The sequence below is a fragment of the Podarcis liolepis genome (genome assembly GCF_965112155.1).
Source record: "Podarcis liolepis genome assembly, chromosome: 7".
Taxonomy (NCBI): Eukaryota; Metazoa; Chordata; class Lepidosauria; order Squamata; family Lacertidae; genus Podarcis; species Podarcis liolepis.
This window is the reverse complement of record NC_139561.1, coordinates 31239794-31347666: the sequence shown is the minus strand read 5'-3', so window position 1 is coordinate 31347666 and position 107873 is coordinate 31239794. Positions and strand designations below refer to the sequence as shown.

At 48.3% G+C, this 107873-nt stretch overlaps 3 protein-coding genes across 14 annotated transcripts; 2 read left to right on the top strand and 1 right to left on the bottom strand.

Moving 5' to 3' along the window:
* The first annotated feature begins 7255 nt into the window (after nt 1-7255).
* On the top strand, nt 7256-81271 carry STARD8 (StAR related lipid transfer domain containing 8). Of its 5 annotated transcripts, XM_083512432.1 has the most exons (15): nt 7256-7810; nt 11550-11583; nt 59545-59616; nt 62270-62351; nt 64154-64217; nt 65204-66477; nt 68141-68314; nt 70037-70196; nt 71975-72173; nt 73587-73797; nt 74572-74686; nt 75968-76192; nt 76362-76579; nt 77301-77477; nt 79233-81271. In XM_083512432.1, exons 1-15 carry the CDS (start codon nt 7766-7768, stop codon nt 79348-79350), a joined length of 3168 nt encoding a protein of 1055 aa, XP_083368558.1. In that variant the 5' UTR covers nt 7256-7765; the 3' UTR covers nt 79351-81271. The 5 variants fall into 5 exon arrangements, with proteins under 5 accessions (XP_083368558.1, XP_083368557.1, XP_083368561.1 ...); XM_083512431.1 differs by lacking the exons at nt 7256-7810; nt 11550-11583 and adding an exon at nt 19549-20602; XM_083512435.1 differs by lacking the exons at nt 7256-7810; nt 11550-11583 and adding an exon at nt 19558-20602 and having other exon boundaries at nt 62270-63167; nt 63311-64217.
* A 1048-nt stretch (nt 81272-82319) lies between these two features.
* On the bottom strand, nt 82320-87891 carry LOC310711759 (basic phospholipase A2 PLA-B-like). 4 transcript variants are annotated; one of them, XM_083514009.1, is made up of 5 exons: nt 87710-87728; nt 85645-85686; nt 84610-84754; nt 83196-83302; nt 82326-82792 (listed from the first exon to the last, which is right to left on the bottom strand). In XM_083514009.1, the coding sequence occupies exons 2-5, from the start codon at nt 85682-85684 to the stop codon at nt 82623-82625; spliced, it is 462 nt and encodes a 153-aa protein (XP_083370135.1). In that variant the 5' UTR covers nt 85685-85686; nt 87710-87728; the 3' UTR covers nt 82326-82622. The 4 variants fall into 4 exon arrangements, with proteins under 4 accessions (XP_083370133.1, XP_083370136.1, XP_083370135.1 ...); XM_083514008.1 differs by lacking the exon at nt 87710-87728 and adding an exon at nt 87752-87891 and having other exon boundaries at nt 82327-82792; XM_083514007.1 differs by lacking the exon at nt 84610-84754 and having other exon boundaries at nt 82320-82792; nt 87710-87882.
* An 11651-nt stretch (nt 87892-99542) lies between these two features.
* On the top strand, nt 99543-105561 carry LOC310711413 (basic phospholipase A2-like). 5 transcript variants are annotated; one of them, XM_083513328.1, is made up of 6 exons: nt 99543-99669; nt 100795-100896; nt 102242-102298; nt 102982-103126; nt 104144-104244; nt 105368-105561. In XM_083513328.1, the coding sequence occupies exons 3-6, from the start codon at nt 102259-102261 to the stop codon at nt 105508-105510; spliced, it is 429 nt and encodes a 142-aa protein (XP_083369454.1). In that variant the 5' UTR covers nt 99543-99669; nt 100795-100896; nt 102242-102258; the 3' UTR covers nt 105511-105561. The 5 variants fall into 5 exon arrangements, with proteins under 5 accessions (XP_083369454.1, XP_083369452.1, XP_083369455.1 ...); XM_083513326.1 differs by lacking the exon at nt 99543-99669 and adding an exon at nt 99974-100138; XM_083513329.1 differs by lacking the exon at nt 99543-99669 and adding an exon at nt 100095-100130.
* The last annotated feature ends 2312 nt before the right edge of the window (nt 105562-107873 follow it).

The window sequence follows — 107873 nt, the reverse complement described above, 5'->3', positions numbered from 1 at the left end:
TCATGCACTTGCAGCAGTGCAGCGCAGGACGCCTTTGCTAGCTCTCTTCATGACCTGGGTTGGTCCTTGCTCTTGCAGAAAGCCTGTGTGTATCAGGCAATTCTTCCCTGATTGGAATGCAGAGCAGGATAACAGTTTCAATGCTAAATGAGTGTTTGCCTCTATTGTGGAACGCAAAACAAAAGCTCAGAGGCTTCACCTTGGGAATGACAGAAGGCCTTTGGGAGGAGAAGGCGTTCTTGGGTTCACTGTGAGGGTCTGTGCTCACCAGCCCTTCACTTCTAATGGAAATCCGTTTGCTTTAGGACCACCATTTCCTGACAGAAAACATACACAGCTGGCTATGAAAGGAGGACAGTCTTTATACAGTCAGAGACTCTAGGATCATCCACACGTCCCTTTGCCCCACAATTTCTTCTGTTTGGTTTCTAGGCAGGGGTCTGAGAGGTTTTTCTTTCGTCCCACTGCTTTCCTTGGGAAAACCCATGATTTACCGCTGAATCAGAACAAAGTCAAGCAGCAGAAAACCCAGTGGATGCTCATTCCCATTCAGCAATAAACCACAGGTTTTCCTGGGGAAAGCTATGGGACAAAGGAAAAACCTCTCAGACCCCCTGCGTACAAATCACAGTGTAGTTGAGCCCTGTGTGCCATCAGGAGTACATGTCTGCTTTCTATCTATGGCGTGTTCTATCTATTTGTTTATTTACTTCATAAAATTTATGCACCACTTGATTGTAAAAAACCTCAAAGCAGTTTACTATGAAAATAAAACATTAAAATTATCAGTAAGAACTACCCTTTCAAAAATTCAATAAATAAATAAATCGGCAATAAACTAAAAACATGCATCAACATTCTACATGCCTCGACAGGCTTACCTAAGCAAAAAAATTCCAGCAAGTGCCGAAAAGCGTACTGTGAAAGCTCCTGCCTCGTGTCAATAGGCAAGGAGTTCCAGAGTATGGAGCTCTGCATGTGCTCAGGTACGTGTCAGAGGCTTTGGCAGTCCTGTTGCTCTCCCAAAGATACTGTTCCTATAGCCTACTGTTGCCAAGCCTCAGAACGTTGCATACAACTATATGGTCAAATATTAAGAAATGGGTCCCCAAATACATGTTTAGCTCCAGAGTGGGTTCTGGGTCTGAAAAGGTTGAAGATACCTGGTCTTTTCTTATTACAAACAAAATAGATCTGAAGAGGACTGAAGAGTCCCTCTAGGGTTATATTTAAACAACAAATGCCAGTCCCCCTGCTGACAGTGATTCACTTCAAATGCTTACAGTTTTTCATTAGCTTTCAGTTTAGATTGGGCCCAGGCTAATGATCAGTTTTCCTCTTGTTCCCTGGAAAGACCAACCATCAAGGATTTTTATTCTTGCTCTAGAGCAGCCAAGGGCATCGACAGCTACGGCAAAGCTTTGCTCTCTTTGCTTTATCTCAGCAGATTCAAGTGGGATAAGAATTTATATGTAGAATGTTAAAAGGCCATGTTAAGTTTTCATGTGGCCATGGATAATCCTGGCATCTGTTTTTGCAAACTTTTCAGATTGTTTGTTCCTGTAAGTTAATGAAAGAGATGAATTGTTACAATGTAGGCCTTAGTTAGCTGAGCAGGCAACAGACTCCTTAAGTTTTCAAACAAATAAAAGCGAAAGACAATGGGAACCTGTGGCCCTTCTGACCTTGTTCAATGCCCAGGGTTATTTTCCTAGAAAAAGAGGTGCCGGAAATCACCATGAACACCTCTCTTGTTCTCTTAGAATGTCTATGGAGAGGTACCAGAACCCACCTGAAAGGTGCCAGAACTGAGTTTCTGTGAGTTCCCCCTGAAAAAAAAGCACTGCCAGCTCCCATTATCTCTGACGGTTGGGAGTCCAAGAGCCTCTGGAGGGCCACATGGTTCCTATCCTGGAGTTGGAAGGCTGCAACAGTGCATTCTAGCACATGCAGAATGTAAACATGTCAAAGGACTTGGGTTCAGGCCTAACCTTCCTGGTTTCTGCAGGTAAATGGCAGGAAACAGCTGTGAATTTTGCTCTTGCTCAGCCTTGGCTTTCTCCTCTGCTTCTTCCTTGTGACCAAACAGAGTTTGCACATAAAAGTGGGACCTCCCCTTGACCCACCCACCCACCAAGGGCGCCTGCTGGCCAGCTGAAAAACCGCTGGCATGTCCTGTATGTGGCTTAATGTCTTAAGCTCTCTTCTGATTCCACCCAGCTATTTCTGTCCCACACATCAACATTCCTTCTCTCCCTCCCTCACTTCCAGTGGAAACTGCAAGCAGATGCCACCAACTTAGATGGCTTTAAAAGAGGACTAGGCACATTCATGGCGGAACAAGGCTAACAGGGACTGCTAGCCAGGATGGCTATGCTGTGCCTGCAGAGTTGGAGGCAGCAATGCTTCTGAATACCAGTTGCCGGAAATCTCAGGAGGGAGAAAGAGCCCCTGTGCTCGAATCCTGCTGGCCTCTGTGACGCTGAATAAGATGGGCCATTGGGCTCTTCTGATGGTCTGATGGAACACACACCCTTCTTGAAGGAAGCACAGTACCTTAAACACACAGCCAGACTTTGACTTGAAAAAGAAAGATACACACCCATTCCTCCAGATAGGACAAAGGAAGGAAGAAAAAAGGTCTTGCCTGGTAGGAGCGGGGAGAGCATAATTTTGAAAGATGGCAATCCAGGGATGCGAAAAGCTTTCGCCTGCATGCAGTTCTGCCTTTTGTGCAGCTGGTTATAGGAATGGGCTCTTTAAAAGTAACTGCTTTGGTGCATCCTCGGTCCCCTCCCCTCTCGGCTGCCACACTAAGTGGGAGGGTGGTGGCAACACTTATCAGAGATTGTCAACACCGTAGGGCTGTTGTGTTGCAGCTGGGCAGCGAAGGGAGTGGGAGAGGCTTCTCTTAGGCTTCTGCTCTTTGTCACACACCCCAGGTCTTGTTTCCCTTGCCTTCTGCCCCCCTCCCCTCTGTGTTGCTCCGTAAAAGCAGAGCATTTCCTTCTCTTCTGCAAAGGCTGGGCTTTGGAAAAAGCACTCATATAGCAATGCTGCCTCCCTAGAAAAGGGGAAAATAGAAGCCTTTGATCCACAAAAAACACCACTCTAGGCCCTGATGGGTGAAAGACTATAAACCTAAATCTCTCCCCTGAGGGCCACCCCACCCCTCAGCCTTCAAGGCCTGAGCCCAGATCCTGCAAAAAGGTGCGAAGAGTCAAGTCCTGCTGAGATCTGGCAGTGCCATCTTCCATGTGTTGTGCAGTGACTAGTGATGTACATGGCCTTCTTCCGTCGTGGCTGTTTCTGCATTACAGCAAAGTCCTGATGGCAGGAAGACGCCCGCTTGCCTCTGAGCTACAAGGGGAGCCTCTGCACAAAAATGTGAGGCCATCAAGAGCTATTTCTTCACCCCCGCCACCCCAAAAAAGGCATCTCCACTAGCATTTATTCATTTGAATATATTAATTCTCTCCAGCAACTATGTTTCTTCTTAACCCTCAACTGTTCCACTGTTCCTCCCGTATACGTGGTGTCTCTTGTACATATTGAGCCACCCGCGCAGAGTCTCTGCCACTCCTGCTGTCTGCCCCAGAGATCAGTGCCAGGCGAGTTTGAGGCAGCTGTAGCCCCGAGGATGGAATCTCAGGGCTCGATGCCATTTCCAGCTTCCGGTTCAGTAAGGAGCCTCGCTCTCTATCTCAGGAGCTGGCATGTGGTGCAGAAATAAATTTTTCGTTTATTTTTAACTAGCTCGGTAAGTGTGTATGCGTGTGTCTGTGTCCTTCTGTTTTGCAGCGTTTGGTTTCCACTTGCAGAAGCTGTGAGGGCCATGGGGGCAAGCGGTCAGCCTCACCAGGGGCTCCTCCTCTTCCTCCCAGGAGACTTGGCCGTCCACAGGGCATCCGCCCCGTGCCTCAGCCAACGTCTGACTTGGATTGCAGGTTGTGGGTGGCAGTTATGTAACCCTCCTCAGACAACATCAGGTAGTTTTGCATCAGGGAAGCCAAGCAGATTATGGAAGGAAGAACGATGTGAAACCAAAAGCAAGCCAGGCAAACTCTAGAGCTAGTGATAAAGCTATACTCTCCATGCCTTCTGCCACATGACTCAGGGTGCAGAGTAATGTACAGGTATCAGTCTTGGGGGTGGCAGAAGGAGCGTGGCCAGAGAATTCATGGGTGAGCAAATATTTGAATCTGACTCCAATACCAGTACAGTGGTACCTCGGGTTACATATGCTTCAGGTTACATACGCTTCAGGTTACAGACTCCGCTAACCCAGAAATAGTACCTCGGGTTAAGAACTTTGCTTCAGGATGATAACAGAAATCGTGCTCCGGCAGCGTGGCAGCAGCAGGAGGCCCCATTAGCTAAAGTGGTGCTTCAGGTTAAAAACAGTTTCAGGTTAAGAACGGACCTCTGGAACGAATTAAGTACTTAACCCAAGGTACCACTGTATCTCTTATGGCACCCACAAAAGGACTCAGAAAATCTCCCCTCCATAACCTGCAATGCAATGCAAGACAATTTCTCTTCCTGTTCAGCCCCTGCTTCCTCAGCTCCATTCCTGCCTCCAACCTCCTTGAACACAACCACATTTCACTGAGCACCAAGATGGGGCTCTGCCCTCGTTCCCCTCTTGGGCAGAGGAGAGGTGCAAAGAGCTTCTCCTTGTGAGCGGGGTGTCCACACACGGCCATAAGGTGTGTTCGCTGCCTTCTGCACATTGTTTTTTTGCCACACACTGTTGTCTTCAAATTGTTGGTAAGTCATTCTTTGGGTGTTCTCAAAGCGTCTTTCAGTTGCACATTTATAGGCCATTGTTCTACATTTCACAATGCGTTCCAGAACTACTTCTTAGTTTAATTATGGTGGTTTTTAATGTGGTGGCAGAGAAGGAAGTTTGGCAGCATGGACCCCTTCCAAAATGAGGCTGGACAGTTTAGGTGCTAAGCATTTGCACAACTGGACTGCTTAAGTGTCTGCTGTTTATTTGCAAGCGAAGAGGGTGGGCACCTCAGAAGGAACCACCTCCTAGGCCATGCCCATGTAACCTCCTAGGCTCTGCTCAGGTACCCCGCCAGGTCCACCAGCCCCCACTGGATGCTGGGAATTGGAGTCCAGAGAGGTCTGGAGGGTGCCGAATTGGCTCCCCCTGGCTTAGAATAAATGTAGCGATGGAGATGTTTGCCAGCAAATTCTGGTGCCGCGTGGCCCTCCCTCACTTGAGCCCTGGCACTGCTCCCACCTTGGCCAGAAGCAAAAACGGACCAAGGGCTTTCTTCTGCCGGAAGGTCCAGCAGGGAAGGGGTCAAGGCCCTTCTGCCTCTGAACTACTGTTCCCCTTCCTCAATGCTGCTGCTGCCACCCTGTGCCTGGCATTTCAAGTGGGCAGGGCGGGGAGGGAGGGGGGGAGACAGACAGCCTTTGCTTGTTCTCTTCTCCCTCCAGTCCTCTCCCAGCTTTTCTTCTTCCTGGGCCTCCTTCAGCGGGCGGGAAATAAAAGGTTTTCTGTTCCCTCTATGCTAATAAGCCTGGATGTCTTTGCCACAAGTTGCCTTTCTCTCTCTCCCTCTCTCTTTCTGCCTGACCTCTGGGAAACGTCCATGCCAAGGAAGGAGAAAGTGGAAATTTGCTGCACACCAAGTGGCTGCTTACAGGGTGCATTGGGGAGCCTCATTCTATAGTATTTGCCCCCCTCCCTTCTTTTTTGGCTAGCAGACACGGAGCAATGCAGAGGGAGAAGCTGGGTTAGGCTGGTGCTGCAAAGAGCCACCCGGTGTGGCTGTCAAGCCTTGCAGAATTCACTGTGGCATAAAACCCCCCTTGGGCTGGAGCTCAGGTTGGCACATGCATAGAATCACAGAATGCTAGAGTTGGAAAGGGTCCCCAAGTGGTCATCCAGTCCAGCCCTTGCAATGCTTAGATGTATTTCCCGGCATTTCTCCACCTTGACAGTGCATCAGTCAGGGTCTCCTTCCAGGCACTGTTTGGGGGGGGGGTACCCAACCACAGTTCACTGCAGGCCAGGAAGGAGGTAGGAATAACTTGCTGGCGGAAGCCCCCTCACCTATTTCTCCCCACCCTGATTCCAGGGAACAGCAGAGCTGTAGGGCAGAGGAGGGAGGGCCCCCACCTGCCTCCTGAGGGACTTAATTGCTCAGTCCCATCAGCCGTGCAAAAGGACCCTTGGCACTAGCCAGATTGCTGGCATAGAGCCCTGTAGGGCAGGCCGGTGCTTCTGTGTAGGACGTATTGCACCCTTTAATATGTTTCTACCCCACCTTCTCCCCAAGCTGAGATTCAAGGTGGCTTACAGCATTTAAAAACATCAGTTATAGAATACAGGGTAACTAGTTAAAACAATACAGTGGTACCTCGGGTTATGTACTTAATTCGTTCTGGAGGTCCGTTCTTAACCTGAAACTGTTCTTAACCTGCAGCACCACTTTAGCTAATGGGGCCTCCCACTGCTGCCGCGCCGCCGGAGCACAATTCTGTTCTCATCCTGAAGCAAAGTTCTTAACCCGAGGTACTATTTCTGGGTTAGCGGAGTCTGTAACCTGAAGCATATGTAACCTGAGGTACCACTGTAATTGAAATGCTTCCGTTGAAATACCATTTGCCCCAACGGCAGCCCGGTGACCAGAGCCTGCTTCTGATGGTGTGGAAAAGGAACCCCCCCTTTTTTTTTTTACAATTGAACTAAGGCCACTGTTTCATTGAACTGCTCTAGCAGGAATGATCTGCATGACCCAAATGTCTTTGCAAATTCTATTTTTGCATTTCCAGAGTGTGGAAGATGTCCCTTAAATACAGAACTAATCCTGGAGTGTGAGCCAGTCAGGAGAATGGAGCCAGTCAGGAGGACGATGGGGGCATTTTCACAGATGGAAGAGGAGTGGATGGTAAAGTATTTTGATCGCTGCTCCATTCAGGAGACGCAACTTCTCTTGGTTCATAAGATTTGCCCCCTCCCGTTTTTAGCCTCACAGCAACCCTGCGAAGTAGGCTATGCTGAGAGGCATCATGGTGTCTGAAGTGGAGCATGCCCAGTCACAAGCAGAAAAAGAAAATGCTTTACTGGATGAGTGAGCAGCTTCCTGGATACCAGAGGCTCTTCGACTGCGATTCCTGCTTTGCGGGGGGGGGGGGGCTGGATTAGATGACCCTCAGGGTTCCCTTCCAACTCTACAAGTCTGCAGTTTTATGAAACGCCACCTCATTCCCTCGCCCCCTTCCTCCAGCTACATGAAACACAGCAACAACTGCGTCCTCGCACGAGCCAGTGGCCTGGGAGCTGTCTGCACGTGTTCAGAGGTCCACAACTCTGGGTTTGGATGCGTCGCTCGCTCTGGTATGCAGGCTTGCATTTCAGATGCTTGGCATGCACGCAGCTGCCTCTTGACTCCTCTATTCTTCTTCCTTCCCTGCTTCATAGCAGCCGGACTGGTGCATTTAAAGAGAGAGGAAGGAAAGCCTTTTTTAAAAAAAACCCTCCTGTAATGTTTGGGGAATTTCAATTGGCATCCCAGGCCTTTTTCCAGCCAACGGAATAACGGTGCAGCTGGGTTTGAATTGCAGGGAACGCCTCCCTGCCTGTTTCCCAGCTCCTGCCGCAGCTGCTCCACTGCCGCAGACAGACAGAAGGGCTGGCTGGCATTCCTGGATCTGATGGGGACAGCTCTCCCCTGGGGCCAGAGAGAGACCCCTGGCTCCTAGCTGCTGACCCCCCGCCCGGTCCCGGAGCGCCCCCATCATGCCGTGGCTGGATTTCTTCTGGGCTTGCTTCAAGAGGCCGAAGGTAAGGGAGCTCCCCCTCCAAAACCTCTCTGAGACTTTCGCCACGGGTGACAGCTGCCGGGACACTTTCGATTGCCAAGGTCTCCTCTTTGGTTCAATTTCTTCCGCAGCAGATTGCCCTGCTCTGCCTGGCTCCTGTTGTTGCATGTTAGGCAGGGAACCAGCCTGTGGCAGCTAAGTTACCTTTTAAAAAAGGCATTTGACACAGCAGCAGCAGCAGCAACAACAACACCCGTCAGGTTTTAAGATTCACAAATGCTGCAAACTGAAACATCTCAAAATACAGTTGCCGGAATTAAGGCAGTGATGGCAAACCTTTTATAGATGGAGTGCCCAAACTGCAACCCAAAACCCACTTATTTATCGCAAAGTGCCAACATGGCATTTTAACCTGAATACTGAGGTTTTAGTTTAGAGAAAACAACTCATATATTAGCATATTTTGTCTCAAAAGAAAAGCACAATGACAGAGCTTTCAATGATACCAACAGCTTGTAAAAGTTTGCATTAAGATGATCCAAACTAAGTAAGGAAAGCAATCCCAAGTGCTTTCATTGACTTAAAATTATTTGGCAGAGAATTCCACACTTTAATGATTCCCCACTTTTAAGCTCCAGCCCGAGCAAGCAAGTGTTCTCAGCGTGCCCCTCTGAGTGCGTCCCCCATCACACTGCCATTTCCTGGAAGGGCCCCAGGGGCTGCCCCATGTGCTAGCCCCACTCCCTTGCCCAGCCCCGACTGGCCCCTACGCAGGGTGTCCGAGACGGCTGAAGGCAGTGTAAAGCCTCCACCTCGCAGCAGCAGCAGCAGGAGGAAGGTGGCTGGTGGCGGCAGCACGCCTCTGAGTGTGTGCAGAGCGCTGCGCCCTCCCCACCCACAGCTGAGGGTCCCCAAGGGAAAACTTTAGCTCGGATGCATTGGGCAATGTCTGCTGTCTGAGGGCTAAGCCTGCTGGCAACAGCAGCATATGAAACTGAATGCCTAGTATCCAGCAGAGAAACCTTCGATCATCAATGCACAGGTTGCAAATGATCTGTGTTATTGTTTGGGGGAAGGAAGAAGCCTGCACCCCAAATCTCTCCAACAGATAAAACAGGGACAAAATAAAGACAATAGATGTTATTTTTTGGAGGAGGCGGAGAAAATAGGTGTAGCTTGACTGCATGAGACTGTGGGTTACAGTTGCAGGGGGCAGGATAGGCTATCTGCAGTGGGTGCCCCCAGGGTTTTGGCTTGAACAGAGTGCCGCATGCTGTGCTCATACACTGAGCTTTAGTTTTGCATGGACTGAGTTCCTATGAACGTGGGCTGATAAGACACACACACACACACACACACACACACACACACACACCTGCTTCCTTGCAAAGGGGGGGATTCAGAGGTCAGCCAGAGCTGCAGCATGCAACTGGTTAGGGATCAAGAGGCTGTACGGGGGCTTTGCCACAAAGAGCCTCCAAAGCCAACAGTTATTTGCTTGCACAAGGCCATTCCAGCGGCTTCTTTAAAAAGAAAACCCAGAAAACCCACAAATTGCACAGTTGTTACTCAGTTGCTGTGGTGGATCCCCACAACGAGACTGAGCTGCTCGTTCCAAGGTAGGCAAGTTGTCCTATTTCCTGGGATAGCTCAGTTGGTACCTCAGCACAAGACTCTTAATCTCAGGATTATGGGTTTGAGCCCCACATTGGCCAAAATATTCCTGCAATGCAGGAGGTTGGACTAGATGACCCTCGTAGCTCTTCTCCAATTCTCCAAATTCTATTATCCTGTGCAGTGCTGGTACCGAGCTATTTTTCCCCTTTGGCAAGGCTATTTTGGGTGGTAGGCAAGGCTAACTACTTTCACACACCCCTAAAAATATATATTTCTTACTTCGATTTTCAAAAACAGGAGTCTTGTAGAAATGATAAAATTGTTCAAAATATAAATAAAAACAAATCAGAAATTCACAAGATATAACAAAAAATAATCTGTATAAAACTGTGCCCCTCAAAGTGGTCCGCACCCTAGGCAGCTGCTTAGCTGGCTTAAGGATAGCAGAGGCCCTGCTTCTGTGCGTGAAATGCAAGTGCCCTGTCCCCAATGTAAAGATTCACCTGCTGGACGCGATCAGCTCAGGCTGCAATCCCAGGCACACCCGCTTGCTGCAAGTCCTTCTAGTATTTTTATCTGAAGAAGTGTGCATGCACACAAAAGCTTATACCCAGAACAAACTTAGTTGGTCTCTAAGGTGCTACTGGACAATTTTTTTTTAGTATTTTTATTGCCATTACTAATTACCTGCCCTTCACCCTAAGGTCCCGTGATGGGTTGCAACACTGAAATACAAAATTTAAATCTATAAATCAGTTTGTGCACAGGTTCGTCCAGAGGCCCATGTTCCAATATATTTTAAGCACCTGGGCATGTCCCTGGCCAATGTACTGTAATCTCTTTGTCAAGAGTTAAATATTGTGCCAGGGTCCCTGTCCTCCTCACATACTAAGGGAGAAGAGAGAGAAACAGAAGAAACAGAAGAGGGAGAGCCCAGGGGCCGTCATGTTGGAGGAGGCAGCTGTGGAGTGTTGCACAAGATGTCAGAGGGCAGGAATGTCTGCAGGAAATTTATCCCATTTGCTGGAGGGAGAAATCCACCCAGTCCCTAAGAGCAAGGCTCATTGGGCTGGGGAGAGGCTGCCCCTAACTAAGGTCACTTGCATTTAATATTCCTCATACACCCTCTCTAGGAGGCCTCCCTAGAGTCTCAAGGGACCTTGGAGAAGAAGTTTAGGAATGTCCCATTCTCATGAATTTCACTTTCCCACAGGCCGTTGGGGACCCTCTTTCCTGTCTCAAGCTCAGGGGCTTAAGGAAGAGGCACTGGGACACTGGCCTCTAGCTGTTGTGAATCAGTAGGGTTTTTTTTTTTTTCTTTTAAGGGGGATAGAAGACTCAAGGGCAGGTCTGGAAAAACTCAGATATCAGCCCAGCTTTGAGAGTTCCAACCGGGTGGAACGCACAGCATGTTGGTGACGGGACTCGCTCCAGTCTCCAGCAGGCTCTTTCAACTTCTACAGAAGTCTTTGCCACCCTGATATACACCTCCAGATGCTTTGAACTCCCACCTGCCCTATCCAGCACTGCCATGCCAGCTGGGGCTCATGCAACATCTGCTCCGAAAGCTCTGGAGCCTGTGATCCTGTGTCTGTTGAGCTGAGAACCTACGAGAGTCAACTTGGTGAGCTACCCAGACCAGGACTTTAATTGCACTCGGAGCTGCCTGTGATGAAAGTGTTCAGTAGCCCAGTTTCAAAACGGTTCCTTCCAATTGCTTATTTCCCCTGTTCTTCGATGGCCCTTTTGCAGTCCTAAGTTTTCAGTAGGGCAAGTGAAGGTTGCTATGAACCTGCTCCTGATTAGGGAGACGGCGGAGGCTCTTCCTCATCATATATATTTAACTGACCTTTCTACACAAATAGCCCAACCATTGTTTTGGATCTATTATTACCCAAAGGCACTACCATTAGCCACTGGTGTCATCCCTGCACCCCCCCCCCCGAATACTGCATCACGGTCAGGATCATTTTTAAAAATTGTCTTTGTAAAACTAGCTCTGGAAATTTGGTTGGGATCTTTGTCCATGGCCAAGGTTTCAAAGAATAAGGCTGCCATGTGTTTCAAAGGATTGCATGGGATGTATAGAGAGAGGTGTGTGGGTTGAATAACTTACCTTTATTGTTATGTGTTATATTTTTCAGTGCTTCACATCACTGGACCGGAGGAGGGACGTGGGTGAGTTGCAGTGATCTCTGTCTTCATTCAGTCTTTCATTTGTTGCTGGGACATTTGTTGCATACCACAGACAGAATACACTAAATTCTATGCATCCCAGAGAACCCAGATCAGGGCTGTGCGAGTCCCAGTGCCCTAATCAATCAATCAGTCAATCAATCAATCAATCAATCAATCAATCATTGTGTTTGACTAAAAGTTAATGACAGATCCAGCAATCAGTTAAAACCCACACTTGCCATTCCTCCCCCTTTTCTTTTTCTTCTTCCTAATTGTTTAAACCAATTCATGAACCAAGAACTTACACATTGACCACTAATAATGAAACGTAAGTTTCCACATTTATTATGCTATTTTTGTGATATACGACACGAGAAAACTTGGTATACTTATTTGTATAACATTATTCTTGTTTATCGGCGTTCTGTGTGCTGCACTGGCTCGCCAGATGCAGCTTGTCACGCTGGCCACGTGACCCGGAAGTGTCTACGGACAGCGCTGGCTCCTGGCCTATAGAGTGAGATGAGTGCACAACCCTAGAGTCTGGCAAGACTGGCCCGTACAGGCAGGGGTACCTTTACCTTTACCTTTACCTTTACCTTATTCTTGTTTATAAAACCCAATAAAAAAACCTAAACACTAAAACTAAAAGAAATCCGGAGATGTACATCCATTTCCAATTGGACAAATTAATGAATTGCCTGCACCATGGTAGTCAAGTCTGCCCCTGCCCAGATTCAGGGTCAAGAAAAGCTGAACTGCAGCCTCAAATAACACGTTGTAACATCTGTTTGATTATTCTGTACAATTTACTTAACTTCCAATATCCTTGGAGGAGGTCCCTAAAGTCACGTGGGGGGTGAATAAAAAAGTTGTGGGATGAGGAATCCTGAGGGAATCCAAAGGGTGAGGAAGCTAAAATGCTAAAGGCATTTTGACTTTGACTTTTGACTTTGATGAAAGCTGTCCATGCTATACTCCTAGTGGTTGTCAAGTCCCCACTGACTTCTGAGGTGTTTTTCTTCAATGTCATAAGGAGTAGAAACCTGTTGAATTAAAAATAGATTGGCAGTCCCATGACAGTACTGAATTCTGTGCTTGGTGCCAATTTCCCTGATGGCATGTGGCATGGCACCGTCAGGGAGGGGAGCCCAATTTTCCCCCATCTGCAGGGTGCGTGGTCACTTGTTGCTCTGTATTTTGGTGATGTTGTGTGTGTCTTGTTAACGTAGGTAGAGAAAGAAAGGAATCCAGTTACATCAAAGTATATACAGATTTTTTGGGAAATGCTTCATTTCCACCTGACCCTTGGACTCCTGAACAGCTTGTCTTACGTAGGAACTCGACCTTGCAGTATGGCATGTATATTGAAATGTCAAGTTCTGAAATGTTCTGTTTTGTGAGTGAGAGAAGAGTGCAGCAAATAAAAATACATCCACATACTTAAAAAAGAAGTATTTTATTTTGAAACCAGCATTTCAAAGCATCCCTTCTCCCTCTCCCGTTACAAAGAGTTTGCCGATTTCTTCACACCAAGCTCCCTGCATGCAAGCTTTGCAAGGTTGTTGTAACAGGCAGGCAGGATGTAACAGGCATTGCTTCCCCCGCTCAAAGCTTTCCTCCTCTGCAATCAGCCATTTCGTGGTGAAAGATACAATTGCTGTCCATTAATCAGAACATCGGGAAGCGGGTGGCGATGTGGGTTAAATCACAGAGTCTAGGACTTGCTGATCAGAAGGTCAGCAGTTCGAATCCCCACGATGGGGTGAGCTCCCGTTGCTCGGTCCCTGTTCCTGCCAACCTAGCAGTTTGAAAGCATGTCAAAGTGTAAGTAGATAAATAGGTACCACTCAGGCGGGAAGGTAAACGGCCTTTCTGTGCGCTGCTCTGGTTCGCCAGAAGCGGCTTAGTCATGCTGGCCACATGACCCGGAAGCTGTACGCCGGCTCCCTCGGCCAATAAAGTGAGATGAGCACCGCAACCCCAGAGTCGGCCACAACTGGACCTAATGGTCAGGGGTCCCTTTACCTTTAATCAGACATGAGTATATTCACTTACACGAGGCTCCCAAAATTTGGGGTGTCAGAGAGAAGGGTTGACTGGAGGCCCCTGTTGCCTTTCCATATTTGGGTCTGAGTTCATTTCAGCCAGCTTGCAAATAGCCACTGGCCTGGTTGTCTGTGGCAAGTAGGAATCACAGCTGAAGTCTCAATAGCAGTGACACACAACAGGGTTCATGAAACTGCCTCCATGCCGTTTCTCATTTCCCTCTTTGGACATTTGCAATGACCCGGTGGGTGCTGGCAGGGGGTGTCTGGTGAGCTGCTTTGCAGAGCAGATGACGCTGTGAAAACCTGGCTGCTTTCCCCAGAAGAGGGCGCTATTTCTCCACCCTCCTCGGCCCCTTTCTCACCCGGGGCAGGCTGTGACCTCCTGACCTGCCTAACGCAGTTCCCATTCAGGTCCAAAGGCTGCTCTCTTCTACAGCCTCCTTCCTTTCACTTCTCTCTGGTGACGCTAACCAAACTTCCCATCTATTGTTTCTGGGGTAAACAAGAAGCGAAGGATCTTGAAGCGAACACAGCTGGCTGGTGCTATGCCCTGGAAGGAGCTTGCTCTAGCAAACAATGGCTTTGGCGCCTTCAGGGAGCAAATTTACTCCCATAGCTGCCCCGTTAGGTATTGGAAAGGGGATGAAAACTGGCACGGTCGTGGGGTGTTCAGCAGTTGTGGCACTTCCTGCGCAAGGCACCTTTGCAAAATGAGAGGAGCCAGATTGCTCCCAGAGCTCTGTGAAGTAATATTTGTGACCAGCAGGGGTGTGCCCAGCGCTGCTGCTTCTCAGTTAAAACTACTCATTACATTATCATCGAACTTCACTCCCGATTTGTAATTGGATTTGGTGCTTTAATGACGGATGCGCACCACCTTGAATTCTTGGGAGAGAATCGTCGTTGGAAGGGACCCCAATGGTCATTTAGTCCAACCCTCCCACAGTGCCTTATAAAGGGGATGGCAGTGATGAATAAATAAATAAATAAATAAATAAATAAATAAATAAATGGGTTCATAATTATAAGTTATGTATCATCATCCATGAATCAGGTCAGGCCTCTTTAGGGAAGGAGTTTCAAAGAAGCGAGCGCTACAGCCGAGAAGGCTAAAGCATCCATAAGGTAAAGGGACCCCTGACCATCAGGTCCAGTCGCAGATGACTCTGGGGTTGTGGCGCTCATCTTGCTTTATTGGCTGAGGGAGCCAGCGTATAGCTTCCAGGTCATGTGTCCTGCATGACTAAGCCGCTTCTGGCGAACCAGAGCAGTGCATGGAAACGCCGCTTACCTTCCCACTGGAGTGGTACCTATTTATCTACTTGCACTTTGATGTGCCTTTGAACTGCTAGGTGGGTAGGAGCAGGGACCGAGCAACGGGAGCTCACCCCGTCGCGGGGATTCAAACTGCTGACCTTCTGATCAGCAAGTCCTAGGCTCTGTGGTTTAATCCACAGCGCCACCTGTGTCCCTCAGAAAGCTTCCATATCCCAGAGAACTGTATTCCTCCCTTTCTGAAGAGAGAGAATGAAGAGGGGGGCAGGAGCATAGATAGCTGCTCTAGCACCCGGAGCAGAGGAGGCAGGGCAATCCATGCACGGGGGCGGCACAACGAGCTGCCCACAGAGACCGCCTGGCGGATGCAAGCCCCACGTTGCTGTTTTGGGCAGCACGGGGCCCCGAGCCACTGTGTCACTCTCCACGGTAAGTGCTGCCCCCTGGGGTGTGCCATTTTGTCACCCCCTTCAAGGATGACACTCGGGGCGAACCACACCCCCGCACCCCCTTCCTACACCCCTGAGTGGGGGGAGGCAATGTATCCGCTTGGACCTTTGAAACAGCCTTTGGCTAGGGGTGACAACAAGGTGCTTTCCATGTGTTTTTTGGACTCCCAACAGGCCCCAGCTGGAAATGGTCAATGGCCAGGGATGAGGGGGAATTGTTGTTCAATGATACCTCCAGGTCACCAGGTTGGTCACACAGAAGCACACACACATATCCACACATCTGAAAAAATGTTTAGGGGTACTTTCATTTTGACTCCAGGAAATCACCATTTTATAGTTCAAATCGGGAAAAATAGATACAGTAAATGGACACAAGTACAAAGATTCATAAAATGTTTTGGGGTATGCGTACCCCTGCATCCCCCCAGGAAAAAAAGCACTACACACATCTTTGACATTTTACCAATGCAACTCTGTGGACACAGATGACATCAGAATGCTGTTAATAGTTTTGTTGGGGGGGGGGGACAGACCAGTTCCAAAGTCTGGCTTTCAGATACACACACAAAAATATAAATCCATTATGTGTGATAATTCTGTATGTGGGAGCGTTCATTGTGGCCTGTTAAATTGCTCCATGAAAGTGAGACCTAGAGGTCTTATTTATTTGTTATTATTACAATCACAGACAACAAAGTGCAATCTGACAGAGGGTTTGGAAGAGAGACTTGGCCCCCTTAAATGGCAGTCTGATTGATAGGTGAGGCTCAGAAGGTGGGGGTTGGACTAGATGACACTTGGGATCCCCTCCAACTTACTGTTCCGTGATTCGATGATAAGGAAGTGGTTCTTCCTTGCTGTGTACTGAAAAGCTCAGCAATTTACTGGAACTGAAAATAAAAACTAAAACTGATTTGGTTTGCAAATACTCTCACACACAAACAGAGTGATCAGAGGGAATCTCCCGTCTTGATTCATTTCTGCAGTCAAACTTGTGATCTCTGCCTCTGAGTCATTCTGGGGTGCTTCACGCCCGGCATCCTTGCTGAAAATAAACCTTCCAGCACCAGCCTCGTCTGACCTCAAGAAAAGCAAAAAAAAACCACCAGCACCCCATTCTTGGCTAGACAGCTTTTCCCCACTGTGTCTGGACAAGGTTTACAGGATCTATCCCAAGCTTGACTATTTAGATCTGGACTTTCTGTCCTACTGACTCTGGGCTATAGCTGGGGGTGCAGTGGGGCTCCATCCTGCCTATATTTGACAACTTGGAGAGTTTTGCATTTAGGAGCCAAGAGACTCTACAGAGTTTCTTTGAGTTCTGATGGCGAAGGGGAAATCAGTGGCTGGTTTTTCCTCATCTTCCAGGGTATCGCTTTCAAATCTTGGCTGCTTCTCTGATCTCCCCAAAGCTCTTTAACTAGTCAACTAGTGCTTTTCAGAGTTACTGTAGTTGTTGGAAGTGGCCTTACTATGTGGCATAGGGGCACGGGTGGTGCTGTGGTCTAAACCACTGAGCCTCTTGGGCTTGTCGATCGGAAGTGAGCTCCTGTTGCTCTGTCCCAGCTCCTGCCAACCTAGCAGTTCGAAAGCACACCAGTGCAAGTAGATAAATAGGTAACACTGCGGCAGGAAGGTAAACAGTGTTTCCATGCACTGTGATGGATCACGGTGTTCTGTTGCGCCTGAAGTGGTTTAGTCATGCTGGCCACATGACCTGGAAAGCTGTCTGTGGACAAATGCCGGCTCCCTCGGCCTGAAAGCGAGATGAGTGCTGCAACCCAAGAGTTGCCTTTGACTGGACTTAACCACCCAGGGGCCCTTTACCTTTACCTTACTATGAGGCATGTTGAAGTGGTGAATCTGTGAGTGCGCATACATGGGCATTTGGGCTGCGGCCCACAGGAAACTGTCTGGAATATGTCCAACTTAAAGGGTCAAAGTTCATTCTGCTCCATGGTGGATTGTGTCCTGCCTCGATCAGCGTCTGGCAGAGATAAAGGAGCACATGGATTTCCCACCTAAGTTTCGGAAAGGTCTTTAGCCACCTTGATACAAACAAATTCACAAGGCAGGGATACGTCACGGCACTCCGCATGAGCGTAAAAATAAAATGCAAGCTTTTAAAACTTCAAACTTTCCAGCGCGCGGTTACAGGAAAACTTTTGCGTCGAAATAAGAAGTGCAGTCAGACAGTTACACAACATCTCCTTTCTTCTCCTCTTGGGAGAGTCTGAATTTTCATGCCTTCCCCAGCTGTGAAAGTTTCCACTCGCCTCTGAAGCCCTCCCTGCCCCCCCCCCCAGCAATGATTTCCGGCCCCAGAATAGTCATCCAGCTCTAGGAAGGCCTCCTGCTTACTTGAGCGTCCCGGCAGAAGCTTTGAGCACAGCGACCCTTGATGGTTTGCGGAGGGGCATGCATTCAAAATCTGGACCGCAGGCAGATGTCAAAAGCGCCTCACATTCTCTATCCATACCAACTCTGCCCACATTTTGCAACGGGTATGAATTATACGCATTGAACATTTGTGCCTGGGTTGATTTATAGAGCTTCTGCAAGCAGGGAGGGGAAGGCAAGAAAACTTAGCATTCCTCGCTCAGAGGCAGTGAATACCATAGAATTATAAAGTGTTAGGGTTGGAAGAGACACCAGGGCTCATCTAGTCTAACACGCTGCAACCCAGGGGTACTACAGGAGGGGAGAGTGTTGCTCTTGTACTCAGGCCTTGCTTGCAGGTTTCGCTTGGGGAAATCTGGTTGGCCGCTGTAAGAAGAGGACGCTGGAGAAAATCTGATTTAATCTTCCTGGTACTGGACAGCTTTGCGCCCCTGCCACAAAATCATGAAAACAGAGAACGCAACACTGTGCTTGCTCTGAACTGTGTCCGGGAGTGTGAAATACACACAACTGGATCACAAAGTGCTCATCTGTGTACCGTGTGGACGCAGGGATTGCCTTTGCAGCACATTCACAATCCCTGGAGGAGGAGGAGCTTTAAGAAGGTGGCAGTTTGTTGGGGGGGGGCTGAGGTCTCCTGGCTCAGGTGCTGCAATTGTCCCATGAGTTAACCCTCTCCCCTGAAGGAAGAAAAGCTCTCTCTCCCCCCCCAGGCAGCACAAACCAGCTCCAATCTTCTTGTTGTTCAGCACTTTGGAAAATAGCTTCCAGAGTCCTAAGTAAGGCAGGAAATCCATTGCAGGCTCCAAACATCCTCCTGAGGGTTAAGAGGAAGTTTTGGTGTGCAAGGCAGGAGAGAGGGGCAGGCAGGACTTAACCCTTTCCCAGCCCATCCCTTCTCCCCTATAAATACTCTCCCTCTACCATCACCATTTTTTAACCCATGCTCTGAAACTAAAAGTGGATCTTGTTGAGGTGGGAATGGCATTGGGGAAAATTGAAGTGTGTGAGGGATGGGTGGGTGAAGCATCCCTCTTTCATGCCAACCCTTCCCCATTAGTGCCTCTCCCCCCCCCCCCGCACATCGCCATTATCCTGGCAGATGTGTATTGGTGAACATGTACCACTCCCCCAAAGAACACAGACTGAACATAGACCAGCGTGCCTGAAGCTTTGCCTCTTCTCCCATTTGACCCCCACAACAGCCCTGTAAGGGAGGTTGGCTGAGGAAGAGTAACTGGCCCAAAGGAACACAAATAGGGATTTGAAGCTGGGTCCCCTCTGTCCTAGCCTGATGCTCTAACCACTGTACCTTGCCTTCACCCTGCTGGTCTAGTAACAGCAACTCAGAGCAGCTTCCAACCAAGAACAGATGAGAATGCGTGAAATGACAGCCTACATACTAAGAGCCAACAGATTAAAGCCAACAATTGTAAAAGCAGCAATGGAAATAATTTTTTTAAAAAATAGCAGCACAGCTAAATATTAAAAGCCTGTGGAAAGAAAAGTCAAGAGAAAGGAAACTGGGCCAAAGTGGCAGGTCCAGGGCCTCGGTGGTGGCGGCCCCACCATCATGAAAACCCCACCCTTCTTTTCATTGCCTGAACTGGTTGTGCCATTGGCCCTCCTGAGCAGAGGATGGATGGATGGATGAAGTTTACTTACAGTATATGCTGCTTTCCCACAAAGCAGCTGACAGCAAAATTCAAAACATTGGAACTACAGAGTATTAGTAAGTTCAAAAATCAGGCAAACACTATTACAAAAACAAAACTATATAGGTTTAAGTACATAAATACAATGCAAAACAAGTGTTAATCGCTAATAAAGTTTCTGGCACTGGTCTGGCTGCACACTAGGAGCCTGGCTTAAATGCAGTTCAGAGATGGGTCTTCCTTCCATGCTAGAGGACATTCAGCTGACTCCTGCAGATGTACTCCACAGGAGGCTGACGGCAGCAAGAGGCAAATGCCAGGGAAGGCAAAGGATGGCAAGGCTCTCCGCCAGCCTCCTGGAAGTACCAAATGCTGGCGCAGGTCTTACTGGGATGGTTTGGGAGCAAATGCACCCGGGGCCATTCAGAGCTTTAAAGGCGGAGAGAACCATTTCACTGAGCCTGGGGAGAAGCAGGAAGGTGAAGAAGCTGCAACCAGATGCCAGCGGTTTGGTGCCACGCAAAATGTCTCAGTGCTGCTGTTTGACCAACTGAAATTTCCAGAGCAGTTTTCAAAGGAGGCCTCTGCATGGACAGCATCGCAAGGAAGCCAGGACATCATGGGGGTTCTGCGACGCATTTCGTACCTGCAAAGCAGCATCAGTCTGGAAGCGGCCTAAGCGCCCCCCTCCCTGCCTGGCCTCACCTGTTGGACGGCAGCCCTGCCATCCTCGGAGCAGCTCGGCAGATGCTCGGAAAGGGGCCAGGGCTGCCCCCTAGTGGCGTTTCCGAGAAGGCTCTTCGAAGCAGGATTCCCCGACGTGGCGCCTTGCTGGTGTCTTTGGCTCCCGGTCGTGGGAGGAAGAGCCTTGAAAGCTGAGTTGCCCCGTCCCTGCCGGTGCCTTTCCTCTCCCTTCGGAGCCCGGGGGAGTCCCAGCGGGTTCTCCTTTCCCGGCGAGGGCGTGGTCGTCGAGGAGGAGCCTGCCCGGCCCTGGATCTCCCTCGCCCAGGCGGCGCAGAGGCGCATAGGCTCAGACGGAGGATGGAGCGGCCGGGCGCAGCGAGAGGCTCCCGACGGCGCGCCCTGTCCGGAGGCGGAGGCAGGACCTGCGGGCGTTCCTTCTCGCGGCTCCTGCGGGCGCGGAAAGCAGGCGTCGCGGGTGGTGGAGGGTCCCGGGGGAAGCCAGGTAAGCACCCGCCCGCTCGCGGTCCAGGATTCGGCCCCTTTCAGCCTCTGGTTTTCCCGCTGCTCTGTCTTTGGTCCCGCTTTACGCGGTTGGACTGATTTACTTGCTCCATTGCTTTTACAGGTACTTATTTTAATCTGTTTATTTGTTTTCTTGCATTTCCTAATGATTTCTTGCATGTCTCTCCCACCTTCTGTTCTCCAAGTATGGGAACCAACTCCTAGGGTCCGAGGTCCCTTCGGTCCCCCCACCCATTTTTTTAAAGCGTCCAGCTCCCTCCCCCCAAGTTGACGGGCATTGCCATTCAAATGGTGAGCCTGCCCCGAGTCATGTGATTGATTATGCGGGGGCGGGGCTCACCTGCCACCCCCATATATTTTATTCAAGTTGGCACCCCTACCTGCAAGGATCTTCAGGCGGCCTACGTGGTTTCCCCCCACCTCATTTAATCCTCACAACAACCCTGTGAGGTAGGTTAGACTAAGAAACTGACTTGTCCAAGCAGTGGCGGACTTTGGGCTTTCAAATTTCAGCAGTGCCCTGTGCGATACCAACATTCAGCCACATCCTGCCTCTTGCCTTCCCTTCTAAGTCATTGTTTCGGTGCCCACTGAGGCTCTGCAATCCTAACCAGTCACACTCCCCTAAATCTGCCTCTGGCCTAAGGTCACCCAGTGAGCTTCATGGATAAGTGTGCGGATTTGAACCTTGGTCTCCTGGCTCCTGGTCCAAGGCTCTAACCAGTACACTGCACTGACTTTATATGGTTGAGGGGACCAGGGTGCCTCTTTATAGAGAGCTGGCCGGTAGCTGGGACACAGTCCTCCAGGCAGCAGAGGCTGTTGAATAAGGACTTCAGACAGAAGCTACCTTGGGGAATGCTTGGCTTCTGAAACAGCTCCCCGCAAGGTGAAAGTCAGCAGCTCAGGGAGAGAGGCTGGAAGCCAACTCCCAGTTACTTGCAGGGAGCTGGAAGGTTTTATCTATGAACACAGAGAGTATTAAAAAAACACAACCATCTGAATTCTGAAGCAGTACCTTCCATTCCATTCTGTTCCATCTCCCAGGAAGAGGTTCCTGGAAAGCTGGATGGACCAAAGGTCAGATCCAGTATAAGGCAGGCTTCTGAATCTGCATGCAGAGGAGAGGTTTGAGGTGGAGCAGGTCCCCTAATGGTGTCATAGCACTGGGAACTGACATAGAGTCATAGGATTGTAGAGCTTGAAGAGACATCTAGACCAACCCCCTGCAATCAGGTTCAATAAGTTGGGTGTTGGGAGAGTGGCAGTTCTAGAAGGGAGGACCTCAGGGTCACAGGCAGTTTTGCAGTTTAGGACAAACCTAAGTTGGCCGCCACCCTAGATGTGAAGAAGCTGCACCCCTGGTATGAATTACATTTCCTTCAGCTCCTCTGAAACCTCTGTGTGAATGGGAAAGTGGGATTAATCTTCCTTGGGCCAGAAACTCCTGCTGCAGATGTCCCTGTAGGAAAAGCCCCACGCGTAAGATCAACATCACATGCCAGCTTCTAACCGGGATTTGTGCCAGTTCTTACGCCTATGATGCCTGAGTCATCTCTTCAAGGGGGAAGCCCTGATAAACTCCCTGGCAGAACTTCCCCAAATGAAGGAGTTTGCCAGCCTGCTGCCCCAAACTGCTTATGGCCATGGAAACCACACCCCTCAATCAATGGTCAGTAAAGACCGGATACATATAATCTGTCTCCCACTTTCTGCCAACTTTCTGCAAGCAAACTAGGGTGTGTGCTAAATAAATGCATCATATACAGGAAGCCCGGGTCCCTGATAGCTCACTTGGTAGAGCATGAGATTCAGGGTTGTGGGTTCGAGACCCATGTTGGGCAAAAGATTCCTCCGTTGGGCAAAAGATTCCTCCATTGCAGGGGATTGGACTAGATGACCCTCGTGGTCCCTTCCGACGCTACAATTCTATGACTCTGTTCCTCTGTTTTAGAACCGCCTACACAGTCCTTTTCCTCAACAAAATCTGGGCGCTGTAATTTACAAATCTCTCGCTAATTCCCAGCAACCTTTAACAGACAACAAATTTAAGCTTGTTTAAATGTTAACCTTCTGCCACACATAGAAGACCCCAGGAAGAAGACTTGGCTGGCCCCCCCGCCCCCATTGCTTGAATTGTAGCCTTTTTCAGAGACCATTGTTTCAGTAAAAAGGCCTGCTTCCTGTGCTACAATGCGGCATAGTTTTTGTTTGCTTGTTTTTAAATGTATCTTACCAAAAGGCACAGGGTTAAAACTGCAGGTGCTGGCATTTTTCTGCACAGAAGAAAAGCGGAAAGGTCTGGGAGGGCCCTGCTTTTATTCTATGTCTCACCCTGCTTTCCTTTCCCAGTGACTCCTGCCTATAAAGAGAGGGGGCTCCTTTAAACTCCTGAAGGTATGGATTAGCCCGGAATAAAGGGATTCTTCAGCTGCGCTCCTTGGATTGCAGGGGGTTGGACTAGATGACCCTTGGGTCCCCTCCATGAGAAGATGAGTTGATGACAGTCAGGGGGGTGGCTCAGACTGAAGCGGTGGTTGCACACAGGAAGCTGTGATGCAAGCTAGCTAGTGTGGAGGCAAGTTCATTGTACAGTGGTACCTCGGGTTAAGAACTTAATTCATTCTGGAGTTCTGTTCTTAACCTGAAACTGTTCTTAATCTGAGGCACCACTTTAGCTAATGGGGCCTCCCGCTGCCATCGCACGATTTCTGTTCTCATCCTGAAGCAAAGTTCTTAACCCGAGGTACTATTTCTGGGTTAGCAGAGTCTGTAACCTGAAGCGTCTGTAACCTGAGGTACCACTGTACAAGAAGCAGTTGATTCTTGTCGCCTAGTTTTGAACCCCCACTTCCGTCTCTGTGAAAAAGGGCCCCAGTCCTGCATCGGCTGACCTCCCTCTCCCTGTGTTGTGTCACACACTCGCCTGGGCGGTGATGTCGGCTGCCGTTCCCCAGCGCTGTGTTACGAGCTATTAATACCCCCCTGTGCGTGGGCCCGGCTCAATGCTGCCCATTCATCAGGCTGGCTGAGGCAAGCTGTTGGCATGTGGGCCTCCTCCCAGCCCCTCCTGCCAGGAGCACCCCAGCGGTTGGTCTCCTTCGGGGCAGAGATAGAAGCGTGAGTGTTTCGCCCTCGGTCATGCTGGCCGGCTGCCTCTCCAGCGCCTCATTCAGTTTTGCACGTTTAGGGCCTGGGAAATATTTCCTGCTTCCAACCCCCAAGTTCTTTGGTTCCTTGTTTGGATGAGGAAAGGAAAGGAAAAGTCTTGAAAGCCTCACTGACGCCCAACGTTTCCCCTCTGGAATACAGAAGAATGAAGTCAAGGGTCAGCGTCAGCCCTCCCTGACCCGCCACACGCCAGATGTTTTGTCTGGGGGCTGATGGGAGTTGTAGTCCAAAGAGAAGCAGCAGGCGGGCGAAGCCTGCCTTAGGCCTTGTGGCGCCCGTAAAATGCTGTCAGCCGTTAAAGTGTCACACCTGGAAGAGATGTAGGATCTAATCCCCACCTAGCCACAAAGCTGTCTGGGTGTGACTTTGGGGGCCAGTTGCTGTCTCTCAGCCTAACCAACTTTGAAGGTTTGTTGTGGGAATTAAATGAGGAGATAGAAAAACACATTCACCACCTTGAGTTCCTTGGCGAATAGGGCGGTGTATAAATGCAGTACAGTGGTAGCTCAGGTTACAGACGCTTCAGGTTACAGACTCCACTAACCCAGAAATAGTACTTTGGGTTAAGAACTTTGTTTCAGGATGAGAACAGAAATCGCATGGCGGTGGTGCTGCAGCAGTGGGAGGCCCCATTAGCTAAAGTGGTACCTCAGGTTAAGAACAGTTTCAGGTTAAGAACGGACCTACAGAACAAATTAAGTTCTTAACCCAAGGTACCACTGTAGTAGTAGTAGTAGTAGTAGTAGTAGTAGTAGTAGTAGTAATAAGTCCAGTGGCTACAAGGTGCTTGTCCACAGGTAGCTCAGTCAGTAAAGCATGAGACTCTTAATCTCAGAGTTGTGGGTTCAAGACCCATAGTGGGTGAAAGATCTTGCATTGCAGGGGGTTGGACTAGATGACGCTCGTGGTCCCTTCTGATTCTATGTGTTTAATGTTAAAACGACTTGTGTCAATGACATTAATGCAATGTGCTCTGCGTGGGGTTGCCCTTGGGCCTGGTCCAGAAGCTCCAGCTGGGGCAGAATGAAGCAGCCAGGCTGCTGATGGGGCATCTGGCCAAGAACATGGGACTCTTCTTAAAACGGCAGCACCGGCTGCCCGTCTACTACTGAGCCTGGCTCAAGGTCCTTGTGTTAGTTTATAAAGCCCTGGACAAGAATACTGTAGGGAGTGCCTGAACCCTTCTGTCCCTGCACAGTTGCCAAGATCATCAGCAGGAGCATCGCTGGTTGTTCCCCAAGGCTCAAGTGACAGCAATGAGAAGCCGAGCCTTTAGTGTCACCAGCCCAGGCCTGCGGAACTCTCTGCCAATAGAGAGGTGCATTCTGTGCCAACTTTTAAACACCTGCTGAAAAGTTTTCTATTCTGTCAGGTGTATGCTTGGCAGTTAAGAGTACATCCTTCTGCAATGGTACCTTGATGTCTGTTTTAAACAAAAGGTCTTCCACACACACACACACACACACACACACACACACGTTACCTCCTAACTATGCTGCTGAAGAAAGGTACTCTATTTTATGGAAGAACATGCCCAGAGACCCATTATTGAATCTACAGCATTCACCATCCCCAACAGAAAAGTGGCCACCCCTATTCCAGATGGAAGGCATTGTGTTTAGGTTCAAAGAAGCTTCATCATTGCCACTTTCCTGATGTAAATAGGCTGTCCCCCCCCAACAGTTCATAGGGAAACACCATATGTGCACCATCCATGTATGCTTTGGGGAGGGGGCGAGATTCAAGTTGTCATGGAAGCATGGGTGTAGCCAGAATTTTTGTTGAGGGGGCAGGACATTTGTGTGTGTGAGGGGGGGTCAGAACCGACATGATTGGCCAGTTATTTAAGTAGTCCTATTGTTTTAGTTGATCTAGGGGGCCCTGGTTGGAAACCGTGAAATAGTGCCCAGTCCTGATCCAGTTTGGGCTCCCCCACAAGAACATTTTTTTGGGGTGGGAGCTGTAGCTGGGGGGTTAATGGTGGGTAGGTCGAATCGCAGTTGTCCCAAAGTCACTCCACGTTTTGCTTTTTCTCTCCCTGGCGAAAGCAGGCCTTGCAGATGGTCAGGCTGTGAGGCTTAATGCCCATTTGGGTTGTGTTGCAACAAAGCCAGCTATTTTAAAATGTATTTGCACAGACAATTCCAGCACCTTCGCCGCAACCCTTTGGCCCACAAGCCTCCCACTTCCTCCCAAGGGGAGACATAACTGGGGCTCTCACTGCCCGCTAAGGAAGCCCCCTTCCCCCGCATTCCCTGGAAACGCCCGTCTCTGCTCACCTTCAGCATAAGGATCCGGTTGGAGGAACTGAAGCTTCATTTGGGAGATCAGTTCCTAAGGAGCCCCCGCTTTCTGTGGTGTTTGGAAATACAGGTTCAAGGAGGATGCCGGGGGCTGGATGTGGCTCCCCCCCCCCCCAGTGGCAGAGGCGGAGATGGTGGCAAGGCAGGAAGAGGCTGTGGCTGCATTGTTAAGCAGTTGAGCTCAATGCAGGGTTATGGTTAGGAAACCACTGACACAGAGAGGTTGTTCCTGAGCATACCAACCATGTGGCAGAGTTTCCGATACCTCTCGCTTCTTATGGAGACTTCAGTAGCGGGGAGCCTCCTTTCAATTCACCTCCCGGCTTTCATTGACTTGGCTGGGTTTCACCACATCCAGCTGCATTACATGTGACAGAGAATCCTTGAAATGTAGAGCTGGGAGGGACCCCAAGGGTCATTTAGTCTGACCCCCCTACAGCAAAGGAATGAAACACTATGTATATATTTACATGGTGAAATTTGTGGGCTGTCTCAGTGCCATCCTGTGCACATCTAATGCAGTGAGCTCAAAGGGACTTGCTGTCTTGTAAATAATGTTGCATGCTTCCTCAGGGTTCGGTTTCCTTGGAGGGGAAGAACAAAGGAGACTGCGGTGTCTTAGGATGTATGGTTTTCGTTACCCATACATCCAACCTGAGCATAGGATGGAGAGGCTCACAGAGTTAACACCCCAATAGATTTTGCCTCCTCGTTCAGTTCCTAGGGAAGCTCCAAGTCCAGCACAGAACAAGAAAAGCCTCTGTGTCTGCAGCTTGCAGCACAATCCATCTCCCCCCCCCCCACTTCTCTCTCATACCAACTCTTACACAGCTCCCCTTTCCCTCTAGACTGCTGGCATCCTGCCAGGTGAGGTGGGAAAAGACCCAGCCAATTTTCTCTATGGCAACAGAGGTAACTCTCTGGGCATGTAAATGGCAAGGACCTAACTAGTCACCTTTAGCAAAGACACTAGACTAGCTGGTTCAACAGCTTCTTCCACCAGATTCTCAACCTCACTGAGTTTATTAATATTTTGAGAAAAATTGAGAAATCTTATGCCGCCTTTTGGTTTTATCAGCATTTCCCCATGAAAATTGTGCATCGTGTTTTGCGAGGCGCTTGAAGATTTTTGTTGAATAAGCAGTTTATAGCTCTTGTCGACGGGATAAATAAGAAGAGCGCTGCTGGATGAAACCTACTCTGTCCAACTTTCTGAGGTCTTCTGTTTAATCTGTACCATATTTTTTGACTTGCCTTTTTTGTGGGTACCCTACTTTAGTGTGGAAAAGTTGGCTTAGAGTTGTTTCAACGACTGTGTGGCTTTGAAGAGGGAAGCATCGAAATGGGCTTGTGTGAAGACCCTGCGCTTCCTTCCAACCTTGTACTGGGTGGGGTGTCTTAGAGAAACCAAGGAGCTTTGAAATACTTTGTAACTTTTGCTGACGGCTTCGTCTTGGTCAGTGCTGGTGCGACAGGTCATCTGGGAGAGGGAACCGCCCCGTGTAATGGTTGGAAAGGGTGATCCTCTTGGGAGGTTTCTCGGATTGCTCTTTGCCATTTGGCAGGTGAGAAAACAAGAAAACACAGCTGCGGAGCTGGCAAGGGAGACATCAGGGATCAAAGTCTTTCTGGGGTGTGCGCGATTAAACCGAGAGGGTCCCACATGAAGCAGTTGCGATTTATGGACCTTCGAATCCAGGCTTGTGCACATGTTTCGGATTAAGGGTGGGTTGCGTTGAAGGGATGGTTGTGTTCTCAGTCCTAAAGGGAATAATGGGTTTCATATTGTTGGGGTGTGAGTAATGGGGGAACAGGGGCAAAACTAACTAACACTTTTCATTAGGTAGCATTTGAGCTGGCAAATCTGGGTGAGAGAGTAGACTCTCTCTCTCTCTCTCTCTTACACACACAGATGTTTTCAGGTCAGAAAATAATAAAGTTGTTTATTGTAGGAAATGCATAACTTGGGTGGATAAGGTTTCTAGGTACAGTATAGCCTAACTTTCTGACGTTGGAAGAACTTGTATAGTCCACATGGTCCTGCCCTTTGACAAAATGGAGAGCGCTGCCAGACTTGAGGAAGTCCGGAGGTTTGCAGAGGTGTGGAAAATCTGTCGGCCCCAAGCAGAGGGGTGCCAGAGGGAACACAGCCCACACCTTTGAAGGCAGGAGGGGTGTGCAAAACCCAGCCACCTTTTTATTAATAGAGCCGGAAATGCTTGGATGTGGTCCACCTGGATCTCTGTGAAGCTTCTAGTCAAAGATGATGCTTGATGGAAAGTAACCGCCCTCAGCTTCCGCAGCTCTCTTCCCTAGCCGCTGCCTCCTCCACAGTACCTGTGGCAGGTACTGAAGTCTTTTGGGAATGGGGCAGGGTGGGGATCTGGAGCCGAGGGAAGGGGTGTCTTGTTTCGGGTCAGACTTGCTGAGTTGCCCCCAACATTGGGGGGGGGGCATGACATCACACACGGGCGCCCCCAACCTGGCCAGGCACACTCGGCTCACCATTCCCCCCACTACTAACCACCTTCCTGAAAGGCGCCCTGGTGTGTCCTTTTGAGGATTGTCACAAAGTTGAAAATATGGGGGGACTGCCCCCCGGCCCCCTAGATGACACCCCTGTTTGGGGCCAAAATGGCAGTGCTCTGGTGGCTGACAAGCAAAGCTGCTTTTCGGTATGAGAGATAGAAACAGAATTGTAGGGTTGGAAGGGACCCCCAAGGGTCATCCATTCCAACCCCCTGCAATGCAGGAATTGCAGCTTAAGATTCCCTGACAGATGCACGCATTCAACCTTTCCAAGGAAGGAGAATCCATTCATTTCATTTATTTATTTACGGCTATTAGCCCATAAAATATGTACAAACATAAAAAAGCACAAAGGCTTAAAAACCGAAATATCTGACAACAGAAGGTGAGCACTGCGATGCAAGGGTGGGTCATTGGGCAGAGCCAAGTAACAGGATGTGGCCCGGAGAGCTCCAAGGGACGGTTCACAGAAAAGGAAAACTGAAGACGAGATCCGACATGCACTCTCATCATAACTGTCCGATTAGATTTTGATGTTGTTGTTGTTTTTTGGTGGTTTTTGCGTGTGAGATAACCGCATTCAGGAATCTCGCCACCTGCAGAGTAACAGAAGGATCTGTATCCTGCAAAAGCAGTGCGGCGTGTGACTCAACAGGCCTGCTAACCAAGCGCAGTAAAGCAGGGCCCAGGAATTTAGTCCTGGCTATGGTATGCAGGGGACAGTTGAACATTATATGTGGAAGAGATTCAACAGTTTTCCCATCACACACGCATAGCGGAGACACCAAACCCTTGGAAAATCTGTGGCTCAGCAGGTTCGATGGAAGGACATTGAACCTTGCACGAATAAATGCAAGTCGGTGTGGTACTGATGAAAGAGATGACATGTATGATGGAAGGTCAAGTGGTGGGGTTATTCCGTGATACCTGGGGGAGCAGACACCCCCACCTCTGGCAAGGTTGTGTTGATTTTCAATGTCTGCTAATCTTTGCTCAATGAGGCTTTTAGCTGAGCGTAAGTTCATCTTTAGGGAGTCCGCTGGGGAAATTCCGATGCTCAGAAGTTTGGCATGGATTTTTCCTACCCACGGATTAACAAATTCGTCCCGCCAGAGGCACTGAAAAAGGTAATGGTCGGGAAGCCTATGCCAGCTGGATAGCCAATAGCCAAAGACTCGCTTCCAGATGACAGTCTCCAATGTTGCAATCCTTAACTCCAGACGTATGGCTGCGTTGCTCACACACATGGGGAGTTTCAGGAGGCGACGGAGAAACTGATTCTGCAATGTCTCCAGCGATGTTAAATTGGACCCAGGGGCCCAGAGCGGGGCAGCATAGCAGAGGGTGGAAACCACTTTTGCGTGGTATACCTTCAATGCAGAGGGGATGTGGGAGGCTCCGTCAGCCGCAAAAAATTGGAGTAGAGCATAAAGTATTGTTTTCCCTTTGTTTAGTAAATACTGTATCTGTGGCTTCCAGCTTAGGTTGTAGTGAAAAAAGACTCCCAGGTATTTAAATTTGAAAACCTGTTCTAATTGGACTCCATCTAATTTCCAGCTGTAAGTTTTCCGAGACCTGGTAAAGACCAGGACTTTAGATTTCCCATGATTAATTGTCAGATGGTTGAGTTTGCATTAAGCCGCAAAAATCTTTAGAGCTCTGCATAAACCGACTCTAGAGTAGGAAAGGATCGCTGCATCATCGGCGTATAGGAGCAAAGGGCAGCGAAAATCGGCTAGGCGGGGGGCATGAATGTTGGCTTGAGACTCATTCAGAAAGAGCTTCATATCACTAATAAACAGGTTGAAGAGGAGTGGAGCCAAAATGCAGCCTTGGCGCACACCTCTATTTATTGGGACCTCGTTGGATAGGTTTCCCGCAGGTGTGAGTCTCACTCTAGCCGACGACCCGTGGTGTAATTGGGTTATAAGCCATAACAGTCTTCTATCTATGCCCCATCTCTCTAGTTTCTTCCATAGACAGTTTCTTGGGATACTGTCGAAGGCGGCCTTTAGGTCTATGAAAGCGACGCATAGGCGCCCCCGCCTCGGGGCAGAATATTTTCTGGCAAGATGATACATAATTACCATATGGTCAGAGGTCGAGTAATTGTTCCTAAAGCCTGCTTGCTCATGGCCAATCAGATTTGAGTCGTTTGCCCAATGAGACAGCTTAGACAGCAAAAATTTTGCATAGATTTTCCCGATGATAGACAAAAGGCTGATGTTCCGATAGTTCTCCGGGTCAGCAGGGGGACCCTTTTTATGGACTGGCACGATCACGGCCTCCTTCCATGACCTAGGGATAAGCCCCGTAGAATTAATTGCGTCAAAGACTTTGGCCAGAATTTCAGCCCACCACCTCGGTTGCGCAACAATAGCCTCAGCAGGGACTAGATCCAGCCCGGGGGCTTTGCCCGTTTTCAGATCTAATATCAAGTCCATTATCAGGTCTGGGTCGGTAGAGGGCCACAAAGGTAGATGGTCGGCTCGGAATTCCGTGGATGAGTTGGATTCCTCTGCCAAGGAGAAATATTTACTCAAGAATTTTTCCCATGTGGGCGCAGGGATAATCGTCAGTGGGTACTTCCTTCCTCTTATGTTTATCAGAGCCCAAAATTCCTGTGGTCTGCGGGATCTAGAGGCCGCTATCAAGGCTCGCCAACGCTTTTGATGCCACTCGCGTTTGGCTAGCTTTAAAGTCTGTTTGTATGCTCTTTTGGCTTGTAAATAGGAGGATGGTAGAGCTTGGGCATTAGAGTTTTTGTATTCATTATAGATGGAACGAAGAAGGGATCTTGCTTGTTTGCAAGAGGTGTTAAACCAAGGGGCCCCAGCACTGCAATGCGCCACTTTCGCCTTTTGAGGAGGTGATGTAAAAAAAGTGGTAAGGTTTGTTGTAAGAAGGTTAAAAAGTTTCAAAACCGAATTGGAATCTTGTAAATCAGTAGTTATTTGAGGTAGATAGGCAGTGATTTCCCTATGGAAAAAATCCTGGTATTTTTGGGCCACAGCCTCCGACCATTTGATCCCTCTTATTTGGACCGATGATGAGGTTTCCAGAAGGACTGAGTGTTTATAGTCCTTCTGGCGCCGGAACAATGACAAAGTGGTCACTACTGGAAGGTGATCACTGAAATGTTGATTTTCAACTTGGAAGGAAAGTACATTAACGGCCAAATTTGCGGAGATCAAGCAGTAATCGATAACACTGTTAGATGTTGGTCCCAGGTGAGTGAACTCCCCCGGTATATCGGGGGGGAAGGTGCCGTTCAAGAATACTAGATTCAAGCGAATGGCCATTTGGTAAAGGGTCACTCCTGCTTTGTTTACTCTGTTGTCCTTTGAAGTTCTAATTCTGGTATGTTCCAAGTCAAAGTTGTCCAAACATGGGGGAGTCCACCATTTGGACTTGGTTAGTAGGTCCCAATTAGTGGCAATACGAGCATTAAAATCTCCCCCAATTAAGGAATACGAGTTAGGGCATTTGGTATGACATGACAATAGGTGATTTTCAAATGATTCCCATCTCCAATCAAGATCAGATGCTGAGCCTTCGGGGGGGGAGATAAACATTAGTAATTAGTAATGAGGACTTCCCTTCTGTGATCAGTCCAGATAGAGCAAAAGGCGGGGAAGCCCGTACCAGAGTGAATTTGGCGCGAAGTTGGAGTGAGATCCCAATCAAAAGACCCCCTTTGGGGCGACCTCCTTTCAAGGAAGGGGAGGCCGGAAGTGTTAGAAGATCGAAGCCATCTATGATAATCTCTTCCTCATCCCACGTTTCTTGGAATAGAATGATATTAAATGAGTTTATGTACTTCCTGAATTCGGGGTCTGATTTTTTGGTTCTCCAACCAGCGATGTTCCAGCTAAGTATTGATAATGTCGGGTCCTTGTGCTGTCCCGGTAATTGTCACTTTGAGTTGTTTAATGGGTTCTTGGAGGTAGAACGAGGACCTATAAGAAAATCGGTAATTTTAGTTTGTGTGGATAAGGTCTTCTTCTGTGTTGATTGAATCCATGATTTGGTAACATTAACAGGCAGGAAGGGTTTTGCCGGGGAGGAAGAATTAGGCAAAGTTGGTGAGGTTGGATGCTGTTCATTGAGGTGAGTAGTAGCAAGTCTTTGATGGGCTATACTAGTAGATCCGTCGGAGTTGTCAGTCTTAACCAGGGTAGCGCTAAGAGGTGTTCCAGCCATCACTTGTAGTTGCTGCGCAGATGGGGAAGAATTATCATGCAGATGTATAGAAGGACGTGAACGTGGGGATGGTGCATGCGTAGTCATTTCCTGGTGATCTTCAGGCAGGGATGATTCTAGCTCAGGCATTGAGGCAAAGGAATCATCAACCTCCATATTTTGATTGGGCATAAGGTCTGAAACGGGAGTATTGAGTTTATCAACTTCCTCCACGGTAGAATGGTGCTGTTGTTCAACAGGTGACTGCTGATTCAGATCAGTAGGGGGTAACAAAGTAACAGGTTGAGAGATTATCAAGGTATTTGATGGAGACGCCTTGTGGGACGTGGAGCACCTGCTCTCCTCTCTCATCGGCATAGAGGGGTCCCCTTGCGATAGGAGTCTTTGTTTGAGTAGATCCAATCTATCGAGAATAGCCTGCTGTTCTTCCGAAGGGAGTTTTCCATAAGAGGAGATAAGATTTCTCTCTTCAGGGATATTCCAATCTCCGCTTGCAATTGGATCACTCCTCAGCTTAGCTAGATGGTCACTTGCGGTCACAGGTGGAACAGGGGGTACCCGGCTAGGTGTTTTTCCCTTTATTATAGGGACAGAGGAAGGAAACGGGCGTTCATTGCCGGTTAAAATGTTGGGGAAAAGAGGTTTAACACTCGTGTCCTTAAAGACTCTTGTTGTTACAATCTCCCAGGGTGCCAGCCGATCTTTTTGTCTTGCAAGAAGATGTGGGATCCTTGCAGACTGGAAGGAGAGCATAAATTTCCTTGGCCAGGGCGTGGCATTTAGGGGTACTACAGATAGAAGATCTATCCGGGAAAAAGGAATATTTAACAAATCACGTAGGTACCCTTTAGCCATCAACAGGTTATTCCACCTAAGTCTGGGGGCGTCACGGGAAAAAATGGATAGACATATTTTATTAGGTTGAAAAATCAAGGATTGCTTATTCCTTTGGGGCAGTGGTAGCCTGCATCTTGAGCCCTTAAGGAGAGATTTCTGGTCAGAGAATCCATCACCTTGTGAGGTAGTGGAACGTGTGCAGACAGATGCACCACCTTAGGCCACAAAGCCCCACAATCTTCGAGTTCTCAAGAAATTCTCAATTACCCTGAGAATTGAGGAAGAAACTTGTCCTCAGAGGAAGAAAACATTTCAAGAAAACGGAAGGTAGATTTTGGCATGTACTAATGTGACTCTCCAAAGTGGATCATGTTCCTTTGAGTCACATGAATCCTTGTTTATCTGTGGTCTAAACCACAGAGCCTAGGGCTTGCTGATCAGAAGGTTGGTGGTTTGAATCCTGCGACAGGGTAAGCTCCTGTTGCTTGGTCCCACGTCAAAGTTCAAGTAGATAAATAGGTACCACTCCAGCAGGAAGGTAAATGGTGTTTCCGTGCGCTGCTCTGGTTCGCCAGAAGTAGCTTAGTCATGCTGGCCACATAACCCGGAAGCTGTCTGTGGACAAACGCTGGCTCCCTCAGCCAGTAAAGTGAGATGAGTGCCGCAACCCCAGAGTCGTCTGTGATTGGACCTAACGGTCAGGGGTCCCTTTACCTTATGTAACTCTCCAAAGTGGATCATTTTCCTTTGAGTCACACGAATCCTTGTTTTTAAACCCACAGTTAACTCTTCTCGCTGTGGTGGGCAGAGGTGACACGAGCTCCCCCAAAACCTCTCAGCCAGATGTAAGGGATATGCTTAAACCCACATATAGAGTATGCACAGGACTTTTCTTGCCCATGGCAGCCATTTTTTGCTGGAACCTTTGCCACTTTTATCAAAATAGGAGTCTGGGCACCTGAAAAAAAATTTAACCGGAAAAGTACCGCACACAGCATACATACATAGACCATTCACAGTGGGTATATACAACCCACACAAAGACAGCATCCACATAGAACCATAGAATCGTCGAGTTGGAAGGGATCCAAGGGTCATCTAGTCCAACCCGCTGCAAGGCAGCACATGACAGCATCGTCAACCATTTTCCTGGCTCGTATTTCCTCCTCATTCAGTCTGGATGACCCTTTCAGTGGATAATCCGATGAAAGAAAGAATCCCTGTTCCCCACGAAGCTCATTTGCAACCCCTCCTACGGGTTTCTGCGTTAGCAAGGAATCGGTGACTGTTTTGTGACGTTTTGTCAAGGGTTAAGGGGAAAGCCCAGCTGTTTGGCAGGCTTTCCTGTTGCTTCAGCGATTGGCCAGACGCCTCAGGGGGCGGGCGCAAGGAGGCAGCTCCAGCAGTTTGGCCACCTGTGCCTGGAGCAACCCTCATTTTTTTGCAATTGACAACGGCCAAGGAGCAGCAGCTGCTTCGGCTGCTGTTGCTCTGGAGCCGGCAACAAAGTGTGTGTGTTTGTGTGTGTGTGTGTAAGTATAACTCTGGGGGCATGTTGCCTCCGACCTTTGCCCTGCCCCAGCAGAGGAAGCGACTGAATCTCCCAAGGATTTTTGACAGCCAAGGAGTTTTCTCCTGGTACCCCAGGCACAGTTTTTCAACACAGGACATGGAGGAAGGCAACTCGAGGTAAATAGTCACTGCAGCAAAATGCTCTCCGATGCTGTCAGTTCAGTGGTGAAGCTGTCTGTCTGTCTGTCTGTCTGTCTGTCTCTCTCTCCCCCTCGGTCTTTCGCTTTCTGGCTCTGAAGAGTCATAACTTTCCCCAAGGAGCGCCTGACGCTCACATGATGACCTGGCAATCCTGTTTTCACTTCATCGACTTGACCTGCCTGAACAGAAAAATGGTGTCTGTGTGGGTCCGGTAATATGTGCCCCATTCCGAGGCCGTTCTCTCCTAGGTTTGGGTGCATGGCAAGGGAGGACTTCTCTGCTTGTACAAACGTTTCATAACCCATCTAAACTGTTGGCAGGAGCTCCTTCCGTTGCTGCTCTTCCTTGTCTTTTCCTACAGGAGCACTGTGTGTGTGTATTATGTGATTATGGGAGTTCGTGGGTTGCGTCTCGCTTGTTTTGTGATTCAGGAAAGACTGAGAAATGTGCGCGTGGCTCCCTTCCAGCCTCTCAGGGTGGTGGGCGCTGAGCAGGTGGGCCCTTTTGTAAGCGACTGGCAAACTGAGTGGGTGAGATCCCCAGTGGGAGCCGCACTGGTGGTGTCGTCCTGATCCGTGCACATGGCACAAAAGAAGTCAGTGGCAGCATCGAACACACACTCAGTTCAGTCCACGCTGGTTGGCCCCTGCTCTTTGAGGCTGTAGAATCATAGAACTGTAGTGTGGAAGGTATAGCCAAGGGCCATGTAGTCCAGCCCCTTGCAGTGCAGGACTCACAGCCAAAGAATCCTTAACAGATGACCCTCCAGCCTCTGTCAAAAAAACAGAGAGTCCACCACCTTCCAAGGATGTCCATTCCACTGTCAAACAACTCTTGTTGAAGTGGTCAGGGTCCACTGCATTGGCAGGTGCTGCATTTCAGTCTGAAAATTCAGATACTTATTTCTCATATTTTACCGTAATTCACAGCCTGCCCTGTCTCCAGGACTCTGGGTCTGTTGTACCCCAAAATAACACATGGCTTAACTATGAGCTCTCTTGAGTTTCAGGCCATCCATATGGAGAACTCTGAGTCATGGGCAGGGAAAATATGGAAACCCAGAGTGCTATTCAGCACTAGTCCTGCTCAGAGTAGACCTATTGAAGTTAATGGATGTGACTTAGTTAGGATCCCTAATTTTATTGGGTTCTGGCTGACTACAACCCCAGATTTAGTGTCTGAATTGAAGAATTGAAGAATGGATTGTTAGAAGTATTGCCCTCCTCCAAAAAAGGAAATGCAAATATCTGTCTATAGTTATGTCTGTATTTTCTGTAGCTTCTCACTTATTGACAGAGATGGCTGAGCTTGTCCCCACTTGCTGAGGGCCAGAATAACTTGGTTCATTTCCTGAGGCTTGGAAGACAAGCCCCTCTCTCCGAAACACCCTCCTCCCCTTCCCCTTAAGGCCTTACCTGGTCAGGTGGGCGAGGTGACCTGCTCAGTCTGCTCTCCGGGTGCTAACTATTGATGGGCAGGATCAAGGCCCCTGCTCCTTTATCTTGGGTTGGAGAGAAGTTCTAATAAAGGATTTCTTCAAATACAGGACGGTCATCTTGAAAGTCCTTGAAATGTGGAGGGACGGAGAAAGTCCCCTACGAAGAAAAGTTGCCGTGTTTGGGACTTTTTATTTCAGATAAAAAGGCAAGAAAGAGGTGGTTAAGATACAAGTTTGCCCATGACATGGAGAAAGTGAATAGAGAGACAAATAAACTCTCCCTCTCTCAGGACACTTGAACTTGTGGATAGCCAATGGAGCCGAATGTTGGAAGATTCAGGGCAGAGAAAAGAAAGGACTTCTTTATGCAACACGTAGTTAAACTATGGAACTCGCTCCTGCAAGAGGCAGTGATGGCCACCAAGCTAGGCAGTTTTAAAAGAGGGCTGGGCAAATTAATGGAGGAGAGAGCTATCCATAGCTGTGTTCTGCCTCCAAGGTCACAGGCAGCAATGCTTCTGAATACCAGTTGCTGGAAACTGCAGGAGGGGAGAGTGCTGCCACTCTTGTGCTTGGCTCGGGCTTGTCGGTTGCTGCTCTCCATGCATGTTGCTGCTACTCCTGCCATTGATCTGTGCCCTTTAGAGGACAGGGGGGAGAGTGTTAGGAATCAGAAGGGTCTTGAATATTGGAGATTGTTGGTGATGAGAGAAACCGTGAATTCTTCTCCGGCTTGGATTTCAACCTGAGCCGGGGAAGAACCTTCAGACTTTGAAAACTCTCCTCTGATTTAAAATCTGGAGGAGATCATGGTGCAGGGCTGGGTGTGCACCCAGCACTATAATGGACAATGGTTATTTAGTGGTTTAGTGCCAGACTGGGAGTTAGGAGACCAAATCCCTGTCTGACCATGAAGATCCCTGGGTGAGCTTGGACCAGTCACTGCCTCTCAGTCTAATCTACATCACAGGGTTGTTGTGAAATGAGGAGAGGAAGCTGTATATGTCACCTTGAGCTTCTTGGAGGAGAAAAAATTAGATAGGAATGCAATAAATAAACAAAGGAGTAAGAATTGATTCCAAAATAAATAGGATTAGTAAATGTCTTCCCTCTCCCCATTATATTTCTCCTAATCTCTTTAGTGCTACTTTAGGAGCACATTAGGCCAACATAATCCATATTAACCATTTTCTGTTGCAAGTCCTTGTCGCTGACGTTTGGACATATCATTCTGGAGGGTTGAATGAGGGCACAGATTGCCTGTTCTTTGTGGCAGTCAGAGGCATTGGTGGCCAGGGCCCAAATCCACCTCTCCTTTCTTTGGAAAGGGTGCTAGGGGTCACCAGAGTGAGTTCTGGATTGGAGCTCCTTTATTTCTTGAGCAGACTAAGTCCTGGCATGTGTGAATCGGTAAAGATGATAAACAGTGCCCCTGCAGGCGTACAGAGTGCTCTCCTCACCAGCGAGGGACCACAGCATTTCAGTATTTGTAGGAAAGGCAATCGGGTAACGTGAGGCGACTTCTGCCTCGCCCCGTGCCTTCCCTTGAGAAACTGAGCAGACCTGGGCTCTCCCTGTGCCATTTAAAGCAAAGGAATCCCTTCTTTCCCCCTTGAGGCAACAACAGGGGAACTGGGTTAGCAGCAAGGCGGGGATAGTACTGCAGTGCTTGGAAAAAGCCCTCTCAGAGACCCGAGTTTGGAGGGCTACGTTTTGCATGGAGTATGAATCCATTAACCTTTGCGCACAGTTCCGCCACATTCCCTGGCATCCGGAACATGGCCGTTGAGGGAGGCTGCATTCCAGTAAAGTCAGGGGTCTCCCCTCCAGCCCAGTTAATAATTGAGCTGCAATGACCCTCCTTGCACCGTGTCTCCCTGAAAGTCACCTCTGTATACTTACAGTCACGCTTGCTGGCACTGGGGGCTCCCGAAGTTTCAAAGTAAAGGAGACCTTTGTTTCCTTGCTCGCTTTGCCCTGAGAGGGATGTCGCCAGTCTCAAGACCCTATTTGAATGTGACTTGTTTGGCAATGCTCCTAAAGGAGCTGATCTGATGAAATAGCTGGACAACCTGGAACTGGACAGAGTCTGGACAGAAGCGGAATTGGTAGACTTAAACTACAGAAACCCCAATCTCTGAGTGGTGAGAGACTCTGGGATGCCTGTGATTTTCCCAGGGGTTACTTTCCTGGGAATGAAGGTCTGTGGTGTCTTTCGGAACTACGGTTTTATTTATGCACATGAACAACCTGAGCAGAGGATGGAGAAGGGTTCATGGCATTAACCCCCCAGCATTTCTCCCCACAGACTTCCCTTAGGTTCCCAGGGGAGCCCCAGACTCAGTTTTGGGTTCAGCACAGAACAATATAAACCTCTGTGTCTCCGGCTTCCAGCATCAGCCAACCCCCCCCCTCTCTTTCTCTCTTACACACACACACACACACACACACACACACACACACACACACCTGGCCTGTTGCTCCCCATCCTAGGGTGACTGCTGGCACTCAGCCAGCTGGGGTGGGAAAAGGCCCACCCATGTCTGTGTGACCACAGGGCAAGCTCTTTCTATATGTAAATGGAGGTGCTTAAACTGGCCAGCTAAAGGACTGGTTTTGCTGGTTTCCTCTTGCATTTTCTACCCTCACCCACACAGAAGCACAGGTTTCGGAAGGGATCCCTGGGTGTCATCCAGACTGACCCCCCCACACCTATAACAGAACATAGATCTAGGTTAAATGGGGGTGGGGGACTTGATAATGACATAATCTCTGTAGCTCCCTGCAAAGATTATTTCATTGCCAAGTTCTCCACACACCCCACCCCAGTTCTAGGATCCAGATTTGGGATGACTTCAAGATAAGGCTCTCCCATCACCCCCTGTCCAGTGGCTGTGCTGTCGGAGGCTGATGGGAGTTGGTAGCCCCAAACATCGGGGGGGACGACAGATTGGGGAAGCATCTATGGCAGACACAGAGGCAAGGATGAGAGAAAGATGGAACAGACTGAATGTCTTGACAGGCATTGGGGAAAGGCAAGGCCTTGCCAGTCTTTCTTCCCAGAATCCTCTCTGCTTAAAGGATGGGGGTCAATAGACTCATAGAATTGTACAGCTGGAAGGGACCCAAAGGCTCATGTGGTCCAACCCCCTGTGAGGCAGCAATCACAGCTGCGTCCTGAGAAAAAGACCACCATTTGGATGAGTTGAGAATGGCCTTTGGGGCTGCTATGGGCTCCTTTTCCTTTTGGAGTGATGGCGACTGAAGTGTAGCATTGGGGTTGTGAAAGCAGAGTGAGGGTGGCTTTCCCATTCCTTGAACCGCCTCTCTGGCCTCCTCTCCAGCTACTGCCACCAACTGTTGTGTCAGCTGCTGGTTGGTTGGCACATGGGCAGGTTTGGCCCATCTCTTTGCTTCCGTGGGGGGACGGTTCTTTCCTGCTCATTTGCTGATCACAGAAGCTCAGCTATGAGCCCGGAGATAATCCCTCCATTACGAATGAACCAGCTTTGCATGGGAAACTGAAGAAGATTCTGTTCTGCTCAGCGTCCCTCATTTTGGAGTGAACCAGGCCTGGTTTATCTTGGCTGAGCACTTAATAAGTGACATATTACCCTGCCAGCGTGTGCCCGGGAACATTTACGGAGTGTACAGCAACGGCACTGTTTGACTATCCATTTTAACGGTCGCTTATCAGGAAACGGCACTTGTCATATGGTGCCAGAAGCGGTCTCGCACACACTTCCACAGATCTGTTACATCGAAGAGAGTGACTCAGTTACTCCCCCTTCCCTCCCCAAAAAGAGACAGAAAATGAGGAATAAATGAATCCTTCTTCTGGTGTTCTTAAGATAACATTTCCATTGCCATGCCAGGAACAAAACGTAGTATTGGGGTGGATCATTTCCCCACAACATTGGGGAATAATTCAACCACAATTTAAAGAGTTTCTGTTAGAAATGGGTGTCCTCTTTTGAGACATAAGGGTGGGGAAAGGGGCTTCCAGTCTCTGCTCGTCCCCTTCCCTCAACCTGCTCCATTAATCTGCTTTCCGCTTGCTGAGATAAACTGCAGGAAATCCCTAGAGGCCACCTTAACCGAACCTCTGAGCTGTACAGGAAAAACATCCTGGATGGAGCTGCGGAGTCTCTGCTCCCAATTAAGCCAGTTGGGTTCTGCATTTTATCCAGATCCAGATGTTCTTTCCGTTGACGAAACCTCTGGTGCACGTAGGAGGCACCAGCCGAAACATAATACTCATGTGAACTTTGGAAAGAGGCTCTCCCTGCATCGGGAGGGCATGTAGAAGGAAGGCTTGGTAATTTTGCCCCAGGGCAAGCAGCCCACTTCCTACCTTGGACTGGGGGCAGTTGTGGTTGGCCTCCTCTCCTGCCCAATAGGAATCAGCAGACCTGAGCTGGGGCACCTGGTCGCTGTTCAAGTGCAGCCTTTAACATTATCTGTTCTGCGTGCATGTTAATGGAGACATCCGGGTCGCTAGACATTAAAGGCGGTGGAACCTCCTTCATTGGAGGTTTTTAAAGAGGTTGGAAAACCATCTGTCAGGAAGACGCCGTTTGTTTATTCATTTATCCACCCCACCTTCTCCCCAGACTGGGGCTGAAAGTGGCTTACACAAGTTGAAAACACACACAGATAAAATACAGAAAGCTGAAAAAAGATAATTAAAAAGTAATTAAACTATAACTATAAAAAACTATGGGACGCGGGTTGGGCTGTAGGTTAAACCACAGAGCCTAGGACTTGCTGATCAGAAGGTCAGCGGTTTGAATCCCCGCGATGGGGTGAGCTCCCATTGCTCGGTCCCTGCTCCTACCCACCTAGCAGTTTGAAAGCATGTCAAAGTGCAAGTAGATAAATAGGTACCGCTCCGGCGGAAACCTATCCAGGGTTTCCGTGCGCTGCTCTGGTTTACCAGAAGCGGCTTAGTCATGCTGGCCGCATGACCTGGAAGCTGTACACCAGCTCCCTCGACTAATAAAGCGAGATGAGCGCCTCAACCCCAGAGTTGGCCATGACTGGACCTAATGGTCAGGGGTCCCTTTACCTTTACTATAAAAAGCTATTATTTAGCTGTGATTCCAGCATCAAAGGGGGTTGGGCTAGAGGACCCCTGGGGTCCCAGAAAATGTTTTGTTTGTTGTATTTATATCTCACCTGTTTCTGCAAGGAGTTTGAGGTGGCATACACATGGTTCTCCCCTCCTTGTTTAACCCCCACAACAACCCTGTGGGGTAGGTTAGGCTGAGAGAAGACAGTGACTAGCCCCCAAAGCTGCATGCAGTGAGCTTCATGACCAAGTGGGGATTTGAACCCTGGTCTTTGCCCCCACATTTCAGGGCTTCCCCACACTTCTGCTCATCCCGCTGCTTTCCCCCAGGGAAAAGCCTGCTTTCTCCCTCTGAATCGGAACAAACGTCAGTCGGGTTTCCTGCAGGTTGATGCTTGTTCCGATTCAGTGGTCAATGGTGGGTATCGCTGGGGAAAGTGGCAAACGAAAAACCCGCTCGGCCCCATGCCTAGAAAATGCAGGAGAAGTGGGAGTGTGGAGGAGCCCTTAGCCCAGGGGTCAGCAAACTTTTTCAGCAGGGGGCCGGTCCACTGTCCCTCAGACCTGTGGGGGGCCGGACTATATTTTGGAGGGTGGGAAATGAATGAATTCCTATGCCCCACAAATAACCCAGAGATGCATTTTAAATAAAAGGACACATTCTACTCGTGTAAAAACACGCTGATTCCCAGACTGACTGTGGGCTGGATTGAGAAGGCGATTGGGCTGGATCCATCTCCCGGGCCTTAGCCCAGCATTCTAGCCACTGGCTCATAAGCTGACCCTTCCCTCCTTCCATACTCAGGTCTGGTACATCTTTTTTAAAAAAGAAAGGTTGCTGTCTGCTAAAAGGTTGGTTCTGAGAGCTCAGCAGCTTCTCCCCTCTCCCCAGCCTCTGGCCTTTCCTCTGGGTGATGCGGAAGCGAACTTTGTCACGGAGAGACTGCGTGTCTTGCTTCATTCAACTCTGCATCCTCTTTGAAGGGGGAGCAGCGACATTAGCAGCGCTTTAGGGCTCTGTGGCTTCTTCTCCTCGGAGTTTCCCTGACCTTTTGCGCTGCAGATCCTCCTCTTGCTCTTTGGACATCTGAACCTACGGAGGTGCCTGGAAGTCTCTCCTTCTCCCTCCTTTTAACCCAGGCTGCCTGGCGAGAATCCTAGGAGTAGAACAATCAACAAACACAGCAAGTTATTCAGGTTGAACTTAATTAACCCATACAGTGGTGCCTCGCAAGACGAAATTAATTCGTTCCGCAAGTCTCTTCGTCTTGCGGTTTTTTCGTCTTGCGATGCACGGTTTCCCATAGGAATGCATTGAAAATCAATTAATGCGTTCCTAGGGAAACCGCCTTCAGACCAGGTCCGGGGACAGTCTGTCCCCGGACCTCTTCTGAAGGCTGGGGGGGGGACAAGGGCTTTTCTTCCCACCCCCAGCATTTTAAAAAACCCCGGGACAGCGGAGGACTTCTCCGCTGTCCGGGCGATCTTAAAATGCTGGCGGGCGGCATTTTAAAATCGCCCCGGGACAGCGGAGGACTTCTCCGCTGTCCGGGGCGATTTAAAAGCCCCTGGGAAGGCAGGCAGGGGGGACAAAGACTTTTGCCCCCCGCCCGCCTTCAGAAGGTGTTCCCGCCCCCCGCCCCGCTTCGGAACAGCGTTCCGAAGTGGGGCGGCTGGGGCAGGTGTTCTCGCCCCCCCGCCCCGCTTCGGAGCAGCGTTCTGAAGCGGGGCGGCTGGGGCAGGTGTTCCCGCCCCCCGCCCCGCTTCGGAGCACCGGGAGAAGCAATCTCCCCGCAGCCCCTTGCTTCAAAAGAGGTCGGGGGCAGCGTGAAGCGCTTCCCGCTGTCCCCGGACCTCTTTTGAAGCAAGGGGCGGTGGGGAGAAGCTTCTCCCCGCCGCCCCTTGCTTCAAAAGAGAAGACCCGCTGTCCCCGGGGCAAGCTTCGTTTTGCGAAGCAAGCCCATAGGGAAATTCGTCTTGCGAGGCAACTCCAAAACGAAAAAACCTTTCGTTTTGCAAGTTTTTCGTCTCGCGAGGCGTTCGTCTTGCGGGGTACCACTGTATGTGAAATAATTTATTTCATTTATTGCCTCCTACCTTTTCCTGCCTCCACGGAGCTGAAGGTGTCTTGCATTGGCCTCCCCCTCCTCAATTAACACCCCAAAACAACCCTTCGAGGTAGGCTAGGCTGAGAGGCAGTGGCTGGCCCAAGGTGAGCCAAGTGGGAATTTGAACCCTGGTCTCCCAAGTCCTAGCCAGCACTACAGCTCCCTGGCTCTCTTAAATCGTGCGTCCTGGTGCTCACTTTTTTGAGGACCAGGTAAAGAAGATGTCAATCTGCCTGCTGGCATTCTGATTTCAGGGTTTTCTCCGCTGCTGCTTTTAATGCTTTAGCTTAAGTTTATATTCTCTTTGTCTATCTCCACTGCTTTATTATTATTATCTTTGATGCTTTAATGTTTTCCTGTTCTTATCATCTGTAAGCCGTTGGTTTGGTGGCAGCGGGGGGCGGAGAGCTTTCTTGGAAGTGAGACATTTGCAGAGGAAATGTTCTCATTGGATCTTGAAAGAGATCTTCCTTCCTGTCTCCCATAATCTGACATGATGTTACTTTTACCCCCACAGTGAAATTCAGAGAGGGGGCAGGAAAAGTGCTGGGTGTACTCATGTCTCGGCACTCTTTAAAAAAATAGGAATTAACCGTGAAACTGCTTTGAACATTTATTTTTTTTTTTTAGAGAGAGAGATGATAAACTGTGGTATGTTTAACAATGAAATTCACTTCCACAGGAGGCAGTGATGACCAACAAACTAGATGGCTTGAAAATAGGATTAGACAACTCCGGGGAGGAGAATAAGGCTATCAAAGTCTACTAGCCGCAATGGCTATGCTCTCGTTCCATGCTCAGAAGCAGCAAGGCTTCTGAAGGCCAGTTGCTGGAAGCCACAGGAGGGGAGAGTGTTTTTGTGCTCAAATCCTGCTTGCGGGTTTCCCATTGGGGACATCTGGTTGGCCACTGTGAGAACAGGATGCTGGACTTGGTGGGCCACTGGCCTGATCCAGCAAGGCTCCTCTTATTTATTTTTATTTTTTGTTGTTTTGAGTTTCCTTCTGAGGGGAAAGCAACTAATAAATATAATTATAATCATACCCGTTTGCAGAACATTTGTGATGAACGAAAACGTCATGGGAGTGTTTACATGACAATCATAAGTAAATCAATGTTCAGACCACTTCTTTATTGAAATTATCACTTGCCCGGGAGATGGGATGTGTCCGGCTTTTTGGAAACCTCACCCAACAAATCATACCCTAAAGCACATTGTTAACTTCAGGCAACTTTGTTCTGAAGATTGTAATAGCACAGAACTGGAGGGGGAACCCAGAATGAGCCATTCTGGCGAAGGAAATAACCCAGTTGTCCAATTTCGGTGGAACGGTCATGTTAAGAGATGGAAGGTACATTGCAGAGCATCGTCCTTCTATTCGTTTTCGTAAGCGAAAGCGTAACTTTGAGGTTTATCCTGTTTTCCGTTTCCCTTCTCCCGACTGGTTCCATGAGCATTTGCAGGACACAAGGGGTTAAGGCTGCTCCCCAGCAGGATGGAGCAGAGTAGCTTCTTTCATGAGCTGAGATGGTTTATTTCCTTGCCTTCTTCAGGATTCAGGGAGGTGCTGGTTTCTTTAAAGGCATTTCCTGTAGGCAAGTTTATATTTGGCATAGCGCTGGAAGCGGAAGAGGGCTGGGACCAAAGTGGCGGGCTTGGAACAGAGAGAACCAGATTTTTCTTAATGTCACCACAGATTCCCTCAAAGAAATCTGCACTCCTTGACTTGTGTCAATTCCCTCAGGGAAGGAAGAAGGTCATGCAAACTGTCCCTATACGGATACTTTATAAACTGCTCCTGTTTTTTGTTTTCTTTTTTTAATTGGGCTAACAACAACAGAAATACGCATCAGGCTGGTACAATAAAAATAGGCTGAGTATACTTTTAAACATAGTATGGAATAAAACCCATTACTCTTCATTGGTGGGATGCATGTTAAAGGGGAATAATATCATATATTATTGAATCCACCAAATCTATCGGTAAGCAGAGGGAGGTGACAGACCGTGTCACCTACTGCCCTAAAACTACAGCATCCACCATGCCTCAGACACGTTACAAAATGACCAGGTAGGCAAAGAGAACTAAAGGTAAAGGTAAAGGGACCCCTGACCATTAGGTCCAGTCGTGGCCGACTCTGGGGTTGCGGCGCTCATCTCACTTTATTGGCCGAGGGAGTCAGTGTACAGCTTCCAAGTCATGTGGCCAGCATGACTAAGCTGCTTCTGGCGAACCAGAGCAGCGCACAGAAACACTGTTTACCTTCCCGCCGGAGTGGTACCTATTTATCTACTTGCACTTTGACGTGCTTTTGAACTGCTAGGTTGGCAGGAGCAGGGACCGAGCAATGGGAGCTCACCCCGTCCTAGGCTCTGTGGTTTAACCCGCAGCACCACCCGCGTGTCTAAAAACTTGTGATGAGAAAATGGGAAGCGGCAGGCTCCCTTGGAAGGTGGTGGACTCTCCTTCATGGGAGGTTTTTAAGCAGAGGCTGGGTGGTCATCTTTAGCTGTGATTCCTTCACTGAAGGAGATTGGGCTCGATGACTCTTGGGGTCCCATCCAACACTATGATCCCACGATTTCCTTGTATGAGATGTTGAAATGCCCGAACTTATAACCGTGTTGCTTTCTGTTATTGTGACTTTTCACATCGGAAGAAGCGAGTTACGAAACCGGGCTTATCCAAACACATCTTGTTTGAAGATAGTATTTCATCGCACGCAGGCAGTTTTCCTGACCCCATGTCAATGGCTTCCATTGTTTCATTGTTGGCTCTGTTTCTTGTAGGTGAGCAGAGGTGAAATCTGGTCTACACACACACACACACACACACACACACACACACACACACACGGCTTTGGAGATGTGAGAATTCTGGACAAATTTATTTGGGTTTGAGATCTGGCTAGCAGAGGGGAAGTGAGAAGTGCCTTAGTTTTGTGCCCCTCTATTTTGGACAATACCATCGTAAAAGATGTTTTCTGATATTCTCCCAGTGCTGTGCTTTCTGCCTTTGAGAAAATGGAAAGGGGGGGGGGGAATCGAAGATCAAGAGAAAGCAATTATGGGGGCACCTCTCTCCCATTCTGGCCCCTTGGACCAAGGGATCTGCAAGGTCAGCACATCCTGGGATCGTTTTTAGGTACCGGTAAGCCAAAGATGGAGCAACATAGAGCCCAAGGGAAGAGAGATGGACTACGCTATGGTTGGCTAGCTGAAGTGGATGGTGTCAAGACACCAGCAGTTGGCTTACCACGTGAGTTTGATGGGTGATAGAAAATAGATTTAAAGAAAAGAAAGCCAAAAACTCCATGATACCCACATTTTGCAATTTGGCCTCAGGAAAGAATCTTGTGTATCTGAATTTGATACATAGGAAATAAAGTCCTACCAAACATTGCAGAAATGTTCCAGATCTTCTCTGCCTTTAGAAACCACTAATTTGTGGGTTATTTTCTCAGTGATAGACAGAACCCACACATTTTTGTCCTGCAGAGAAAGAGATGCATGTTGTGTAATGTCTTCCATTTTTGAGCTGTACGGGTTTGTGTTGCTGCTAGCATCCAGGTGAGGTACATTGCAGGGGGTTGGTCTAGATGACACTTGGGGTCCCTTCCAACCTTAGAATTATAGGATTCATTAAATAAATAAATAAAATTAAAAAATTGTCCAGTAGCACCTTAGAGACCAACTAAGTTTGTTCTGGGTATAAGCTTCCGTGTGTATGCATACTTCTTCAGAACATCTTATACCCAGAACAAACTTAGTTTGTCTCTAAGGTGCTACTGGACAATTTTTTAAATTTATTTTGACTGCATCAGACCAACATGGCTACCTACCTGAATCTAGGATTCATTCAAAGTTTTGAACAGAAGTTGAGGGACCATCTGTCAGAGATTCTTTAAGCTGTGGTTCTTCCATTGCAGGGGGTTGGACTAGATGACTCTCAGAGTCCCTTCAAACTCTACATTTTTATTTATCTACGATTCGCAGGAGGCTTTTAAACAGAAGTCATCTAGTCCAAGCCCCTGCAATACAGCAACCACAGCTAAAGAATCCTTGACAGATAGAAACCCAACCTCTTTTTCAAAACCTCCAGAGAAAGAGAGCCCACCACCATAGTAATATTGACTAGTCAGATAACGATGGTCTAAATATTGCCAGGTTTCTTGTGGTGCATTCCAGGTAAGAGAAAAATTATAGAACAAGCCAAGTGTGATGGGAGTTTCAGTCCCGATATGTCTTCACCCAATTTCATATTTTTTCTTCAAAAATTCCTCTTTTCATTTGTTCAACTTCAGTTTTGATAAGAAGCCATTTCCTCCCTTATTCATATCCCTGCATTGCAGAAGGTTGGACTAGATGAGCCTTGGGGCTCCAAGATTCTTTTTTGGTGACTTCCTGAAGAAAGAAAGGGGGACCTTCAAAGCAGAATCTTGCTTCTGACAAGGTGGCCAGCAGCTGTCGATCTTCAGATTTGGCACAGCCTTTCCACATGGTTACCTGACCAGAAGCAACCTCTCATTCATGTGAGCCTGAAAATCCCACTTAAGTTGGGGTTATGCGGTGGGTGAGCATCTCACTAAACAACCATAGGAATTTGGTGCTTAACCTCTGGAGCTTAACCTCTGAAAGCAGTGACCCTGTAGCCAACTCCTACGGAAAAGGGATTAAAAACTTTCTCTAGAGTCAACTGAACTTCGTGTCACAATGGGGGAAGGCAAAGGAAGCTGGTATTGCAGTCTCTCCACCGCTCCCTGCTTTTCCCCAACCCCTCTGGGGATTTTTTTTTAGTTTTCCAGCTTATTTAAGGTGCCTATTCCTCCTGTCCCACTGGTACTGTGAGTTTGGGCAAATTACGGTAACTGTGATTTCCTTCTTGTTGATGTTGCCATCGTCATAAAGTTGTTTGTTAGCAGTTGGCAATCTTTTTTCCCAGCTTAGCAAGATGGGCCTCTTGGGCCAAATGTCACAGGTGAGCAAATCTGGCGACCTGTCCATCACCTGACATCACAAGGTTAGCAGATGACTCAGTGTCTGGAAGTCCTGAAGCACCAAATCTGAAGGGATGGGGGGAGGTTGGTTAAATCCTGCTGTGTTGGCTGGATTGACCGGGCAGTGTCAACTAGGTATGGTTTGGGGGAAGCAACCTCACAGGCTAAACTGGAGGGCCAAGACTGGACCACAGGTTAGATGTGGCTCACCCCTCTTCTCGTGTAATTGCTAGAAATTGAAGGCATGTTCATGCATTCACCTAAGCACCAGTCTTTCCGCGTTGTTCAGGGAAGGTCTGTGGAGGGTTTTTACTCTTCATTGGGTGCTAGTAAACAAATGTATGAGACACATGAATCTAAGTATTGGGTACAACAGTGTTTCCCAAAGCTTGGGTCTCCAACTGTTTTTGGACTACAACTCCCATCATCCCTATCTAGCAGGACCAGTGGTCAGGGATGATGGGAATTTTTTGTCCAAGTTACAGCAGGACTGTAAGCTAAAACTGCCACGTTTCGGGGGGGGGGGGATGCAGTATGAAAGAATGGTAAAGTGCCTTAACCTTTCCCTTAAATAGAAGCTTATAAATTTCAGAACAGGAATTGTGCTTTTTACATTCAAAAAGGGAATAATAATAATAATAATAATAATAATAATAATAATAATAATAATTTATTATTTGTACCCCGCCCATCTGGCTGGGTTTCCCCAGCCACTCTGGGCGGCTTCCACAGAAACCAAAAAACACTAGAATATCATACATTAAAAGCTTCCCTGAATAGGGCCGCCTTAAGATGTCTTCTGAATGTCAGGTAGTTGTCCATCACCTTGACATCCAATGGGAGGGCATTCCACAGGGCGGGCGCCACCACCGAAAAGGCCCTCTGCCTGGTTCCCTGTAGCTTCGCTTCTCGTAATGAGGGAACCGCCAAAATAAGGGTGTTCTCTCTTTTCCTCTTCCATCATCACTCCAAGTAGTTTTATGCCTCTCATTGCAGAGGGTTGGGCTAGGTGTCCCTTAGGGTATCCATTCCAACCATACAATTCTATGATCCTTTTTGGCATGTCCAGGGTTTATAAGCTTGGTTTTGTAAATGACACACATCCCTGTCCTCCAATTGGCTGGGTCTGGGTTGGAGAGGACGAGATACTTTCTTTGGGCGCCCCTCGTAGCAAAATGCTGCAACGCACAGACAAGCCCAGAACCTCTTAGGAGATCCATGCATACCAGTAAAATTCCTCCAGCTTTATCAGGTTTGCACAACACCATTTTGTGGCATCTTCAGGATTGCACAACTCTTCTCCTCACTGAAGAAAGGTGGGGAGGAGAGATTGCCTGATGCCTTTGAGGGCAATTTCTGAATGGGAGAGCTAAGCACAATAGTCACCCCTTGGAATTCCATTTCCCTTTTGTGTTCCTCTCACAGGATTGCCACCTTTCGTCCCTCAGCAGGGCTCTTCTGCCTTTTTGCAGCTATGTCCCATGTGCTGTGGATTCCTAGGCAAAACCCAAGCAGTCCAGAAAATGAGCTGAAACTCTGCTGCATTTCCTTCCTTCCTTCTTTCTCATCCTAGCTTTCATGCTTCCTGCTGTCTGACCTGTTCATCGGTTATCTTAGCTAGTTATAAACATTGTACATTGAAAAGATATGTGTCTTATTGTGAATATCAGTGCTTATAAAGCCTGAACAGAGGGAAACTGCACTGTCTTTTTTTAAGGCACAATCTCTCTCTTTTCACCCCTTTTCAAAAACAATGGAAGCAAAACAAGCTTCCTGCTCTGTGAATTTTGCTTTTTACCCTTCTGGAAATTTTAACTAATGGATTAAATTAGCTAAATCTCATCTGGTGAAGTGAGGTCAGGTTGCAGCCCGACGTGATTTCCTTTCTAGCCAGTGGAAATATTTGTAGGACCACCAACAGAGTCCCCACTTTCAGGAAGAGGCCAGGAAGGTTGAGGCAGCCCAGTCAAAGGAGGGGATGGGTTCCTTTCAGGAGGTCAGGCTTCTGCAGACCCTTCGTGGCATTTGGCTGCTTCTTGCTGTGTTCAAAGAACTTTGGACCTGCTCAGAGACACACACTGCCTGTGGGGATAACATTTCTGAAAAATCTGGCAACCTTAGCCACCCATCCAGTGTAGTGGAAAGAGGTCCACCTCAATGGAAGATAAATAAGGATTAAAATCTCTGAGGGAAGAGATTGCAGTTGAGGAATAAGCTATCAGTTAAGGGGCGTTTGGCCTTTCTGCAGAAGCAACAAACTTTTGTTTCTTCCCCTCTTTCGGTAAAAGCTGGTCTGAATCATGCTTTGTGGGGGAAAGTGGGGAATTCTTGGCTGGCAAATTGCCATGCCAGGTTGCGTATCACTCCTCAGTTTCAGGGGTTATCCACACTTGCCTTTCCTCAGGTCTTTCCAGGAACAGGCTGCGCTCCATTTCCAAGCATCCCTTTCCTTTTCCCTCTGGAGCATCCCTCTCCCCGCCATCCTGCTCTTTAAAGCTCAATCAGAACAAACAGCAATCAGAGACCTGCCAAAGCTACTTGGTGACTTGGAGGGCCACAGAGAGACCCTAGGCAGCTCGCTGGCCAGTCTCCTTCCATCCAGACAGCCCCCGACTGTCAGTTCAGCAATGCTGCCTGAGGCCAATTGCTCTCTGCATCCTGTTTTGAAATCTTCCCTGCATTCCTGGCAAGGATATGCCTGTGCACAAAGGAGGGCTCTTTTCTCTGTTTGGGACCCCATGACATGCTTCGGAAACCATTTCTGACAGGCCTGTTTGTCACCGTGCAGGGGGAGAGGAGGTCATGGGTGCTTGTCTCCTGGCATTGCAGCCGCTTAACAGTCTTAAGGACAGAAAGCGTTTGGCACTAGCTGCCTCTCTGTTGTTGTTGTTGTTGTTGTTGTTGTTGTTGTTGTTGTTGTTGTTGTTGTTGTTGTTTTCATTGTCGTTGTCGTCATCCTCCTCCTACAGACCACATTTCCACACTTTCTTCATCTGGTAAGGGCATTTTATGTCATAGAATCACAGAATTGTAGAGTTGGAGGGGTCCCCCAAGAGTCATCAAGAGTCATCACAACTAAAGAATCCCTGACAGATGCCCATCCAGCCTCTGAGGAAATCTGTTCCACTGTCAAACAGCTCTTACCGTCAGAAAGTCCTTCCTAATGTTTAATGGGAATCTCTTTTCTTGAAATTCGAATCCATTGGTTTGGGTCCTCTTCTTTGGAGCAGCAGAAAACAAGCTCCCTCCCACCTTCCACGTGAAAGCCCTTCAGATATTTGAAGGTGGCTCTTACCACCTCTCAGTCTCCTCTGGAGATGCCGGGCAAATTTCCGCCCATGGGGACTGTTAGCTCACAGAGGAGAACTCCCAGGTTGTCCTGGAGTCATAGAATGGCAGCATTGGAAGGTAACCCAGTCCAGTCCAACCCCCGACATTGTCAACCGAGTGCCTAAGACCACCGAGAGTCTCTTGCAGCTGAGGCAAGATGGAAGCTCTCCCTCTCTGCTGTGCTCGCTGTTACCAGCGCTCCCTACCATTCCTTGGATGAAGCAGGGCTTGCACCTGAGTAAACACACACGAGACTGGGCTCTAAATCTGCTCGTTTGGGTCCTTGCAACGCTTTCCATACACATCCCATCCTCCTTTTCTGATTCCCTCTGCTCTTACATATTTGCAGAGGGAGAGTTGTTTCAGGATCCTGAGCTGTCCTCAAATTCTGGGTGACTGGAATTCCTCCAGGGAGACAACCACCCTCTCATTTCACGGGAAACAACATTGCGGCTTCATCTTCTGGCGCCACGGGAGCCCTGAGCAACAGGAAGGTCCACCCAAGAGCGAGTGGGAGGGAGGTTTTTCCTGTGGAGAGCTAGGTTGAACGCCAAAAGTTGGGGAGAGGAGGATGGGACCCCAAGGAGCTGAAACACCCACTCCGTCCCTCTGCAAAGAAAGAGGTGCCTTTCAGGTGCCAAAGTGGGGAATAATCTTGGCTTTGAAAACATTGAGGACCAGGACAACTTCTGCGTTGGCAGGTGAAACCCAGGCTATTCCCAGGGAGCATCTTGGAAGGAAGGAGACCCACCTGTCAGGGATTCTTTCGCCTTGATTCCTGCATTGCAGGGGCTTGCACTAGATCACCTTTGGGATCCCCTCCCAACGCTACATTTCTATGAGAGGAATCCAGTTTGGTCTGGGTTTCTTTGATTTTTGAAAGAAAATTGACTCTGTTTTCACCTCCCAGATGAATACACAGATCGGAAGAGAATTACCCTACAGATATTGCACTTCTCCAAAGTGGGTGGTGACAGGTCTCAGCTCAAAAAACATACCGAAATGTGTAGTGTTCTAAAATGAAGCACATTTAGAAATGTCTGCATGGAGATGAAATACACATGTTAATTTTTCATACTTTTTTTAAAAGATGAAAATTAATGTAGAAACAGGGTAGTGGGGACTTGTCAGTAAACACAGGCAAGTCTGGGAAAAACCACCAGTCCAAACCACAGGACCCACGTGCTGCTTGCGTGATGTTTTCCACACCAGGAGTGGATCTGGATGTTTGGCTGCAATGGATGCTTGTAGGTTGCGGAGCGTCTGCTCGCTTCTCCACCTTGGCCAGTTTAGGATAATTGAATTGTAGAACTGGAAGGGTCCCCAAGGGCTCGTCTAGTCCAACCTCCCGCAATGCAGGAATCGAAGAGTAGTTAACCGGTAAGGAACTTACTGGTTTGACCAGTTAAAGGCTATTTTGTTGGGTCAACAGCGCTGGGCCACCAGGTTGTGCAGAGCCCCAACTAAAGGCCTTTGGTCTCTGCATTCTTTCTTATGTACTGAAGTTTTCACCCTGGGCTATCAGGGGGATACTGTAGGTAGTTTTCACTCAGGTCCACATATGCAAATAAGGAATTGAAAGTGACGTTCAGTGATTGGATAGTTACAGAAAGTTGTTACTGTTGCGTTGTAGTGGAGTTCTATATAAGCAGGCTGGCTGAACCCTTCAGTTCAGTTCAGTTCTGTTCTGGCCTGTGAATAAACAAGAGCTGTTTGAAGAATCGCTGTGTCGTCTGATATGTTCACCCACAACTTAACATTCTTCATCTGGCAAACGCTCCAAATGAAAGGAAAGAAGATTCTGACTAAACATCAGGAGGAGCTTTCTGACAGTAAGAGCTGTTTGACAGTGGAGTGGACTCCCGTGGGAGCTGGTGGACTCGTATTTCCTTGGCGGTTTTCAAGCAGGAGTTGGATGGATGCTTCAGCAGTGCTTCTTGCAGTGCTGCAGGTTGGACAGTTCTATGGTCCTGCGATTCTGTGATGCTATGGGGTGATGGCTGTTCTGCTTCTGGGCACAATGTGAAGTGCTGGTTGATTTACACACCATGGGAGGAAGGCCTAAAAGCTAAACTGCTATAAACATCGTTGTGGTTTCTTCATTTCACGGGGCTTGACTTGAAGACCTTTGGGCGTGCCTTCCCCCTCTCTGATCCTGCTATTCATTGGAGGCTTTTAAACAGAAGTTGGGTGGCCACTTCCCAGGGATTGGTTGTCATTCCTGCATTGCAGGGGGGTTGGGCTGGATGACCCTTGGGGTCCCTTCCAACAGTACAATCCTATGGTTCTGTGACTCCAGCCTGGACCCAGTCATGGGAGCTAATAATTCCAAAACCAACAGTCGGGGTTCATCCAGCTGCTCAAGCAGCACCAGCCTGGTCCCTTGGGGTGGGATCCTGTGATCCGAGTGGAATTGCTGGTGGGCTTGCTTAGAAGCCAGCATCTTTTGTTTGGGACCCAGGCAGCTGCTTTAACTGACGGCCTTCCACCTGCAGACTGACCCCCGAGAGAGGGAGGGAGGGTGTCTTCCTTTTCTATGCTCTCCGTAACATCCACAACGCTGTTGCTGCCTTGCATTGCGATTCCGTGAGATCATATTTGGCGCATGCTGTTTGCTCTTCCTGTGTGGGTGGAAGTTCCAGGCAGAGTCCTTGGTTTGCTGGCGCTGAGGCCCAGGGCAGGACAGCACTGCCGATGGATAAATGCTGCAGTCATGTGTGCAGGATGGGACGGTCAGGACTGTTCCCAAGCCTTGCAGAGAGACGTCCTCCTGAGTGTGGCCTCTTCCATGCTCCTTGAAGCCTTTTATTTGTTGAACATGCCTATCTGCTAAGCACAGATGGCTGTGCTCTGCTACCCACGGTTGGAGGCAACGATGTTTCTGAATCGCAGTCGCTGGAAACCGCAAGAGGGCAGAGCGGCTCTTGAACTCGAACTTCCCACAGGCATCTGATTGGGCTAACTGAGAACAGGATGCTGAGCTAAATGGGCCTGATCCTGCAGGGCTCTTTTGATGTTTCACTAATAGGTCGCAGGTTGTTTGCTGTGGCAAAGCCAGATAGGGAAACTTTGGTTATACGGTCCTAGAATTGTAGAGGGGGGGGGGGACAGATGAGTGGGGGGGGCAAGCACACAGGGGGCCGCCCTGTCACCAGGCCATGGCATGTTGTGTGGTTGAGCAGTAACATCTGAGTTGTGTCTCCATGCCTCCTTGCCTCTGCTCAGCTGAGTGCTTTGTCAAGGCGGGCATTGTTCTTGTGTCTTTATTTGTTTTAAATAGTAAAATAGGCAGTCCTGTTCAATTTGTAAAATAAGGGGGGGGGGAGGGAAAGTTAGAACTGTAGAGTTGCAAGGGACCCCTGAGGGTGATATAGTTCAACCCGCCCCCCAGCAGTGCAGGAATCAAAATTTGAAAACATTACTGCTTACCCAGGTATTGGTTAGGTGCCTGTCAAGCTACAGTGGTACCTCAGGTTAAGAACTTAATTCGTTCTGGAGGTCCGTTCTTAACCTGTAACTGTTCTTAACCTGAAGCACCACTTTAGCTAATGGGGCCTCCTGCTGCCGTCACGCTGCCGCCGTGCAATTTCTATTCTCATCCTATAGCAAAGTTCTTAACCTGAGGTACTATTTCTGGGTTAGCGGAGTCTGTAACCTGAAGAGTCTGTAACCTGAGGTACCACTGTACTCTGTTTTACTTCAGTACAACCTCAGTTCAAAGCATTTGACAATGGAAACCAAGAAGTTTAAAAAATATATACGCAATAAATGCAGAAGTCACAACTGAAGCATCCATGACAGATGGCCATCCAACCTCTGCTTAAAACCCCCCTAATTGATCCTTCCTAGCCTTTTGCCTGGGAAACATAGGTGTGCCTAGTTTTGGGGGTATCCTCTTTTTGCAGTCTTTCCCCCACTGCCTTGTTGTTGGGATCAGTGGTGTGTCAGCGGAGGCTTTTTGGATTACATTGAGGCTAGAAGTTAAGACCCAGTGAGCAAGTTTTACTAGAATTACCAACCTCCCTCTCTGGGAAAATTATTTGCTGCATATCCTACTTTCTCACAATTGTGTAAATGGAATTCTTGAGCTACAATCCCTGCATTGCAAGTTGTTGGACTAGATGACCCTCAGTGTGTGTGTGTGTGTGTGTGTGTGTGTGTGTGTGTGTGTGTGTTGCAAAACAGCGTTCAGGCAAATGCAGTATCAATTCCAGACAGTTTTGCAACAATATCACAATCTTTGCTTAACGATACTGTATAAGCAAACTTTTTATTGAAACAACAACAACCAAAAACACAAGACTTACTAGCAACATATTGAAGTAGCTGCAACAATGTGATCAAACGCAAAACAGCAATACAACAAGCATGGAGACCCGCAACCCAATATGCAGATGGAAACTAAACGCAGAGAATTACCCCCTTGATGACAGCTTGTCTATGTGAGGCTCCCCCTGCAGTTGATTCATGAGCTGCGGTTAGTAGAGGATGCTGCAGCCCAGTGGGTGAAAGGAGGGAGGCCTTGGCATCACAAACCACCTGTGCTCAGGGATCTACACCGGTTTCCGATTTGCTTCTGGGCCAAGTTCAAGGTGTTACTGCTAAAACCCTGAACAACGTAGGATCAGTTTAACTGCAAGATCGCTGTACAACCACTCAACCGCTTTGATCAGCAGAATTGGTGCTGTGACAGCTGCCACATGATCCCAGTTCCACACTTGCAATTCCTCCATCTTTTAGTGTAGTGGCACCTAAACTTCGGAACTCCCTGCCTATTGAGGCAGGCGCCTTCTCTGTACTCTTTTCACCACCTGCTAAAAATATTTTTGTTTAGGCAAGCCTACCCAGATGTTTAGATAGCATGTGCGAGTTTTAATCTGTTTTTTTAAAAGGTAAAGGGACCCCTGACCATTAGGTCCAGTCGTGGCCGACTCTGGGGTTGCAGCGCTCATCTCGCTTTATTGGCCAAGAGAGCCGGCGTACAGCTTCCAGGTCATGTGGCCAGCATGACTAAGCCGCTTCTGGAGAACCAGAGCAGCGCACAGAAACACCGTTTGACGTGCTTTCGAACCGCTAGGTTGGCATGAGCAGGGACAGAGCAACGGGAGCTCACCCCGTCGCGGGCATTCAAACCACCGACCTTCTGATCGGCAAGTCCTAGGCTCTGTGGTTTAACCCACAGCGCCACCCGCGTCTGTTGTTATTTCAAGCATCTGAAATGATTGTTGGCGACTCTTCTAATTGATAATTTGATTGTTTTATCTATTTTTGTAAACTGCTTTGCGTGGTTTTTTGTAGTTGCAGCAAGACTACAGGTAACTCAGAAGGACAATTCAGTGGCATTTTGGAACCTGTTTACATCGGAATTCCCATACATCCATTCAGTTTGTTTTGTTCTAATATTGTACAGGATTAATAACATTTGCTGGAATCTCAGTACTGCCTTGCAGGAGGTTGGGGGGGGGGGCTTTTGTGTGTGTGGGGGGGTCCCTTCCAATGCAACAAATTGTACAATTCCTTGAACAGTTTGCTTTGTGATGGGGGAAAGGGTCCGAATCCTGGATGGTTCCTGTAATTCCTTCGGTGATAACAGATCTCTTGCTGTTTCCTGGCTTGGACCACTTTTTGATGCTGATGTCCAGAGAGGCATTTTTCACTTGCCCCACCCTGCACTAGAATGCTTTGATTTTTTTACTTATTTTTTTATTTGCGTGTGCAGCCATGGTACGAAAACAAACCCTGTTCCGACCGGCCAAAGGAAAGGCAGATTTCTTCCTCCTTTCCTGCCCCCTCCCCCGTCCCTCATCCATTGCTTTGTGGAACAGCGGGAAGGAAGTTCACATTTCCATTGCTGATGTGAAGCAGAGTTCATCAGGATCCCAGGGCACGTCTAAGCAACACACCCTGTTTTCCTTGCTGCTCTGGAATGGCTGCCTGGCTCGCCTTGCCTCTCTCCAGAAGCCAGCAAGAGAGCTCTCGCCTGGGTCAGCCAGCGTCTGCATGGAGCCCAAGAGGCCGTGCAGAGAGTTGGTCAGGCCTGCAAAGCTTCAGCTGTTGTATCCTGGTGATCCGTCCACCTTCAGGGGTGATCATGAACCTCCAGGATGCTCTGAAAGGAATGACAGAAGCTCTTTCGTGGCTCCCTTGCTGACTTCTTCCCAATGCTATTTGTGGATAACAGATCTCTTGCTGTTTCTTGCTTTGGTGAAAATGTGTGCTATGTCTGGAGGGTGGTAGGCTAGTCCTTTGCAAAGGGATGATATCTGTGTGGTGGAATTCACTGGGTCAAGTCCTTGTTTTGCAAGTAAAAAGAGGAACTGATGTCCAAACAGTGGGGGGAAATGAGGATGGCCAACTCTGTTCTCCAGCTAGTACTCCGTTTGTACAGATATCTTCTTGGGGTGTGAGGAGCAGACTCCTGGACTCATAGAATGGTAGAGTTGGAATGGATCCCAGGGATCATCTAAGCCAACTCCCTGCTATACAGGAATCTCAGCTGAAGCATCCATGACAGAGGTCATCCATCTTCTGCTTAAACACCTCCAAGGAAGGAAAGTCCATCACCTTTTCACTATCCTTTTCACTGTCAAACAACTCTTACTGTCAGAAAGTTCTTCCTGATGGAATCTCCTTCCTTGTAACTTGGAGCCATTGGTTCCATCTTCCAGGTGACAGCCCTTCAGATGGCTTGAAGATGGCTATCATATGCCCTCTCTTTATCCTTTTATCCAGGCCAAACGCCCCCAACTCCCTCAACTGTTCCTTATCCAAATCCTTGGTATCCAAACCCTTGATCATCTTGGTTGCCCTTCTTTGCACACCTTCCAGCTTGTCAGTATCCTTCTTAAATTGTGGTGCCCAGAACTGGACACAGGACTCCAGGTGGAGTCTGACCAAGACTGCTATGACTTCCCTCAATCGAGACACTAGACTTCTGTTGATGCAGCCTAGAATTGCCCTCACAGAGCTGTGTTTCCCACAGAGGTTTAACGATTGATTTCTCTTCTGAGGGAACTCTGGGAATCGCAGTTCTGTGAATGGAATGGAGGTCTCCTGATAACTCTCAGCACCTTGAAAAAACTACAATTCCCAGGGTGTTTTAGGGGGAAGCCACGATGGTTTAAAGTGGTATCATAGCGTTTCAAGTGTTTGGTTCTTTGTTTTTGCTGGAGACCTCTGTCTGCAGCTCCTCTTCAGCTCTGTCTGTTTGCTCTCTTACAGAGGCTGAGGCTGCCAAGGCCTGTGACTGGCTGCGAGCGGCTGGCTTTCCTCAGTATGCCCAGCTCTACGAAGGTAAGAGAATCAGGACTGCATGCAATTCCTTTGGGATGAAGTGGGGAAGGGGAGGCCCAGCCTGACACCCAGATCGGTCCACCCATGAATATTCAGCCGCCACCACCACTGTGACTGTGTGGTTGGCTGGTCCACCTCTCTTGCTGTGTTTACTTAAGACCCACCCTCCCTAGAGGTCCAGGTGAGGTCTCTCCTCAGATGGCTGCCAGTCTCTGCCTTCCCCCAGTTAGATACTGTATTATGGAATCGCAGAATGGTAGAGTTGGTGAGGACCAGCCTAACCTGCTTCAGTGCAGGAATCACAGCTAAAGAATCCCGGACGGATGACCATCCATCCTCTGTATGAAAACTTCAAGTGAAGGACAGTCCTCCACTATCCAAGGGGAGTCTGTTCCACCGTTGGGACAGCTCCTCCCGTCGGAAACCTCTTCCAAAGCTGCTGCAGCCACCACTTTGGTCTCCATCTGAGACTGACTGAACCAAGAGAAGCGTCAGACGATGTCTGCATGAGAAACGCTTTTACATGAAGTTTGGGAGAAGAAATGTAGGAAACCTCCCATTCTGGCTGTGTTTGTTTTGCTGCCCGCCAGCCTGTGGAGCATGCAGCCACTTCATTTCAGAGGGGTTCTTTCCCTCTTCTTCTCTGGGAACTACCCTAATGTGTCCGTCCCCCCCCCCCAGATGGGAGTTTTTAGGGGTTTGTCCATGTCTTCCACACCCGCCCAAAGGGCCAGCTGGGCTTCTGTTTTTCTCCTGCAGTGGACGTTTGGCCCCCACTGGCCCACAGAGACAGAACCTAGCAGTCCTCTTCTGAGAGGTTTCTGGTGGCCACATGAGTTGCCCTCTCCCTGACAAGATACCCTTTTGCTCACTTCCTGGCTGGTGTTGAGGAAGGTGCTTCTGTCAAAGATAGGGGATCTTGGCCATCTTTTCACTGCCTCCTCAGGTATAAGGGGAGTTTTCAAGCACTTGGGGATTCTGGGCTCATGTACACTTCCTTTTGTGCTGTGTTTCTAGTGTCCAAGCGGTTTTTGTTGTTGTCCTGGCGCTTTCCCTGGGAAAACCCACATTTTACAGCTGAAACAGAGCAAACGGCAGTCTGTGGAAAACCCAGTTGCCGTTTACTCCAATTCAGCAGTAAAACACATGTTTTCTCGGGGAAAGTGCTGGGACAAAAAATAAAACAAAAATGCTCAGACACAGACCTGGAACCTCCATACCTGTGTCTAGACAGCGTGGATGAAAAGTAAATATGCATGAGCCTTCTGATTGACAGCAAAAATCATAGAAGGGAAGACAGAGAGGTAACATGAGAGCCATCTTGAAATATTTGAAGGGCTGTCCCACAGGAGATGGAGTGAGCTTGTTTTCTGTTGCTCCAGGGAGCAGGAGCAGAACCAATGGTTTACAGTGACAAGGAAGGAGATTCCAACTAAACTTCAGGAATAACTTTCTGACAGGAAGAGCTCTTCCACAGCCACTTGGATTCTTCCTGCATGCCATATACTTTACAATGCAAACCATACACAGCACAGGGTCTCCAGGTTGACTTTTGTTTCCTGTCCACACATGGCATGGGAGAACCAAACAAAAGCCTGAGCTCTGCCTTAGCTGGAGGACAGGAGAGTTACAGGGCCAGGACAATCGGAGGAAGCCCCCAGCAGCAAAGCGCAGCCAGCCATTGTGCCGGTCGAATACCTCCCCTCCCATCACGTCCGCGCGAGACAAGACTGGCTGATAGTTTTCCAGGCTGTCTCTTTGTGAGGGTGGGGTGCATATGGGTCTGTTTTTGTTTGGTTTTTAGAATTGGGGAGGGGGATGTCCTTAGGTGCTTGAAGGCTTCTTTTGCGATGTGTGCATTCTCCTGATGAGATCAAGCTTTGTTTTGAAAACAACAAACAACCCACAATACTAGCCCTTAATGTAGGAATAACAGAAAAATAGAATTTTAGACTTTGAAGGGACACCAAGGGTCCTCTAGTCCAAGCCCCTGCAATGGGGGGAACTTGAAAGCCATGGGGGGAAATCTGAGGGAAGACCTCTTGGCTGAAGACAAACAGGACCAAGTAGGGCTTCATGGGGTCTGAGATGCCCCATGTCACTCCTGAGCCCTCCCCAGTGGCTACTATTCCCTTCGCTCTTGCTCTGCATGCATTTATTACTCGATTAAATAAAAGTTGCACACCTCTTAATGGCAAATAAGCGGTTTGCAAACAAAGGATTCATTTAAATCACTCACACACACAAAAAAATACCAGTTTAAATTTGGGAGTTCATGAAGCCCCTAGTCTTCAGCACAGGTTTCTCTCTTATTCTGACACATGTCCTTTGGCAACATTAAGGACTAGAAACTTGTTTTGCATTACATGAAAGCTGAGATTTGCTGGATGCTGAACGCCAGTTTCTAAGCCGGTGTGGTATGATTCCTAAATTGCAAAGTGCTGCTTACAGAAAGTGAGAGTGGGCTGGTGAATTCAAGTTAGGATGGAGCCTAAAAGTGAGCACAGAGAGGGCATTTGGCAGGGCAGCAGAAATACGGGTGTCCCTTCTTCCACCATGGACGCCACTGTGGACAACCGGCTTCTCCTCCAGCACCTTCAAGCAGCCGTCCATCTTCTCAATCAAACTCTTCTCTCCTCCTTCTCATCCTCAGAATCCCTCTTCCCTCTTGACATTGCCTCTGTGAAGAAGGACCACAGCTTCTTGGACCAGGATTCCCTCAAATCCCTCTGCAGGTTAAAATGAAAAATGAAAATGGTCACTGTTGCCAATGGAAGGATATGGGGAAGCACGTTGTTGTGGTCAGAGGGTGGCGTTGGAGAGGGCAGCTCAGCCAGGCCCAGGGGATGTGAAGGTCTGACCTTTCCTGGTCCTGTCAAGCAGCTGACTGTCAACTGGCTCAGTGAGGTGGGGAGGAGGATCCTGGGACCTGACCTGTCCTCTCTGCCAAGCCCATTTGGGTCTGGGGAAATATTCTGTCCATTTGCTTGATGGGCAGATCGCTGCTTCTGGGGCTGATAAATCCAGAGCATCTTGCTGCTCAGTATACGGCTGGTTGGGTTTTTTGGGGGTGCCAGCTCTGACACGCTGGCATGACTGGGATAAGCCCAGAGGGTGGAGATGCTACAGGATGTGAGCTTGTGTGAGCTCCAGAAGTTGACGTCACAGATGAGGTCACGTACAGGAAACCTGGAGCCGTGGCTAAACTGAAGAGCCGTTCTTAAATGTGGCTCCCAAGTCTTCCTCTGAGTTGCTGGTGGTAAGAGCGGTTTGGCAGAAGAGCAGACTCCCTCGGAAGGTGCTGGACCCTCCTTCGCTGCAGGTTTTAAGCAGAGTTTGGATGGCCATCTCTCAGGGATTCTGTAGCAGTGATTCTCACATTGCAGGGATCACCCTTGGGGTCCAATCCAGCTCTACAATTCTGTGAAGTTATAGCTCTGTAGAAAATTTAGGGGATGGGTCGCAGGGGGAGTTTGCTCCCTCAGGTGCTTTTTCCCTCCTAAGGCCCCCTTGTTTTGGGTCCTCCCCAAGCCTGCTGCTCCTTCCCTCTTGTGCTTCGCTGGGACCATTTGGGCAACATTAGGATCCTTCTGTTAACTTTAATCCACGTAAACCAGGTTCCTTGACGAGATTACTGCCCTGCACATAACGCCACAAATGGCTGTGCACTTTCACATTCCAAAACCCCTTTCAGTAAATTTATTATCAACTTCTCTAGCTTTTAAAAATTGTAATGGCTACTGCTGCTATTGCTACTATTTTAAAATGCCCCCCCCCCAATTGTTGCTGTCTCATGTGATTATTCTATTGTCAACGTTGTTCCGATGCTCTGGGCCTGTTTTAATTTTGACCAGGCAGCTCTTGGGCTTTGCCAAAATAAACAGCCCACCATCTCAAAATACAAATAAATCACATGTGTGCTAACCAGCTTGGGAAGTTGGGGTGGGGCTTTTCAGAGGCCTAAGGCCTGTCCCAAAGCCCTTGACTGATACCTTTTAGCCTGGTAACCCCTTAGAAGGAATACATGATTTCTGCATTGCAGAGGGTTGGTTTGGATGACCCTTGGGAATCCCTTCCAACTCGTATGATTCTGTGATCACCGAGTGTCTGTGTTGGGGGCCAGGCTTTAATCCCCTTGCCAGCTGGCTCCACACTCCAGGAACTTTCTGTTAGGGGGCAGGAGGCCGGGGGGGACATATCTCTGGACTCGGGTCGCAGTTGCTGGCGTGAGATGAAAGTGACGCTCAGCCAGTCGCCGGCATATTTGAGCAGCTGGAAGCGCCTCGCTGGGGCTGCTGAGCCACACATGTTGGTTGCTTAGTGCCCATAGCTCCCCCTCTATTGGCCTGAGCTGGCACCCCCACCCACAGCATCCCTGGAGAGAGCCGTGTGTGGTCACTTGATCCCCAGCTGTTTGCGGGACAAGTGACGGTGCCCCGAAACAAGAGCCGCTTGTTTTTAAATAGCCTGGCCGGCGGCAGCAGCTGGGACGGGACGGCCGAGCCAGACAAAAGCCCCTCTCCTTTACTCCTTGCAGGAGACTCGTGACACTGAACTCGTGCGCCTCGATGAAGCTGGAGGTCCACTTTCAGAGGAAACAGGTAAGCCTGGGCCCTCGGATGGGGAGGCCGGGAAGGGCCCAGAGAAATCAAACCTGGACCCTGGGGAAGGAAGCTCAGACAGACCTAGCACAGCAGAAAGCAGGTCTCAGTCAGGTTTTCTCCCTCCCTGCCACCCAAAAGGTTTTTAAACAACACAGAACAGACCCTGTGGTCCCTGCATTGCAGGGGGTTGGACTAGATGACCCCCTGGCCCCTTCCAGCGTTTCTGAACATGCAACAGTCTAATTAGTACAGTCAGCATGGTGTAGGTATTAGAGTTGAGGGCCTGGGAGAGGCTAGGGCTCAAATTCCTCACTTGGCCACAAAGCTCACAGGTTGTCTTTGGAGGCCAGTCACTGCCTCTGGGCCTGGCCTTTCTCAAAGGGGTGTTGTGGGGCTCAAATGGGGAGGGAGAAGAACAACCAGTTTGTAGCAGTCAGAGTGTCAGACTAGCGACCTGGGAGACCACGCATGGTTGTTGTTGGGATTAAATGAAGAGGAGAACCACATGCTCTACCTTCAGCTCTTTGGAGAAAGCAATGGGTTAGAAAATTAAATTAAATTAAAATAAATCCCAGTAACTGAGGGATTAGGGATGTGGGTGGCGCTGTGGTCTAAACCACTGAGCCAAGGGCTTGCCAATCAGAAGGTTGGCGGTTCAAATCCCTGTGACGGGGTGAGCTCCCATTATTCAGTCCCAGCTCCTGCCCACCTAGCAGTTCAAAAGCATGCCAAAAGTGCAAGTAGATAAATAGGTACCTCTCCGGCGGGAAGGTAAGCAGCGTTTCCGTGCGCTGCTCTGGTTTGCCAGAAGTGGCTTAGTCATGCTGGCCACATGACCCAGAAGCTGTCTGCAGACAAACACCAGCTCCCTCGGCCAATAAAGCGAGATGAGTGCCGCAACCCCAGAGTCGTTTGCAACTGGACCTATTGGTCAGGGGTACCTTTACCTTTAACTGAGGGATTATTTCCTGTGTTTGCTTTAGAATGACGACTCGGGAGACGAGGACTTCTGTGCCATCAGCGATCGGTGGGCTTTCCAGAGAGACAGCCGTAGGTGGTCCCGAATCGGCTCCGACGATTTCCTCTCCCGCAGCCCGGAGGCAGCCTCCACCATGAGGAAGCTGCCCAGCCAGGAGAGCATCCTCACTGACCTGAGTGCTGAGCTGGAGGCCTCCTCTCTCCACAGCGACCCCAGCACAGGCGAGTGTCCTGCTCTCCCGGACCCATCCTCCACCCAGGATTCCCCGACCTTGACCCTCTCCGTCCCCAGCTTGGAGGACCCCTCGCCCACTGACCAGTCCCAGGACATGAGTGGGACCAGCAAGGGGGACGCCAGGAAACGCCGGACTCGGAGCTTCCTCAGGAGAATCGAGTCCCTCAGGAGGAAGGATAAGGAGAAGCTGGACTCTGCCAAAGCGCAAAAAGAGGATGGGACGGATGCCGAGTCCTGGTGGAGCTCCTCAAAAGACCCAAGAAGTGGGGTGTCGCCTTCTTCCTGCGGCAGCAAAACGCTTCCCTCAAGAGGGCGCCGGGCCAATGGGGCCTTGGGGTCAGCTGGGGAGCAGCCCAAACATGGTAGCATTTACCTGGAGGACTACGAGGCAGGCCGGGGCAAGGGCACCCCCTGGGATGCTGGCGGATTGGGCCACCACGACCTGTTCGAAAGGGACTATTTGGTCCACATCCCCAGAGACTACAAGCCGGGCACTTTCCCCAAGTCTCTCTCCATTGAAAGCCTGTGCCCGCTCGAGAGCGGGTGTTTGCCTGACTGGAAATCGAGCGGTCCAGCTTCAGGCCTCTTGCCAGGCGGGGTTGGGATGGGCAGCAGGACAGGCGAGGCCTTGGAGTGCAGGCTGAGGCGGCCCTCGTGCGGCTCCACAGGCAGCTGCACCAGCCTCTATGACAATGTGCCCGAGTCCAGCGGTGTCACGGACGACCTGTTTGGCCTGGACAGGGACGTCATCTACGAGAACCTGGACGAGATCCTGGAGCACGTTTGGGGGCTGCAGAGGAAGGTGGAGCTCTGGTCCGAGGCCATCCAGCTGGACCCGGAGGGCGGAAGCATCGTTGGCGGGGAGGAGACGGACTCTGGAGGGGAGCCCGCCACCCCAAACTTTGAGGAGCGCTCCGTGTCAGACATTGGCACATCGGCCAGCGACTTTGACAGCACGGCCAACTCCCTGAACGAGGCGGAGGACCTGGGAATGAGGGAGCGGAGAGACTCCGGGGTGGGCGCCTCCCTCACCAGGCCTTGCAGGTAGGGGGTCAAGGAATTGTCGAGGTGGGTGGGACCCCCAGGGTCATCCAGACCGACCCCCTGCAACTTGGTTAGACAGGGACCAGAAGATCACACCATGCTTCTATTGGAAAACAGTGCAACAAACTGGATGTTTTGAGGAGAGCCAGGGTAGTAGAATCCTGGAATTGTTGGGTTGGAAGGGATCCCAAGGGTCATCTAGTCCAACCCCCTGCAAAGTGGGAATCGCTCAAGAATCCCTGACAGGTGGCCATCCAACCTTGCAGTCAGGATGTTGGGAGGCATTTCCTTGTATTTCCTGGAATTTGTCCCTCTATTCCTCCCTCTTTCCACCCAGCAATTGTTCTGCAGGGTCTCCTTGAAGGTTGCAATCCTGCTCTGTGCGTAACAAGTGCAGGATACACATGTGGAACTGTCAACCCTTTTTTTCTTTCGATTTGCCATGGGACTGCTCTCGGACTCCTAGGATTTTCCATTTTTATTTTTAAATTGGCATTTGGCAAATGTGGTCAGTGCTGCCCGTAAGGAGAGAAGCAGCTCCTAGAAATGCAGTGGATGATAACCATAGTAATAACAGCGTTTATGTAATATGGGTTGCAGCGGGTTGGGCTGGATGACCCCTGGGGTCCCTTACAACTCCACAATCCTAGGATTCTACGATGCACCAGCCTTTGCCTTAACATGGCAGGGCCCTTATGGACCGGTACCATGGGTGGGTTGTGCATTAGTTTTGAAGATGGTTCCAGGCACCCTGTGGGAAAGCCCGGGAGCAATTACAGAAGCCAGCGAGTTCTCTTTAGTCAACTAAACCCATGGCGGGAAAATGTCCCAGATTAGGTTGGAAGTTTGGTGACCTCTAGCGAGCCGAAATGGAAATAGCACCCCTGTGAATTTTGGTACCATTTAGATGTCTGCATCTTTGTGATGGCACCCCCAAAAATATAACAGTTACAGTTTGCTATTTCTACTTTGCTGCATCTTACCTTCAAAATCTATGGGACGTGGGTGGCACTGTGGGTAAAACCACAGAGCCTAGGGCTTACCAATCAGAAGGTCGGTGGTTTGAATCCCCGCGATGGGATGAGCTCCCGTTGCTAGGTGCCTGCTCCTGCCAACCTAGCAGTTCGAAAGCATGTCAAAGAGCAAGTAGATAAATAAGTACCGCTCCGGCGGGAAGGTAAATGGTGTTTTCATGCGCTGCTCTGGTTCTCCAGAAGTGGCGTAGTCATGCTGGCCACATGACCCGGAAGCTGTACGCCAGTTCCCTCAGCCAATAAAGCGAGATGAGCGCCGCAAGCCCAGAGTCGGCCACGACTGGACCTAACAGTTAGGGGTCCCTTTACCTTTACCTTCAAAATAGCTAGACCCCCCTTTTCTTTTCATGAATTCATTTCTAAATTAGGTTTCTGCTCTTTGTGGATGGAGGATTTTACTTTTTGCCTTCTGCACTCTCCTAAGTTGGACTGAGGATGACCCGTGGGGTCCCTTCTAATTCTTTGATTCTAATCGTGATGCTCTATTCTGCCTTGGTCAGACCCCACCTCTAGTTCTGTGCCCCGTTCTGGGCACCACGGTTGGAGCTGAGCTGAGGGTCCACTTTGAGTGGCTGGTGGCAAAGCTGGTTGAGATAAATCAGTGGCGTCTGTTCTTCCTCCCCACCCAGGAAGCTTCGCTGGCACAGCTTTCAGAACTCCCATCGACCCAGCCTGAACTCAGCTTCCTTGGAGATCAACCGCCAATCCGCCGCCCAGCTCAACCTCCTCCAAAAATGCTCCCTCCTTCGCCTCACAGCCATCATGGAGAAATACTCTGTCCCCCATAAGCAGAGCTGGTCATGGTGAGTCAGCAGAAAGATTCTGCCAAGGAATGTTGTGGTCTGAAATATCCATTAGAAGGTGGGGAAAGGAAAGGGAAAGGCAGGAGTATTTGGCCCCGGGCATGGGGGTTAGAATAGATGGCCCTTGGAGTACCTCCCAGCACTACAATTCTAGGATCCTGTATAGTATGTATATATCTTTAGTTGAATGGTATCCTTGGAGATACCAGTCAACTAAAGATATGTACATACTATGCAGGATCCTAGAATTGTAGTTCTGGAAGGTACCCCAAGGGTCCAAGGATGGGATGCGGGTGGCGCTGTGGGTTAAACCACAGAGCCTAGGACTTGCTGATCAGAAGGTCGGCAGTTTTAATCCCCGCAACGGGGTGAGCTCCCGTTGCTCGGTCCCTGCTCCTGCCAACCTAGCAGTCTGAAAGCACGTCCAAGTGCAAGTAGATAGATAAATAGGTACCGCTCTGGTGGGAAGGTAAACGGCGTTTCCGTGCGCTGCTCTGATTCGCCAGAAGCGGCTTAGTCATGCTGGACACATGACCCAGAAGCTGTCTGTGGACAAACACTGGCTCCCTCGACCTATAGAGCAAGCTGAGCGCCGCAACCCCAGAGTCGGTCACGACTGGACCTAATGGTCAGGGGTCCCTTTACCTTTACCTTTACCTCCAAGGATGCTTCTTCAAGGGCATTGCCCTCACTGGGCTAAATAAATTGACACACCTCTGAAGGCTGTTATCCATTCTCTCTCTGCCATATGTGTGGCAGAGCAGATTATTAATGCAGAATCATAGAATCAGGGAATTGTTGTGTTGCAAGGGACGCCCCCACCCCTGCCCGGGCCATTTAGTCCAACCCCTTGCACTGGCAAGAATGGCAGCTAAAGAATCCCCAACAGATGGCCATCAAACCTCTGCTGAAAAAGAGTGACCCGCAACTTCCTTTACCTACTGTGGGAGAGGGTGTTTGTAAATGCTGATGGGATGTGCATTCTGCTGGGGGGCAGACTGCAGTGGCAGAAAAAGAAGGGAAATAGACAGTTTTGGGGGGCAGGGGGAGGAAGTGTTGAACTTGCCAGCAAATTTATGCCCTTACTAGGGAGAGAAGAGGACAGGCCTTTATTACCTGGAGCACAAGGTACTCTGGGAAATAAGGCAGGAATGTGCTAACAAAAACTGCCACCTGCCAGGGATACTTTAGCTCTGATTCCTGCATTGCAGGAACTTGGACCAGATGAGCCTTGAGTTGGTGCCTTCCAACTCTATGAATAACAAAGCAGAGACCTGGGGACTCCCCCCCCCCTTCTCCATCCTTCTGATGCCAAATTGCTGTATTCTTCCCTGCATTTGTTCAGTTTGACTGTTTCAGCAATAGGGTGGGGGTTTTTTGGGGGGGTGCTGGGGGAGAAGAAGAGCTGGGCCGAATCCTGTTCAGACTGGGCAGGCAGCCCCTGGAGACACACATCCCCCCCCCCTGCTTTCCTTTGACAGAATGGGACAGGCATTCCCAGCAAGGGCCCACAATCCCTTTATTTATTTTTCTATAGTATTTTCATTGAATTGCTCCGTACAGCCCAAATAACAAAACTTAAGGCTTCACAAAACAAAGCATGTAAAAATGAAACTGAACTGGACCAAGGTCAGCAATGGGATGCAAGAGAAAATGATAAAAGCTGGTTATCTGGATATTTGCAATTCCCTATTGACCACCACCCCTTCTTTCCTTCGGCAGGGCGGTCCCGAAGTTCATGAAGAGGAGCAAGACTCCCAACTACAGGGACAAGAGAGTCTTTGGGGTCCCGCTACTCGTCCACGTCCAGAGGACTGGACAACCGCTGCCCCAGAGCATTCAGCAGGCAATGCGCTACATACGCAGCCAGTGTCTGGACCAGGTGAGGTGACCTCGGCAGGCTCAGCCAGGCTTTGCCTCGGCCACAGCCCCTCTTAAGTCTTGGGGTGCCAGCAACCTGCCCCTGTGGGGGTCTGGTCTCTTGCAGCAACCTTCACCAACATATTCTCCTCTGACTCCCTCAGGCGGCAACACCCGCCAGCTCCATCCAGCAGGGCTGTTAGAACTATAGAATTGTAGGGCTGGAAGGGACACCAAGGGTCATCCATTCCTGCCTCCCGGAACTACAATTCCCAGAGTTCCCTCAGAAGAGGGATTGGCTGTTAAACCCCTCTGGGAAATGCAGCTCTGCCAGAATTATTATTTCTCAAAAAATAAAATAAAATAAAATTGGGGGCAGAAGTGAGAACACCATCCAATGATACACAGTTAAGGCCACATCTCTGGCAGGATAATGTAGTTATGGGGAGACAGAGTCTCTTTATAATGCCTTGGACTTGGAGCAAGAAGGTGTAGGGGGTTGTAGACCCATTTGGATTACTTGGACGCGGGTGGCACTGTGGTCTAAACCACAGAGCCTAGGGCTTGCCAATCAGAAGGTCGGCGGTTCGAATCCCTGTGACGGGGTGAGCTCCTGTTGCTTGGTCCCAGCTCCTACCATCCTAGCAGTTCGAAAGCACGCCCCAAAGTGCAACTAGATAAATAGGTACCACTCCAGTGGGAAGATAAATGGCATTTCCATGCGCTGCTCTGGTTCGCCAGAAGCAGCCTAGTCATGCTGGACACATGACCTCGGCCAATAAAGTGAGATGAGCGCCGCAACCCCAGAGCCGTCCGTGACTGGACCCAACGGTCAGGGGTCCCTTTACCTTTACCTAATACTGACATACTTGATCTAGATATGAAAATTTGTTATGTTAGGTACTAGATATCCCATTTATTTCATGGTGTTGGCGATGATACCTGACATGTCATAAAATTCTACGCAATAGTGATCCAATAGTAGATTCCAATATATAGTTAGCAGAGTAAAAACTTATACAGGTGGCAGGATTCCCCCAAAAATAGACCAGAGGCAATTAATATTTCATCTAGCAGAGCTTTACTGCTACTGAAGGGAAATGAGCATAATGGTCACAAATCCAATACTTTCAGGATTGGCACTGTGCATAAGAAATCCAGTTGCAGCAGACTTAACTTTAACTTATAATAACTTATAATAAGACTAAACCTTAACATTAAGCATACTATGTACAGAACACCACACCAGAAGGAAAAGAGATAGAAAGAGAAACTGAAACCCAGAGTCCTTCTGGCCTATTATTATCGTCCACATGACCTTGACAGAAAGAGATAAGAGAACCAGTTTAAGCCAGCTGTACTCAGCTTTTCTGAAGGAATAACCCAAACATCATGAACCTTCTGCTTGCTTCTTTCACACAGAGAAGCTTCCAGAACCCTCTTGAATTAATTAGAATAGGAAAGATCTCTACACATCAGATCAATACTTTCTGTACGAAGAAATGCAAACTGACATGACATTCCATTTTAAAAAGCACAACTTTTAAACAGGAGGCACCACAAATCAAACCTCCGCTGCAGAGTCCTGGTCTGGACGCTCTGTGGAAATGTCTTGAGAATCACAGAACTGTAGGGCTAGAAGAGACCCCATGGGTCATCTAGCCCAACCCTCTGCAAAGTCAGCTTGGCCAACGTTTGGACTCAACACAAGAGAAGCCCTCAGAGCTCTTCGGTTCAAGGGTACTTGCATTTTCCTTCATATGATCTTTCCCTCTCTCTTTCTCTGGGGTCTCTGAGCAGGTCGGCATTTTCCGTAAGTCCGGAGTCAAGTCCCGGATCCAGGCCCTGAGGCACATGAACGAAGCTTCCCCAGACCATGTGAGCTACGAGGGCCAGTCGGCCTACGACGTGGCCGACCTGCTCAAGCAGTACTTCCGTGACCTCCCAGAGCCCGTCTTCACCAGGAAGCTGATGGAGACATTTCTGCAGATTTACCAGTGTGAGTGGAAGAAGGGTTCAGGTTTTGTTTTGTTTTTATGGACTTACCAGCTGGGAAGGGGACAGATGAGAGATTTGTTTATTTGTTTTATCTATACACCACCTTTTCCTCCAAAAAGCACAAGGTGATGTACATGGTTATCTTTTCTATGTTGTCAGCTTTCTGTATTTATCTGTGTTGGTTTAATTTGTGTAAGCCACCTTGAGTCTGGGGAAAAGAAGGGATACAAACAAACAAACAAACAAACAAACAAACAAACAAACAAACAGTGGTGGTAATAGTTGTTGTTGTTGTTGTTGAGTCATTTAGTCGTGTCCGACCCTTCGTGTCCCCATGGACCAGAGCACGCCAGGCCCTCCTGTCTTCCCCTGCCTCCCACAGTTTGGTCAAACTCATGCTGGTAGCTTCGAGAACACTGTCCAACCATCTTGTCCTCTGTTGTCCCCTTCTCATTGTGCCCTCCATCTTTCCCAACACCAGGGTCTTTTCCAGGGAGTCTTCTTTTCTCATGAGGTGGCCAAAGTACTGGAGCCTCAGCTTCACGATCTGTCCTTCCAGTGAGCACTCAGGGCTGATTTCCTTAAGAATGGAGAGGTTTGATCTTCTTGCAGTCCATGGGACTCTCAAGAGTCTCCTCCCACACCACAATTCAGTAGTAGTTAGTAGTAGTAGTAGTAGTAAATAAACAATCCTTTTGGAGAATCCCAGCATGGCAGAAGAAGGCAGGAATTGCTTTGTGTATTTTCCAGGAGGTAAATCATAAGGTTGACATCCAGCTGAGAAGATGTGGGGCTGTCTCTAGCTGGGGTGTCTGAGCAGAATAATCCCAGGTGTCAGGGGCCAGTCTGGGAGGCTGTTTTTCAAAAATATTTTGACAAAAATACAAATCCAATATTTCCCAATAAATATGCATATTTCGACTTCCCCCACCGTTTTTGCCCTTTCTTATATTTTAAAGTTTGTGACACTGCATTTCCTTCCTTATTCCAATTATTAAGTACTCCCTCGTTTTCCTTTAGCATTAATTTTAACTGGTTTAAGTTAATCCCACTAATGAACTTATATGTGTACAATAACATTTCAAATAATCCACAAATTTCCCCCGGTCTTTGATAAAGTTTCCCCCCGCTTGGTTCCTTATTGCTCTTGTAAGATTTGCCATTTCCGCATAGTCCATTAGTTTAGTCTGCCACTCCTCCTTGGTTGGTACAGAATCTTATTTCCATCTCTGAGCATAAATCATCCCGACTGTGGTCCAGTGTGGCAGGTTAGTTGGCCCTCGATGACCAGAAACAGGACCAAGTGGGTCAAGGGAGCAGATCCAAGCACCACTGACGGGCGTAGGTGATCTGGGTTTTGGATTTTGGAATGGGGTTTGGGGACCCAGCCCTGACATCCTCCTCTTCCTCCCAGTTGTGCCGAAGGACCAGCGTCTGCCGACGGTGCAGGCAGCCATTGCTCTGATGCCCGACGAGAACCGGGAGGTGCTGCAGACATTGCTCTACTTCCTGAGTGACGTGGCCTCTGCCCAGGAGAACCAGATGACAGCCGGGAACCTGGCGGTCTGCCTGGCCCCCTCTGTTTTCCACCTCAACGTCTCCAGGAAGGAGAGCACTTCTCCCAGGTGAGGCGGTGGGTACCACAAAGCCAGGCACTGCAGATCTCTCCTCTCTCTTTGCTCTTACCTGTGGGCACCTGGCTGCGGGCATCACCTAAGGCAAGCGCAGCAGGTTGCAGGGTTCTGCAACACCTGAGGCCAGGAGGGACTCCCATAAAGGCTCTCTCTAAGGAACAAGGCCATCCTATGCAGTGGTGAGCCATGGTTCCTACATCGGAGGGGGTTGGGATAGATAACCCTTGGGGATCCCTACAGTTCGGAGATTCTGCAAACTTTGCCCACAGCTCCTCCCCCCCCCCAGCATGTCCCCAGCACCTAGGCTCCCCGTTGATTGTCACACATCTGAGATTCAACAGCCTCCCTCCATGGAAGGCCCCTGCTGCTGGGAATTCTGGGTGGCCCTCTCGTGGCACACAGAAAGGCTTGGGCTGATTCATGGCAATCGTGCAAGAGTTTCATGCGCCGAGCTTTTTTAAAAGAAGGAGGGGAAGGTTTTTCTTCGTCTTGGTCACCAGGTGGTTCAAAAACAGTACCTAAGAGTACCTAAGAGGTTTTATTAAATAGGGTTGCCCTATTTCAAAAAGCAAAAATCCAGACGCAAAGGTTTTTGAGCTTTTTTTGCTCAAAAAGAAGTTTTGGAGGTATTTTTTAGGAAATTTGCCAAAAATACAACACTTCTGACATGGGTTACCTCACGCCCATGTGCTGAATTGCCAAACGTTTCCCTCAAAGCTCTTTCCCCTTATCTCCTGTCTCCTCTCCCCTCCTCACCCTGGTCAGGATGATTCACAAGCGAGCCACGATGGGCAAACCCGACCACAAGGACCTGAATGAAAACCTGGCCGCCACCCAAGGTCTCTCCCACATGATCACGGACTGCAAGAAACTATTTCAGGTACTGGCCCTCGGCTCAGGCTTTGTTGTTGTTGTCATTCCAACTTCTCAATTAGCACTTTTAAGAGGGTAACCGAAATTTGCATGATAAAGACTGAGAGTGCACCCGCTTATAGCGGCTGGAATGACCATCCCTCCGTTTTTTTGGAGAAACTTAGACAGGGTCAATCTTACTATTTGACACACTAAAGTGTGGGATATTGCACTGTCGGGGTGGGGTGAGGGACACAACTAGCCAATAAGCTGAGAGTCCTTTAGGGGTCAGCGGAAAACAAAGGACAGTTTTGTACTTGCTTGGTCTGACTTTATTTCATTTGTAAGCAAGGAGGAACATGGTCATTGATATAATAGCTTTCCCTTGATATAATAGTGCCCATGCTTTGCAACCCTGTCTTGTTTAAGCATTATGCCTACTGCTATAAATAGTTCCTGTCTCTACTTTCCACGCACTCACATGCCTGTGGTTTGTTTATTTTGGCTTTATTTTGTACCTGTTTCTCATTCGGCAGTAATTGTGTATGGACTATGTTTATTGTCATCAGATCCTGTTTGTTAACACTGCATTTTGCAGAATTATGTAGGACCTGTTTTTGGAATATTAATAATAATAGAAGTAGTAGTTGTAGTAGTAATAATGATAATATTATTTAAGAACATCAGAAGAACCATGCTGGATTAGGCCAATGGCCCATCTGGCCCAGCATCCTGTTCTCACAGTGGCCAACCAGATTCCTGGGGGAAACCTGCGTGCAGGATCTGAGCACAAGAGCCCTCTGGAGCAAAATTTACCTGGCTCCCAAAATGTCCCAGAGCTGCTGCATTTTCTCTGATTAGATCAGCCCTCCATTCCCCTCCTTAGCTTCCTTTGACCTATATGGGACAGATTGCGAGAAGCCAAGTTACAGGGAACCAGGCAGAGGACCTTCTCGGTAGTGGCACCCGCCCTGTGGAGCGCCCTCCCATCAGATGTCAAAGAGATAAACAACTACCTGACATTCAGAAGACATCTGAAGGCAGCCCTGTTTAGGGAAGTTTTTAATGTGTGACATTTGAGTGTATTTTTGGTCTTTGTCAGAAGCCGCCCAGAGTAGCTGGGGAAACCCAGCCAGATGGGTGGGGTACAAACAAACAAACAAATTATTATTATTATTATTATTATTATTATTATTATTATTATTGGACAACCATTGCTCACCCAGCATGATTTCCCAGGGGATCCCTGTTTTTGCTGGGCTCCGGTCTCTGCCCGCATCTGCTCACAACCACGGCTTTGCCTTTCCAGATCCCCCAGGACGTGATGCTCCAGCTTTGCAACTCCTACTTGGCAGCGGACACCCAGCCTCTCTCCTTCTCTGAGCTGATGGGCCGGAGCCTGCAAGGGGAAGGCCGGGATTCCCGGATTGACTTGGAAGTCAGTATCCAAAGCCTGCTCAAGGAGTCCTTTGACCGCTTCAAGGGGTGGCTTGGCATGCCTGGACCCCTCAACACGGAGATCTCATGCAAGAAGGTAAGAGATGGGAGGTTGGGCTCTCCTCCGTTGCAAGAGGTGGAACCTGGAGTCCTTGAGCTGAGATTGCTGCCTTGCAGGGGGTTGGGCTGGATGACCCTCAGGGTCCCTTCCAATGCCGCAACTCCGTGATTCTACAGAATGACACCTTGCCTCCCTGTCTGCTCAGGTGGGGGACGTGCACCCCCTGCGCCTGTGGAAGGTGTCCACGGAAGTAGAGGCACCCCCTCAGGCGGTGCTTCAGCGGGTGCTCCGGGAACGGCGCCTGTGGGACGAAGACCTCCTGCAGGAGAAAGTGATGGAGGCCCTGGACCACAACACGGAGGTCTACCACTATGTGACGGACAGCATGGCGCCTCACCCCCGGCGAGACTTCCTCGTCCTCCGGTGAGAGCCAGGAAATATCAGTGCATCTTCCTTACCCCATCCCAGTGGTGTTCGCTAGCCAGCATTGCTACCTCTGAACATTGAGGAAATCCTCTTTTAAAGCCATCTAGGTTAGCGGACATCCGTGCCTCCTGTAGGAGCAAGTTCCATAGCTTAACAATTGCGCTGTGTAAAGAAGTTTTTTCTTTTTCTTTTCTCTAGCCTGAACCTTCCAACATTCAGCTTCATCGAATGTCCATGAGTTCTAGTGTTGTGAGAGAGGGGGGGAGCAAAAGATTCTCTGTCTATTTCTCCATGCCACACCTACTTCTATAAACTCCTATCATGTCGCCTTTCGCTTGTGTTTCTTCTAAACTGAAAAGTCCCAACCTTTCCTCTTAGGGGATTTCCTCCACCCCCTTTTTCGGTTGCTCTTTTCTGAACCTTTTCCAACTCTGCAATATCCTTTTCGCTTTTAAATTCATTTTTATTAAAGATGTTCTTGTAAATCTTGAATAAAAACGAATTTAAAAATGGAAAGGATATTGCAGAGTTGGAAAAGGTTCAGGAAAGAGCAGCCAAAACGATCAAGGGGATGAGACAACCGGAACTGCACCCAGGATTCCAAATGTGGTTGCACCATAGATTTGTATAATGATATTGGCAGTTTTCTTTTCAGTTACTATCCTAATGATCCACAGCCTGACTGTTCCTGCTCACCCGTTTTGTTTTTCCTTTGCAGAAAATGGCGCTCAGACTTGCCTCGAGGAGGCTGCCTCCTCGTGTCCTTATCCCTGGACCATAAGACGTTGCCCCTGGAAGGTGGGGTCCGGGCAGTGGTCCTGACCTCCCAGTACTTGATGGAGCCCTGTGGGATGGGGCGCTCCAGAGTGACCCATATCTGCCGCTCAGATCTCAGGTGAGCTGTCCAGCCAAGCCTACAGAATCATAAAATTGTAGAGTTGAAAGGGACCCCCAAGTGTAGAAGATGCCCCCTGTAGTAGTTTGGACTTGATATCCCGCTTTATCACTACCCGAAGGAGTCTCAAAGCGGCTAACATTCTCCTTTCCCTTCCTCCCCCACAACAAATACTCTGTGGGGTGAGTGGGGCTGAGAGACTTTAGAGAAGTGTGACTGGCCCAAGGTCACCCAGCCGCTGCATGTGGAGGAGTGGAGACGTGAACCCGGTTCACCAGATTACGAGTCTACCACTCTTAACCACTACACCAAAGATTAGCAGGAAGATGTATGCAAAGCACGAACCAGGAGTGCTGCTTTTATTTTTGTTAAGCCAAAGACAGGTGTCTTAGAGTCAGAATATTGGTCTGCCTGACTCTGTATTGCCTAAAGCAGGGTGTCCCAAGCTTGGGTCTCGCAACTGTTTTTGGACTACAGCTCCCATTATCCCTGGCTAGCAAGGCCAGTGGTCAGGGATGATGGGAATTGTAGTCCACAAACAGCGGGAGACCCAAGTTTGGGAAACACTGGCCTAAACAGACTGTCCGTGGGTATCCAGGGTTTCAGAGGCAGAGTCCTTTCATTTTATAGAATTGCAGAGTCCAACCCCCCGCAACGCAGGAATCTCAGCCATGCAGCACATGGTTATAAAAGCAGAGGAAACCAGTGCTGCTATAAAACAAAACTGCTCCAAATCGAACGGAACAGAGTCGATGGTGGAAAAGAGTTGGGCACCATTCAGTGAAGCACCTCAGGTGTCAAAAAGTGCAAAGAGGTGTGCTAACCTGTTGCAGGAATCTCAGTTAAAGCATCCCTGGCAGATGGCCATCTGACCTCAACTTTAAAAAATGTCCCCTGCACTTTCACTACTTGGGCTTAGGAAGAGTTTGGATTTGATATCCCGCTTAATCACTACCCAAAGGAGTCTCAAAGCGGCTAACTTTCTCCTTTCCCTTCCTCCCCCACAACAAACACTCTGTGAGGTGAGTGGGGCTGAGAGACTTCAAAGAAGTGTGACTGGCCCAAGGTCACCCAGCAGCTGCATGTGGAGGAGCGGAGACGCTAACCCGGTTCCCCAGATTACGAGACTACCGCTCTTAACCACTACACCACACTGGCTCTCATGATTATCCTAAAGATGACCCCTTAGCCTTTCTATTGACTGCTGCTCATATGGAGATAGCCAGATGTTGGAAAACCGGTGATGGGCTGAACACTGATTCTTGGTATAACAGAGTATGGTCAATAGCATTGGCTGAGAAACTAACATGCCAAGTGAGAGCACCAAACACAATCCATGTTCCTTTTATAACATATGGCAAATGTTCATTGAATACATACATAGTTCGGACTGTGGCAGGAACCCGCCCAGCCAAATGAAACTTTTAACGCATGGCATGATAAAAGTCTGCCATTTTATCAGGACAAGTTACTTGTTGTTTACTGTTGTAACAATTGTTTTCTCAAAATTTATCGTCTGGATCATGAAAATAAATAAAAACAGTTTTTTTGTTTGTTTTTTAAACCCTCCAACAAAGGAGTCCTCCAACAAGTCTGTTCCACTGTCCAACAGCTAAAGCCCTTGCAGATTGCCTGGGCATCCTCCTACTCCTCCTGAGACTTTGATGGAGTCACAGTATCAGTGAACAGGGAATTCCGCTTGTGCAACGTGGAAGATGCCCCCCCTGCTAACCTGTCGCTCTTTTGTCTTTCCAGGGGACGGTCTCCAGACTGGTACAGCAAAGTTTTCGGCCGCCTCTGCGCCATGGAGCTGGCCAGGATCCGAGACTCTTTCCCGGCGCTCGACCCAAGTGGTCCAGAGACAAAGATCTGAAGGGGGCTTCTGGCGCTCTTGGACGCTCTTGGAATGTGGAGTGGCTTCAGCCTTCACTAAAGGGGAGGAGCTTTTCCAGGTGCCTGAACACCTGCGAACTGAGCAGCCTCTGCCCCTCCTGTCTAGAAATGTCAGCTCTTCAAGGCTGAGCTGCTCCGAGGAGCAGAGAGGTCTCCGTTCGTGACGGTGCCCTTTCCTGGTTGAGCAGCATGCTTCATGTCTAGGAAGCCATCTTGGAGGTTCCTTCTCAAAGCCTCTGAGGGCTGTCTGTCCACTCCCCACACCACCAATGGATCCAGCATCCAGATACCCATTTAGCTGTGATCCCTGCATTGCAGGGGGTTGGATTGGATAACCTTGGGGTCCCTTCCAATTCTACAATTTCAGGGGAAAGGAGAAGAGCTGGGCCACAGGGGTGGAGGTGGGTGAGGAGCATCTCCACCTGCAAATCTTCTAAGGTTGTGGGCTGGCAAGGAGGTCCACCACCAGCCAAAGGAAGACAGTCCTAGGCTAGGTGAACCCAACCGTCTGATCCAGCTAAATAAACTAGTTCTGGGTTGGAACTGATGACCCTTGAGGTCCCTTCTCCAAACTCTACAGTTCTGTGATTCTGTGACGGCAGGATTGATGGAGATGGCGTGCAGAGGGATGCCAGAGGAGGGCAAAGTTGTCTACAGGAGTCAGGGGATGATGCTGCAGGGAACAGGGAAGGTTAGTTGGCAGTCAAGTTTGTGTGTAGGAGGCATTGCAGGATGAACAGCCGTGTTGTAGCACATGGGGGCAAGAGTGTATGTACGTGTGTAGGAGAGGGAGAGAGGGAGCCAGAAAAAAGATTATTTTATTCCTATATGCTTCCACCATTCCTGCATGGCAGGGGGTTGCGCTTAGATGACCCTCAGGGTCCTTTCCAATGCTATGATTCTTATCACATGAGTAGCACAGAACTGGCAACTGAGTCCAGGTGTTTCCACTTTTGCATGGGAGACCTTTCACTGAACATGACAAAGAGCCCATTGGCTCAGAGATATTTGATGCTATTCTTGGCAAAACCAAAGGGCGACGGATGCAGATGAGTGTGACCAAAGCCTGGGGTCTTGTGTCCTGAGGACACATATCTTGCTCTTGAATGCCAACTACATGATTCCAGTGGGGTTTGGAGGGAGGAAAAGAGATGTCACTGCATCCTCCATCAGATGGCTGTGGTCCTCTGATCTTTCTAAATCAGTAGTTTGACATTGGCTAACCTTGGCCTTTTATTTTATTTTTCCGTAACCAGGGGTCCAGCTGACTAGGCAGCATTCCAGCTGGAAGGCATGAAAACTTTTCCAATTTTTGTTAGAGATCTAACGGTGTCTGTTCTGCAGGTGATCAATTCAATGGCTCTTGTCAATCTTGCACTGCAGAGAATCAGACTAGGAGACTTTTGGGGGATCCTTCCAACTCTTACAATCCTATGGTTCTATAAATCATTGGAGGTTTTTAAACCGAGATTGGATGGCCCACAGTCAGGGATTCTTTAGCTGTGATTCCTGCATCGCAGGGGGTCAGACTAGATGAAACGTGGGGGTACCTTCCAACTCTACATTCTTTGGATTCTGTGAACTCAAATAGAAATAACTGATGTAACATTTGTGGGGGTATTTTTTGTCTTACTAATACCTTGGGGGTGGGGCTGTTATTTCTCTAATCAATTTTTCCTCTCGCTCGTATAAATATTGTACAGTTGTAATATTTAATATATAACTTGAGTGGGAGAGTATTTGGACAGAGGTGTGTATGTTTGTATGTGTGTGCGTGTGTGCGAGAGGAAGAAGCGTATTTTGTATTTAAAGGGGTTTTTTTTGTACTAAAGCCGTTGCGGGGTGTCAAAAGGAGAGAGAAAACTACCTGTCTCTGTGTAATAAATAAAGTACTAACCTGGTCACTGGCTGCTGATGAATATGATTATTACAACACCTAAAAGACAGTGTTAAAAACAAAATTACAGGAATAAGTTGGGTCCTACAAATATAAACCTCAAATGTTGAACACCAGGGTAAAGACATGTGTCTTTAGCATTCGCTAGAAGCTGTTCAATGTAGGCACGCCTCTGTAGGGAAGGATTTCAACAGCTTATGGGCCACCACAGAGAAGGCCCTTTCCCACCCCTCACCCTGCCAAGATGTAATCTCAGAGCCTTCGTCTATAATCTTTGAGAATTCTGGGAGGAAAGGTCCCTGAGGACTGGAAGTGGGCCAGTGTTGTCCCCATCTTCAAAACAGGGGTGGGAAGGGAAGACCCAGACAACTACCAGCAGGTCAGCTTGATGCTGATAGAAAGGTAATAGAACAGATAATTAAAAAGTCATTCTGTGAACACTTAGAAAAGAATGCTGTGACTACAAAGAGCCAAGCATAGGTTTTGAGTTGCAAGCTTGGTAGATCAGAGGAATGCTGTGGACGTAATGTATCTTGATTTCAGTACGGCTTTTGACAAAGTCCCCCATGATATTATTGCAGAAAAGATGGTAAAATGTGGGCTGGACAATGCTACTGCTATGGGAATTTGCAGCTGGTTAACTGACCAAACCCAAAGAGCGCTCACTAATGGTTCCTCATCATCCTGGGACAGGTGGGTTGCCACAGGGTTCTGTCCTAGGCCTTGTCTTTGTAAATGACTTGAAGGACTTTGCAGATGACACCATGGGAGAGGTAGCTTAATGGGCCAAGGTTCTGACTTGGAATACAGCCATTTTATAGGTAGACCCCTACAGTCATCTCTTTTACACAGCTAGAACTGCTTGCCAGGTACACTTTTTGAATATTTGAATTTCTAATATAGCTGCTTAGTTAGCCACCACAGGCACTTCCTCGATGGGAAAATCAGGGTTGGGAAGAAAAACAATTTTAACAAAGAGTTCGTGTAAGTAAATAAATAAATAAATAAATAAATAAATAAATAAAGGTTTATTGCTGCCCATGCCCCACATTTCCAGTAATAGACAAATCTTGGATTTAGTCCTTGGGGCGAGGAAAAGCACTGAGACGCCAACACGTCAATTTTTGCAAATTAAGATGCAGCTTGTGGGGACATCAAACGTGAACTTTGAAATGCAGAGATTTCAAAAATTCAACAATAAATGCTGCTGACTTTGGAATCCATGCAGAAAAACACACAAGCAAGAAAACCCCCTGCATTTCCGCTCTGGTCCTCTTTCCCACGGGGGAGATTGCCCTCTCAAAGCAATCCTCTGCATCAAGCCCGCATCCGGTTTGCCTGCTTCTCGGGCTTTCCTACTTCGGCTTCTTGCTGCCTCGACATTTAGGGGTGATTTCTTTGCACAAGACGTAGGGGTAACGGTGGTACTTCTTGTTGTACGTTTTGGCATACTTTCGGAAGCAGAGGGCCGCATGGCGGTCGCATTCGCACGCCAGCACGGCACAGTGGGTATTGTTTCTGTACTCTGCAGAGGCAAAAGCGGCGAGGAGACGTCAGGCTTGCAGGATGCAAAGCTTCCTTTTGACTGGAACCTCATGTGAGAAGTGCCTTTGTACCATAGGCCGGCGTCTAAACACATTCACACACACACACCCTCTTCATTCTCCTCCCAGGCAAGCAACAGGCATTGCCAGAGTTTGAGAACATGTTTTGGCCAAGCTGAACCTCTCCAGGAGGGCAAGAAGCAAGGCCAGTGAGGGGTGCAGCTCAGGGAGAGTTCAGCAGGCCTGATCAAGACCACCAGAAATAAATGGGGGTGGGGCATATCTGGAGACAGTTCTGTGGAATGGTTCTATGAATGACCTCCTTCTTCTAAAGGGAAGGTGGGCAAAGGAAAATAAACCCAAATCCTTCTGCCCGCCACTCACCACAGATAACATCGTCATTGATGATCAGGTATCTGTAGTGATCAATATATGGGTGGCACTGCTTGCTGTGTAGACCCTCATAGCAGCAGTCGTGTTTATAGCAGCACCTGGAAGGGGAGAAAATGGGGGGGGGGATGCAGGGGGAGGAAGGCCTGCTGGCAGGAAGCCCCTGTTGAGATTTTGAGAATTTTGGTGTCCTCCCCCCCCTCCACTGCACTGCTGAGCTTTCATTTAAAAATAAAATAAAATATTGTTATTACTATATTTATTTACGTCCCACAGTTTTAGCAGACAGGGATTCAAGGTGGCTTACACCTAAAATAGAAACGGCTAAAAGCTAGAGGGAAAAGCAATAATTAAAAAACAAGCATTAATAGAAATGTGTGTGTTAAAAGGTAAAGGTAAAGGGACCCCTGACCATTAGGTCCAGTCGTGACAGACTCTGGGGTTGCGGCCCTCATCTCGCTTTATTGGCCAACAGAGCTGGCGTACAGCTTCCGGGTCATGTGGCCAGCAGGACTAAGCCGCTTCTGGCGAACCAGAGCAGTGCACGGAAATGTGTTTACCTTCCCGCCGGAGCAGTACTTATTTATCTACTTGCACTTTGACGTGCTTTCGAATTGCTAGGTTGGCAGGAGCAGGGACCGAGCAACGGGAGCTCACCCCGTCGCGGGGATTCGAACCGCCTACCTTCTGACCGGCAAGTCCTAGGCTCTGTGGTTTAACCCACAGAGATCTGTTAAAACATGCGGATAGCTACACTGAAAACAGCAGAGCACCAGCACTTTCCTTAAAAACAGTCTAAACATTGAATCTTCATACACACTGATATGGAACTCAGCTACAGTGGTACCTCGGGCTACAGACGCTTCAGGTTACAGACGCTTCAGGTTACAGAGTCTGCTAACCCAGAAATAGTACCTCGGGTTAAGAACTTTGCTTCAGGATGAGAACAGAAAACGTGCAGCGGGAGCGGGAGGTCCCATTAGCTAAAGTGGTACCTCAGGCTAAGAATAGTTTCAGGTTAAGAACGGACCTCCAGAATGAATTAGTTCTTAACCCAAGGTACCACTGCACATTACTACACACACAAAAGGCGTTTTAAATGTGTTATAACACTGTGACAGCAGGTGGCGCTGTAGAGTTCAGTCTTGAGGTTTCCCCAGCCCTGTCCTAACAGAGGGAAATGTGTTTGAGCAGGTTAATCAGCCCTCTTCTTCACCCACTTATGCTGGCATGGCAGCATCACAGGGAGGGATGCATTGTTGATGCACAGCGGTTTCTGGCGCACCAGACCCCACCTACCAGGGATATCTGGCATCGCCTGCAAGCAAAGCCGCCCCCCACCCCGTCTGGCTGAGTGAGGCTCGTGGTGTCTTTGTGGAGGCCCAGGGTATCGCGCCGGCCAACTCACATGTCTGTCTGGTCCCTCGGCTTCCCTCTCCCGCCCTTTCCGCAGTAGCACCCGTATCCATTGAAGTGGATGAGGGCGTTTTTGTGGGTAATCCTCTCGATCAGCAACTTGAAGTTGAGCAGGCTGCCGTGGATGACGGACAGAGCTGGGAAGGGGACAAGCAGCGGCAGGAGGAGGAGGAAAACAGGCGGGGGTCCCCTGTCACGGTCCGCATTTTGGAGCGAGAAAGTGCAAAAAGCCCACCTCTGCCAGGATCTGGTCCAGGGACAGGAGGGCAATTCAACGCCATCCGCATGCCATGGCAGGTGCCCCTATTTCCAAAGCAATGCTCAAATCGAAACACGGCTGGCCTTCGAAATTTGCACTTAGCCGGATTTTGCAACTTATCTCACCCGCTCGTGATCCAGCGGATCCCAGGCAGCAGTGGCATAGCGTGGGGGGTGCAGGGGGGCCGGCCGCACCGGGCGCAACATCTGGGGGTTAGGGTTAGGGGGCGCAAATCCACGGGTTAGGGGGTGCAAATTACTTGCCTTGCCCCGGGTGCTGACAACCCACGCTACGCCACTGCCAGGCAGGCTCAGCCCCTCCATTTCCCCACCTCTGGAGCACCCCCTTCTGCCCGTAGGGACCCCCTGGGGGCACCTCTGCCCACCCACCCACATTTGGCAGGTGGGAAGGGGTTGCTGGCTGCACCAGTGGGTGGATGTCTCAGCAGCTGACAGGTCCAAACCCTTTCCAGCACAAGACAGGCTAAGATGGCTCCCTTTCTTTCTTTCTTTCTTTCTTTCTTTCTTTCTTTCTTTCTTTCTTTCTTTCCATAAATGATTTATAGCCCACTGTTCAATAGAAGATGGTATCTGGGTGGGGTCCAATCAGATCAATGGATACTGCCCAGTTTCCTGGAGGGTTGCTACCCGTCAGTGCTGACAATACCGATCCAGAGGGGGACCAAGCGCCTGACTCGGCACAAGGCAGCTTGCTGAGAAAAAGGGGCTTCTGGTAGCAAAAGTAAGCGAGGAACTTTTTAGCACTTACCGCCCACCCCCAAGATAGCAATCAGGAGAAGTCGCCTCATGTCTGAGGAAGACAAGAAGCAGAAAAGGGAAGAGGTAATTCCCACATCAGCTGATCACCTGAGGAACAAAGCGCTAATAAAAACCACAGATTCCTCACATTCAGAATTGTAACATCACTTTACATTTTACGAACTGTCACAAAAATAGTTTTCGTTTTCCTCTCTAGCCCTCACCCTGCTTTGCTACTGCCCTTGTCCATTTTGACCAGGAAAAAGTGGCCGAAATCTGGCTCTCAGGCTGGAAAAGGGCTCCTTGCTTTGAAACAGCCACCCTTGCCCTGGTGCCCTTCAGATGTTTATTATTGTTTGCTACATATCTGCTAGCCCCAAAGTGACTTACATTAAAGCCAGGTAGTCCGTGTTGTTGGACTACAACTCCCATTGTCCCTGGGCTGGTGATCACGAGTTTGGGGAAGGGCTGGTATAAGAGGGCTGGGCCTTTCATAAAACTAGAACTCATATAGGTCACATGTCTCAATGTTTGGGTAGCAATCTTGGGGTCTCTGCACCAAAGTTTCACTCTCTGGAGGTTTCTCTGAGAACTAGAGATCCTCACTTGATATACTTCAGATGCTAGGGGGTTGGGGGGGGATTTCAGGAGGGTCTCTGCGGATGATCTGAATAACCATGCAGGTTTAAGAGAAGAGGCTACCCTTCAGATATCCAAGGGTGCAGAAGTTAAAATGTCTTTAAATGCCTTTAGAAGTGCTTTGAATTGAGCCTGGAAACCAATCAGAAGCTGGTGCGATTGTTTCAACAGCAAAGTGATACACTCCTTTCACAGACCCTCCAAAATTCCCTATTTTCCAGGGACATCCCTGATTTAGAGACACTGTCCTGGTTTCTGATTTGATCCCAGAATGTCCCACTTTTCCTTAGGTTGTCCCTATATTCATTGGAGAAATGTTGAAGGATATGGAGTTATCCGACCCCTGAGCCATCTAAAGGGCTTTAAGGTTTAATGAAAAGTTTAATGTTTTATTATGTTTTTATATATGTTGAAAGCTGCCCAGGGTGGCTGGGGCAACCCAGCAAGATGCATGGGGTATAAATAGTAAAATTATCATTATGGAATGGGACATCCCTATTTTCATCAGAGAAATGTTGGAGGATATGCTGTCACATTTTGGGTCAGTGGAAGATTCTAGGCACTTATCCAGAGCAGCCCCAAAGAGAGCGCTTTGCAGCAGAGGTCCAGGGCCTCCCAAAAGCAGCAGGGTTGGCTGATAACATTTAGAAGTAACGCACATTTCCAGCTAAAGAACGGGGAAGTAATTTTTAACCCAGAGTCTAATATTACCTAACTTCACCATGGCATCGTGATAGCCCAAATATAACATAAGCATATTTGCAGATGCAAAGAACAGACACCAAGGCATGTTCATGCTATACATTTAAAACACTGTGATACCACTTTATGTCATGGCTTCTCCCAAAGAATTCTGGGAGCTGCAGTTTGGGAAGGATGCTGAGAGTTGTTAAGAGACTCCTGTTCCCTTCACAGAGCTACAATTTCCAGAAAGTTTTAAGAGTCAATCCCTCTTCCCAGAGAACAGTACCCACATTGTCCTCTTGATTTCTTTCAGACCCAATTTGTAGCAACTTATTTTCTTTTATAAAACCTCCAGGAAATGTGCCAGGGACATTCCTATATAAAAAATATAGTTATAAATACAGTATATAATTGCAAAGTAGCACTATTTCCCACCGGAGGGGAGCATTAATAAACACCGTATGAGAAACTCAAAGTGCTGGATTTGCATACAATTAAACCCGTGGTCATCACAAATCCCCCTAAACAACAACAACAACAACAACTAGGAGGAAGCTTCTACACTTGATCTTAGCCAAAAGGCCGAGAAGCTTCAAGGAGGAAGCTTCAAGGAGGAAGCTACTAAGATGTACAATGTATGGGACTTTCATCAAACAGGACTTATTTCGGGAATGGGCATAACTGTCAGAGTAAGCATTAAATTTCTTCCGAGAAATGTCAACTTAGTTCTGGTTAGTACGCCATGAACGCACAACAACACAAACTGATGCCCCAGTCCCAGGTATGATGGACACCTATTAATGGTCAGCTCCCAGCTTCTTTCTGTCCTGTAGAGAAGTTCATCTGAGTTGAACTTCTGAGACCAGGAACCATGGCGCATGGAGTCAAGAGAGTGATACATTGCCCACCACTGGCCATTAGATCTCATGCTTTCCCTTCAGAATCTAACACAATTGTGATGCTTAGAGCCATGGAATCCGCAGAGCAGAGGGGGGAAGGAAGGGGAAAGAAGAGAATAAGGAGAAGGTCTTGCCACTCAACATTTCTCAGATGGAGGATGGGACGTCCCCCGCACCTGAGTCCCAATCTCAATCCAAGAACTCAGCTTCAGATGACACACAAGTTATGCTATTCAGACAAAACCACTCTGAATCACTTTCTGAGGACTGATTATGTGGATCCTTAATCACCATCAGGTTCTAGAGATAACTCCCCTATAGCATCTCGTGTTCCACAGCCATGCAGGAACATGAACTGCAGAGTAAATTCCAGGTCTTTTAAGGATTGCAGACCTTCAAGAGCAGAGCCATTGGAACTGAAGGCCCTGCCAGCTGCCTTTGCTGTGACAACATCTTCTCATAGCTCATGAGGTCTTTGCTAGACCTTTGCCAAGACAACATCTTCCATAGCTCAGCCAGCAGGGCCCACCGGTGGCTGTCCAGGGTCCTGATTTGATTTGCCTTGGCAATTGCTATGACTTTCTGAGTGAACTACAGCAGAAGAGGAGAGAAATGGGGATGTACATGCAACATTGCCATTCTCATGCCTAAGCGTAACACCCTTTCCACATTCTTAATCCTTCTGATGACTTTTCCCACACCACGCCCCCCAAAAACTTGAGTAATTGATACTCAAACCAGGGTTACAAGATGACACTCAAACATCCAACTTTGTCTGGTCCCCTGAGAAGACAAATTGACGATACACATTTGGCCTTGCTGAGATTTATCTGTTGCCATTCTGCTTGTGTTTTTAGGTAACTTTCTGTTTCTTGACTTCCTATTTCTTTCAACCACAACCACCCCACCACCCCGTTCTCATTGACCTTCATCTCTACCACGTAGTGCACCAGAGGGTCTTCTGCAGGGATGTTCTGTGCACTTGTTCTGTCATACACAAACTGAATGACTTTCTCACTTCTGGCACACTGTTGATACCCCGGCATCTATTGACATCCTTGTCGCCATTCTCTGAAAACAGAGCTTGTGCATTGCCTGAATTACTTAGCCGGGTATTGGTTCCTAATTTCCTTGTCTCTTTAGCATTGTCTTGAGACTGATGTGATCCTTTGAATCTGTTGAAATCCTAGGTTAACAACAGGAAGAATTAGAGGAACTATTGGAAATGACTATAAAAAGCAGTAGAGATATGAGATGATCAGAACCCTCCAAACTTGAAGCATTAAAAAATTTATAATTTGGCAGAATATTTGGATTATTTGATATGTATATGTATAATTTGGAATATTTAATGTGATTGGATTGGATTGTTAAAATGGAAAATTTAATAAAAATGATATTTTTTTTAAAGAATCTGTTGAAATCCTGCACTTCCTCCTTTGCTTTCGTAGTCTTTTCCTGAGGCATTTGCTTCCTATCACCCTCATCGATCACACCTGTAGTACGAGTTGCAGCAGCAAGCTTCCTGGTGCCCTCCATGGTCACAATGTGCTTGGAAATGAAGCCATCCAGATGCATAGTTAGAGTTATATGCTTGAACGCTGTACTCTTCAGGTCCTTGAAATAAGCCTTCCTGGAAGCATCTGCTAGTTAACTCTAGTTCCAGGAACAATGTTTGGTTTATTTCTTCTACCCTGAGAATGAAAGCATTGCCCCTGTACCAGCAGGAAAACATACTTCATTGCTTTCTTCTTCTGTCTTCGCATCTTCTTTGGGATGAAGCCCTCCAATTCTGTCCAGAATTATTGCTTACTTATCTCCAGTCAGGGCCGGATTTAGGTTCGATGAGGCCCTAAGCTACTGAAGGTAATGGGGCCCTTTATATGGCCACCTGTCCTTTGTCAACAACAAATTGTTGCTGTTTTTTTGTGTTGAATATATGCTATGTGGTAATTTATGGACCTAATAGGTATCTAACTAACCAGTGATATTTTAGGAAGCAGGCTAGCAGGCGGGATCCATTATGTACATTATAGGAGCCTACACAACACAAAACACTGTTGCTGTATGTAGGTTTTATCTTATTTGTTTTTTATCTTCTATTTTGGAAATGTACATCCAGGGTGTTTTTCTTAATTTTATTTGGGGGGGCCAAGAGAGTGGGGCCTAAGCTATAGCTTGTTTAGCTTATACATAAATCCAGCATTGTTTCCAGTGCTCCAGTGTTCCCTTGTTCTCTTATCATAGCAATAATGTGCACCTGAGACGTGCCGGAACTGAGTTCTGGTGAATTCCAGCTGAAAAAAAGGCCTGCTTATCTCACAATTTGTTGGCATGCCTATCTCCTTGCCCTCTCCCTCAGTTTACTCACGTCAACAGTGATGATTTTTCAGCAGTGACTTCACATTTCTTATATCATGTGCTTTCACAACCAGCGCCGTGCTTCTTCAGTAGAAGTGTCAAGTTAGGTGACGCTGCCCTCAAAGACGAGGTCATTTTGCCATCAGGTTCACCAGGTGTGCAATGTCATTCTTGATGTTGCAATCAGGCAAATTTGGCAATCCCTGGTTTTCATTCAAAACCTTATCACACTCGTTTGGGTATTCTGACAGGAATGGAAACTTTGTGAATGTCTGGGTGCATGCTGACATGAGAGCTGGGGACATGTTTACAACAACCATCTTAGGTTGATGTGAGCCGTCATGGTGCTGCATTCCCAGCCAATATTATTTTCTATTTATTTTTTTACTTATTAAATTTATATACCACCCTATACCTGCATGTCTCAGGGCGGTTCATGGGATAAAATGAAAACGCAATGTTTTGTCTTCTCTGTGTCGTGTTATTCAGACAGCACGCTGCACACTGGATAGATTTTTCTGGTGTCTGAATTTCAAACAGCATTATACAGAAGTATCTGCCCAAATTTTTCTCCCTTGCCACCCCTATCAACCCAATAAACACACAAGACGTAACCGGCTGCACTTTTGAACAAACAAGGTACAGTATTCATTGTATCAAATTGTAGATTTCAACAGAATCCTTTCACAGAGTCTAAAACAAGTCTAAAACAAGGATTTCCAGAATATTAGCCTTGTTTTGCCATCCTAGGCTTCCTTAGTAGTACAGGCTCTAAGTAACGCAAATAAATACAATATCGTAATCTCACACATAGGGATGCAGGTGGCGCTGTGGGTTAAACCACAGAGCCTAGGACTTGCCGGTCAGAAGGTCGGCGGTTCAAATCCCCACAACGGGGTGAGCTCCTGTTGCTCAGTCCCTGCTCCTGCCAACCTAACAGTTCGAAAGCATGTCAAAGTGCAAGGAGATAAATAGGTACCACTCTGGTGGGAAGGTAAACGGCATTTCCTTGCGCTGCTCTGGTTCACCAGAAGTGGCTTAGTCATGCTGGCCACATGACCCGGAAGCTGTACGCCGGCTCCCTTGGCCAGTAAAGCAAGATGAGCGCTGCAACCCCAGAGACGGTCACGATTGGACCTAATGGTCAAGGGTCCCTTTACCTTTACCAAATCTCACACATTTTTCCAGGGGGGAAAAATATACAAAAACCATAAACAACTGTACATACCATATGTAATGTTATAGGATAGTGGATCTTATAGCATAGTAGTGGTTGCAGTAAGCAACATCTGCTACAAAGCAGGATTACCATCTTGTAAGATTACATATGGTATGTACAGTTGTTTATGGTTTATTATTTTCACTGGGAAAATGTGTGAGATTACGATATTGTATTTATTTGCATTACTTAGAGCCTATACTACTGAGGAAGCCTAGGATGGCAAAACAAGGCTAATATTCCGGAAATCCTTGTCTTAGACTCTGTGAAAGGATTCTGTGGAACTGTAACAACTCTTCATGTGAATTATTGGACTCTATGAACAGACAGGTGGAATAGACACTTATACATGTATGGACCTTATGCATGAACTGACTATAGAATGAACTGATCCACTGGGTCTTCTACCTTTTTCATTGAACTTTATGAGACTTCTGTTGAAATCTATAATTTGAAAGTCATCTAATCTTCCTTGCTGTATTATACTGTATTGTTTTAATTAGTGTTTTTATAGTTGTTTTGATTTTGTGTGGAGTGCCCTACCTGGGTGGATGGAGCAGCCAAGTAATTTCGTTGTCCCCGAGAGGGGGCAATGACAATAAAGATATTATTATTATTATTATTATTATTATTATTATTATTATTATTGTTATTATTAATTTGATACAATGAATAGTGTACCTTGTTTGTTCAAAAGTGCAGCCAGTTACGTCTTGTGTGTTTATTGAGTATGTTTCACGTAACCAGAGGTTTGTTGTTGTTTTACCCCTATCAACTCTGCTAACCAATCTTCCTGTGGCATCAACGCTCAGACTTGGAATCTTGGTAGTGCCCAAGTACTGCTGATAAACCTTGAGCTGTGCAGAGTTGTGTCACATGATTACACACAGGTAATCATATGACACCTGCTGTATCATACCCTGGTATGGCTATGTGTCCAGTAGCAAGCACTGCATCTTCATGCAGGTAAGTTCCCTTCATAGCTTTGCACTTTGTCACTTGCAGGACATTTGTAGAATACAGTTGACTAGGTTCATAATCACCAAACGTCATCAGACAAGGTTGGGGTTTGGGGTATACTTATGGCCCCCAGTTTGAGTGTCAATTACTCAGTTTGGGAGGGCAACACAAAATGTGGGGTTTGTGGTGCAAAACTAGCACAACACTTTGGCATCGGTTTGGAGGGGATCCAAAATTTCAGGGTCACACGTTAATGAAGTTCAGCAACCTGATCTCACAGTAGCGAACTTGTAGGGAACCTGTAAGCAAGACCCAAGCACACAAAAGTCCTCTCCCTTCCTGTAGTTCCCCGCAACTGGTATTCAGAACTGTGGAGTCAACTCTAGCCATTCTGGCTAGTGGCTATCCATAGCCTTATCCTCCCTTCATGAAATTGCTCAATCCATCTACGTTGTTGGCCATCACTTTTAAAGCTGTGCTCAACTGTGATGATAGCAAAATGTCTGGCCAGCAGAGTACCTTTTTCCTTCTTCTTCTTAAGAAAACTGCATGGGAGGAAATGTGAGTTATTACAGTTTAAAAAGAAGCATGTGGGCAATTACATGGAAATTATGAAAGAGAATCTGAAAACTATTTACAGGGAAGCCCTAACCAGAATAACTTCTGTATAACAATCCCTAACGGGGCGGAGTTAACAGTCCCTAATGGGGCGGAGTGTGTGTGTATATATATATATGTATATTCACCCTTGATCACCAAGCAGAAGTTATCTGCAGCCTCTGAAATTCTCCCTGCCATACGCAGAAAAGGTAAGTAGAGAGAGTGGGGGGGGGGGGAGAGGGAAAGAGAGAGAGAGAGAGAGAGAGAGAGAGAGAGAGAGAGAGAACAGACACAGCTCCAGATTGTGAAGTTGCCCTAGTGAGCAGGAGACGCTGCCACATCGTGGCTTCTTCTATCAAGAAGCCAATTGTTGCTGGTGTTACTTACTCATACCGCGGTACCTCGGGTTACAGATGCTTCAGGTTACAGACGCTTCAGGTTACAGACTCCGCTAACCCAGAAATAGTACCTCAGGTTAAGAACTTTGCTTCAGGATGAGAACAGAAATCACGCAGAAGCGGTGCAGCGGCAGCGGGAGGCCCCATGAGCTAAAGTGGTGCTTCAGGTTAAGAACAGTTTCAGGTTAAGAATGGACCTCCAGAACGAACTAAGTTCTTAACCCAAGGTACCACTGTACTGTACAAGTAACACCTGCTATTTGGGAATGACTTTGCTGCCTTTGTTTTGTTTGTTCATCACTGCTCCTGTAAAAGGAACGTCAGATCGAGAGGTTTAAATTTCTTTTTCAGGGCCACACATGGCAAATACGACTCTGTCTGCAGTGGTGGCATTGCTACTGACATGTGGTGAGTATGTGCGGGGGGGGGGGGGGAATCCACGTACTTAAATTTTAGTCTCTCCCTTACGTCACTCCACTCAGATCAATGGCAAGCACACAGATAGAGAAACTTAAGAAGCTGTCCTTACGCTGTTGAGTTGGACTTGCAAAGTGCTCCCCTCCCCCCGCCCGGGTTTCAGATAATGGTATGCCCCAAACCTACCTGGAGGTTGAAGCTGGGACGTTCTACAGGCAAAGCAGGTGTTCTGCCCCTGAGCTAGGGATGCACTTGAAGCTGTCGATGTTCCATCTAACACCCTGTTGTCCACGCCAATGTTCTTCCGCCTGGTGTCCTCAGGTGTTGCTGGACTACAACTCCCATCATTCCCAGACAGTTTAAGCCAATGATCAGGGATGATGGGCATTGTAGTGTTGGTGGCAAGGATAATAAAGGTATAAAAAATTGGGTGCCAAGATCCAGGTTTGATGAGGGAACCCCAGCAGAGATTTAAAATCACAAAATATGCAGCAAATAAAGCATGGAAATATAGTCTGTTGGATCTTTAAAAGATGCCCTTGTGAGTTCCAAAATGTCCTTCTTCCCACAGCAGAGGAATAGATCGCACACTTGGTAAGTTAAAAACGGTTTTACTTACAAACTCTTCAAAGCTTAGGTTCATGTGTTTTTCCATGTAGCAGTCAGAAAGGTTGCACAGGCAGTAAGACTTGACTTATTTGCAAAGTGGTGAAAGTTCCTAAATTGTTTGGTATAGAAACTCAGGAATGGCTGATGAGAGCCATGCGGTTTGAGCTGGAGCAACCAGCTTAGAACCTCTTAACATGTTGAGCTTCTCAGGTAGTCTGAGGTCCAACTATGAAAGACAACACTTTATGTTGGGAGATATAGATAGATAGATAGATAGATAGATAGATAGATAGATAGATAGACAGACAGATAGACAGATAGACAGATAGACAGATAGACAGATATACATAGGTCCTCCCAACAGATTCCTTCTTCTCCTTCAGCCTCCTTTACCAAACCAGAGAGTCCCATATTTGCTTTGTAAATACCCCAGTGATTTGAGGTTTCCCCCCTCTGACTGTTTTCAAGGTGCAATCGAAGTAGGTGGCAGTCTCATCCAACTTGCTGAGATGATCAAACAAATGACTGGGAAAAATGCCATACCAGATTACATGGCCTATGGGTGTTATTGTGGATGGGGAGGCAGAGGCATACCAAAGGATCAAACTGACTGGTAAGCTAATAAATAGTCCACATGAACCTTTAGGGAACACCAGAATATGCTTCCTACAGAGCCAGACCCTCAGTCCATTGACCCAACCTCTGTGGCTCTCCAGGGTTTCAGGCAGAAGTCTAGGCCAGACCTACCTGGAGATGTCAGGATTTGAACCTGGGACCTTTTACATACAGAACATGTGCTGTTCCACCAAGCTGTGGCCCAGAGTGGCTTAACCACCAACCCCACTTTCAAGGGAACTTTGGGAATTGTCATTGTTTTTTTTAAAGGGATAGCGACTGCCTAACAATTCTCAACCTCCTTAGCAAACTATACCTCCCAGGATGCTTCGGGGGGGGGGGGAACCATGACTCTTTAAAGTGGTATGATACTACGTGGGTAGCGCTGTGGGTTAAACCACAGAGCCTAGGACTTGCCGATCAGAAGGTCGGCAGTTTGAATCCCCGCGACGGGGTGAGCTCCCGTTGCTCGGTCCCTGCTCCTGCCAACCTAGCAGTTCAAAAGCACGTCAAAGTGCAAGGAGATAAATAGGTACCGCTCCAGGTAAACGGCGTTTCCGTGTGCTGCTCTGGTTCGCCAGAAGCAGCTTAGTTATGCTGGCCACATGACCCGGAAGCTGTACGCCGGCTCCCTCGGCCAATAAAGCGAGATGAGCACCGCAACCCCAGAGTCAGTCACAACTGGACCTAATGGTCAGGGGTCCCTTTACCTTTACCTTTTATGGATGGGGTCGCGTGGGGGCATCCCTGCTGCCCTGCCTACCTGCAATTCACTTTTCCTTTCAGGAGTGTGGCCCTCCAAGCCCCTCTTTCTGGCCCTGAGGACTCTCCCCAGGTCCATGCCCTCCTTGAGTTCTTTTGCCTGGCTGGAATATGTCCTTGAACTGATAAATGTCTCCTGCTTTGCCTGGATGGAGGCTGGAGGGATGTGAATGGGAGTGTGGGAACCGTTATCTTTTGCACACCTGAAAGGTAGCCTTTCTGTACAAGGAGAAGAGTCGCATCCTTTGCCCCAGCTGCTTTTCCTTCTGGCCCCGCCCACCACTGGCATGTGGCCCTTGGAAAGTTTCCCATGAGGAAATCTGGCTCTCAAGAAACGAAAAGGGTAACCTGTCCTTATTTTACACTGTTTCACTTTGCTCTTATTCCCCCTGCCCTCAGGTGCTGTCGTAACCATGACTGTTGCTACAAGAGAGTGGATGAGCAGGGATGTGACTCCAAACTTGCCACCTATTCTTACACCTACAAGTCAGGGAACGTCATCTGTGGTGAGCTGACCTTTGCAGAGCAAAACCAATGCTTTCGGGTGGATGTTTTGCCCCACCTGCTCCACCCTGCTGTCCATATCTCTTGCCCAACGGGTCCCAAGAGCCCAACAACCAGCTGGCTACCAGGCGCTTGGGAACTGTAGTGCAAGGGGCATTGCTTTGGGAAGCGCCAAGTACAGGACTGGCAAGGTGCTTCTTTCTCTCCTCCCCAAACAACCCTGCCCCCTCATCATCAGCTGATGAGGGTGGGTGCGAAACCCTCTGGCTTCAGCTGCATGCACCTGTCTCCTATTCTGCACAGCCAAGTCAGAATTCACCCTCCCCCTTATGCCTATCGGGTGGCTGTGGATTGGGGGAAATGGCCTTGATAATCAAACTGGACACACACACCCTCCGGCCACTGTATGGTGGGCCCTGAGATTGAGATATTAAAAATAAAAATAAAAATAAAAATTTATTTACCGGTATATCCCGCCCTCCCCAGCCGAAACTGGGCTCAGAGTGGCTAACAACAGTAAAATAATACAGCACTCTAAAATCAATTCATTATAAAATCATTTCAAATCAAATTGATGGCAACCATTGGGCTAGAGTTCTGTGAAGAAATTAACAAAGGAGGGGGTCAGGCTGTGCCCTGGCCAAAGGCCTGGTGGAACAGCTCTGTCTTGCAGGCCCTGCGGAAAGATGTCAAGTCCCGCAGGGCCCTAGTCTCTTGTGACAGAGCGTTCCACCAGATCGGTGGACAAGTCTTGCCGAAGCAGAGCCAGCATGGCTTCTGAAAGTCCTAGGTGGTCTGCTGATGCTGCCACCTTCACCACCAGATAAGTCCACCAGAGGACCACCAATTGATAATGGGGCCCACCGGGTGACACATTGAGGACCAGCTCCATATCAGCAGTGGCGTTACAAGGTCCGCCCCGGTTGCACCTCGCGGGTGCTCACCCCACCCAACCCTGGGCGCAGCGGCATGAGCAGCCATCGCCCCGCTGCAGCCGCATGTGGAGGATCCTCCGTTTGCGGCTGCAGCTGTGAGCAGAGGATCCTGCTACTGCCCGTATGGTGCTCAAGCGGTGCCAGCGGCAAACCGCAACATACAACGCATGTGCGGTATCACACACATGCGCTATACGTAGCGACACCGGACATGTGCTGTACATAGAGGTTTGCTGGTGGCACCGCTCAAGCACCGGACGGATGGCGGTGGGATTCTGCCGCAACTGCTGCGAGCAGAGGATCCTGCCACTGTCCGTACGGCATTTGAGTGGCGCCAGCAGCAAACCGCTACGTACAATGCATGTGCGGTGTTGCACGCATGCACTGTACGTAGTGCTGCCGCACATGCGCCCTACGTAGGAACGCCACACATGCATCATACGTAGCGACACCGTGCATGCACGGTACGTAGCAGTGCAACACATGCGCAGCCGGCGGTTTGCCCCGCCCCAGGTGTCGGTTAGCCTTTGTTCGCCCCTGCATATCGGGGCAGAGGGGAGAAAGACAACTCACGTTTGTGGAATGCTCTCCCCAGGGAGATTCACTTGGTGCCTTCATTATACACCTTTAGGCGTCAGATGAAAACATTCCTCTTTAACCAGACCTTTGGCTGATTGACATCCGATGCCCTTTTAAAATGTGTTGTGGAAGCAGGGGTTATTGGGTTGTTTTTGTTTTGTATTTTCTGTGGTTTTTTGCTGTGAACCATTCTGAGACCTTCGGGCATAGGGCAGGATACAAATTATGATAATAAGTACTACTACTTCTGGCTGGCTTAAGAGACTGTGAGTTACAGACTCCCTCTCTCTCTCTTGCCCCCAGCCATTGCCTTAGTTACAGAATTTATTCCTTAGCCCAAAATACTATCTTGTTGTGTTGTCAGAAAACGAACCCTGGTATTGGGCAATGATTCCGGGTACTTCAATCCAGTGTGAGCGCCTGACCTGTGAATGCGACCAAAAGTTTGTGCAGTGCCTGAAAAAGAACTTAAAGACGTACCAGAAGAAGTACACCTATTTTCCCAACTTTTTGTGCTTTGGCCACCCTCCTCTGTGTCCTGCTGAGCCAAAAATGAGGTGGAGTAGGGAGGCAGTAGGGGGAGGGAGTTTGCATGGAATACAAAATTCAGTTCCGGTTTTGCATTTCCCTAAGGAAGACCTGGACAGAAATACAGCTGCAACATCGAAAAGCTCCCTTCTTTCACCTTTGCAACGCTTTTCTCCAGCCAAAAAACCCATATACGAGTTCCGCTCGCCACTTTCCTGCATGAAGCGAAAATGTTTCTCTTCAACCAGGCCTTGGGCCGATTAATATTCTACAGCCTATTGAATGTGTCTGTGGCAAGGGCGGGGTTGTTGTTTTCCCATTTTGTTTTACTTATTTAGCTGTTTTTATCCTGTATTTTATTCTGTGAACTGCACTGAGATCTTATGATGAAGGGTGGTATATAAATCTAATAAATTAATACAAATAAGCTTGTGGTCTCCCCCCCCCCCTGAAAATGAAATAAAGTCATGAAAATTCATCTGCACTTTTAGGGCATCTTTCCCTCAATATACACATTTTGAAGGCAATTTTCTCTGATAGAAGGCATGTTCTTTTCACTAATATAAGCTTATTCCGTGGGCTCCATCACCTGGGGGCAGCCATTTCATCTGGCGGGGAATCAGAAGGCTCGTTCCATCAGTTTTGCCAAAAGCCCAGCTCTATAAGGCCCCTCCTGCCCCCTGTTAAACCTCAAAAATATCCTGCTGTACTTGCGTTCCACGTCTTCATTGATGCTTTCTTTCCTGGTATCTTCTCCCTCTCTTCTCTTCCTTATTTTCCTTCTGTATTTCCCCCCCCCCCCGGTTTTCTTATCATTTTCAAATATCAATAATAATTATATGGGCGGGGGGAACCCAAATGCCATACATAAAAATACATAAAATAAATATAAGTAATATTAGCATTGTTTGGCACACTTTCCTCTTATATACAAAAGACGGTCTTCTCCTCTGCTGGCCTGTTAAGGACATCCAAAGCAACACATGAAACGTGGTTAACTTCTGCCACAGCCAGTGAGCTCAGCTTGGCGCCTCCCTCAGCTTGGTGCCCCAGCTGGCTGCTGGCAATGCCAAGGTAGATTTTTTCACCAGTGCCACCAGACAGGGCAGGCCATAGAGGTGGGTCAGCTGGGGCACCAAGCTCAGAGAGGAAGGAAGCGCCAAGATGAGTTCAGTGGCTGGGGGTTGTTTTTTATGTACTGTCAGCAGTGAGCTAGGGAGACAAGAAGAAAGTGCTTGCACAGAGCTGAGGAGTTCAAGATGAATGCTGGGGCATGAAAGGGTCTGAAGAAGAGGACCAGGTGGTGGCTTCATCGTAGATGGAGAGGTGAAAATGGGTGCTTAGTGGTGGCAGGGGGAGGAAGATGCAGGAGGTTATCATGGAGGGGGGTTCTGTAGAAGCAGGGGTTGCACCAAAGGAGGGGAGAGGAGGGGGCATGTGTTATGTACTGAGTTGAATAGGATCCAAAATGCAGCAGTCTGATTGGTCCCAGAACAAAAGGATTCAGAATGCAGCAGTCTGATTGGTCCCAGAACAATAAGATTCAGAATGCAGCAGTCTGATTGGTCCGCAGGAGCCACCCAATCCAACTCCAAGTGGAAGTGAATCCGCAACCTGATTAGCCTACAGGAGAATCCCGGAATTAGCCAATCACATGGGGCCCATTGTGTAAATAATGTATATAAAGCAGACATTTCGGGGGAACTGGCATTCCTCACTACTATGAGCTGAAGAAAGACCATGAAATCCACACTCGACCCCGAGTATATTTCAGCATGGATGTGGGGGTGTAGGGGTAAACAGGGGTACAAAGGGGTAGAAGTGGATGTGGCAATGGGGCTGGGAAGGTGAAAAGCAATCTGAGTATTTCCAAGGGGGTGGAAAGGGTTAGGGAGTTAATGTTAACTTCCAAGCATGGGGTGGGGGTGGGGAAGGGTTTGGTGAGTGGGGCAAACAGGGGGACAGCTCCTAGTCTGTTTGCTTCTAGAGCCCAACCTCATCTGAACCAGATTGGCAAAACCATCTGAGCAGGCTAATTCCGGGAGTCCCACGGCAGGGGAAGCTAGCTCGTTTTTTGTTTCTGCTTTCCATATTCCTCCTATTAAGCTCCAGCACCAACATTTCCTGCACAACTTGGTGAGAAGATCCTTCTAATAATAGTACAAATGTCCACACCCTCCTGGAGAAAGTGACCACTCGGGTTGCGAAAGAAGGATGGCAGCTACTGGTGGTGACCTTTGCTATTTTTCATCATTCTTCTAGAATGAAACCAGGCAGGCCCAGAGGCAAGATCTGTTGTCTTACTAGCTGGGGAAGGAACTGGCTAGAGAGGTTTAGGCATGTTAGTCCAGTCAAGGAGCAACTTCCTTTCTCACCTGGTTACTAGATATGGGGAAATGGGATTTTCCCCTCACTAACAGTTAAAACTCGCCAACGGACTATAAATTCCAGTTGTCACATTTCTAAGGAGAGAAGGACAACCAAATCACAAGGAAGAAAGGGAGCTAGGTGTGATATTGACCCCCAAGAAGTTTTACGAGGAGTCTAAGCAAAGTAAGTACCACTGCCGTTGGTTTTGCTTAACGAATTGTTTCTGCTGCACCACAACACCAAGCCATCAGTTTTAGAAGGAGGTTGGACAAATTCGAGGGAGAAAAGGCTCTCAATGGCTACCGGCCATGATGGCTCTATTCTGGCTCCACTGACTAAGGCAGCAGTGCTTCTGAATTTCAGTTTCTGGAAAACGCACGTGTGGATCCAGCCACATCGTTGCTGGGATTTTTCACCCCTGGAAAGAATGGCACCTTCTCCACAAAAGGAATTGGCGTTCTCTCATGTAAACCCCCAGTTTTTCATTCATTGGATGAAGACAAAAAGATCTGTCAAAGTTCAATTCTTATTCCCCCCGCCCCTTCTTAAATTCACTTCTCTACATTTCTGCTTTGTTTTTTAAAAAGTCTTCCTGAAAACTCATCAGCATTCTTTGTATGCCCTTCTGACTAACGTTTTTTTGCAGGCAATTTCCCCTGATTGTTTGTTTGCTGACGTTTCAAATCAAGTGCTGACAAAACAGATAATGCAATTCAACGGCAACATAAATATTCATTTGAGCTGAAACACAAACATTTCTTCTGCGGGTGGCAACGGGGATCAAAACCAAAGTGGGTTTTGTCGGAGAGGAGTAACACCACAATTGTGACTTCCCTGGCAAGTCTGTCAGGTGCCCCTTCTCCCTCAGAGCTCCTCCAATGGGCACCACCCCTCTACCTTTCCCTCCACTCTTTCTTGGCGCCAAGAGGCAAAGCCCCCCACCCTATGCCTCTTCTTATTCCCCAACACTGCTTGACCCTTCTCCATACCTCTGTCCAACCCCCATCCCCGCTTCTCAATTCTGTCACCACCACCCCAGCCTCTCTGGGCCTCGGCCAGACTTGCCACCCCATCTCTGACCTTCTGCTTCCAGGCCTAATCAGGCCCCTCTTTCTTAGGCCAATCTGCTCTTTTAGACACCTAATGTTGCCGTGCTGTCCTTGTATCATTGTCCGAGACAGAAATCCATGCCACAGGTGATTGTGAGGCCAAGGAGCATGGGGAGGAGTGGACGTGCTGGCATTTTTGCTAAAAGGCCAGACTCACATAGGACCCAAATTTGATCCGGCCAGCTTCCTAGTTGCAGACCTGTCCTTTAAGAAGGAATGGGCCAAATCTCAAGGGTTGACTGCCAGCCTTCCAACCCCACTTCCCCTTCAAACCAATACAACCCTTGGCATTTTACTGTGTTTAGGATGAACTGTTTGTGTTGTTGAGCCGTCTTTGGGGGTGTGGGGTGTGGCTGATATCGAAAGGTGGAATACGGATCCTCTAAACAAATTGAAAAACTGTACCACCTCTCCTTTAGGTCTTTATCAACGGAAGATGAAGATCTTATGGGGATCAATGGTGTTGCTGGTTTGCAGTAAGTGGAATCATAGAATAGGGTTGGAAAGGGATCCCAGGGTCATCTAGTCCAACCCCCTGAAATGCAGGTATCTAAAAGTAACAGGGAGAGGAGAGATTAAATTATGTTGTGCTAACAAAAGGAAGGGGGCATACCTTTTTTAAAAAGTGTACCCCCCTTCAAACTTGACAAAGCCTACTTCTGAGGACACCTTCATAATTTTGGGGAATTCGAATCTGAGCAACCGAGGTCAAAATTGAAGCAAGTTGGTCTTGATAAATTAATCCAGAACACATTTGCTTCTCCAGCCATCATCAGCTGTGGCTTCACCTACCCCCACCCCCTTGTGGCTCCCAGCAGATTACCTCTGAGAGGATACAGCCCCCAATGGCTGATGGAGGGGGGAGGTTGCCCACTTCTAACATGTATCAAATCCTAAAATGTATTAAAAATGCTACACAAGGTATAATTCATTTATGGATACCACCACCACAAGATGTAGTGATAGCCGCTAGCACAGACCAATTTATTAATGAAGAGAGGTGGATCAATATTTGCTAGAGAGCATTTGCCCCATTTTCAGAAGCACTGTACTACTGAATACTGTTTGCTAGAAGGAAGAGGTGGAGAAGCACAACAGCTAGGACAGATCCCTTTCCCTAATAAGCTAAGCAGCTGACGCCTTGTCCGTTTCTTTGCAGGTGTTTTGGCAGTAAATGGGAACCTCTTTCAATTCGGAAGAATGATCCAAAAGCTCACTGGGAAAACGTCTTTCCCCCACTATACCACGTACGGGTGTTACTGCGGGGTGGGTGGCCAAGGCAAACCGCGAGACGACACCGACCGGTAAATCAATGGCTTGTGGGTTGTTGTTTTTTTACATCACCTCGCTATTAAAGAAGTGCTGTGCTGGAAAGGATTTGTTGGTGTGGGATCACTTGTTCTAGCCAGGTGGGGGGGTATTGAGTCGGTTCACCACCCTGGGGGCTTTCATTTCATTGATTTGCTTTTTTATAAGGATATCCCACTGGGTTATCCTCAGAAACATCCCCCCGCCTCGCCCCAGATAGGCAGAAGGTTCTGAAATGGGATGTTTTGAAACAAGAAGTCAAAAGGTAGCCCATGACCACATTCACACCATACATGTAAAGCTCTATGAGACCACTTTAAAAGTCATGGTTTACCGCAAAGAATTCTGGGAACTGTTGTTTGTCGCTGAGAGTTGTTAGGAGACACCCCTATTCCCCTGGCAAAGCTACAGTTCCCAGCTTTCTCTGGGAAGAGGAAATTATTGTTAAACTACTCGGGGAATTGTAGTTCTGGGAGGGGAATAACTCTCGGCACCCTTAGCTCCCACCTACAGCTCCCAGAATTCTTTATTGCCCCTGGTAATGGAGCAATAAAAGAACAAGATGAGGACCCCCTTTAATTCTGATTGTCGCCATTTGATAAATTCATGGGCGTAAAATAGTACCGTTGTTTTAATTATCGGTGCAACTGATGCGTGTACCTTATACAGTGGTACCTCGGGTTACAGATGCTTCAGGTTACATACTCCACTAATCCAGAAATAGTACCTCAGGTTAAGAACTTTGCTTCAGGATGAGAACAGAAATCGCACGGCGGCGCGGCGGCAGCAGGAGGCCCCATTAACTAAAGTGGTGCTTCAGGTTAAGAACAGTTTCAGGTTAAGAACGGACCTCCAGAACGAATTAAGTTCTTAACCCGAGGTACCACTGTACCTATTTTTTTATTAAGATGTGTATAAATAATCAAATATTAATAAAAAGAGGACCTTTAGCTCCCTCGGGCAGGTGGACAGTGTAGATTTGTCTAAAGGAGATTTCTCTTACTTCTCCACAGCTGCTGCCTGGCCCACGACTGCTGCTACGAAAAGTTGAGTGACTGTAACCCCAACACCGACATATACGACTATTCCATCGACGATGGAGTTATTACTTGTGGTAAGTAGCGACAGGAGGAAAATTTGGTTGCATCCCTTCCTTTTTGAAGGAGAGACAATTCATACATACCATGAACTAAATGCTATTGTGCGCCTGCCGGCTTCACTAACGAAGAGGCAGGGGATCCATCGAAATTTGCACTCCTCCGACAGATGGCTATCCTACCTCTGTTTAAAATGAATCAGAGTAACAGTAGAGTTGGAAGGGAACCCAGAGGTCCTCTAGTTCAACCCCTGCAAAGCATGACTCACAGCTAAAGAATCGTAGAATCATAGGCTTGGAAGGGAACCCCAAGTGGCATCCATCCCAACCTCCTGTGATGTAGGAACCACATCTAAAGAAACTCTGAGAGATGGCCATCCAACCTCCAATGAAGGAGAGTCCACCACCTTCCAAGGGAGTCCGTTCTTCACTGTATTACAGTAGGGTTTTGCACCCCAAATTCAACCCCTGGTATCTCCTAGTACAGCTGAAAGAGACTCTTGGTGGACATGCCACTTGGGACCTTCTGCATTCAAAGCAACTGCCCTACCACTGAGCTATGGCCCTTCTCCATGTTCCTTGTTGGTAGCTGCCTAAACCACATCACCACAGAATCACTGACTTAGTCGATCGCATTTTTATCCTCCACTTCCTCCAAACAGCTCCCTGCATCTTCCTACCTATAAGGTCGATTACTCCGAGAGAGTACTTACTTTGCAGGAAGGGGGTATGGCTCAGCTACACAGCCCCTGCCTTGCACGCAGGAGGTCCCAGCTGTCCTCTCAAGGTAGGACTCAGAGAGACTCTTGCCTCCACTTCCGGAGAGCTGCTGCCAGCCAGTGTAGACAATACCCTGCTAAATGGACCAGTGGTCTGACTCAGCATAAGGTAGCTTGCTATGTTCCTACGTATTTAAGGAGGAGGCTTGGCTCTGTGGCAGGGCACAAGGTCCCAGGTTCAATCCCTGACATCTCCAGGTAGGGCTGGAAAAGACTCCCTGTTCAAAGCCCTGGAGAGCTGCTGCCAGTCAGTGTAGACAGTATTAATCTAGGTGGCTTGCTAGGAGCCACAGATGCAGCCTTAGCTGTTTGCAGGAAGGGCAGGATGATGACATGACAGGCTCCATCTGTTCTCTCAACAGGTGAAGGAAGCAGCTGTGAAAAACAGATCTGTGAATGTGACAAAACAGCAGCCCTCTGCCTGAAGGACCACCTGGACACTTACAATGAGGAGTATCGCTTTTACTCCGACAAGAACTGCCAGGAAGAGCCGATGAAGTGCTGAGCTCAGCCCCTGCAGGCCCAAAGCTGCTTTGCAACTCCTCTTCAAAAATAAAAAAAAGTGAAGCTTGTAGTCATTGTGCGACGTTGTCCTTTTCTTGGGAGTTTGGGGAGCGACTCAGCTTGATTTACGGAGCCCAGTTAGCTGAGGGAGGATTCTGTCTCCTTTTGAGGGTCGCGCAGCAACCGCTCTCATCCCCATCGCTCAGCTCATGGCAACCCCGACCCCAATGACAGCTTTCTTCTTTGCATTCGGTCACAAGTGACCCTATCAATAGACTCCATTGTGCAGAAACTAGTTTCGAACAGGTCCGCCAGGAAATGTGAGCTCCTATCATACCGCTTTGTGCCTCTTGACTGATCAGGACATCCGGAAAGCAAGACAATACATCAATCCTGAGCTAAAAGGGCGTGTGAGCCTTTAGTGAAAAGCCGTAACTGAGCGGCGGAGCATCTGCTTTGCATGCAGAAGGTCTCTGGTGCAATCCCCAGAGGCATCTCCGAGTAGGACTGGAAGAGAAAACCTGCACAGTCACTGCCAGTCTGTGTAGACAATAATGAGCTAGAGGGAACAATGGTCTGAGCTGGCAGAAGGCAGTTTCCTGTGGCCCCGTGTAATTGGGATCCTGATGCCCAACAGTTCCGTCCTTATTCCTGTGGGATGTGTTGGGTTGAGGACTAAGCTGGGTGGACCAATGGTCTGACTTTGGAAAAGGTCACAAAATGGCCACTGTGGGATGTGTGGCATACCCTCCAACGTTACTCCAATAAAAAATAGGAATGTCCTATTCCATAATAATAATAATAATAATAATAATAATAATAATAATAATAATTATACCTGCCCATCTGACTGGGTTGCCCCAGCCACTCTGATGGCTTCCAATATATATGAAAACATGATTAAACATTAAAAAACCTTCCCTATACAGGGCTGCCTTCAGGTGTTTTCTAAAGGTTGTATAGTTACTTATCTCCTTGGGCATAACTCCAGAGCCTCCAACATTTCTCCGATGAAAATAGGGACGCCCAAAGGAAAATAGGGACATTCTGGGATCAAATAAAAAACCAGGACCCCTTCTGTAAATCCGGGACTGTCCCTGGAAAATAGGGACACTTGAAGGGTCTGGCAAAGGGCTGCCACATCTAAAAAGGGACAAGACCAAAAAAAGGGCATGCAAAATGGGGAACAGGGCCTACATATCAGCTTCTAACTGATAGAGATAAACACTTTGCCCCTCTTTGTTCACAATGGAGTGTCCCTATCCTAGCATCTGCTGAAACATGGGCATGTTTAATAGGCCATGTTCAAAGCTGCAAATGCTAAGTCAATGCAAAGAGGAACTGAGCAGGAAGAGCAAACAGCCTCTTGCACGCTGTGGAGGTTTGAGGGGCTATTTATGGAGACCTTTTGTGGGAGCCGCAAGAGGTCCTGGCTGGCACACACGCACCTGCAGGTGCCAGGTTGGCAACCCCTGGATCTTCTCAGTAGGCTTCACTGATCACAGCACGAGGGGTGGAACAAGGCAGCAAAAGGAGTGAAAGCTTGTCTCAAAAGAAGCGTCCTCAAGTGCAGGAAGACCGCAGAGAAGAAGGCAATAGCACACCTTGCCCTGCATTCTGCAGATTCCTTTGGCACAGTGTTTTACCAGCCCTTTGCATGTGGGGATCAGTGAAACACCACACCAAAAGAATCTTGATGCAACATTCATAATGCTGTGCAATTGCACCAAGATTCCTTTTTGGCAGTGTTATGCATCAGTTACACACACTCAATATAGGTCTGGCCCTACCATTAGGCAGAAGGCAATGGTGAACTCCAGTGACAGGGAGCGGCAGTGAAGCCTGGTGGCCTGCCTTGCAGGAGCAGAAGAAAACACTATCCCATCACCAGTGTTTAAGTAAGATACCTGTCCAGCCAGGTTCTTTACACATAATTCTTTTTTTTAAATTCAGTTTTACACTATACATTTGAATTCAAACAATAATAGTAAACATCAACATATAGGATTCCCTGAATCCTTAGCCCTCCCTCCACCCTTCATCGTTTCCATAATCAAACTTTATCTGCTGTATCATATAATTTCTCCATTTTTCTTTTTTCAACAACAACAACAACAATTTTTACCTTAGTTTTAAATACACTACAAGTGTTACTAAAATCCTGCCAAAGTTTTTAATTGTTTGCAGTGTTCTCTTAAGTAACTTGCAAATTTTTCCCATTCCTTATTAAAGTTGACCAGGAAAATCAGAAACCAGGAAGATAGAATCTTGACACATAATTCTTTGCACATAATTCATGTCGGGCACCAAATGGCAGATTCAGAGAGGAGGCGGGAGGTCAGTGTCTTAAAAATGCACCAACGG

What these genes read in the sequence shown, in the direction of transcription:
- LOC310711413 (XM_083513326.1), top strand. Translation starts at nt 100,084, where the DNA reads ATGAAATCCACACTCGACCCCGAGTATATTTCAGCATGGATGTGGGGG. An exon ending in TTACGAGGAGTCTAAGCAAA is followed by an intron (nt 100,897 to 102,241) that starts GTAAGTACCACT and finishes CCTCTCCTTTAG; the next exon opens with GTCTTTATCAACGGAAGATG. An exon ending in AATGGTGTTGCTGGTTTGCA is followed by an intron (nt 102,299 to 102,981) that starts GTAAGTGGAATC and finishes GTTTCTTTGCAG; the next exon opens with GTGTTTTGGCAGTAAATGGG.
- LOC310711759 (XM_083514007.1), bottom strand. Translation starts at nt 87,858, where the DNA reads ATGTATCACTCTCTTGACTCCATGCGCCATGGTTCCTGGTCTCAGAAG. An exon ending in GGGCATCAGTTTGTGTTGTT is followed by an intron (nt 85,687 to 87,709) that starts GTGCGTTCATGG and finishes TGTCTTCCTCAG; the next exon opens with ACATGAGGCGACTTCTCCTG. An exon ending in CAATGACGATGTTATCTGTG is followed by an intron (nt 82,793 to 83,195) that starts GTGAGTGGCGGG and finishes TTGCCTCTGCAG; the next exon opens with AGTACAGAAACAATACCCAC.
- STARD8 (XM_083512431.1), top strand. Translation starts at nt 20,458, where the DNA reads ATGGAGCGGCCGGGCGCAGCGAGAGGCTCCCGACGGCGCGCCCTGTCC. An exon ending in TCCACTTTCAGAGGAAACAG is followed by an intron (nt 64,218 to 65,203) that starts GTAAGCCTGGGC and finishes TGTTTGCTTTAG; the next exon opens with AATGACGACTCGGGAGACGA. An exon ending in AAGGAGAGCACTTCTCCCAG is followed by an intron (nt 73,798 to 74,571) that starts GTGAGGCGGTGG and finishes CACCCTGGTCAG; the next exon opens with GATGATTCACAAGCGAGCCA.